Here is a 107,778-nt window from a genome sequence, read left to right on the forward strand (position 1 = left end):
AGACACAGACAGGGGGACAGGGACTTCTCAGTGTGATTACCAGTGTTAACGCATGGACTTTATGCATACACATAGGCCCGCCCGGTTCCACAGTCACGGGGAATTTACACAGGACAAACAGTCAGTCTTGGGTTTTGATGACTGAACACGTCCTTTGGCTTTGTAAGGGGTTAACTGCCTGGGGACACCCCCCCCCCCCCCAAAAAAGAAAAGTTAAGGAACTCCCCCTTTTTTGAAACGTAACCACATTGTTATATGTTAATTTTGTTATTGCCACTCTTCATTCTAACCCCAACCGGCCCGTCAGACACCGCCTACCAAGAGCCTGGGTCTGACCGAGGTTTCTGCCTAAAAGGAAGTTTTTCCTCGCCACTGTCGCACTGTTGCTTGCTCTGGAGGAGACTACTAGAACTGTTGGGTCCTTGTAAATTCTGGAGTGTGGTCTATCTGTAAAGTGTCTTGAGATAACTCTTGTTATGAATTGATACTATAAATAAAATTGAATTGAAAATTGAATTGAATTGAATTGTTATCGACAGGGGGGGAAATAGCAACAAAAGTAGTCAGGATGAATGTAATTGAAAGAACATCAAAATCATGAAGTTTTATTGTGTGTTTCTCAGACTTAGACTGCTGAGAGTATATATAAAACTACTGTATATATACAGTATAAGTTGTCCCTAACCCAATATTTAGTAGTAGTGGAGAACGTAGCAACACTGTAAAGAAATGGGTTGTTACACGTTAAGATCTTGCACAAAAATGAAGTTAGGGATGGACCAATTATGGACCTGGCTGATTATTGGGCAATTTTTTTCTGGGCTGTTTTCAGAATATCTGTATCAACGTTATATTTTCCTGATAACCGACAGTCTGACTTAATTTTCCAAAATCTTAATTTCGACTTAAAGATTTTCATTTTCACTGTAAATACATGTCACTTCCAATACCTGATATCGGTTTCATTATTAACTACTAATGATCGGTATCGGCCTTTAAAAAACCAGTATGTGTGGAAGTAGCATTTCACCTCTGATGCTGGTCAAGATGGAGCCAGTTTTAACTACAGATGTTGAATAAATGTAGTGGAGTAAAAAGAACAATATTTTCCTCTGAAATGCAGTGGGGTGGAGGTGTAAAGTAGCATGACATGGAAGTACTCAAGTACAGCACAGGTAGCATAGTTGAGTTTATTAGTTACGTTTACCATTGGTTTTAGTGACTCTCAATACACTGACAAAAGCCACAGCAAGATAGACAACTGATCAATGAAGTTTTATTTTTTTTAACTTTCCAAAAATCTGCTTTTTTGGTACATAACCTGCATTTGCTTGGGAACTAAATCTTTCCGAGATTAATCTTGAGAGCGTATAGAATCAGTTTCTTTATTGTGGGGGTCTTCTATGTTTATTTGGGCCAAGGACCCCTCAAGTGAAAGAGAGAGAGAGATCTAGGACCCCTCTACTACATAGTAAGTATTAAACTGGGCCTACGTTGACATGTAGGCTGGCCTAAAGCCTTTACACGTACCTTTTTTTGGTGGTGTGGTCTCCGTGATACACAGGTAAACTTTCCGTTATATTTCGGATACATTTTGAATTATCACCAGTGTTATTTTTCTTCACGTAGGCTAAATAAAAGGTACTTCCACCGTAAATTGGTGCATTAAAGAATATGAAGTTGCAGAAAATACAGTTGTTGACGCTCATAACTTCCCTGGGGACAGACACCCTGGACCCCCCACTAGGATTTCCACAAAGGCAGATTCTGGCCCAAATGTATAGGCCAGTGTGTGAGTGTGTATATATATATATAGAAATATATATATATATATATATATATATACATACACACACACACACAGTACAGTCACTACAATACATTATACGACACTAAAAAATAGTTCATATGCATATTCATATATTTATACATCATGTTTAATGTTAAAATGTGGCGTAGTAAATCTTTAAGCTTAACTGAATCCGTGGAAGGCTACCTTAGCTGAAGCCTATCGTTAATGCTGGGTACATTAAAAAAGATGTTCTTTATGATCTTTACTATTAATATGTTGATTCATGGTAATGTATATTTCCTTTCATATTCAATTCTTTTTATTTTAAACCATCCAACAACAAATTGTCCCTGAACTTTTTGGAGAGTTGTGCTGGGGAGAGGCGTGTATGATGGGCTTATGATGTTGTCATAAAAACAGATGTTTATTTAGTTTAGCGTCTATTTTGTTACTATATTGTTAAACGGTCTTGAATATTGCAGTTGCTGTGTCATCTTTTCATGATTTTTGACTGGGTGGGTGGTGATGGCAAAAGAGGTGTGTGGGTGGGGGGGATTTGTTCATGTTACCAGTTGTAGGTTTTGTATTTTGTAATTTTAAAAAAAAAAAAAAAAAAATAAAATAATAAAGACCATTAACTACAAAAAAAAATAAAAAAAATAATTGGGTGCTGGGCAGATATTTGTACTATTAATCACGTGGCGAGCTTTCAGATTTATAGTGCAATCCCTCGTGGAGGCACAGACCCACTCAGCTTCGGTGTGTCGTCTTTCTGGGTATTACAAGTTAGATTTAGTCAATATTCAACAGGTAATCACAGCAAAAAGAAACCGATGTACATTTGAGGGGACCTTCCTGACGGTGGTGACGGCGTCATCTCGCATGACTTCAGCGGGACTCACCATGAGTCCAAGTGATCACCTGAGTCTCTGTCCCAGTCCTGTCTCCAGTCCACATACATTAGTATTATACTGCCCTCTACTGGACTGTAAAATAACAGCGTTCATGTTGTGGTCCCATACAGCCAATTTTAGGGGTTTTACTGACTAGAGGAGTTTTTGGTGCCCCCCCAAAGAGGTTTTAGCCAGCGCCAAAACGATGAGAACAGAGCAGAAATAGCACAACTCCTCTCCGAATGGGCTCGATAGGAATTTGCCAAACAACCGTTGACCAAGCGAAACCAAAACTTAACTAGTCGGGCTGTGCCGGACTCGCCATTTTTACTAGGGGTCGACTGAGACTGGTTTTCAAGGCCGATACCAGTACCGATCATTAGTAGTTAACAAAACAGATGTCAGATATGTGCAATCAATACGCATTTAAAGTGAAAATTAAAATCTTTCAATCAAAGTTAAGATTTTGGAATGTTACAAACAGCAACACAAAACTCTGTAACCCAGTAACAGAGTCAGATAGTGTTGGGAGTCGAACCGAAGCAAAGGGACAGAGCTGTAGCTTCATCGGTTAGCAGGTAAATAAAATGCTGATACTAGCATGAATCTGCAAACCGCCAAAAAAAAACAGCCTGATAGATGCCAATGAAACCAGAATCTGTAACGTGTAAACTGAGTCTGTCTCAGGTTTTTAAATAAAAAGGTCTTTAAAAAATATTTTTTAAAGCAATTTTGTTGCTAGGGGTTTCATTTACTCAAGCATAGTAGACATGTTTATTAAATGGTCAGAAATAACAGGCAAATGCATAGATTTCTGTCAATAAGGTAACCGACTGATCGCCTTTACTGTCGGAAGTGACCATGTTGTGTGTAGCCCCCCCCAAAGGCTAAATCTAAGGCTATGAATCTTAACCCCTGTTTATAATCCAGTATCTAAATGAGGGAAGTCAACCTGCCCCATGGAGAAAACAAAAGGCAGGGAAGATGTTCTGACTTTCAGAGTTTATTTCTCTAATATTTCTTTATATCACAAAAAGTCTTCAAAATGCAGACTAGGCTCTGTATGTAAACTGTACACAAAACAAGGCACTATACACCGTAGGATTTAAAAATCAAATGCATTTTGTCCTCATTACCTTTGCCGTTTATCAAGCCTCTATCCTGTTTTTTCTACACCTGAAACAGAAATGACACTAGATGCAAAAACAAAGCTGCGTCATCGGATTCCTAAATGGCAAACTGTACAGCAAGAGACACTTCTGTAATATCCAGTATTTATCATCATACATTATAAACATTAATTATACAGTTTATTCAATCATTTTTTACTCAGTCAACATTCATGAAGCTTAAAAAAAGAACAATCCTATATGAATTTGATAAATATAAATTATTTGTAATGCATAGACCTACATACAAGGAAACAGCAGAGAGATGGTGAACAGGCTGACAGGCCTGCTCCACTCCAACACACGGCTGCAATGTAAGGGCACTGGGTCGTTCTGCATATAGTACATATAGTACATATTTACAACCAATCACATTCAGTTCAATACAGTTGATGGACCTGCACTCCCGGCCTATGGACGTCATCTGAAACTTCCAAGTTTCATATGTGCGACTTTAAAGAAGCACTATTAACACATTCCCCACAGAGACAAAAAAACAAAACAAATCACCTGCCAAAATGATAACAATTGAGAATAAAAATAGCAATTCAAATCCTCTCTAAATGTGTTTAAGAGCAATTTACCAAACAACCGTACAACATGAAGTTAGATATGAGAGCGTCCAGTGTCTTCCGGTGATCTGTACTGACAGCAGTATTTAAATATTAATACTACATTTGCAACCAGTTTTGATTATTCGGGTTTAATTTACTCAATAATTATGTACAAGTTTGTTCGTCAAATCGTCAGAAATAACAGAAAAATGCATATATTTCTGTCAAAGAAGGTAACAGACTCATTGCCTTACTTAGGTGGACCGATCACGCTTACTACCCTGCGTACCCCGGCTACATTAGTTTCCTACTCATACAACCAAAATACGACACAGTTTCTATTCTGAGCCTCTGTTGTGTCCCGACGTGAAGCAAAGAGGAGACAAAAACAACATCCGGGTGTCTTCTGGCCGGCTCTCCGTTCCAACCGTTTTTAAAAAAGCCCTTTGGCTTTCTTCAGCTTCACCTGCTTCCAGCCAGGCAAGGCCCCGTACTCCTCTCTGGTCATGTCCAGGGCTTTCTGTGGGGCACCACACACAGCACACACACACACCACACACACACACCACACACACACACACACACACCACACACACCCACACACACCACACACCACCCACACACACCCACACCCACACACACAACACACCATAGTTTAGAGATGGTCCAATAGCATTTTTATTATGTGCATGTTAACGTACTCAGTGTTGACAGTGACTCATAACTGAAAAATAAATAAAAATAAACTACTTTAAAGTAGATTTTCTTCATGGCTAAACAACGTGGTCTTCGGTGCATGAAGTCCAGTACTGGCTGATACCAAGACCAGCATTTTAGGCAGTATCAGAGGTTTATGCGTAGTTCTACTGTAGTTTACAATACAAACGGTTGAGAGTCTCACACCAACACATCGGGCAACGTGCGTGGTGAGGAACGACGAACATCTGACAACACACTCATGCGTCAGTGAGATCAAGAACGCAGCCAGCTTTTCTTTAATTGACATCTCCGGTGAAATATGGTCAAAGAGCTCAACTCTCCCGGATTCAGTACTGCGTCCACACCGGCTCGTAGACTGTGAGTGAACAGCATGCTTAACTAATAAGAGGAGTTAGACGTTTTATCAGACAGAAAATATAAAAGAGAAAGGAGGAAGGGTTTGATAAAAAAAAAAGGATTTATGGTTAAATTGAGTGAGGATGCTGTGCAACAGGAACACTTGTCTGGCTCATCCATGCTCGTGTCAGATAACTCACCTTCCCATAAGCCCCTCCACCCTGGAGGGTGGAATGAAAGAAGTAGATAGGTTCACACAAAAAAGGCAAGAAGATGGAAAAACATGATGAAAGACAAGAATGCAAAATAAAAAAAGGTAGACAATGAACATAAGGGAAATCTGAGAAAAGCTGAATGATGCATACATAACCACAGACAGGCCAGGAAAACCATATAAAAAAAACATTTTCAGAAAGTTATCTATAATATTCCTATAACCTCAAAGATTTTCTAAACAAGAATTTTTGGTCCAGTCATATTGAGTGAACAGAAAATTACCCTTTAACTTGAACTCCATACTTCAACTCCATACTTATATTCTTCTTATTGTCAGTAAATCCAATGAAAACCACAATGAATGCATCTACTCTATGGTATGGTACTAAGAAACTGTTAAAACAACATCACTTTTTTGGCCACTATGGGGCACAAAACTGAACATCACACGTGTTTGACATATTATTATGGGTTTATAAAGAAAGTTCATATGGCTAAAGCGTGAGTTCTGGTTGTGCAGAGGCTCCACGCAGAACCTCCGCCCTAGCCTACTTAAGTGGCGTTTTTCTTGTGAATTAGTGTGTGTGTTGATTTCATGTTGTTTATGGAGAAGATGAACCAGGAAATGAGTCAGCAATATAATGCTACCAAGCCACGACCATGCGACGTATGTCGTTGCGATATTTAGTTAAATTTTTTCGAGAGCTGCATGTCAGGCTACGGCGGGTTGGGTCTCCACGTACGTAGCTAACGCTGTAGATTTTAGGGGTGATCAGATACCCTCTGAGCCCGAGACACTCGCCCACGAGTAAAAAAGCACCTCGGATTCATAGTTTAATAACTTTTGAACCATACAAGCGATTGACTCACCTCCGGTTGCGTTTAAATTCTGACGTTTTCATGTTTACGCCGGTCTTTTCCCTGTCTTTCTAGCCTCTACAGGAGATTTTCTATCCAGCCTGGAACTTCAGCCTCTTTGGGCTTTAAATCCACACTGTTATATCCAAGATTGATCAACTTTATGTCCATAATTCATCGCGTTTTTGGCTCATTTCTGCCGCTGGCTCGCTCCTCCGTCTCTGCCCTGTCTCTCCCGTCTATTGTTTCAGGAAATACATGCCCATATATGGGAGATAAAGTCAACCCTCTTGTATGGAAGGCCAGAGGGGACAAAAAGGCCTTTAGACTCTATGGAAGGCCAAATGGTGCACTATTTAGACACACATTTGCTTGTATAGCATTGCTGTGGGTGTAATATCAATAAATATGACATTATTATGTTATTCTTGGCATAAGTAAATGTCATGAGGGCAAAAGCGTCTTGACTTTCTTTGAAAAAAATTATGTATTTTGTCAACTGTATAAGTTATAATGATTATTTCTTCACAGTGTGACTCCCAAGACATATGAGTAGTGTTTTAGAATGGAAAATGGATTATTCATTACTTATCTGTCTGTGATATCAATACATATCTGGAAGATTCATGTTCCGTTTTATTTATTTATTTATCTTTAAGGCCCTACAACCATCTTGACTGTAGACAACGGGGTTGATGTTTTACAAGCTTTTTATAAAATAAATCCAGACGGAAAATAAACTCGGCCTCAGGGCCCCCAGTGTTAAGATCGGATATCGGCCCAGAGACAGACAAAATAGCTGGATCAATTAGTTTTTTTACCCCCTCCGTCGCAGCACATCCTACGTCATTCGTCGGCAACACGTGTGTTGCATGCTGGAGGAGTTGAGTTAACCGTAAGGCAACATGGAGCGAGCCAAAGAGACGGCTGTGTGGAGATATTTCACGCTTGCCACGCCAGCTATTTGGTCGGCAAAGTACAATACATTCCAACTGTTATTTTTGTCTTAGGAAAGTAATGTTTAGTTAGGAAGGGGTTGCCTTTATTCTCTTCCACATGGTGGAAGGAAGGTATAAAGTGGAAGGTACACAGTTTATTATGAACTCTTCTAGTTTTTACGCAGAAGTAAAACTCACGCTTAATGTGTTCTCTGTTTAATTTGCTTAATGTGTACTCTTTCTGATCTTTTGGGTCTGCGCTAACTCTTGAGACTCTTTAGCTGCTAAATGCTCCAATGCTAACTTTTCCTTTTTGTCGTTTGGTGATGGGCAGGTGGTGTACAGTGAGTTTATCACTGCTTCTTTCTCAGCCACCTGCTATCATAAAACTAAGTTTAAACACTGCAGAGGAGGTGATAGTTCTCGGGTTGGTTTGTCACTACAAGCGACACCTTTCACAGCACATTGTAAATACAAAAAGATTGATCAGTCCAAATCAAAGTACCTCAAAGTCCTCATTAGACAGGTAGACCTCCAGGCGGAGAGGGTCAACGCCCTCAGGCAGCGGCCGGGCCAGAACATCTGCCAGTGGGTACGCCGTCTTACACAGCCTGGCCAACACGTCCTCTACCAGGATAATCTGGTTACACACCTCCGCCTCCTGAGAACACACACACTAAATATTTCAGTGAGGAACACGCTCGTCATAGATTTCACAATTTATTGCAACAAATGGAAATATAGTCATGGTTGGCGCTTATGGCTGCGCTCTTAATAGTGCTCCCTGGACCGGCCAAGCAGCATGCTAAGCTGAGATAGGGAGCACCTTCCTGAAGCCCACCTGAAAAAAGTGAGCCAAAAGAAAGACATTGAAAACCAAAAAGGAGGGAGTCACATTTAAAATAGGCTCGCTTTGCCAGACCATCCACAATCTGCGGAGCGGAGGAGGGTCTGGCTAGTCCACACAGCATTCTGGGATGGGAGAAAATCATGCTCTGGTATTTCTTTAAACCAAGGGACAGAGCTGCTGATCCAGTCAGAGATCGACAGCGTCCTCAACGACTGGTACCGGGCCTTCACAGAGACCATCAACACACACCTGAGGAGACATCTTTCATTTGCAAGATCTTGTCAGTAGTTTGACTTTGAAAAGGTAACTTTTTTCCTCAACCTGGACCCTTTTTTCCTATGTTTTATAACCAGTGAAACTGGTCTGGAATCAAGCGAGATTGCTGCCATCTACCGCAGCGAAAACCAGCTACAGTGTAACGTTGATGGCCAATTGGGCATCTTCAATTTACGTCCACAAAAAGTGCTGTTTTACCACCGACAGGCCCAGATTATTGTTCTAAATGTCCGATAACGTCCCAGCCCTACTGACCTGTATTCATGAAAAAGGAATCCATTAAGTGTACTACTGGCTGTTTATATCAGAAGAATCAGATAATAGGATGGGATCCACACACCCTCTCAGTGATCTCAGCGATGTCCTCTCGGTGCTCCCAGCTGGGGAACATGTTGGTGAAGGTGAGCGGCTCCAGACCAGCGTGGATCAGGTACGCTTTGGGAGGCTTCTTCTCATTCTTTTCTGTGGCAGCAAAGTAACAACAGAGCGGGGGTGTTAAAGAAGCACTGCTGCAGTGGTTTTGCACTGGGGTTTACATAAAGAGCGGGGCGATATGGAGAAAATTTAAATATCACGACATATTGGACCAAATACATCGATAGTAATAATGTGGTGACATTGTAAGGTTGACTATTGGTGCTTTAAATATTTACATACGTAAATATAAATAAATAATAGATACGTAATCATCAGTCATGTTGAAATAAAAAACTAAGTGGTTATAGAACAGTTAGAACAGTTCAGAAAATGACATCACTTTACTGTAATGCAGTCTTTAAAACCAGGACAAATGTCATATTGCGATATCCAAGATTGAAGACGATATCTAACCTCAAATATCGATATAATATCAATACCGTATATTGCCCATATATCGTTTTCAGTCGTACTGTTGTCTGAGGATGTTCTGAACAGTAACAGAAAGTGGTTTTGTATGTGTCTAATATTGAATGAATAGTTTTATTTTGAACTGCAAACAAAAACTAAACAAACTTCAAATACAAGACAGTATTTCAGTTTAAGAAAAAGCAAGAATAAGCAAAATAAATACTCTTGTCTGAAAAGAAGGAGTGGGTAGAAGCTTTTTGGGTCCTACCCTTTTTGAAATGTACCCTTTTTTTGAAATGTTGAAAATTGTTGCTTTCAATAAACAACTAAACAGCCCTAGAACCAAAAACATTGTCCAAATCTAATACATTTGTAGATCAATTAATCAATTAAGTTACTATTCCATAAGTTTCTTAATTAAATAATGTGTTCATGTAGCGCCCTTAATGTACTGTTCATCCACTATATTTACTACATTGTCTATTTAGAAGCACAATTAGCTTCTAAATAGACCAGAGCAAAACTGTTCAGTACCATCTGAAGACCTCGGCATAATAATAATAATAATTATGAAGAGGATTACCTCTGCAGTACTGCAGCACAGTCTCCATGGCACACTTCCTGTCCGAGTCCCAGCGGATTCGGGCTGAGCCGGTGCTTTCACTGTCCTGAGGCCACCAGCCCTGCCACAGGTACACCTCATGGTGGTTGTCCACCAGGAACAGGGCTGGAGCAGAGAATCAGAGGAGGAGGACAGGGTGAGGACAGTTTCATAGAGTGGTCGCTCAGCAGGTTACTTATTCAGGAGGCTACTTTAGTGTTAGGAATGAGTTTTTACATGTGGGATTAATCGAAAAACAGTTTTGGATGACTTGCTTGTCTTAAAGCTATAGTGCGCAGTTTTAGTCTCCCCTAAGAAGAATTCTAAGTAATGACAAGAAAACAATAGTACTTCCATGACTTCCAAATACCCGCCCACCATGATCGTGCATCCCCCCCAGAGTAAAGAAATGGCTAAAGATTTGTTGCTAGGTAAATCACCTTTGATCATCAAGCCCATGTTAAAATAAAATGTTCTACTTTTATCTTCTCATGTACAGTTAGACAAATACATGTGTGTGTGTGTGTGTGTGTGTGTGTACCTGGCTGGGAAGCTGCATAAAGGTCCTCCTGCAGGAAAGGCATAGAGTTGACTTTCCTGGGCTCTCTGGCAGGGTAAAGAAACTCCACCGCTGCAAACTCCCCCGAGCTGCTGCTCAACTGGTACAGACGTGGTGTGAAGTTAAACCTCCCCGGGTCTGAGGGTCACAGGTCAACACACCAGGGTTAACATGATAAACTCCAACGAACAGAAAGCGGTGAGAAGTACTTTCAGCAAAACTAAAAATAAAAAATAAAAAAAAAACTCAAACTATATTGCCTGGTTAAACCAAAGAAAGGAAAATAAGAAATGAAAGTAAATTTATTGCAGTTTGTGTTTTTCAGCTTTAATATTTCACGCCTGAAAAAAGTAGACGACATGAGTCACTAGTCAGTCAACTACAGATTATTTTTTTGTATACAGCTCTCTATGTAAGATTCTTCCTTAAATATTTGTTTTACTGTTATCAACTTCATAAATATGCCACTTGCAATAATTACAAACTCAGGCCTCCTATCGGTCAACTATCTCAACTTCAGTTTGGTTTGAATGTTTTTGGTTTTTAATGTATGGAACCCTAACACTTGTACAATTTAAGAAAGCGATTACAAGTTGTTTTTTGTCTGTGCAATGTTATCCTTATAGGATGTCTTATAACCAACCCATGGAACTCCTGATATTATTTTACCTTTTATATTTATTTTCTTGATTTGATAGTGTGTAATTTTTTTTGTTCCTCTTTTCTTATCAATACTTTAGTTTAACTTTCTATTTGAATTGGAGTAGAAGGTCCCCGGATTAAGCCCCACTGAGGTTTATTTTCATCTCGCTACCACATCTTTTATTGATTATGTATATATTAATCTGTAGAATTTGTATATGTGTAAATTAATAACTGTACTGAACTTATGGACTTGACATCCTGGGAGATGCAGCAGACACTAGCAGTAGCACAAAGATGAACCATTATGGCCATTCCTATACAGTTCTCCTACCAGGTATTTTGTATGTACATGTAGCTTTTAAACTTTTATTTATTAACCTTTATTTGTACAGGTAATGTCATTGAGACACAGGGTGTCAGTCTAAAGAGAGACATGTTTGGGATAATACACAACATCCGTTGGAGACAGACAAGCAGATTACAATAGGATACACAGGATTTACTATATAGAATATTTAAAGTAGTTGCCAAGTAGTTTTAAAACACTAAAACTAATAAAAACAAGAACAAAGATTCCAAAGAGGTTTTTGTCGCTCCGTATTTGTGAGACACAATACCTGGAGCCAACTAAACTAAAACTAATGCAAAACTACAGTAAATATATAAATATATAAACCTTTTTGAAAAACTAAAACTAGCAAAGACTGAAAACTGAAATGAAAACTGGAAATACAAAACTAGTTTTTAGATTCTCAGTCAATATTTTGAGATGTGAGTCAATACTTCAAAGTTGCTCATTACTTTGAGATGCTAAGTCAATATTTTGAGGGACTGTCTCGTTGTTCTGAGATATTAAGTCAACTTTTTGAGATTCTAAGTCAATATTTTGAGATAGTAAGTCAATATTCAAAGTCGCTCATTTCTCGAAACACACAAACATAACCAGTTCATAACACTATCCACAGCTGTGTCCAGCTGTGTCCCGTTTCTGTGGGTTTGATGAACTTTGGTGCCCCCCCACCTTGCAGCATGCAGTCGTACGCTTTCCGGTCCCTCCTCCCGAGGGGTTCCCAGAATCCTGTGGGCTCTGATCCCTCGTCACATTCCCGGACGGTCACCTTGCTGCTGCTGTGGAGGCCGGTTTCCAGGGGGCAACTGTACAAAGACAAACGTGTCATACTGAATGATGGTGGTACTATAAAAAAAAAAAAAGAAAGAATCAGAAATGGATTTTTTTCTCAATACACTTGCAAGATGACTAATAAAGGTTTCAGGAATTGTTTCAAATCAAACTTGTTTGAATTTTACTTCTAGTCTCACTGTCGACGGGACTCCTTAAGAGGACTGGGGCTGGATATTTTTCAAGGATTTCCAACGCTGGTAACAGTACCGTGACTTTCATAAAGGTTCCTAAACAATTTTTTTTTTCCAATACCAATTTTATAAAACAAAAAGAAATTACAACATTACACATTAAGGCACAAATCTTTGTATGTATTTCAGAACTCTTACTCAAGAGTCCTGTCTCAGAGTAACGTAGAGTTCTCCCTGTATGTAACGTTAGACAGCCAATCAAACACTGGGCCTCATTCACCAATCGTTCTTATGAACTAATTTGTTCTTAAACCCCACTTCCGCAGTTTTCACAAAAGATTCTGGCTTTCACCAATAAGAAAGAACAGAATCTACGCACACTCAAGAGCACGCTTACGCACAATTGACAGCTGACATGTTATTGCAAAATGACTAGTAGTACTGTTTTCGTTTTTCGTTCGTCAATTTCAAATGTAATATTTCTCTCCATTATAACTTTAACTAATTATTTTCATTATTTTACACGTAATTATATTTTTAATAGATTTAATAAACACACACTACACTTACACTTCTGCTGATTTGTAAAGCACTTTGAATTGCCATTGTGTATGAAAAGTGCTATAAAAGGTATATGTATATCAACTTGCCTTGCTTTCAATTCATATAAATTACGTTTGCCATCCAATGATAACTGATGAACACGCTATTTATAGCCCACTGGTCTGTATCTAAATCCTCTCACGATGGCACACACCAGAGAGCTGTCTGTCCAATTAAGGCCCCGATATGCTGGTCCAGCTCAGATAGCCCCTCCCCCCTCCAGTGGCCTGCATCAGTCTTCTATGATTTGGAAAAAACTAAATTGCCTCAGAATTCCGATCAAACCATTTCTTTTGTACTTCTTCAGTTCGGAGCCCTTCTCCAGACACAGCGTTCACTGCATGAGTAATTCCATTCCATGCAGTTGTTTTATTTGCTGCTTTATATCCACCGCTGACACTACTAAATATGATGTCATGTCTTTTTCTAACTTCTTGCAGCAGAAGCTGCACTTCAGAATTACTAATGAATGCCGTCTCATGCCCTTTTATGGTTATTAATGGGGCGTTCGCCTATGTTAAATAGGAGCAATAGCCACAAGCTTTTAATTTATGAAGCCATTGGGATTCATGATTCTAAGAACACACCTGAGAAAAATATTGCCGTTTGAGAACACGTCATGAACTGGCTAGGGACGGTCTTAAGAACAAATTTAAGAAAAAACTTATTGGTGAATGAGGCCCACAATATTATTATTAATATTATTCTTATATCTTGGTAGGAGCATGCTGCGTTCTTATTGGCTCACTGACGCTGATGAGATTTACTCCTTAGGTATTAAAATTGCGTGTTGAATGACGAGGCATTTTGTAATACTCGACACATTTGAGGTAATTAGGTGCTTAAAAATGATTGAATTGGGTCCCAGCCCTAAAGGACAGGCAATCAAGTTTCCACTCACTGTTCTTTGATGTGGTTGGCGGCGGTGCGTGCCACATCCCGCGTGTGTGCCTGAGCCTTGCAGCCATGCCACAGGTAGATGAGGGACTGGCTAGCGCTCAGCAGCACCATGGAGACCCGGGAGCGCAGGCTGCTGCAGTGACAGGCCACCTCCAGCAGGTGGCCCTCCACCTCCACCTCCCCCCGCACACAGTACAGACGCCAGTCACCTGGGGGAGGGGGACACGGGCACAGAGATGGATTTAGGGGAAAAAATAATTATATATTTCTTCGCTGTAGTGGAACCTGTAGCTGGGCATAGACTAGATAGATAGATAGATAGATAGATAGATAGATAGATAGATAGATAGATTGTTTTTTTGGCAGTTTGCAGATTATCTGTGTCAGCGTTTTATTTGCCTGGAACCAATAAAGTTAATTGTCCCTCTGTTCCGGTTTGACTCACCACTGAATCTGACATAATGTCCCGTTTTGTGTTGGAGTTTGTAACATTCCAAAATCTAAATTTTAATTTACAGATTTTAATTTCACAGTAAATGCGTATTGGTTCCAAATATCAGTCATTGTTTTCACTAACTACTAACAATCAGTATTGGCCTACTTACTATCTACTTGTAACCCTAAAGAACAAAAAAGCTCAGTTATTTGAGGTGTGGGAAAATACGGAGCTCCTGAACGTTTCAGTGGGAGTGTTTATCCCTCCGGATGGTTTCTATTCCTGAAATCCAATTATTCTCTGAGCCACAACAAAAGTTCTCATCTACTTGAGTCGCTCATTATGAGCAGATGATGAATTTATTTATCACTGTTACAGAAGCAGAAAGGACTGTAAATTCCGGTCTAAGAAGTTATTGTGAGTCTAAATCATTTAAAACTGTCTGAGTTCAAGTGTAATTCAGAAAAAAGGACCACTAAACCCACTTTGTTTTTGCGTATTAAGCCTATGCAGAAAATAATGGAATAGCAGCAGAGACCAAACTGTGTGTTCGTCTTGATGATTCCTGCTTTGAAGCAGTAATGTGGGCTTACCCTGGGAGTGTTCCTCCTCCTCTTCTCTCTTCCCTGAGTGGACGACCATCCCTCCTTTGAAGCACTGCAGGAAACATGGAGGCTCCTTACCCTGCTGGACCTGAACCTGGAGGGGGATTCAACGATACCGAAGAGGAGTAAAACTCACAAAAGGAATGACAATTAACAATTAACCTACAGTAAATAGACTGACAGAAAACAGACTTGCTAACACCAGTAGTAGAATGTAACCAAGTAGGTTTACCCAAGTACTGCATTTAAGTCCAAATGTTGAGGTACTTGTACTTTACTTGAGTCTTTTTTCTTCATGCCACATTTTTACTTCTACTCCACTACATCTCAGAGAGAAATATTTTACTTTTTACTCCACCATTCATCTGACAGCTTAAGTTACTAATCATGTAGTACGTGTCTTTCTTTTATGCCCTAAGATGATTCATAGATGTTTTATGTCAATTTTGAAATGTTTTTTGTTTGTGTTGTGGAGCAACAGATTAAAGCAATATGCCTAAGACAAATTTACCCTTGGACACAATAAAGTGTTAATTGTATTCTATTTACAAATTAAGATTTTGGCACAAACATACATGTAGTTGTGTATAAAATCTGATGTTTTATGATAAATGCAACTTGCCAATAATATACAGGCGTGCAAGTCCATTTTTCTGCATCAAGTCATTTTAGTTTTAAATACATTTTCCTAATTTTACTTTCACTTAAGTAACTTTTTAAATGCAGGACTTTTACTTGTAACAGAGTATTTTACAGTGTGGTATCAGTGCGTTTATTTAAGTAAAGTGAACACACACACACACACACACACACACACCACACACACACACACACACACACACACACACACACACACACACACACACACACACACACAACACACCACACACACACACACACACACACCACACACACACACACACACACACACACACTAAATGATTTATGATATAATTGGTCACTAACGGACACTATCTACTATTGTTCCTTGTCTTCACGACAAACAAAGATTCCTTTCATTTTTAAATCATAAGTGGCACTAAAACATTTCTAAAGTTATGTGAAAGTACCCTGTGTCCCATAATCGGCTTGCTTTGAATGTCAGCCAGGGCATTAATATGCTTCCTGTGTATGAATCAGCCCTGTTTGGTGTTCCTCCTACTTTGTCTGTCTGTGGAATTACCTGATCTTAAACAGAAAATTCCACATTTAAACACTTGTCACAAACAGCAAAGTAAGATGGTTCCACACCCCCCCACACCCACCTGTGGTCCGCGCTCCTCGTCCAGCTCCACCGTCATCAGTGCTGATGTTCCCTTCTCACTGATGGTGGAGTGGTGGCCCTGCCAGAAGAAGTAGCAGCACTTCTCTTTCCCGGCCCCTGTCATCTTCTGCTGCTCCGGGTTCTGTCTCTTCCCAACTGATGGCCAACATTTATATATTTGGAATCAAGTTCAGACACATTTTAAGCATAGACAGTATAAAGATAAATATATATTTTTTTGGAACTAATGACGGAACCTTATCTGAGGAAGTGATGGATAATCTAATTTAAATTGGACAATCTGATATCTTGACAGACTTTTTTTATGCGATTATTTATATAGTAGGGATGGAATAACAGAGCCAATTCAATCACATCTTACAATGGCTGTGATTAGAGAACACTGGTGTACAAATCAAAGATGGATGTTTTCAGAGTGAATCAGAGGCATTTTACAGAAGGATATGATGTATGAACAGTTGAGTGGCCTGGATCTACCGCAAGCCGCATAGACACCAGGATCATGTAGTGTCATGAAGGCTTTTTTCACTGCCTACTTTCATTTTAGTTTTAGTACACTACAAAACCCTGCAGAACATTGAATAATGAAGTTATCAATAAAGATTTAAAACTACTGACTATTTGACAAAATATCCTTAAGTGTGTGAATAAGTGATGGTGCGTATGTGACAATATGTTAACACTAACCTGCAGTGCTGACCATATACTTCCACTTCATCACGTATGTGTCGCCCTCGTGAAACTGGCCGATGCTCTGCAGCGGCAGACGGCTGTAGTCAAACTCCAGGATGTGCCACAGCTCCACAGCCAGCGTGCTGACCTCGTAGCTCCGCCAGTCCTCTGCCTCCACCAGGCCGTAACCCCGGCCCACATTGAACCCGTCCAGTTTGGTGCAGACGGGCGCCTGATGGAGGGGCAGCATAAGGGCGGCGGCGTACGCGTGGGGCTGATCAGACATGGGCTGCTCCTGGGGTGAAGATTTAGGTGAGGGACTGAGATGAAGGACAGGAATTGCACTGGGGTCTTTTTTTAAAGATAATTTTTGGGGGCATTTTGACCTTTAATTGACAGGACAATTGTAGACAGGCATCAGGGAGGAAGAGGGGGGAAGACATGCAGCAAAGGGACACATGTCACAATTGAACCCAGGGCTGCTGCGGTAAGGAGCACGGGGCGCACACTCTACTAGGTGAGCTACCCGGGAGCCCCTCTGAAGTTCCCAGGGGAAAGGTTAGACAACAGCCGGTCATTCATAGGTCACAGGTCAGGGGACGAAGATATTCGGCCAGTCTCTGATAATCAAACCTGTTCAAGTATAATTATGTATATCTCTCTACAAATTCATGGAGTCTAGACAGTTGTATGTTACGTAAATGGATTTTTCAGGACTGTCTCTTTTTGGAGGTCGGTGGCCCAGCCACACTTTAGCATACTTCCGAGAGGAGAGAGAGAGAGAGAGAGGAGAGAGAGAGAGAGAGAGAAGGGGAGAGAGGGAGAGAGAGAGAGAGAGAGAGAGAGAGAGAGAGGAGAGAGAGAGGAGAGAGAGAGAGAGAGAGAGAGAGAGGCTGAACTAGGCCTTAGCATCGGTGTTTAGGCACCTGTAACATCTTTGTTTACCTTAAAGCTTCAACTAAACTTAAGACCTCCTCTAAACACCTCCACCTTCAGGAAGACAGGGACTACAGAGAGTTGGGACAGGACTGCACAATGATACACCCTGGTTATAGTGTACTGACAGCTTTATTGTCTCCTCATTTGAACGTTCATTAAATGGTCCTGTTCTGCTCCTGGGTTTTTCCGTAACACCCTTAGCTGTTTCTTGTGTACAATTAAGTTGCATATTAAACTGTGCCTACAATGTTGTATAGGGTGGCTTAGAGCATTTACACATACCTTTGTAGTGCATAGAATACACTATTACAATAATAATTGTTGGCATGATTTTATTAGTAATCTTCTAATGTTAAACATACTTGTGGCCCAGTTTACCCTCAGAAGTAACTGTGTCTGTGGATAGCAACCTTAGTGACTGCCTTACCTATAGGACAGTTAGACTATCATTCATGTTTTTTCATGGACATTATAATTTTTTTGGGGAAAAAAACAAGCACACAAAATAATTAACAATAAATAACAGACCCCCTGTTAAAGATGTCTGCTGTACATTATTCTCTGTGCCACATTGATTAAAGCAATAACACTTTTATGATACTGAAGTTAGGGCTGGGAAAAATATTGATAGAAATAATAATATGAGGCTAGATATCGCCTTAATATTACGATATCCAAAATCTAAGAGTTGTCTTTTCCTGGTTTTAAAGGCTGCATTACAGTAAAAGTAAAGTGATGTCATTTTCTGAACTTACCAGACTGTTCCATCTGTTCTGTTGTTTGCCTTTACCCAGCTAGTCATTACTGAATATTTATCAAAAATCTCAATGTGTAAATATTTTGTGAAAAGCACAAGCTTGAGGTTTTTGGTCCAAAATATTTGTGATATATTTGATCTTCTCCATATCACCCAGCTCTAACGGAAGTAATGTTTGATACCTTTTGATCAGCGGTGTGGTCGTCCTTTTTTGTGGGACTTGGTGTTTTCCTGGAGTCGCTCCAGTCCAGGAACTTCTCTTTGAAGAGGGTGGTTTCATTGTGTTGTGTCAGTCTGCCGAACACGGCCCAGTCCGGGCGGCCCTGGCCTTTCCTGCAGGCAAAGAGGAAATAGTCAGTCAGTGACACAAAACCAGTATTTCAAATCAATGTTCCTAATGCACGTTAGTAGTTAGAGCTGTACCAATTCCAAATGTTACTGTACAATTAATTGTCTCCGAAAAAAGTGTGATCAATAATATACAGTTATTTTCTCTTTCACTCACTCATGTGACCCAGATAATGTAATAACACAGGTTTGTATGGCTTTCGAAGTTTGATGTACCGATGTCTTCCTTTGTATTCTTATGCCTTTTGTTGTCATGGTGTTATTTCAGCTTAATAGCTGGTTTGATTTGCATTGAGAGATGATTTTATGGAAAGTACCCCATGCCTATCTCTATGTATGGTGAAGGCTATGTGATGATGTTATTTATGATGCAATATTAATTCACAAAAAAATTGGTGTCCGTAAAGGTTGGATATTTCCAAATTCTTTAAATTACGGCATTAAGATCAATTTCCAAAAGAATATTTTTTGTTATCCTCTTTTTAGTCAATTTCAGCATGGGTGTGCAAACTTACGAGCACCACTGTATTAAGAACATTAGGATCATCAAGTAAGCCTGACACTCTACATTCATACAAATAACATTGTTTTGGGTGGTTTAGAAGATTCTTTAACAGCTAATTTAAAACTATGTCACATACAGCATAACTACCATTAAAATAAAACCCATAAATAATGTAAATATAAGGTTTGACAGACTGTATCGAGTTGTGATTACTGATAAATTCTCCATCATGACAGCAGTAGAGAAGCCCTTTGTCGTTATCTGATATTTTAAAATCGGATACAAATTTAGGGTTTTCCCCAGAAAAGTTGTCAGGCCCTGGCAAGTGTCTTTTTATCGACAAGGGCCCAGCTGGGGCCAGTCCCAGACTGATGGCACCATTAATGTAGAGCCCAATAGTCTCAGTTATACCAAATAATGGCTGGATACGCAAAATTTATAATTTAAAAAAGCTATAAGACAGACCGCATAGGGCCCTACATTAAGTCTATTAAGTTTTCCAACCAAGTAACTGTAGTTCAAAAACCTCCTCTACATTTTTCCAAAACCTTTTTTCACAAATCCCCACCCCCCACCCTCATTTCTTTAGCCATTTGAAAAACCTTAAAATCGTAATAGACCACAGGGAACATTGTACACACACACACACACGGTTAAATAATGATGCAGTATATGTTAATATGTTTCCATACTTTGGTATGAGTGGGTTGCACTCTCCCGGGTCCAGCGGGTTGATGTCGCAGTTTGTGTAGTCAAAGGTGCCGTTCCACAGGTGCTTGGCCAGCTGGAAGGCCACTTTCCTCTGGGTCAGCGTTACTTCCTTACCATGCCATATGTACATCTCGCTGCCAAAGTCAAACACCAAAACCTGCACCGGAACACAAACAGTTTTTTAATTTCACCAATCAGACCCCGTCAGCAGGCTTTACTGTCTCATGTAGTGCAGATTTTATATTACCACTGGGTGGCGCCAAAGTACAACCCATTTAGATCCTACACATGGTGGTATTAAATCTCTGGCAGATTTACAGCAAAACTTATTTAAGATATGTTAGACTTATGAACATAATATAAATATATCATCCATACATATTTTATTCAATTTCTTAAAAAAGAAAAAAAAGAAAAAAAGATTTCAGTCAGGTTTTCTGACCTCCTTGGGGTTGAGCAGGGAACACCGGGGCACCTTGGCCCAAAAATCATCATCTGGGACCAGTTTGTCATCCATCAGGCGGTAAATACAGTTTGTCTCCACAATGGCACCCTCGTACAGCTCGTCTTCATCTGGGGTTCCTGCAGCTGCAGGGAGAAACACAAGGCCTTCACCTTACATTGCATTGCTTCAGGGACTGTTTCACGTGGTTGGGTTTATGCCAGATCCTTACACTGATAGCTCGACTGCCCTCCCAGGATTTTCCAAAAATCTTTGGCAGCGTGGCTATTTGTGCCGACGGCCTCCTCGATGACCTGGACATAGTTAGCTCGGCAACCTAAATCTCTCTTCCTCTGGATGAAATTGGCCAACTCTGAAGCCTGGAACAAATGACAGATACAAAATGTTTTTATTACAATATACTGATGAGTTCTGTAAATCCAAAAACACAGGGGGTACATACTGTTCATATTTTTGCAAAAAAAAAAGAGGAATGCAAATTTTTGAGTGAAGAAAGTTCAAGTTCATTATTCAGGAAAAAGATTGTGTAGACTCTGTTGACATGAACTCAAACAACCCCTCACAAATAATGAGGGCCATGGCTCAGGGTTTCCCTTTTTTATTGCCAATTGAGGTCAGCGCTCTGTTCAACCAATCACAGGTCATCTTACAGTCCAGGCTTTGAACAATAGCCTTGTTTTGTGTCTGTTTCCTGCAACCGACAGCCAGGACACAAACAGACAGACAGGAGATGCACACAGATAGGAGACGCACACAGACACAGACACACAAACACACACACCTCTTCCTGTGCCACCGTTGCTTCCTCCCGGAGCTGTGTTTACATCCTGCACGTGTAGACTGCCCCACACAACATCACCCATCACACATTGCAACCCATAGTGACTGGTCCCTTTTAAGCATTTATTTTATTGGGTTATTTATAGTACTCAAAAGCCAGACTCACCTTGTTCTTCTCAATGACGTTGGCAAACTCTCCATTCCAGACGAAGCAGTTGTGTGGCGTGATGAGCAGGAAACAATCGCCGCTGTTCAGGGAGGACGCTCGGGGCTCCACCAGCCTGGTCTGCACGTGCCGTCGGCCTGGTGTTACACAGGCAGGAAAAAAAACCACAACACACAAGATAGGTGGCTTATCAGTGACAGCTCTAATTGTCACTGTCAGCATGCTTAGATTACTATATTGGGGGTGTTGAGGCAAGCCAGTGTGCTAATCATCACCATTTGATCCTGGTCATGTATCTGCCTTGTTCCTATACTGAATGTGGATACTGTTGATGTGTAAGTGCACTAATGTCTTGTTGCTTCCTGTCGCTCTGCGTGGCTTCTTCAAGAAGGTTAAATCGTTGCTCTAGCTGTCTTTATGGTGTCTTATTGACTTTTGTCTGTGAAGTTTAACCTGTACCGTAGTACTGTTTGCAATCTACATTCAATCATAAATGTGTCCAACTCTAGGGTTCTAGGGGCCTCAGTGAATCACTTCAGGTAATCCGTGCAGAAGCTATTCTAACGCACCACTCAACACTGTCAGGCTGGGACAGCTAACCTCCTAACAAAGCGGTAACCCTGGAGAGGTGGATTTGCCATGGATTACAGACAGTGGGGTTTTGAGGAGAGGATCAGTCCAGGATAGTGTGAGGTGACCTGGGGAGAATGATTTAGAGCCACAGCTGTCACCAACAGACACGTGGAGGAGGTGCAAAGACACCGAAATAGACCAACTCTCATATCCCAGGTTAGATATCCTCTGGAAAGAACGCTCCAAAGCTTTTGTGTAAGACTATTTGTGTTTTCATACACTCAAACAACTAAACAGTAACTGTAACTGGTGCTAAAAATACAGCCTCACTGGCTCTATATTTCACAGATATGTCTTCACAAAACAATCCTTTGATTTCTGAGGACTACGATTAACTGGTCCTCAGAAGATCTGGCAATGCCAGACTAGATGCATTTTGCTGAGCAACAAAAAAACAAAACAAATAAAAGTTAACTTAAAGTGATCGTTTGGAGTAATTTCACCCTAGGGTCCTTTACATCATGACCTCAAGCCAAACTAACCCCCCAGAAGCTTTTTTCACCTGGGTCAAACATTGGGCGATTTAGCATTATCAGCTGGTTAGCTTAGCACAGGCGCTAAGGGAACCAACTGTGTATCTCGTAAATTACCCCACTAATAATGCCCAAAATAATACCGAACTTCTACAATAGTACAAATAGGTTCTGTACTCATAAAACGATGGATTGGAAAGTTTGTAAGTACATCAGGAGTTTATTTAAATAACACTTGCCTGCTGGCTTCTGCTCTCTGCTGCTACTGCTACCGGCAGTAAGACGAGGGCTAAGGGACGACTACAAATTACAACACGAAGAGAGATACAACAAACATATTCATTAATTTAACTTATGTTTTAAAAGTAAGTGCTGTAGTACAACTAGCAGGAGACAAGTTATAATTGAGGTAAGTTTGGAGAAAATAATCCTATTTAATCCTTAAATTAATAAGTATAATTGTTTTTATCTCTTTTCAGTGTTGTAATTTGTAGATGTAGACGTCTGGGGGAGTTGTTTGGCTCGGGTTTGTTCAGCGCCATCATCAGGTAAAATTTGTAATTTTTACACTACTTTGGTATTCACCAAAATATCTTCAAAAGTCATGAAACAACACAATTACCTAAGATAGTGAAGATGGTAAAAATTATACTTGCTTAACGTCAGCATGGTAGCATTTAGCTCAAAGCCCTGCTGTGCCTAACTACAGCCTCACAGAGCTGCTAACACGGCTGCAGACTCTTACCCAACACCCATAATACCATCCTGTTTAGTATGCCAGAAAAAGATTAAGGATGTCCCGATAAAGAGTATGTCAAATGCAGTATGCCAAACATACCAGGATGTCCCACAGTCTCACATTTTTGCAGTATGCAAGTCAGCATGCTTTTCTGGATATTCTGACCCACAATTCTTTGCGCAGCATATATAAGCAAAAGGGTCGGCCTTTAAGGTGCAATGTGAGGAACTGTATGCATACGGAATGCAACAGAATGTACATTGTAAGGGAAGCTGCAGTATGTACTAAAAGTAAAAAGAAATAATGTGATTTGGAACTCAGCATTAATAACCGTTTCCTTTGACAGAGAGAGCAGCCGAAGCTAACTGAACCTACTACAAGGCCAGACTTAGTATGACACGTTCATTTTTGTGAATCATGGTCCCATTGATTTTAAAACAGCTGATAACGCAGAACATGAAACCATTCCCGGCACTGTCTTTGCCGCGTCACCCTCCCCAGCTATGAACTTTTGTCCAAATATGGCCATTTCTGGCTCCAAAATACCAAGATGGCGAAGTCCAAAATACAAGCGGCAGTCTGCAGACCAATGGGTGACATCACTGATGCTACGTTCGTTATTGTTTTACTGTCTATGGCGCAGCCAAAGCGGTCTGTTCACTCAACTGACCTTTGACCTGTAAGAGCATGAGCTTCTTGTAAGGCACGGCGCTGTTGTTGGACATCTGCTCCGAGATGTTGACGCTGCGCAGGTTGACGTTGCTGAAGTTCTCCTTGCTGGCCAGACCAGCCAGAGCCACATCCGAGAAACCAGAGTTCTTATTCACTGCAGTGAACACAACAGAAGAAACAGACACAACATTTAATCGGTATTTAATCATTTCGCTCCTTAACGCAAACAGACAACAGTTACAGTGTAAATGACCTTTCAAGCCCGACGAGCATCGTCTCTACATGAGTGCAACAAATACAGAACACTCCAAAGACAGTTTAAGTGTTTTTATCATGGTCAGAGGAGGTGAAGGAGGGAGCTATGGGAGTAGCATGACATTGACTTTATGGCACTGCTCTGCACAATGAGAGGAAACTGACTGCAACCCCAAGCGTAGGTCAGCACAAGTCAGCACAACAATTTATAGACTGCCTAATATCAGTGAGGGTACTTTTTTTTTTTTAACAGTGGATAGTTTCAAACAATGGGTGTCCACAGATGGACACATCTTTTTGCTAATATTTTAAAGAAGAGAAAAAAACGACATTTATTGCACTTGGGGATACAACTCAGGTGGTTTCATAAAGAAATTAGAGATGTTTGTCATTGCACTGCTGGAGGGGCACATCTATAAAGCCCATGCTTTTCTCACATGTCTAACAACTTTTTACAACACTACACTGTCTGACATAAAAGGTCATTGCATCTGGTTTTGCCTTGCTTAATACTGGACTGAATCAATTTAAAACAAAATTGTTTCCATCAGTCACTTAGACACAAAACATATATTAAGACTTTTTGACAAAGAAACCTGTCATGTTGTATGATGTATAGTGTTTTGATCTCATGCTTTTTCTAGCTCATCATACTCACTCTTCTCAGCCTTCATCCTCTTGCTCTCCAGCAGGCCGATGTTGAGCCTCTGCTCTGTGTACTCGTGTCTGATGTCCTCCCTGGCAGCCAGCATCTTCAGAGGGTTCCGAGATGATTGGACGTTGCGCGTCGGGCGCACCGCCCGCCTGTGTTGCACCATATCCGAGGTCAGCCTGAGGAGAGATCAGAGGTGGAGGGACATAGTTAACCAGTATAAATGTATAAATGCCAACACCACATCGCTCTTCAGCACAAAGCGTCTAAGGAGCCCTCCAGGAAGTTCAGGTAGTACTACAAAAAGGGCGAACACACTATATAGTGCAATATTTACGTGACAGGGAACGGTTTAAAACACAGCTAAAATACTAAGATGGCGACGGAAAAAGATGCAAACTCCTGGCTTCTAAGCGGCAGTCCAAAAGGCAATGGGTGACGTCGCTGATGCCCATTATTGTTTTAGGGTCTATTGTGCAGGTGCACCTGTCTGTGTACGGTTGGAGCGGCCTGTTCACTCAACTGACCTTTGACCTGTAAGAGCAAGGAGCTTCTTGTAAGGCACGGCTTTCCCCACAATTTTCCTATTTTCTAGTATAGACATCCAATCTGGAAAACCGTTTAACATTTTTTTTTCAAACATCGCCACCCTAGCCATCTTATTAAGCTAGTCTGGACCCAGCATCTTAAGTGCTTATCCATTCCATTTAGGATTGACCCATCTCCCAAAACTGAATGAAACCTGGGTCCCTGCAATTAGACATAGGTTATCATGTATCCCAGTCCAAAATTCCTGGACCATATCACAGGACAATAAGTAATGGGCCATCCTCTGTCTGTCAGGGTTCCTGTTGAAAACGTGACCTGTGGCACTGAGAGTTTACCTTGGCACCTGGGGATCGAAGATGGCGTCAAAGTCGTCGTCTATCTCCACCTTGTTGGTGGTGGAGGGGAGCTCCTCCACGTGGCGGTAGAATTTGGAAAAAGTTTCATCTTCGAGGCTCATCACTTCCTTTACCTTCTTCTGTGTAACGGTGATGGTTGCTTCTGGCAGTCCAGACACTGAGGAGGTACAGGATCACACAATATCCACAAGTCATTGAAGTTACTACAACACACTGCCAAAGCCTGCGCAAGCATCACTGCACTTGTGTTTTTCCAAATGAACATGTGCTTGTTTATTGCTTATTTATTTATTGAGAAATGCCAAATTAAGATTATAAAAATTTAAATAATGGCATTTTACTTCTATTCATGCAACCTCCGGATTTGTATTTATCAAACCCCATTTTTTAAAACTATTTATGATATGATTGTATCCTCCAGACTAGCGAAAAAAATACTTGGTATAAATCCTGGTAAAATTAGAATAATAATAGTAAAATTATCATTCCCTCCAATATTGTCAATTATATCACAATATCAGTCAAAATAAACAAGAGTTTTTCTCATATCTGCAGCCCGAATATCTTTTTATTTAGATATACATTTATAATATGTTTCTACTTCTTTAAGTATATTTAGACAGTAGAGATGCAACAGGAAGCTAGAGGGGGAATAATGTGCTACAAAAGTCCTCAGCAAGAACTGAACCAGAGCTGATGTGATCATACTGTAGTGTATGCTAAGCATTAGGACTGGGACGACCTATGCTTTTGTCCTGATTTGATTCTTTCACGATACATGGCGATTCACTATGTATGCCGAATTTCATTTATTACGATTCGATGGTATTGAGTATTGGAATTTTCTTTTTCCTTCTTCAACAACAGCCAACTGTTGAATAATACTGTGATTAGGACATGTTTGATATGTTGGTATTATTCAGGTTTTAGAGGCAGTCTTTAGACATGTATACAGCACATTTGGAATATGCAACTCAATTGGTTTTTATTACCGCAGTTAACGACCAGCTTTTGGCCTCTTGCATGACTCCAGCTTACGGTCAGCTCTGTGCATTGCTATGGTTTCTGTACACAAACCAACCAGCCAACAATTTGCAAGGCTGCAGACCCGATGAGGAAAAACAGAGCTACTTTTACACATTATTACAGATTTGGATATCAACTGATTTTGAACGATGACTGAGCATGAACAGTTGCATACAGTCAGTGAATCTTTCGTCAGTCACAAGCATTTTAACAGAAAACAGCCACTAAATATGAATCCGATTGCACTTCACACTCATGCATATAGATGGGAACATTATCATGCATATAGATGGTTTATATTATATTAGGCTTTGATGAATAATAGAAGTCACACGGCAACATCAGCCACATTAGTTTTGAAGATATTTGTGGTTTTTGGGTGATGATGATGATGATGAACATTGCATTCGGTGCAACACCAAACAACAAAAGGGAATCCACCTTCGATATCAGACATCTCCTCCAGGTCTTTTGAAATAGAAGCAAAGGCAATCAATTACAACTAGCTGTGACCCAGAATCTACTTATGTAAAAGTATCATCGGGAAAATGAACTTAAAGTAAAACTACTCAAGCCAGAAAAATCCTCACATTTTAAAAAGTGGAAAGGATACAAACAGATCTGTCAATCAACTAAGTGTTTAATCGGCAAATTATTTCAGCTTTGACTTGTAGGCCGTTATATTGTTCAGTAGTTTAAAATAAACTGCATGTTTTGCAAAGTAACAAGTAACTAAAGCTGTCAGATGAATGTAGTGAAGAAAAGCACAAGTACCCTACAGTACGTATATAAATGTACTTAAGTTATAATACCACCATTGCACACCGTTTTAAGGTTTATTAAGCTGATTTATTGTATTTGTGCATAAAAGATAAGATAATTACAATCATTTTAATAAAGTGCATTGAATCTCCCTTTGTGCATTTACAGTATAATGTAGTGCTGCTGCAGCATTTACGGTGTTGCATCTGCATTTAATTCAGATTTATTGGAAGTGACACAGAAACCAAAGGTGTGAGCTAGCAGGACTGCTGTCTGAGTTCTACGTAAAAGGACTTATTCTAACACAAGGCCAACATGTTAATCTGCCATTACATTTATGTAACAAGGTGCATGTGTAAAAAGGGGCTCTACTAAATCACACTAGCTGTTACCACTTGTGACTACAAGTGTCACCAAATCAACCATAGTCATGCACTGCCACCCCTTCCTCCACAGCGCTGCAAAGGAGGGTCTGGTTGGTCCCCACAGCATTCCGGGTCAGGAAAAAAAACACGCTCCGTCTTTATTGGCAATACTTTAAACCAATCACAACTGTCTTGGGCAGTGCTAAGCGCCAGGCGGAGCAAAGGTATAAGACAATTTGATTGGCGGTTCCAGCTCGGAGGGTGTTTCCCAAATCGACCAGAGTTTAAAATGCCAACGCAAAGAAAGTGGAAAGTGGACATCCAGCCAAAAATGAGAGACTTCCGTTGGAACCTCTGGCGGCACCGGAACAATCCCGCAAATGAAACGTCGTCATTATAGACTAAATCAGCTACAACCCAACTGTTACAAACCATGACTTAAAGTAGCAAATAATAAATTCATGCATTATCTGTCTGAGAAATTGCAACAATGATTGATTTTCTCATCTCAAATGAATGAATGAATGAATGAATTATAGTGAACTAGGCAGAGATACTGCATTTAATTCATTACGTTTTGTCTCCATTATACATCTGATCGATTGTATGGTAGGGCACTGTTCAAAAATTGTCGATACCAGTACCAAGACCGTCACTTCAATACCGTTCTTAAACAATACTTTTTTCGATACCAATTTTATTAAATAAAGAAGTGACTATGTGAGCCTGTCTTTTGTAACTTGTAAAGAGTTCTTCCTGCCTGCCTCTACGATGTGTGACATACCACAGCCAATCACAGACATTATTAGATCTTGGTAGAAAAATGCTGCGTGCTTATTGGCTCGCTGCTTAAAGAGATTTACTCCTTAGGCATTGAAATAAGGTATTCAATGACGAGGCATTTTTCGATACTCAATACTTTAGAGGCAATTTGGTATGCAAGTATTGAATTTAGTACCAAGCCCTATTGTATGGTTATAATGTGAGAACAGTATTTTCATGGGAAAATGTGAAAGGCCTGATTTGGAACTCAGTGACGGAGTAAGGAGCCAAGCAGAGGCCTGATGAACTTGTAGACAGCATGCCGAACAAGACTGACCTTTATTGTTGATCTTGCCGAGGAAGGACTCCAGTTTGTCCAGCTTCATGTCTGACTCCAGGGTCAGGTCTGGTATGGCCTTGATCTCTGTGCACACACGCACACACAGCTGTTAGAGCCATACATTTACTGTAAAATAATAGCGGAGATACCATCTCTGTACAGGCAGGATGTCGGAGGTTCTGTTGTTGAGAGTCACACTTGACCATTGACCACCATGACCATTGACCACCATTGATGCTGATTTTGAACGATGACTGAGCATGAACAGGTGCATACAGTGACAGTGAAGTTATCTGAACACCTCTATTGTCAGTCACAAGCATTCTAACAGAGAACAGCCACTAAATATGAATCCCATTGCACTTCAAATTCATGCATATAGATGGTAACATTATCCCATGGTTTTATATTCTATTAGGCTTTGATGACCTAATAGAAGTCCCACAGCAACATCAGCCACATTAGTTTTGATGATATTTGTGGTTTTTGGGTGATGATGATGAACATTGCATTCGGTGCAACACCAAAAAACAAAGGGGAAAACACCTTCGATATCAGACATCTCCTCCAGGTCTTTTGAAAGAGAAGCAAAGACAATAAATTACAACGAGCTGTGTCCCAGAATCATTTTAAACAACGGTACATTAACTGTAAGCTAAGAATCTGGAATCATCCAAGTTCAACGCAACAAGTAAATTAACTGTATCCAGAATTTGTTCTGGCGACTGTGTGCCTGGTGACAGGTAAAGATGTAACAAAGTCATGTCGTTAATCTTTCCTTTGTCTTCTGGTCAAATTTGACCCATTTTCAAAGATTTTATTTCAGAAATATGGGTTTCTTTCAACATAACACTCCAAAAATAACCCGGATGGTTCCATTCAACATTCTTCACAAGTAAAAGTAATGATCAGTTCACAATTTACGTTGAATTTTGGTTGTTTTATTCAACCAATGTTTTTTTTTTTTAAATTATTTCAAAAAAGTATCCTGACTGAACTTTGACATTTGTAATTATCCATCAACACCCTGAGCTTAACTATTAGTCAAATGAATTATTATTACTGCTTCTTTAACTTATAATTTCATGTAAATGAGGTCTGCAATTAACCATGAAATCCAAGAATAAGTGTAAAACTCTGTGTTAGTAGTGTATATACTGGTAGTTTGGGGAAAAAAGCATTAAAAAAAATTAGGAGTGGACGGATTATGGGCCCTGGTCAATTATCGGCCAGTTTTTTGGCAGTTTGCAGATTATCTGTATCTGCGTTTTATTAGCCTGATAACCAATAAAGTGAATGAATTAAAAAGTATTCTACTTTGGCTCGGCTACAGCTCTGTGTCTGTCCCTCTGTTACGCCCTCCCACAACACCATCTGACTCTCTTTTACTGGGTATTATGTTGAAAGTTTCTCATTATTCTCATTATTAAATAATTGCTTAAAGCAACAAAGTTTTGTGTTGGCGTTTGTAACATTCCAAAGACTTCATTTTGAATTAAAGATTTTCATTTTCACTGTAAATAAAAAATAGTATTGTCGATCCCTTGACAAAAAGCAACAAGAACGATAGGAACAGGAACAGGTAACCAATGGATACAAGAGTGTAGTGAAAAGCAAGCATGGAGGAACAACAACAACAATTTGACTGACCTTCCTGTGGTTTGGAGATTGCAAGGCTGCTGTTCTTGGGTTTGGAGGACACTGTAGACTGGAGGGCGGAGGCGGAGGCCAACCCTGTTGTATGAACACAAAAGTATGGCAGGTATGAACATCCAACATCCCAAAACGCATGGCATGGTTACTGTGATGTACGTCCGCTATGGAATTTATGGAAAAACCAAACTTTATACCATACATGGGTCAATGATGTATAAGGACTTTCAACAGGCCTTAAAAAAAAGTAATGTGGTGCGGCTGTGAATAATCCTAAAATAAAGTCATTTCTTAACAATGCTTAACTATTTGTAAGTTCTCAGTAATTCAATGTGTTAAGAAAAGTACTTGCATTTCTTTTGTTTTTCACATTTTCAACCACTCCGGCGGAAAATGTAGGCGTTGCGTCACTGACCCACATACCATCATTTCCCACTTTAATTTAGCTGAGTCTTTAAGTTGGTTTGTGGGCTTACGTAGAAATTGACAGGTGTGGGTGACATCTGCTTTATAAAAGAGGAATAATAGGCAGCAATAGTTTAGGGGATCTTTATGTTGCAATCACTGGAACTAATGCTAACAACACTGATCTAAAAAGGCAGCCAAAGATACAGAGGCACTGTCAAAAGTTTTGTGTTTCAACCCAAGGCTCTGGGGTCCCTTAAAGGTCCAATGTGTGGGAATTTCTCCCATCTAGTGTTGAGATCTATATCGTAATCAACTCTCTCGCACCACGCAGTTCAAAGTACGTATTACAGCTACGGTGGCCTTCTCTTGCTCTTTTCCATATCCCTTTTCTTTTTCTTGGCCAAGTAGAAGACTCCTGTTCCCTAAAGTTTGGATTTTGAAACGTGTGGTCCTCCATGTTTCCTTCTTTAAACTAGCCGGGCCGGGAAGCTACGATACCCATTACCAGCACCTGTGAGTTTATCATGTGACAGCGAAAACTCAAAAAACAGAAAGGCTGACGTATAGCACATGCATGAATATGGAGCGTCTACCCCAGTTCATGCAAATGGTAATGTAAAATTTCAAGCCATTAGGAATAGATGGTGGTGGTAAATATTCATGAAAAAGATGTTTGTGAACGGGCAACACTGATTTTGGGTGGCTGTGGCTCAGTGGTAGGGCGGTTGCCTGCTAGTCGGAAGGTTGGTGGTTCAATCCCTGGCCCTGCAGTCCCATGTTCGAAGTGTCCTTGGGCAAGACACTGAACCCTGCTGCGCCATCGAAGTGTGAATGTGTGTGAGTGTTTATCTGATGAGCAGGTGGCACCTTGTATGGCAGCCTCGGCCACAGTGTATGAATGTGTGTGAATGGTGAATGTATCCTGTAGATGTAAAAGCGCTTTGAGCAGTTGTTTAGACTAGAAAAGCGCTATACAAATACAGGACCTTGTACACTGAGCCTTTAAGTTTTTTTTTTTTTTTAAATGAACTTAAAATTCCTCCAGCCTATTATTGTCTGAGTTTCCAACTATGTCTAAATAACCGTGAAGATTAGGCAAATCCGTCTGCTGACGTATTAAAAAGCGACATGACGAGACAGGGGCTGCTGGTGGTTGCAGGGGTGAACACACTTAGCAGCCGGCAGTTCAGTATGCCGCCTTGTGGTTCTGCGTTTTAGAAACAATCAGAAATATTGTTTTATTTCTCTTACAACAGCTCCGCCACCTCTTTTTCTCTCGCTTGCTTGCCCGAGACACACGTTGGCAGCAAATGCAGTTCAGTGTGGTTGCAGGCTCTCACAAATCTCTCTCTTTTTTTGTCTGTCTTTTACAAAAAATGAGTCTGGTAGCCAGAAGCAAATCCTTTGAAAAATAAAACTTTACTTGTAATGCTATCAAACAAACAGAAAAATTCTCCCATTGCCCTAAAATGTTCATTAATCAATATGAAAGTGCTTCCATGTTTTATGAATGAAGCGGTAGGCGGGTAGCAGCAGCCACACTGTGTGTTTGACCAATCAGCAACGTTCATCCCCGCAAACCCCACCCTGATGGTTCCTGTGCTTTCACAAAGTATTACCCTCCGATCCGAGACTTATTACTTGGGGGTAAATAGGGCCTGGAAACTGTCCCCAGAACTTTATTTAGACGCCGGTCCCTGTGGCCGAAATGCAATGAGTTCCTCAGAAGGTCACCTGATTCCAGTGGGATGTTCCTGAGGTCGAAATGCGGCTTAAGATGCATGTGAGGCTGACTGAGGCAAGCATTTCTGATGCTTTTCCTTGCTATGCTGTACACACATCAGCTATAATCTGGCCAAACCTACCAAACCCCCCTCCCTCCTCTGGCTGAGCCTGAAGCTAACAGGGAACAATTCCAACCAGAAAATCATTTTGTGCCTGAGCAGAGTTCTCTGAGCAGCCACTCTGGCCTGGTGTGTCTGGGCCTAAATGGAGAGGCATTTCCCCATAGCTGCTTATCGCTAAGGGGGCTATATAGGATTTAGGGCCGAGCCCTGAAACTGAACTGCGGACTTAACTCTCTGTGGTGAACAGACTTGAGTGTAGTACAGCATGTGAGCATATGCTTCTGAGAGATGGAGAAGGACTGCAGAGAAAATGTGTGTGTTCACTTTCCCTCTGACCTTTCTTCACCATGCGGGCAGCCACAGTGAACTGGGTGGAGTCATTGGCGGCTCCGTGGCCTTTCATCTTCCAGGCCTCCTCTTGGGCTACTATCAGCTCTTTCCTCTCCTGGATGGACATGTGAGCCTCCATCCCCTGGCAATCCATCTCAGCCTCAGCTATTCTCTAGGAAAAGAGAGACAGGAGGAGAGAGAAGTTACTCCTGATGGACAGAAAGCCACCTCAGGGTACAACACTGTAATATATCATCAGTTTGTGATGTTTGATGCAGTCCAGCTGCCATTGTCTGACTATAACTGTATCCAAAACAGTACTTTTTGTTAGGCTTTTTCTAGAAAGACTGTGGAACTTGAACAGTAGTACAAAAAAGAAATGAAACTATCTTACATTGCAATTTGCTGTTTGTGACAAATGTTTAAATGTGGTATTTTCCTTTAAGAGCAGGCCAAAGTCACAAACAGACAAAGTAGGAGGGACACCAAACAGGACTGATTCATACACAGGAAGCATATTAATGGCCTGCATCACATTAAAAGCAAGCTGTTTAACAACATCCACAGGGAAAGGATTGATTTTCTTTACTTTGAACATTACTTAGAAATGTTTTAGTGCCACCATAATGTAAACATGAAAGAAATCATTGTTAAAGTGAAGACAAAGAACAATAGCAGAAAGTGTCCTTTAGTGACCAATGATAACATAACTCATTTGGTGCCAATTTTGATTTGAGTGTGTGTGTGTGTGAGTGTCTGTCTCTGCTACTAGCCACCAGGGAGGGCGGAGCTGGGGGATTTGCCAGAGCACTGTATATATAGCACTGTATTGGGTCACCTTCCGTCTCCAGGGGTGTTTCTCATCCACTTGCATGGGTCTGGGAGATCTTGTGGTCTTCAAAACCAGAGCGATGGATGAAGAAGGTAAGAAAGGATGAGGATTTAGAGATAAGGATAAAAAAATAAAAAGGTTGTCCAAGCTCTGCACAAGTGTGAGACGCTACCGGACGTGCCATGCTGACTTTATAGTCAAAGAGACAAAGCTTTGGGACGTGGATATCTAGTGTCATAAAAGAAGAGCAGGTTGGCTGTAAACAACTGAACCTAATGTGCACATGCCCCAACTGTTCTGCCAGCATGGTTGAGGCTGAGTGAGGGGACTTGACAGATTGGGGGTCAGAGCATGTGAGCGGAGTGGGGCAGTGAGAATTTCTGCAGTTTGCTCAAGGAGCTGATCATTCCCTTCATTCTCCCGCTTAAAGTCACTCCCGGTCACTACAGGTCAACGCAGATTTCCCCCTCGCTCCACTCAAAAAAAGAAAAAAAAAAAAGCTGTGTGGTATTTATCAGATGAACTGCGTCAAACGCTTAATGCCCGTAGCTCCGCCAGCAAAAAGTCAGCTGGATGGTGTTGGCATGGAAAGGAGAAGCAGCGGCGATCGTCTGCATGTACTGTGCTGCAGTAACACACAGAGTCTGAGACAGGCTCGGAAATGCCACGAATTCATGAAGTGAGTGGCACCGGAGATAAATGTAGAGGGGGAGATAAGGCAACGCTCCAACATTTAAAAAATCCGCTCTGAGCTCCATCCAAAATCCCCCCCGCTCGCTCCACTCACATGCTCTGTTTGGGGGGTGAAAGGGTTTGCAAAGAGCAAGCTATGCACATGACAAGAGCAAAATTTCCTACCTGGTTGGCGGACTCGTCAGAGGATGGAGTACGGATCGCAGGCTCAGGAGGAGGAGAAAAAGTAGAGGGAAAGACCGGTTCCTATACAGACAGTCATGGGAAGAAGAAATAGTACATAAAAAGGGGCACATCTGAAGATTTTACACATGAGGATCAATTTACTAGCCTTGGTCAATGCTGGGCAGCCCATAAAACATCATCATGACCCATAATGAGGGTTGTCAGACATTAGACAGGGTTATCTTGAATTGAGCTTGAAGATAATTCATAACAGAAAGCCTATGGAATGAACAAGGTGTTAAGACAGAGGTGGGCAATGCATTTTGGGACTTAAAACTAATATCAAGAACAGCTCCCCCCCCCCCCCCCCCCCCCCCCCCCCCCCCATAACATTGCCAAAATCAGGCACATCCCATTTCAAAATGATGCAGAAAATCTAGTCCATGCATTGATTACTTCAGGGCTGGACTACTGTAATTCCTTACTATCTGATGCTCAATAAGTCCCTTAAGACTCCACAGCTAATCCAGAACGCTGCAGCGCGTGTTCTGACAAGAACTACAAAAAGAGAACATATTTCTCCTGTATTAGCTTCTCTGCTTTGGCTTCCTGTAAAATCCAGGATTGAATTTAAAATCCTTCTCATGACCTACAAAGCTCTTTAAAGGTCAGGCATCATCATATCTTAACTCACTTCATTTTTATTCATAGTATCAATTCATAACAAGAGTTATTGCAAGACACTTAACAGACCTCTCCGGGGAACCATCACCTTATCGTGGTGGAGAGGTTTGTGTGTCCCTATGAACCCGAGGGCTGTGTTGTCTGGAGCTTTGTGCTCCTGGTAGGGTCTCCCATGGCAAAGTGGTCTCAGGTGAGGGGCCAGACGAAGAATGGTTCAAAAACCCTATGAGCCTCTCCGGGGAACCATCACCTTATCGTGGTGGAGAGGTTTGTGTGTCCCTATGAACCTGAGGGCTGTGTTGTCTGGAGCTTTGTGCTCCTGGTAGGGTCTCCCATGGCAAAGTGGTCTCAGGTGAGGGGCCAGACGAAGAATGGTTCAAAAACCCTATGAGAGACCGAGGAAGAGAGGGAGTGACCCTGCCCGGAGGAGGCCCGGGGCCCCCGTCTGGAGCCAGGCCCAGACGGCGGGCTCGTCAGCGAGCGCCTGGTGGCCGGGTTTGCCACGGAGCCCGGTCGGGCACAGCCCGAAGAGCTACGTGGCACCCTCATCTCCATCCCATGGGCTCACCACCTGTGGGAGGAACCGCTGGGGTCGTTGCGCTGCCACATGGGTGGCGGCGAAGGTCAGGGGCCTCGACGGACCAGACCCGGCGGCAGAGGCTGGCTCTGGGGACGTGAACGTCCCCTCTCTGTGGGGGAAGGAGCCGGAACTTGTGCGGGAGTGGGAGCGTTACCAGTTAGATCTGGTGGGGCTTACCTCTACGCACAGTCCTCGGTTCTGGAACCGTTCTCCTGGATAGGGGTTGGACTCTGTCCTACTCCGGAGTTGCCCAGGGTGTGAGGCGCCGGGCGGGTGTGGGGATACTCACAAGCCCCCGGCTGAGCGCCGCTGCGTTGGAGTTTACCCCGGTGGACGAAGGGTCGCCTCCCTACGCCTGTGGGTGATGGGGGGAAAACTATGACTGTTGTTTGTGCATATGCCCAAACAGGAGTTCAGAGTATCGGCGCCTTCTTGGAGACCTTGAATGGAGTCCTGTATGGGGCTCCAGTAGGGACTCCATAGTTCTGCTGGGGACTTCAACGCACACTTGGGCAATGATGGAGATACTTGGAAGGCGTGATTGGGAGGAACGGCCTCCCTGATCTGAATCAGATGGTTGTCTGTTGTTGGACTTCTGTGCTAGTCATGAATTGTCCATAACAAACACCATGTTCGACATAGGGATGCTCATAAGTGTACGTGGTACCAGAGCACCCTAGCCAAAGGTCATGATCGATTTTATAATCGTTCATCTGATCTGAGCCGTATGTTTTTGGACACTCGGGTGAAGAGAGGGGCAGAGCTGTCAACTGATCACCATCTGGTGGTGAGTTGGGTCAGGGGGTGGGGAGGACTCTGGACAGACCTGTAAGCCCAAACGCGTAGTGCGGGTAAATTGGGAACGTCTGGAGGAGGCCCCTGTCCGACGGACTTTCAACTCACACCGTCCGGCGGACTTTTTCGTGCATCCCTGTGAGGCTGGGGGCATTGAACCTGAGTGGACATGTTCAAGTTTCCATTGCTGAAGCTGCGGCGGGGAGCTGTGGTCTTAGGGTCTGTAGGTGCTTCAAGGGGCGTAAGTAACCCACGAACACCCTGGTGGACACCGGTGTCAGGGAGCCGTCCGACTGAAGAAGGAGTCCTTCCGGATATGTTATCCCAGAGACTCCGGACTCAGTTGCAAGGTACCGACGGGCCCGAAGGCTGCAGCCTCTGCCGTGGCAGAGGCAAGCAGCGGGTGTGGGAGAAGTTCGGAGAAGACATGGAGAAGACTTTCGGTCGCACCAAGGTGCTTCTGGAAAACCTTCGCCACCTCAGAGGGGGAAGCGGGGACTCATCCAAGCTGTATACAGTAAAGGGTGGGGCGTTGTTGACCCAACTGGGGGGTAAAAGACGGTGGAAAGGGGGCACTTTGAGGAAAATCCTAAACCCCGCTGACCGTCCTCTGTGGGGGAGGCAGATCTGGAGGATGAAAGGGGGGTTAAACGTCAATTTCCCCCGGTGGAGGGCGCTGAAAGGGGTCAAACAAATCCACGCGGCAAAACCCCAGGGGTTTATGGAAACCTTTCCCGAAATGCTGAAGGGTCTTTGGGGTGGAGGGGGGGTTTTGGTTGACACGCCCTTCAAAAATTGCGTGGAATTTTGGGGGCAGTGCCGAAGGGGTTTGGGAGCCCGGGGTGGTTTCCCCCCTTCAAAAAAAAAAGGGGGGCCAGAGGGGGTGTTCCAATTACAGGGGGATCACACTTCTCCGCCTCCCTTGGGAAAGTCTACTCCAAGTGCTTTGGGAAAAGGGGGTTCGGCCCCTAGGCCCCCCGGATTGAAGAGGGAAAAATGGGGGATTTTTGTCTTTTTAAAAACGGACCTATCTTTCTTTTCGCAAGGGTCCTGGGGGATTAAAGCCCAACCTTTTACAGTGTTTTTTTTGGGTCTTGGAAGGCTTTGACCGGGTCCCCCCGGGAAAACTGTTGGGGGTGCTGCGGGAGTTTTGGATTTAGGGGGCCCCCTTTTCAGGGCCATCCAATCTCTGATTAAACCCAAAACGAGAGCTGTGTCCCCGGGGTTTTCGGGGGTAAATCGACTCGTTCCCCGGTAAAGGGGTTTGGGGGTCCGCCAGGGCTGCGTTTGTCCCCATCCGTTTTTTAATATTTATTTACAGGGTATCCCAGGCCCGTGGGGCGGGGGGGGGTTCAGTTCGTTTGGCTTAGGATCCATCGCTGCTTTTTTTCAGATGAGTGGTTTCCCGATGGCATCATGGTCGTTACCTTCAGGGCCCCCTTGGGTCGGTTTCCCCAAGCCAGTGTGAACGGGGGGAGAAAAGGTCAGCAAACCCCTAAATCTTGGGCCCCTGGGTTTTCACAGGAAACCCATGGAGTACTTTTTTTCGGGTAGGGAGTGGAGTCCTACCCCAATGAAGGGGGTTTAAGCCCCGGGGGGCTTGTTTTGCGAGTGGGGGGGCATGGAGCGTGAGATTGGTCGGAAAAATTTTGAAAACTGGTGCGGGTTTTTTCATTTTGTTTATTCCGCACCGTTGTTACCAAAAAGGCTTTAGCCAAGGGAAAAACTTTTCGATCTACCGGGGGAATTTTTTCTTTTCCCACCCTCACCTTTGGGCCTGAAGGCTGGGTCCTGCCGAAAAAACGGGTCCGGGGGACAAAAACGGCCCCAAAAGGGTTTTCCTTAGGAGGGTGGCTGGCGTTTTTCCCTTAGAAGGGTAGAACTCAGTCCTCCGAGGGAGCTCGGGTAGAGCCGCTGCTCCTTTTGTGTTGAAAAAAGCCGTTTAGGTTTTCGGGGGGATTGGTAAGATGCCCCCTGGCCCTCCCTAGGGGGGTGTTTTTAGGGACGTCCGCTGGGGGGAGGGCCCCGGGAAACCTGACGGGGGGAGAATTTTTAAACTCCAACCGGGCCCGGGAAGCCTCGGGTCCCCCATCGACTGGTTTATTTGGCCGAGAAAAGGGAAATTTGGGCCCCCTACTGGGTTCTGCCCCCCGCCCCCCACCGGATAACGGTCAAGATGGTGGTGGATGGACTTACAGATGGTAGGGTTACCCATTCCCAATTTACAAAACCCCCAACGTTCTAGTAATTCCCCCCAAGAAAAGCTTTATGTACGGGGGAAAAATCCCTTTTTGGAGAAACCCGGGCAGATCCCGGTCTTGGGGAGGGGGTGTCTGACAGGCCGTTGGGGGGGAATAATAGTGCATACAGTCCAAAAGAAAGGGAAAAGGGGACTAAAAAGATTGAGCATTCATTGGCTACGGGCGTTACGGGCTTTGCGGGCCCCGAGACGAGCCCCATGTAATGGCATTTCGGACTGAGGGAACCATGGGAACCGCAACCATTACTTTTGGGGCCCCCAATCTAAAGGAAAAATGCGAAAAACAAAACTAATAACTCCCCCGAGGGGGTTGTAACAAGCTTTTGGGACAGGATCCAAAATTTAAAGAGAGGGGAAGAGAAGCTCGTGTGTCAAAGGATAAGCTCCTTTCCCCTTTTTGTCCCCAGAGCCTGTGCTTTCCGAATGCGTTTGCTTCGTTTCCCAGAGTCTCTAAAATAAATGGGGGCCAACCTTCGGGTTCAGCTCCCCCTCCTGTGAAACCACTCCCGTGTGGTTTAAAAGGCAACACCGCCCACATTTTAAAATAAAGTTAAAATCTCCCTTTGTTAAAACTTTTTCGTTAGGGAGTGAGGAGTCGTACGTTTGCCCCAGACCGCCCGGGGGGGGGTTTACTGCGACATGCACCCCTTCTCTTCTCTCTTCTCTTTAATCGTCAATTAATCTACCAACCCCTTTTGAGCTGGCTCGGTTTTCCTTGGGCACCTTGGTTTCTATTTTTTTAAAGCTGGGGCTTTCCTTTTACACATGACAGCTCCTCTCTCCCCTCCCTTTCCATCTGTGTGCACTCATGTCCCAGAAATGCTTGAAACTACCTCAGCTCTGGGAGCTTATTCCTCAGAGTCCTCTTGATTATAATCAGCATTAAAAAAAAAAACATGGTTTTTTTGTCAAAAGCATGCAAACTCCTCTTCACGTCACTAAACCAGAAATTATTAGATGATTATAGTTAGAGACAATTGCAATTTAAACCTTAACCATACAGACACAGAGAAAACACAACCACAGAGTGTAAGACTGTAGGATCCTTGACACAGGCATCATTCTGAAACCCAACGAGCAGTGGTGGAATCCCCTTCACCCTGACACACAGATAGAGAAAGAGAGAGAGCGAGAGACAGTCGTGCAAAGTCACCGCGTTTGGCACGTGAGTGGGGGTCGTAGAAGGACAACACGACAACACACACACACACACACACACACACACACACACACCACACACACACACACACACACACACACACACACACACACACACACACACACACACCACACAACACACACACACACACAACACACACACACACACACACACACACACACCAAACCACAACACACACATTTATCAAGCCTGTGTCTTAGCAATGCTAAATGCAGTTAAGAGTCTAAAATTGAAATCACTAATCCAATTGAAACACATTTGATAAATCCCACCGCTGTGTGTGATTCCGGCCTTACCCATAGCAGGTCGGACACAGCAAACTCATCGATCAGCATCTGTGCTTCATCGTCCTACAGACAAGCAGCCGCGGGAGAGAAGGGACATGTTTGCTGAAGGCTCTGTTGTCCCAAAAATAACATCATGGCATGAAACACCATTTGCACTTTCTGAACTGTTCAGTTTCATTGTAGGACCCTTTAAGCAGCTACAATCTTACTGTGGTGGAAAATACCAAGACTACAGTATGTTTGGTGTAACAACATCAGTATCCATCAAAGAACATGCCCTTGGTTAGAACAATGGAAGTCTTTATTTGCTCTGTTGTTGGCGTTTGCTTGACTCTGCAGAGGTATGTATCTGCCTGATCTTTAGTGTTGCTCGCCTTTGATTTAAAATACGGAATAGTGTCCTGATAAATGAGTGGATGAAAACAAAATGAACACCATCAACTGTCCTTCCCCTTGACTTCTACTTCTAAGCCAGCACTAAAACCGGATTTAAAAAATATCTTTTATCTGTATTTGATTAAAAACATCATGCTTGGCATCAGAACATTAAAAGCAAAACTCTTCCTGACCCTAAAACTAAGATCAAAATGTTTTATATACTGTAACGGCAGAGCTGTTGACCCGAGCTGAACAAACCCTGATAAGCAGCTGGAAACAAAAACAGACGCTGCTGTGGATGGTAGCGGTTTGAATATGTCTAAACAGAGAGGAACGTGTACCATCCCACCCTCCCCCTCCTTTTAAAAACAAACAAGAGAACGCCAATACAGAAACGCACTCAACATGCAGAGGAGGAAATGAGGTTTATTTTTGTTTGAAAGGTAAAGGACATGCAAACAAAAGGCAAACAGAAGAATGAAAAGTTACATGTAACATGCAGTTCAGTGGAAAGAAAGGATGAAGCCAGAAAGGTGAAATACAGATGCTACATTACACTGGACAGTTAGTCAGGTTTTCTTATACTGCGCACAAAGTAATTCACTTAATAGACGTTGCATCTCAATGTATGTGTTATTTAGACAAAATTAGGCTTTTTTAATCCTTCTTAATGTACTCTAACGTTCTTTTGTACTCTAATCATCTTTAATAACAACAGTAGCAAACATATGGAAATTCTAGAGACATAGTAAACTATTTGTATGGAAGTGTTCGGCTGCAAATATTTAAAGTGAAATTCCATTTTTCATTTTTTGCACAAATAATGTAGGATCAAAGTCACATTTTATAATCCAGTTCTGATTTTAATTATCATGGTTTAAATACCAATTGAAAATAATTTTTAGTCTGCTCGTTAGCATAACATTGACGTACGTATTAAAATTAAATTAATTCCGCTAAATTAAATGAGAAATTCAAGCTGACAGACAAGCTAACCTTGAAAATGAAATTGCAAACTGGACTTTTGCATTGGAATTATGTCCTCAGGGTGCACATTTCCATTATCATCGCAGTGCTATGCTACAGAATCGAAACATATTTACAATTGAATTTTAGGCCATACTTATGTATTTTCAAGGTAATTGATTTTACAAGTATAATTATAATATATTTTGTTTCGTCATGCATCTTGCACGCACCATGAAAAAATACCTTGCAATTTGATTAAATTATTACTTTTTGTAATAATATTGGCAGCCATACACTTCCATACCCATGGAATGAAAAAGCATGCTCTATGAAATAATGTTTGACTGATCTGAAGATGAATGCAGATTAACTGCAAGCACAAAAACATGCAACAGCTGTGTATGAGACAGAACAGAGGAAAGAGACAAAGACACCAAAAGACACAGACTTGGACAATACACAACCTCTCTGTTTAGAGACATCCCAAAATAAATGTTACAATTGCAGGTTTCTACTGCAAAACTGTTCAATGGCTGTCTGACTTCTGACATTGCTATGACTCTAGAGCATGTGTCTAAATCAATTCCAGCCCCTTGCAGATTTTGATCCGTCCTGCATAGCAATTTAGGTCCATAATAAATTTTGAACCACCTAGTTTTTGTCGCTTTTCCAACCAGCCATTAGCCATTTTTTATGACGTTTGTTGACACGTTTTCCGAGGTTTTATCCCCCCATGTTTTTATTTTCCACTGTGGCCCGTAGTGAAATTGAGTTTGACACGTGCTCTAGAGTTACACGTCAGCAGAAGAAGAGCATCTCCTAAACTCTGTTTATTAAACCGCCCGACTTCAGCGGCTTGCCGTCATACTGCGAAACTGCAGAGCAAATCAAATTACTGAAGCCTGCCACTGTATTAGTGCTGCATTCAAGTCCCATGGGCTGAAGTTCTCATGTGTTCTTACTAGGGCTGCACGATTTGGAGAAAAAGTCATATTGTAATGATTTAAAACACTGTGATTACAATTGCAATATAATGTATTAGGAGTTTACTTGATTATCAAGGACAATGCACAAAATAGGCTACTGAAATTTTACTTGAACATACAAGTTAAACGATCATAAGAAGAAATGCGTAGACAAAAATGTGCAATACTTAATATTTTACAAATTGAGTAACAAAATATACAAATTCCAATTAAATGAATCCATTTTGTATGGCCTTGTTAATGATGATATTCAAGATGCGGGTAATATAATGACTGTTATTAAGTCAAAGTGTATTTAAACTTCTTCTTAAAGTCTTCATGTTCTGAACTTTAGAGGGCAGATTCAATGTTGATTCAACACAGCAGTATAAATCAGACATTAGCGAGAGCCAGATTGATGGGTGTTGAGTGACATCATTGCCTGAGCGGTGTCGCAGTGAGCATAAAGGCAAAAGAGACCGCAAAGATGGTATAAAGTGATTAACAGTAAACACCATGCGTCTTCTTAAAGGCAACTTCATCTGTTGTTAAAGGTCCCATGGCATGAAAATTTCACTTTATGAGGTTTTTTTAAAGTTAATATGCGTTTTCCCAGCCTGCCTATGGTCCCCCAGTGGCTAGAAATGGTGATAGGTGTAAACCGAGCCCTGGGTATCCTGCTCTGCCTTAGAGAAAAATGAAAGCTTAGATGGGCCGATCTGGAATCTTCCCCTTATGATGTCATAAGGGGCAAGGTTACCTCTCCTTTCTCTGCTTTGCCCGCCCAGAGAATTTGCCCCACCCATGAGAGTGAGACAATATGGCTTTCAAACGAGCAAAGTGGCAGTTGGTCAAGGCCACACCCCCAGTCTCCACCTCAAAAGCTACAGACTCTGAAATGGCACATACTAAGGAAAGCTCATTGTGGGACTGGCTCTAGTGGCTGGAATTCTGCTCCAAGGCTGAATTTCGGAGAAGATACTTCAGATACAGTATTAGGGGACCACTAAGGTCTATGTAAAAGAGACTTCAGATACAGTATTAGAGGACCACTAAGGTCTATGTAAAAGAGACTTCAGATACAGTATTAGAGGACCAATAAGGTCTATATAAAAGAGACTTCAGATACAGTATTAGTGGACCACTAAGGTCTATATAAAAGAGACTTCAGATACAGTATTAGGGGACCACTAAGGTCTATATAAAGAGACTTCAGATACAGTATTAGGGGACCACTAAGGTCTATATAAAAGAGACTTCAGACACAGTATTAGTGGACCACTAAGGTCTATATAAAAGAGACTTCAGATACAGTATTAGTGGACCACTAAGGTCTATATAAAACAGACTTCAGATACAGTATTAGTGGACCACTAAGGTCTATATAAAAGAGACTTCAGATACAGTATTAGTGGACCACTAAGGTCTATATAAAGAGACTTCAGATACAGTATTAGTGGACCACTAAGGTCTATATAAAAGCATCCAAAGAGCACCATGCCATGGGACCTTTAATACTGTCGGTCAAGTGAAGGCTGATACAAACAGGTGAATGAAGCGGAGTGTCTGTTTAAAGTGACAGGCTGCAAAAATGATCCGGCAGGTAATTTGGGCTGTTTTGGTTTGTGTTTGGCTTGGAAATTAACGGGACTGTGCGAAACACACCAGAGGAGCTGAAATCTAGTAAAGTTAGGAAATAAAACATGGAGATATTTGTCAAGAGTCAAGTTATTGTTTTAATGTATAGTATACCTTCCTGCCATCAACCTAAACAAATATATTTAAAAGAAAACATGGATGCTCAAATGTCATTCAGCGGCACTCATCGGTTTTATATTTCGTGGGAAACAAATTGGCTAGTGAAATATCTGAAAGGCTGGTTACTTTAAAAATCTACTAGCCATGTTGAATGGTGAACAGAAAAGTTAATTTGAAGCCTGGTTACAACGTTGAGGCTGCAATGCACACAGTGGCACGCACACAGCACACATTTTTGTTTACTTAAATCGCACAATGTTTGAGGTTACGTAATCACGAGTGACATTGCCATTAGACTAATCGTGCAGCCCAAGTCTGAACTTTTTTTGAAGGTGCCATGATTGGAATTTTAACCATACTATAATCTTCAGATGAGTAGGTACTAGTAGTAGTTCAAACAGGACACTGTACCATCTTTAAACATGACATGGTTGGAGCATACAGTCATAAGTGCATGAAAAACACGATGTAAGAGACAACAGACGACCGGCCGTCTCAGGCTCGTCTGTGGATGTGTTCAGTCAGCAGTGAGTGTGCAGGTCAGTGGGTTACCTTCTTCTTGAAGCTCTGCTCCAGTTCCCAGTGCTGAGCGTGCTGGTCGCCCACGGCAACCTTCGCCACATCCTGCTTCTTATTGATCCTGTTCCTCCAGTCGGCCTCGCCGCTCTTCTTCAACAAGGCCACTCTGGGGAGTCAGAAAGCAGAGGGAGAGTTACATACTTTAGAGGGGAGAAAATAAAGTCCACGTATAAAATATGCTTAAACGGTGCCCCCGCCACACAAAAACATTTTTACTTGCATTTTTTGAAACATGTTAGGTCCATATGTGTTTGCGTTATGTAGTGAAGGTGGAAATGAAATGCTACCTCCTCTGTCAGCTCTAGCCACTGAAAAGAAATCAAGTGGGTGCAGTGTTGTTGACAGTCTTGTTATTACTTGGAATTCCTCATGGGAGGGCGACAGAAACTACACACTATAGCTTTAGGTCTGCAAGAGGAGCTAAAACTTGTGTGGACGGAGAACGTTTTTGTCTCTAAACAGGAAAACAGAGTAGCTGTGGACTGAGCAAATAGCAGGAGCATGTATCTCAAAATGTCAAACAACTGTATTCCTGTGAGATCACCAGATTGTATTAAATATAACTTTTACAAATATTTAGCCAATGCCAAATAAAAAAAGAAATGCACAGAGTGCATACCATCAGCACACTGATACTAGATGTGTAGAGCAGGGGTCTTCAACGTTTTCCAGGCCAAGGACCCCCAAACTGATGGCGAGATGGAGCGGGGACCCCCTAATTATATATATTGTATAACATTGTGTTATATCAAACTGGTCCTATAGTGCCATGTGTGCATTGATGACTGAAAGACATCTTCTGCCTCCATTTATCTGTTTACTACAGTGTGTTGAATTCATGTTAATGTGTATTTAAAGACATTTCAATTAGTGGAAAAAATTGCAGGGGGGGGGGGAATATTAAAAAAAAAGTCTAATCAACCAAAACTTTCGCGACCCCCATGCAGTACCTGCGCGGACCCCCTAGGGGTCGCGGACCCCCTGTTGAAGACCCCTGGTGTAGAGTCAATAGAACAGTGCATGGCATGAAAACAGACAGCCCTTTGCACAAGGTTAATGCAACGTTAGTCTATCTCCACGATATGGAAATTCCGTCAGATTTCATTTTTTTTTTTTCATACGTCAGTTACCTTCTGCTTTCTTTGTACTGTAATTCTGAACTCCGGTGGATTTCTGAGGACTATGGTTAACTGCTCCTCAGATCTCTGTAGGGTAAATCCAGACAGCTAGCTAGACTCTCTGTCCAATCGGAGTTTTCTCTCGCACGACTAAAACAACCTTTCAATGTACACATGTTAAAACAAGACAAGTTCCTTCCCAAGGCTGTTTTGCTGAGGCACCGCGGCTCTGCCCGGGGCTTAGTGCTGCTTATGACAATTGTGATTGGTTTAAAGAAATGCCGATAAACCAGAGCATGTTTTTCTCCTATCCTGGAATGCTAGACTATTTCAACGTTGGCACGTTGCAAAAAAAAAACTTTGCTTCTTCAAGGCTTTTAACTCAACCCATCACAACTAAAAACAGGGACACTGTCACGCATCCTTTTAGTCTCATCTACAGGACTGTTTGTAATGAAGACAGCAAACACTGAGCAGAGGCAGACAGCATGCCACTTAGCTGCCAGTTAGAAATGCTGATAAACAGACTGCCAACAGTTTAAATACAAGTAGACATTAAGATCACTTAGAGATGTCGGTGTCACTGGAGCGGTTTAAACAAAAGAGGTAAAGCGCTGGGATTTATTTGAGATAAAGTAAATGTAGGCCAAACAGCGTGGGAAGTGGGCTCTATGAAAAAGACCAACATAAATCTTAAAATTAAGACATGTACAACAGTTAGACCTGTAACAATTATACCATAATTGTCTAATTGACAATGTTTTGACACAATGGAAGCTTCTTTGTTGAACTGCATTTCATTTCCAACATAAGCTTAGGTCTTAAGGCGTATGAATGGTAATTGTTGATATTATTGGTCAGACTATATATTTTTATTATTGTTTCAATTGTTAGAATTTGACCCTATACACGTTCCTAGCAACAAAAACAAAAGGGGGATATAGTCAGAAAAATGTTTTATGATAAGAGGAGTTGTTAAAGCGCCCATATTTTGCTCATTTTTTGAAGTTGGACCAGAATGGGTTTACATGGTTTCATTTATTTAAAAAAAACACCATATTTTTGTTGTAATGCGCATTGCTGCAGATCCTGTTTTCACCCGGTGTGTTTAGGTCTCTGTTTTAGCTCCAGAGTGAGACATCTCACTTCTATACTATCTTTGATCATAATATGGGCACTTTTACTTTATAGGCTGTTTACCTGTGTTATCACATAGCGGGGATATACCCAAAAGATTTTTCCTGGAATTCATTCAAAACTTTAATTACTTTAAAAAAAAGTGACAAATAAATTAATATTTTGTGAATGAAAGAAGCAATTATATTGTTAATCGCAATTTCAGAGACAATAAATTGTACAGCAACATTTGGAATTGTTACAGCTCTATAGTCTATTAACTGACTTCTGGAAAACACATGGAAGATTCCAAGATCACATACTGAAGCATAGTGTGAACAGATGTTCAGTTATTGAGCTCTTATTTCTGGGTAGGGAGCAGACAGGACCCATAATGGAGGGGTCAGTGTGTTGGCAGTGCCCTCTGACCCTCTAACAACCCCCCCTCTGTGACCCAGTGAGGGAACGTCCTGTTTTCTCCCGGGGGCAGTGCAACACCGCCCAAAAAACAGGATGAAAGTTCCAGTGAATAGAAGTTGCCAGCTGGGTCTGGAACACTGATCCTGCCTCCAGGAAAACCCTCTGAAAATGGGAGAGCGTCAAAGCTGTCGTGACTAGTGTTGGGCATCTTTTTAATTTTACCAACTCTGATTCTTTCTTTTCAATTCCGGTTCTATACATTATATATTTCCAAATGATTCCAATTAAAAAAAACAATTCCATCCGTGGGTTCTCAATGCCCAAACCTAGTCGTGACATGGTGAAAGATTGTGCGAGATGTGGAAAACTTGAGCACACACTGGAGGCCACACAACACACACACACACACACACACACAAACACACAACCACACACACAACACACACAAACACACACACACACACACACACACAACACCACAAACACACAAAGTTTACATGTACTCGCATTATGTCATCAATCAATTCAGAGTGACCCCTGCCTGCTGTGTTTACCAGTGAAGCCAGCAGACAAAGCTCATTAAAAACAATGTGACGTAACGAGACTTATGTAATCACTTCATTTGTCAGGGAATCCAATACTGAGCTTCAGTTAAAAGTCAAAGTTGAAATGTACACCATGAACAACCAAATACATTTAAAATGCACAGCACTGATTTTATGATGGAAAACAAGAACGTAGGTTGTGTGTTTAAGTAACAATATGCCAAAAAAAGAAACTTTAGAAAACTGAGTCAGTTTTTCTTTCTATTCAGTATTGTATTGTGTGTGTGTGTAGCAAAGCCTGTTCTTCCTCTGTGACATAGAGCTCCATCACTGTCCAAAAATGGAAAAACACATCAGAAAGCCACACTGTGGCACTGGGGGACATGATGCTTCATTACCATGAACACACACGGTTTTGACGGTTCAATCCCACATACAGAAAATGTGCGTGAATTTACCAGCTAAAATGGTAAAATGCACTTTTTCCGCCAGTTTGAGTAATGTGGTTAACAGTCTGCCATCTGTTTTGGTATATGTTCATGACCTGAGTCTTACATCTTCAGAATGAAAATGAGAGCCACAGGCAGGCAGGTCTAGACGGACAAACAAATCGTTGATTTTGGTCTTCCATGTGATTTGTGGAGAATAATAAAAACATAGAATATCATCATCTTTATCATTTAACGAGTTGTTGTAATATATAGGAATAACCAGTAACACGACTCCCTCCTGTGTAAGAAATGAGGTCAGAAACACAAAATTTGAAAATATAGATCTGGCTTTCACTGATCTGTCGACCTGATGAAACAAATTCAGATGCTTAAAAAATGCTATATCATTATGGAATGACCAGCTTCTGCCCCTGCAAAATTCTTAATGTAATGATATCCATTTATTTCATTTAATTAGATTCATGCATTACATTTAGAAGCATTGAAGAGCTTCAGTTTGAATGTAGTCCATTCTATCCTTTCCAAACCAGCCCACTGTTATATGGAGGGGATATTCCACTCTTTGTCCTGGGGTGCATAGCAGCAGTGGCTGGAAATGAAAAAACTCTAACAACCCACTAACTCGCTCGGTCTCGTCCTCACAATCTCATTTTCTGTCTCCATTTAACCCACATTAGGGAATCTTCCCTTCCCTTCAGCCTTAGCTTGGGTGGCTATTTACAGACTAACTAGTCTCACATTGCCAGACCTTCCTCTGGCTAGGTCTACATAGCATTCTGGGATAGGAGAAAAACGTGCTCTGGTTAGTTGCATTTCTTTAAATCAATCACAATTGTCATGGGCTAAGAGCCGGACGGAGCAACGATGCCTCTGAAAAATAGCCTCAAGAAGGAACTTGTTTTGGTGGAACACGTGTACGTTCAAAAATTGTTTTAGTTGTGCAAGAGCAAACTCTGATTGGACAGATAGTCTAGCTAGCGGTCTGGATTCACCCTGCAGAGATCTGAGGAGCAGTTAACCATGGAATACCAACACAAAGAAAGAGGAAGGTAACAAACATCCAGCCTAAAAATGAGGGACATCAGGTGGATCTTCCAGGCGGTACAGAAGCAAACCCCTTAATGAATAGTTGTTGTTATAGACTACTGACCAACTGATCCAAAAGGAGTATATTTTAGGCCATGATGATTGTAATGGCATTCAGATTAGATGGAGTCTTTACCAGTACATGCACATGGCAATACGTAGAGAATAGCAACATTCAGAATGCACAAAAAAGAAGAAAACAGCAGCTGGCCACAGCACCAGGCCCACCTCTCTTTGATGGACATGTGTCTGGCCATCATCATGTTGCACAGCTCGTCTTCCTCCACCGGCTGAACCAGGCCGTCTGTGTGTGTGTCTACGCAGGAGGCCGACACACGCTGCTGGGCGAACCAGATGACGTCACCGCAGTGGACTCCGGAGGCTCTGGGAGCACACACACATACAGTGGAGTGAATCAATTCAATAACTTGACAGCAGCACATACATGTTAACAGTTTCCACTGGGGCTGGGTATCATTTAAAAGATTACGATACCAGTACCCTTAGAGAGATACCAATATTTGATCATTTTATTTTCTACTTCATTTGTTTCCCATCATGTGAAAAAAAACATTTATCTGCAAAAATTAACACCACAAGGATTTTAACGCAAATTCATTTGGAAGGTGTTCAAATATTGTATAAAACTGTACAAGTCTGTCAAATACAACGCACTCGACTTCACCAGACTGCAGACCGTATGTGTTGTAGCCGCTGCGGTAGTGGGCCAATCACAAGTCGCATCAAATCAAAGAACGCTTGCGGTGATTGGCTGCAAGCAAAACCATTCAAATAGGGATTTTTTTCTACATCTGGGTACAAAACGGATCGAATGTAGGCATTGTTTGACTGTAGTAGTTGCAATACTACTTGGTGGTGGGTTATTTTATGATGGACTAGATTTAAAATGGCATTTTTTTTTTTTTAGGAAGGACATGGAAAAAAAAGAAAAGATGTTAAACGTGATTCAAAATACATTCTGCAGATGGATCCATGTATCAAACTCCTGATATTTACCGTCTAGTATACATCTCTCTAAATAATGCAATATCCCAAAAGTTTCATGACTACAGGATTTTGCATTAAAGTACAGTCACGGCTCTGACAGTGCAAACTAAGCAGCACAAAACAGCGTGGGAGCCAACGTCTTTCATGCTTACCAAGAGGCTCTCGTCTGCCTGTGAGAAGCAGCGCAGACACTTTTTCACGGCTTCAAACCTCCGTGCCACAGCTGTAATCAAATAATCCACGCTGTTTTGTAGAAACACTGAAGCTCGCTTGTCGAGGCACTACTGCCTGGTTTTTGGTCTCCGCATCCACACTGCTCTATCACGCCACAAAAACAACAACAACCATCTGATCTGACTGATTTCTCTGCTCTCTGACAGGTTGTACACTTAGTAGAGAGACAGTCAAAGTGTTTGGAGTTACTGCCACTCAGACATAAAGGAAGCTGAAAACCAAAACCTGAATGCAACATTGTCAGAGTCGCAGGAAATGTGGTTGAATGAGAAATGGTTGTTGACTGTGGACTGAAAGTGACTCCAGTGTTTATTTAGTCTCACAATTTGCTTTTTAAATATTTAAAAGGCCATTTTCACTCTCCTATCATGCCTCACCATGACAATATTTTGACAACAGTAACATGGTGAGGTTGGGCGCCCAGATAGCTCAGTTGGTATAGCGAGCGCCCACATGTAGAGGTTTACTCTTCGACGCAGCGGCCGCGGGTTCAATTCTGACCTGCGGCTCTTTGCTGCATGTCAATCCCCCCTCTCTCTCCCCTTTCATGTCTTCATCTATGCTGTCAAAAATAAAGGCTGAAATTGCCCCTCCCCCCAAAAAAAAAAAAACATTCTGAGTTTTAGCAAGTATAATGTTCACCATGGTCACCATCTTAGTTTTGTGTGTTAGCACACGGTCTGAAATTGGCAGTGGTATTATTTTTATTCTTACAGATGGCTCATTAGATATAGCCATCCAGCATCACTTTCTTGTTTTCCGGTAAACACTGATACACTGATATCCAACATACACTCACTCTGCACAAGTTTAATTGCAGAAAGTAAAAAGATCCCCCATGGACAATCAGATCCAGAACCATTAGACTGAAAAACTTTTACCCTTAGGCCGTCAAGAGCAAAAACCCTCCTTTCCATCTCCTTTCTCTATAAAGACTTGTGTGCAATAAACCCCAAACAACTGGACATGCAATAACCTCATGTACTGTATGTAGTGCCACCTCATCATGCTTATTTATTTTTTTATTTATCTTTCCATTTTACTATTTCCATTTTCTATTTCTGTCTGTAATTTAAAGCTGCTTAACTGTGTTCCATTGGTGAAAAACAATGACAATAAAAGATCTATTCTATTTTTTTTCGGTTCCCTCTCTACGGTTCTTACCTCCACTGATGGCCCTGCTCTTCTGGCCGTCTGGGTAGTGTGCTTCCTCCCTTAGATACGCCTCCAGCCTCTCCTGGCGCATGTGGCTCTCTGAGCTCTGCACAGCTCTGTCTCCCCACCCTCTGGTTAGCCACTCCTCCTCCTCTTCCTCCCTCCTCTCTCTTCCAGTCAGGGGCTGGGGCAGAGCGACCTGCCTGACCGCTCCCTCTGGAGAGGGAAGCTTCCTCTTCCCTGGCCACTGATCAGCTCCGTCTTCTCCCTGAGGAAGGATTTGGTATCTCTGATGGTCCGCGGAGTTCAGGGACCTCCAGGGGGGGGCGTCTGGGTGGTGAGCGGGCAGAGAGCTGTCAGCGCTGGGGGTCAGGGGTTGGACCCTGGGCTGCCGCTCTGGTTATGTGGATGTCTCCGGCATGGTCAGTGGAGACAGTGTCTTCTCTCAGAGCAGAAGAGGAGGATGACGAAGTAGGGAGGGGTCCCAACCGAGAGCCTGTACCGTTGTGAAGCTGTGTAACGGAGAGGTAGAAAGAGTCACAGGCAACGAAAAAAGTCGGTTTGCCACAGAAGCTGAGAAACAGGTCAGGCAAACTGCACACACACACCAATTTGAGACAATCATGCTGACTAATCACCGCCTGCCTGACTCACTGTGCTTCCTGAGCATCAAAGGGCAGCCTCACTCACCAGTCATTTGCAGCCCACATCACAAAGCCATGCCAACAGCCCCCCCCCACATCCCACACAAAGCATCCTGCTTTAGCCAAAAGACTTGACCTGAACTTAAGTTTGTGAACTAACCTGCCATTTTTGCAGAGTAATAAATGACAAGCAGCATTTAACATCCATAGAAAGCACAGCACAATCTTGTACAAATATTCCATTAACTTCTTAATCTTTGGCTTTAATTTCCTATCCCATGCATCCCCTCCATGAAACCGTTTCAAAACGAGTGGATGGAAATAAGCCGCTTTCAGTCCATATGGCGGTGAACAAGAGCTATGGTGCTTTTGTTCTCCTATCCTCCACCACAGAGGCATCTTTCAAGCCCTCAGCATCATCCATCCACACATCACAGCCTCCTCAATGACACAGCCGGATGACGACATCTGAGTCGGAACTTACTCAGAAGCCGGGAAATTGCACTGTACATCCACAATTAAATCACACAACATGGATACGGGATGCCATACAGCACGTGTTTTACAGAAACACATGGTCACTTCTGAGAGGAGTGCCCCAGCTGTGTCTCAGGCAAATGCATGGTGATTGTTCGGAGGAGCCTTACTTGTAGGTGCTCTACCGGGCTGTCACCCAGCTCCTGTTCATCCCTGACGTCTACGTCTGAAGGCTCCTGGAGCAGAAACATGCACAGGCTACAATGCTTGGTTCATGTTTTCTCTTATGTATTCTCTCTCTCACTCTCTTGTTTAAAGCAGGAATGGGTTACACTGCACCATTTCTTATTATATCTTATGCCTTTTTTATTTTACTTAGTATTGTAATTTTACAATGGCTAGTTCTGTTGCTCTTTCTGAGGTGTGTCACCCTCTTCTCCCATTAAAAGTTTGTTTGTGGAGTTTTTCCGGATCTAAATTATTGATTTGTTTAACAGATTGTAAAGCCCTGCTAAATGAGAACATTTTTGTATCAGCTTTTCCGTTAAATGCATTATGAGTTAGAGGAGTAGATTAATACCCCTCTCTGAGGCTCACACATTGATTAATCCCTACACACACTGAAATGTAAAAAAACAACAGTTTGTAGTTTTCCAGGGTTAGGTGCAAAGTACTCTGGATGGATTCATTTCCAGGATAGTTCCGGCGTCAACGGAAGTTCCGCCAGATGTCCCATCCGTGTTTTTTGTGTTTACGACCAAACTACGGTCGCATTGATGAACAGCAACCGGAACCTCTGACCAGCATTACACGCTGAAAATGTCTGAATATTTGGATGGTGAAATAAGGCAGGCCTGCTTGGTTCTTCTGAGCAATTATTGTAAAGATTTACAAAGAATATGTTTACTCAATGGCATTTACTCTCTAACTGGGACGTTTTGGGATTTGTTATGGACAAAATACACACGGTGATAAACTGGTAAGAGCAATTGAGGTTTCACCATGTATCAGCTAATTTAAATAGCTCATGTTTATGTATTGTGTGAACAGTTAACATTTAAAGGTCCTACAACATACTGCTTTCTGGATGCTTTTATATAGACCTCAGTGATCCCCTAATACTGTTTCTAAAGTCTTTTATATAGATCTTACTGTTCCCCCAATACTGTATCTGAAGTCTCTTTTATTTAGACCTTAGTGGTCCCCTAATACTGTTTCTGAAGTCTTTTATATAGATCTTACTGTTCCCCCAATACTGTATCTGAAGTCTCTTTTATTTAGACCTCAGTGGTCCCCTAATACTGTATCTGAAGTCTCTTTTATTTAGACCTCAGTGGTCCCCTAATACTGTATCTGAAGTCTCTTTTATATAGACCTCAGTGGTCCCCTAATACTGTATCTGAAGTCTCTTTTATTTAGACCTCAGTGGTCCCCTAATACTGTATCTGAAGTCTCTTTTATTTAGACCTTAGTGGTCTCCTAATACTGTATCTGAAGTCTCTTTTATATAGACCTTAGTGGTCCCCTAATACTGTATCTGAAGTCTCTTTTATGTAGACCTTAGTGGTCCCCTAATACTGTATCTGAAGTCTCTTTTATTTAGACCTTAATGGTCCCCTAATACTGTATCTGAAGTCTTATTTATATAGACCTTAGTGGTCCCCTAATATCATATCTGGAGGGTGGGGGTGTGGCCTTGACCAACTGCCATGCTTTGCTTGCAAGCTATGATGTCTCTCTCTTTCTCATGGGTGGGCCAAATCGCCATTGTTAGCCACTGGGGGACCATGATCAGGCTGGGGGAACGCATATTAATGTTTAACAAAACTGATATTTTAATGCCATGGGACCTTTAATATTGTATGTAGCGTTTTCTTATGCAGGGTGCAAATGTTACACCACAACTAGTTCCTTCCCGAGACTATTTTGCAGAGCTACATTCGGTGCATCTGGAGCTTAACGCCGCCAAAGATAGTGATTGGTTTAAAGAAATTTAAACAACTTCTATTGAGGAGTTTATGCTGCTGTTGCCAGACCTTCCTCCACAGCGCTGTGTTGATAGGTCTGCCAATGCGAGACTAGCTGCAATTAAATGATTCTTTATTGGCTGCAGTTACCTCCTGAAGTCTCTGCTGGCTGCCTGACAGTCTCAACGACACAGTTGTTGGTACTAGGCCAAGATATACAGCTCCAGCACCTCACTTCCGTGAAACCTCAAAACCTCATTTTTACATTCCAGGTTGTTGTCAAGCAGCTCCAGGGCCCTGAGACGAGCAGGAAAGATCGTCCCCTCCCACCTCGGATACAAACTGACAGGGTACCCTGATCCACTCCTGACGTTATGCGTTACAGAACACAAATCCTTACAGTCTCTCCCCCCACCACCCCCCCCCCCCCCCCTGCACATACTTTTTACTTCTACTGTAAACTTCTATACCCCTGGACAATAATTTGCACATTGCAGCAATATGTACAATGGAAACAAATACTTCAATAACAGATTAGACTGTATTATGCATTTACACTTTGGCCTTATGTTTACTATTATGGACCAAATCATCACTATGTCAAATTCCTTGTATTTGCAAACATTTCACAATTAACCACTTCTGATTCTGAAAAAGCTATTCCTCTAAAACAATATAAAATAATGTAACACAAAAATTACACTACAAAAACTAAGGTTTTGAATTTTAAAAAAAAAGGCCCAGTTTTCTTTAAACTTACAATCTTAAGAAACATAATTGTGTAGTAATTACAATAAAAATAGAACAAGAATAAGTTAACTTTAAATGCAGTTTCTACAGGATAAACAGCAAATGATCCGGCTGCTCGCCTACCTGCTCCATGTCTCCCAGTGTGATGGGTTGTGTCTGGTAGCGAGTGTTGGTCCTGCGCTGGCGTGTGTCCCCCCTGGTACGGGTAACCCTGATGGGAGGCTGAGCCAGTCTGTTGAACAGCGCCATCTTTTCTGCCAGGCTGAGAGTGCAGAGATCAGGCTCATCTTGACCCTGACCTTTTCCCTCCACCGTGGACGCGGGCTTCGAGCGCTGGACCTCCTGGGTTTCCTGCATCTGCCGGTTCTCCCGCGCCTGCTCCCGGGCGGCGGCACTCTGCTGCAAGGACGCCTGCAGGCTGAGGGCAAGACGACACCCGAGAGACAAAGAGGTAGGAGAAAGGGAGACTTCTGGTAAGCATGGAATGAGCTCATGCAAGCTAGCGGCATGCCATACATGGCAGACAGCATTGTGGAACACGCACACAAGCATGCACGCATGCATGCTACAGTGAGTCATGCCCACCACAAACTTTAAATAAAATCCTTCAAGTCTTTTTAGTCCTATAATAATTGAAACATGTAGTTTCCTCCAATCACACAGGAGGGCACCAAAACTCAAACAAAAAAATAAACATTGTGCATTAGGACTTTCCACAAAGATCCAGCCATTCATATCCTTTGGGGTAAAACCCCGCTGTGAGAATACCACTCTGAGAAGAACACTATGCCGTGGTGTAAGAGCAGCATTTAGTAAAGATCGACCATGTTAGTCACACACCGTTGGTTGGCGTGAGCAGTCATTTGCGAGCCATGTACCTGTATGGCTGGACAGTGCTGGTAACTAGGGTGGGGCTAGGGACGCGTGCCAGCAGTGAGCAGTGCTGACACAGTTGGAGGAGGGCACACCCCAGCGCGTTGTACACAGTGCAGTGAACGGGAGTCTTACAGTTATGAAGTGCAGGATTACAAATTGGCGGAACCAACACTACAAAAAAACACAAAACCAAAGCACACCCACAACCCAAACATAAAAGAAACACAACTAAGGAATGATTTACCTAGTATTGGAGCTACACATACTGTCCGGCAAAAAGGTATTGTTTAAGGTACCGGGAAGGATCTTAAACAATGTGGATGTTTGTTCAGACAGATGGCTTGAGGATTAAAACACAATTTTGTTTCAAGGGTGGGTGGGTGTCCACAGTGTAATGTTTCAATATGCACTCATTAAAGTTAATTTGACTTAATTTGACAAACCAGTTAAAATCCTTCTTACATTACAAAATACTAAAAGTCATCATTTTTAAGAAGCAAAACGTTTTGGGTACAATTTTACTTCTTCCCACCTTATATTAAATTAAGAGTCGGTGTAGATTTTCATATTGCAAAAAGTCCTACATAATCCTACATTGAATCACTGTGAAAACAAAACTCTAGATGTTGTGTTGTTACTTTGGCCAGGTCAGCATCATAAAAGTGAATTAGTACATTCATGATTGACATGTTGATATTAGCTGCTTCATGTACATTTATTAAAAACTATTTTTTGCTTAGCTTTCATATAGCCAGACGTCTAAACTTGGGACAAGGTCGTTTTGTTTAAATAACGGCCATGCTGATTCCAGACAGCTTTGTCAAGGCAGTTTGGGCTTTAGATACATTTTACACAGTGGCCATCGTTAATAAAAAATTGTGTTCCGCTATGAACGTGCACACACGTATTGTTTTTAATCACAAACACGGTCGGTCAGCAAAAGCGCAGTCGCAGCAGTAGCCATGGATGCCGGTAACATACGAGTCGACAGAGTGCACGGAACAAAGCTTTGTGACTTACTGCTAGCATCTGATGACTAGCTAGCACTTTCATACCGCTGCTGCCATACAGTATCTATCTTGAGCTGCAGCTGGGTGCTCAATTTGAGGCACCAAGTGCTAAAAGGTTTCCCGTCTCCACCCTTTTCCTCTTGTTCTCTATTCATGCCCAGCGCCATTCGTTTTTAAATCCTTTCTCAACTAAAGCTGTAGCCGTTTCTCAAAGTCTACATTTTTTGTTAGCCGTGTTACCACAGAGACCACACACACACACACCGCACTCTCGCTTTACTGCAACGACCCGCCCTAATTTGCATCTGATTGGCTAGAACTCATTTCATTGGTAGGTGGAAGTTTGTTGATTGGTTAAACCTAGCACATCAAAAACAAATCCCATGTGGACTTTTTATTTGATTTATTTTTCTAAAAGAGTCATAGCCCAGAAATCTGGCACCAGGCCCGAGTACTTTAAGCTCTACGTTCGATAGAGTTGCGCTCCTCTCATATGACTGGTAGCTGAATCAATTGACTCAAAAATATTAATTTGCATGCATCTTCCCAAATGTATTTATTTTTTCTTGCAGCCGCATGCCGGAGATCCGGCATGGGGCTGGAAAACTTTAAGTCCTGCGTTACAAAAAAACATATCTTTCCGGAATAAAGCCCTCGGGGAGGGGGGTAATCCCGCAAGGGACAGTTTCCCTAAAAGATGTACTTTTTGTACATTTCATTTTTCATGTATGGCAGAAAGTGTTTTTCCCCTCTTTTGTTTTGGGGGGTGGAGGCGAAACTTAGGTCTCTGAAATGTTCCAGATCCCATTGGGGTGAAAAATAAAAAGGATTTTCTCCTGGAGGCCCCCTCCCTGTTTTAGTGTCTAAAGGAGTGGGAACAACACTTTTTTAAAACCCGGCCATTTTACTTTTTTTTAAATATTTATTGGCATTTTGGCTTTATTATATAGGGGAAAAAAATTTAAAGGGTAGGGGAAAGGGAACGACATTAAAAAAGGGAACCCCAACCCCCGCGACAAAGTGAGATTTGCACAGGGGACAGGCTTTTTCCCGGGGTTAAGGCGCCCGAAAGTGGTCCTATTCATTAACTCAAAAAAGCAAATTTTCCCAGCGTAACTATTCCAAAGTTTTGTTAAGACTTATGCGGGGATTATATTTTCGGGTGAGGTGAGTTTTTGGATCGGCTTGTGTCCGTCTTAGTCTCCTGTCCACCCCCGCTTTTGGATGTGGCTTTGGAGCTCCGCCCCCCAATGTCTTTTCCAGCCCGGAAGATTTTCCTCATTTTTTAAACAAAAAGTATTTTTTCTCACTTTTACTTGGTTGGGTTTCGGAGGAGTTCACTTGGTTGTGTGAGGTTAAAACGAAGACCAAAAAAAAACGGGCTTCACACACTTTACAAGGGAATATTTTTTGAAATTGGGTATTTGAATTTGGTTTTGAAGTTATTAAAGACAGATTTAGTACATTAAACACACACACACACAGAGAGAGAGAGAGAGAGAGAGGAGAGAGAGAGAGGAGAGAGGAGGGAGAGAGAGAGGAGAGAGATGAGAGAGAGAGAGCGAGAGAGGAGAGAGAGAGAGAGGGGAGGAGAGAGTGAGAGGAGGAGGAGAGAGAGAGAGGAGAGAGAGAGAGAGAGGAGAGAGGAGAGGAGAGAGAGAGAGGTGAGAGAGAGAGAGGAGAGGAGCAAAGAGAGAAGAGAGAGGAGAGAAGAAAAGAGGAGAGAGAGAGAGAGAGAGAGAGAGGAGAGAGAGATGAGGAGAGAGAGAGAGGAGGTCCGTAAATCCTTTTGGCTCTATACACCACCACAATGGATTTGAAATGAAAAGAACAAAATGTGCTTTAACTGCAGACTTTCAAGGTATTTACATTCAAATCAGGTGAACGGTGTAGGAATTACAACAGTTTGTATATGTGCCTCCCACATTTTAAGGGACCAAAAGTAATGGGACAGATTAACAATCATAAATCAAACTTTCACTTTCTAATACTTGGCTGCAGTCAATTACAGCCCTAAGTCTGGAACGCATAGGACAATTTATTGGACAATAAACTGGACCGGGCCAAGAACACTCAAGCCCTCTACAGGAAGGGCCAAAGCCGAGTCTGTGGTGGCCAGTGCTATCCTCTTTGCATGCTGGGACAGCAGGCTGAGTGTAGCGGACGCCAGTGATGTTGTGGGGTTGGATCTGGATTCTCTGTCGGTGGTGTCAGAGAGGAGGACTCTGTCCAAACTACACGCCATCTTGGACAATGTCTCGCACCCACTCCATGACTCAATCACAGGAGCACTTTCAGTGAAAGACTCATTCTCCCAAAATGCACCACAGAGCGCAACAGGAAGTCATTCAAGTGTCTGACAAACAGACAGTGAGGTTGAAACTGGACAATAATATCTGTTTTGTGCCATAACACTGGCTTGAAATGTGTGCAACACTCTACTACCATTATTATAATTATTATTATCATTACAACTAATGTAATGATGATAAGCATTACATAAGTTACAATTGTGTAAATACCGTATCATAACATTCCTTTAACTATGAAAATACCGTACATATCCACACTCCTTATATTTCTTAATTTATATTTCTACTTGTTATTTATACAGTTTGTGCAACTGCAACACAAAATTTCCCTTCGGGGATAAATAAAGTATTTCTGATTCTGATAGATATCAGACGCTGGGTTTCCTCCCTGATGCTCTGCCAGGCCTCTACTGCAACGGTCTTCAGTTCCTGCTTGTTCTTGGGGCATTTTCCCTTCAGTTTTGTTTCAGCAAGTGAAATGCATGCTCAGTCGGATTCAGGTCAGGTGATTGACTTGGCCATTGCATAACATTCCGCTTCTTTCCCTTAAAAAACGCTTTGGTTGCTTTCACAGTATGCTTCGAGTGTTTTCTTCACCAGGGAAAGAGTTCTTCGGTCATCCACCACAGTTGTTTTCTGTGGTCTTCCATGTCTTTTGGTGTTGCTGAGCTCACCGATGCGTTCCGTCTTTTTAAGAATGTTCCAAACAGTTGATTTGGCCACAACTAATGTTCTTGCTATCTCTCTGATAGGGTTTGTTTAGATTTTTCAGCCTAATGATGGCTTGCTTCACTGATAGTGACAGCTCTTTGGATCTCATTTTGAGAGTTGACAGCAACAGATTCCAATAGCAAATAGCACACTTGAAATGAACTCTAGACCTTTTATCTGCTCATTGTAAATGGGATAATGATGAGGGAATAACACACCTGGCCATGGAACAGTTGAGCAGCCAATTGTCCCATTACTTTTGGTCCCTTAAAAAGTGGAGGAACATATACAAACTGTTGTAATTCCTACACCGTTCACCTGATTTGGATGTAAATATCCTCAAATTAAAGCTGAAAGTTGGCTGTTAAAGCATATCTTGTTTGTTTCATTTCAAATCCATTGTGGTGGTGTATAGAGCCAAAAAGATTAGAATTGTGTCGATGTCCCAATATTTATGAACCCGACTGTATATATTCAGAGCTGTTTGGAAATGTTGATGTGGAGTGAAACTTGCTCTAATACAAAGTTTTTTCCAAGTTTTCATCTCTAATTCCTCCAGTAATGGGAGGACAGAAAAGAAAAACGTGTCAAAGTTTGTGTCGATGATTGGAAGCACATTTCTCCGTGCTGGAACCAGCGTGTAATCAGTAGAAATGAGAGGATAAACAGGGAATAGTTGAAGCTCACCCTGAAGAGAGAACGCTTGGCTGCTACACTCAGCTTGGCCCGTTCATCTAGAGTCTCTTCATCAGCTAAAGAGAGAGAGGCAGAGAACATTATGACATTTCAAACATTGGATGTATTATGCATGTAGTCACCAAGAGCACACTGAAGTACTAGAGCCAGTCCAATTTGCAGGGCCAGAGTCGCCTCCATCTGCTGAGGAGACTCAGGTTCTTTGGCGTGTGCAGGACTCTCCTCAGGGCTTTTTATGACTCTATGGTGGCCTCTGCCATCCGTTATGCTGTGGTCTGCAGGAGGGGGGGCAGTTCGGACAGGGACCGGAGGAGACTAAATAGACTGATCAGGAGAGCGAGCTCTGTCCTGGACTGTCCTCTGGACCCCATAGAGAAAGTAGGGGAGAGGAGGATGTTAGCTAAGATGACATCCATCATGGACAACACCTCTCACCCCCTACATGACACCGTGGGGTCCCTGAGGTGCTCCTTCAGCAGCAGACTGATACCCCCCCGGTGTGAGAAGGAGAGGTACCGCAGGTTGTTCATCCCGGCCGCGGTCAGACTCTACAACACCTGCACTACATGATAATGTTGGAGTTTTTGTTACGGTTTTTCATTTACTCCACACACTCTCTGTATATCTTTATAATCTATGTTTATATTTTTCCATTACAAGTGCTTACTTTTTCAATATTATTTATGGTCACAGGTCAATATCATTTTTATTATGGTTACTTACTTTTGCTATATTATTTAATTACATATTCAATTTAATTTTAACATCACTTACCTACTTACACTGCAATATTGTTTTTGTACCATGGCAACTGCACTTTACAATACCTTTTATATGACGCCACTTTATATATATATATATATATATATATATATAAGTCTGTTGTTTGCCTGTTTGTGTAATTACTGCTGCTGCTGTAACAAGGAAATTTCCCCACTGTAGGATGAATAAAGTATTATCTAATCTAATCTATATCAGTAAGCCACTGAGCATTTTCCATTTATCGGTATCCGGCATTTATAATAGACGATAAATGAATATTTAAAAAATAAAATAAAAACAGACAAAACACCCTTTACCACCCAACACCACGGTATGAGGGTGGTGTTGCATAGTTTGTACAACGTCCCTGATGGCAAAACTCTTAGATTTTGTTTTTGTTCCAAAAGGACATTAAGTTTTATCTTAAGTTTGTATTTTTATATATATTATTTATCAGAACTTTAATATATTTTGATGTTTCTCTGTTCTGTGAAACAAACAACTTTGTTTTTTAAAACAGCATTATCATATTATTTTAGAGAGGACTCAAATAACCACAGTTAATGTTAGGGGAATCTGTTTTGTTACGCATTTCTGGATATATTTTTTTAAATATATATCGGCCGATATATCGGAATATCGGATTTGAATATTTGTATCAATATCGCCCTTGAAAAAAATGTATTGGTCAGACTCTATAAAGAACCTCTGCAAGTGTAGTCATTTTAAAACGAGTCAGGTGGAGCCTTTTCAACCAATTCATGGAGCTACATTAGCAGCTTGATTAGCTAGCTAGCTACAGCTAAAAATATCTTCTAGTGGCAGTTGTCATTTCAGTTGACAAAATCAGCAGTCACCAGCTTTTACTCCAAAAACCTCAGAAAACAAGGCCCATTGTATTAAAAAGAATTTGAGTGGTACATCTACCACGATGTACTGTGTATGCTGTGTAAGAATGAAAAAGCCTGACAGACATAGCAACAGTAACTAAAGGGTCAGGCGTAGCAATCAGTCAATTATTTGTCCTCGCACAAGAAATAACGTTTTATAGGAAAACCAGATTTTAAAGAAACTCAAAATGATGGAAAATCAATAGCATCGCATGAACAGTGAAGAAGATACAACTGTTTTACACTTCTGAGTTTTCCCAGCAGAATGCTCTTTTTTTAAGTGTAATGTACTTCAAGTCATAATGTTTGCCTTCATCGCTTCACAGCAACAGCACAATCTGGCTTTATAGCTGGGAGCAAAGACGAACTACAAAAAACCTGGGGCTGGTGACATTGAGGAGACTATGCAGAGCTGAACAGGTGTAAGAAGCATGGCCACACCCACCCGCCCACCCACCCACACTGCAAGACATATGACATGACATCACCATACAACTATTACCTGACTGACGCCGCTGTGCTGAGCTCTGCTCTCTCTAATTCTCCTTGGAATAAAAAGCGTCCCAGCTGAGTGTGTGCTTATAAAAAGCAGATGAGCTAGTTCTGCCCTCAGTACAGCTGCTGTGCTGTTATGCTACTGTGAGCACCAGTAACGACTCTATAAACTTTACTTCAAAATGTTGTGCTTTCCTGTTAAAAAAAAGGAGATTTGAGTCCTTTGCACCTTCAGTCTATTCCTGAAGCTTTGACATTAAGCTACTAAAAAAGCTACAAATAATTATGTTGTTTTCATTGGCAACTGTATATGTGGACTAGATCCTGTGTTATTTCTTCCTTACTGACCGCCAAAGGGCAGTGCTTAACAATGATTATCTTCCATTTCGTGCATGCGCAGGTCTAGTCATTATTTTAACAAAGTCCTGTGTGACTTCAGGATGACACAGGTATAACTTCTGGCATCATAAGATCATTCCTTCTCATCTTCTCCTACTATTACACTTCTAATAAATCATTGATCTTTGATTGTAGCCTCAATCCCATCAATCGGAGTTACAGATCACTCGCCCGTTCTCGCTCCCATCTCAAAGTACAATAGGCATTGTTTCCTACTGTTTCACGCTAGCAGAGTGCTTTCACTGGAGCTACTAACATTATGCTAACAAGAGCGTATCCACCTCAGTGTTGGCTAATAACGACAAAGTAACATTGCATTACTCCAAGCCTTTAGCTGGGTCAAAATGAACATTATCAGCGACCCGACAAAAACCCTAGCCATGGACTAGGAATTATCCGCCCTCTTGACCAAGGGTGCACTCTAACCAGTGAACCCATTGTCAACGCCGGGGGGGGTTCTAGTTGATTTACTTTCTGGTCCAGAAGAAATGAGGCAGACTTTGCCCAGTCCTGGATCTAAGGGGATTAGGGGCAGCAGATGTTCTTCGTTCTGCCAGGAAAGAATGGTAAACACCCATGAGGTTGGGATCCAAGCTGGTGGTAATGTCTCCATGCTTCTATCGAAGCCTCCTCCGATGCAGAGGTAGACGCAGAGATGGTCTTGCTTTTGTATGTAATGGGGATTGTAGCTGAGGTTCATCTTTTTAGTTCACATTTGTGAATCTCATGGTGAATTTTAAGAAGAGCTCTCTGAACCCCTAGAGCATAACCTCCATTCATGTGGCTCTGAACGCAGTCTCTGAGGGCCGGTCCCTAACTTTAGCGAATGGACGACATCCTCCACCTTCTTCCCTTCTTCTGGAGGGGCAATTTGTTATCCTAGGCTTTTTTAGCAAACTCAAAGCAGCCTCAGCTGTTGCTCCATTGCGCTTTCTGTTGCCATGCTCCCTGCAGAAATAGCTGAATAGTTTCCATCTGGAACAGCAGGTGGCACAGGAAGCTTACGTTGTCACAGCAGTGCCTTCTCGCTCTGTTCCCATTGAGGGAAAGGTCATATCTGTCAAGAGGTTACTCACAGGCTCTGTTAAATTTAGTTGAGAGACCCAGTGTCTCACAGAGGCCTTCCTCTTGGAACAGGGTGCAGTATGGCAGAACAGGACCAATCAGAGCCAGCGGTCTGCTCAGGACTGCACAGGGCTCATCAAGGTGCTAGAGTTACAGGCGGTTCGGCTAGCGTTCAAGCATTTCCTGCATTACCTCAAAGGGAAGCTTGTGCATATAAGGTCGGAGAGCACCTTGACCATATATATATATAAAACCACAGGGGTGTTACCAAATCCGCAGTTACTGTGGGTGTCCCAGGCTCTTCTGACATGGGCCGCCCCCACATGACCAGAGTACGGGCGATATATCTACCGGATGAATAGAACCAGGTTGCTGACTGTTTCTCCCATCCGTGGAGTGTGGGATCTCGTCGGCATGACAGAGATGGATCTCTTGGTCTTAAAGATGTCAACCCTCTGCATACTTGTTGGAGAGGACCAGCCCTCTGGATCAGGATGGTCTAACTGATGCATGGCCAGAGGGTCTTTTCTATGCCTTTCCACCGTTTCCTCTGATTTTAACAATGCTTCTTAAGAATGCTTCATCAGTGCAACAGGCTTATACCAGTGGCCCCCTACGTCCCCGGAAGTAAGGACCTTTTGTCTCGGCTAGAGGCATCGCTACCCCTCTGCAGTATGGAAACAGATGTAAGCTTTTATTTCTCAGTGGTGTAAAGTTAAGAAAGAATCAGGACCTGGACCTCAGATGGTTCAGGTGTCACTCTGTGGCCAATTACTGCGTTTCTCCTTCCCCATGCTCACATCTTAATCAGCCTATCCAGCTGGCACAGTTTGACCCCCTATGAGGAAAGGGGGAGGCAAAGTCGAGACTGTTATACCCTGTGCAGGCCCCTTAGAGCCTATGTGGAAACAACAGGTTACTGTGGACTGGGTTCTGCCAAAGCAGTGCCTGTCCCAATGCATTTTGGGTAGGGCCGTTGGCCACGTCTTGGTCGACCTTGAGAAAGGTGCCCTTGGAGGTCATATGTGCCTCATGGGCGATGCAGAGTACATTCTCAAGATATAACATAGTGAATGTTGCCACCCCTCCATCTGTTGAGCGTGGTTCTTCGGCCGAGGTCCTCTGCCACATCCTTATGGGGTGAGTGCGCAGAATTCTTTGTGACTGTTATAAGTCAACAAGTGTAAAGCACTGTCTGTGGCGGGCAGTAAGGATGAAACAGAACGCAAGTTACAAATACAACTATGGTTCTGTGAATCCTGGATGACCGCCAGAGTTCTCAGTCACTCAGAATCTTGTGAACCTGCGAGAAGTTTATGTAGAAATGATCTTGTGGATGTCACCCTGGAAGTTTTACCTGAGCCACGGTCATCCCAATGTCAAATGGGACTTTGTTAATATAAATACTAATACTAAAGTAAATTAATTTTACACCACTGAATGACAGATAACAGTACCTGTCCCACATTAAAACTCAGCAAATATGTTTTTTGAGCCGAGCTAACTGAAGTGGAAAGCAACTCAACTGAATACATGTACAGTAGATTTTTACATCTACATGATCTCATCAGCTTAGCCCATCCAAAGGCTGATGAAACTGATGAATTTACTTAAGAGGTTCTGGTAGAAAACCACTGTAAAGTTTTGATGTCATTCTAAACCTTAAACATCACCTCATAAAAAGTAAAAATCATACCATGAAAATAAAAACGTTATCCCCATTTAATATATAAGCTATGAACAAAACTGCATCACTTCCACTGCTGTTAATGTGCCAATGGACATTAAGCAACTGGATGTCCCAGATAAGTAATCTCATTGGTCAAACACATACCACAGCCATACTGATAATTCCGCTAAAGCTAGCCAAGCTTGATCAATTATCTCACGTTTGTACCTTTGCTACAGTACTTCATTAAATATGTTGCGCAATGAATCCCGAATTCTAGAATTATGTTTATCAACAAACACACATGCATTCTAACCATTTATGACAAAATTTATGCATTATGTCCCCCACTGTTAGATATATTCTAAAAGTTAAGTTTAAAAGAAAAAACGACTTACCTTCAGTGGAAGCAAGATCTGAACTCACGCAGGACCTTCAAAAGTGCACAAAGAAAAAGACAATCAGCAAAGCTAGTAGTCTCCATGCAGCAATGTACAACTCAGTAATATTAAAAGTGTGTTGGAGACAGGAGAGAGAAAGCTGGTCATTGAGGATATGCAGTGAAAAGCAGCAGTTTCTAGTATGCTGGAAATGTGACGAGTGTTAGAAGAAATGAAAAGGAAACGGTCATGTAGTAAAGCCGACTAAACTGGAGAATTAGACGGAATTACGGAAGTTTGTTTGGTTCCATGGTTGCAGCGAGTGATTACCAACAAAGGCCGATTCATGCTTTCTTGATATGGTCACACGTGATGACCACTGCCAAGTTCCAATTAGAGAGAACATTGACCTTTAAGATTCCATGTTTGCTAATATTGTTAAAGGAGTTAAGTCAAGGAGAAAGTACATGTGAACACTTGTAATCCAGCTCATGGTATTAATCTGATTATTTACTTACAAACTAAGGAATAATTTATTGTAAACTTTTTTCTAAAGCAATACGTAATCAGAAGAGTGCACCAAAACCTGATTGGAATAAACATAAAATGTGCGCATCAAACACTATAAAATATACTATGCATCAATTATCATAAAATCAACATTATGTATTGTATGATATTGTTCTGACATGCATGATCATATGGATATTTTTCAGCATTCTTCACTCTCAGCCATGCATTCTTGAGTCCAGAGCAGTACCTATCAGTCTTCTGGCGCTCAGCAGAAGTGATGGGCTGCGTCCTAAACCTCTCTGAGGTCTTTCTACCCTCCCCGGGATAGATATACTGTCGGGGCCTGCGCCCCCTGTCCCTCTCCCCTCTCCATAGGGCACCGTGGCCTGTGAGTGCCCTGTCCCCTTCAACCTCACTGGAAGGGCCACCCAAGGAGAGGGACCAAAAGATAGAGTACCAAAAGGAAAGAAAATACAGCATAGTGAGGGAGAGATAGAGAGGGACTGGTAGCAAAAATGATATATATATATTTTTTTAGAAGCAGAGTTGTGAATTTTCAGTCACACCCCTGGTTTTAAATCAATTATGTGAGCAAGACCATGAAGATTTATTAGCGTTTAAAGCATGCACACATTTATTGGCCCCAGGTAGTAACCAAACAAGTCACAGAGCCAATAACATACATCATAGGAAGCTTAGTGTTAGGCGATTAATGCATGATTGCTCTCTCTACAGATTAGAAACTCTACGCTTTCAAGATGACTTCACACCAGCCTTAGTTTCTTGTTAGTCATTCAGTCGTCAGCCGATGCTCTAGAGTTCTAGAAAAGCCAGCCAGTGAGTAGCAGCAGCACAGTTGAATTTTGCCACCTACAGCTCAGTCCTGCGGCTGGTTGGAGGGGTGGTGGTGCTCTCCATGTAGGAATGTCGGAGCTGGGCCACAGACACCCGGCTGTCCTGGTGACTTTCTCGGTTACTCCGTCCATCACCCTCCCTGACCTCTCGGAGGTCATGGGCCTGGTGCTGCAGGTTCTTCTGACTGAGCCCTCGTGGATCCCCAGCCTCCCACACCAAGCGACTCGGAGCTAGGCTGGAGGTGGAGCTTCCTGGGCCTGCATGTGCCTCTCTGGGCTGGATGTGGGTGGCAGCAACCCCCCCTTTCTGGATATAAGTGGCATTTTCCCGTTCTCTGGGCCTGCTCTCTGATGCTTGCGGATAAGAGGTGTGCTCAGTGTCGTCCCACCTGGGACTGCTTCTATGTCCTCCTCTTGTAGGCTCCTCTACCTCGGCCTCCCTTGCAAGACTCAGTGCCCTTGACATCTCTAGCTCCTCTTCCCCTCCTCCTCTCCGTGGGTCCTCAGTGCTCCTCTCCCTGCGGCGGATTTCAGAGGGCAGCACTGCCTTCCTGCTCTTTAGAAGGCCCTCTGTCTTCACATCCTCTGACTCCCCAGTCTCTTCCCCCTGGGGCTGTTGCTGCTGCGGCCCGGCTCTGGATGTGGGACCAGAGGCCATGGACAGATAACTGGGGTAACCGCCAACTTCTTGTCCTCCCGGTGGCCCAGGTCGGGTGATCTGAGCCTGGGCATTTTGGTGGGGATGGGAGTAAGCCTGCTGGAGGCCTGGTGGGTCGGCGTGATATCGTTTAGAGTTCTGGTCCTTAGATTGTCTGCGGGACACCGGAGCTTCGGTAACATTTCCTAGCTCTGGGCCTCTCTGGTGGCCCTCCTCTCTGGCAAGCCTCTCCCTAACTCTGATTCTTCAGGAAAACAAAAGGTTGGTTAACATTTGTATTACATGAATAGACGCAGCATGTCTCTTCAGCTTATAAAGATGACTGTAGTTAGTCCTACTCTAATCGAGATGATGCTTTGTGTGTAGGACTGTCAGCATGAAAAGGAGGAGCAGATTCTTTCTCTTTTTTAACATTAAGGGAACCAAAGCGTGGTCTGTGTGTCCTTAGAGTCAAGTACCAAAAATAACCAAATATTTAAAGTTCACATTTACTGCCTGGTAAGATTTTGGTTTGTTTGATCAAGTAAATTCAAGCAAATCAAAAAAGTTTCTAAATCGTAACTTTGCAAAGTTTGACCTATTTGGGGTTATTTATTTAGGGTAATTTTCCAGTTTTAGTTTAGTTAATAATTGTACATGCAAGTTGTACTATACTACTATATATGTTCTAGGACACTTTTTTTGCCTGAATGTCAACAGGTTCTCAACACAGTACAAAATATCTGCATATGAACTCTTATTTTTTATTTTCACTTACTTAATTTGAGATAATCTGCAGCTGAGAATTTGCACCATGAAAAGTCATGCCAAAATAGCTATTAGCAGTTTTTTGTGCGGAGGTCTAAGACCTACGCCCCCAAACCTGTAGTCACTGATGTAAGGTCAGTATTACTGTAACATCACTACTCAATGTTTTACTCAATGGGGATTAAACTGAACACAGCATGGCAGATGAAGTTACGGTCCAAAGCAAAGAAAACAGGAGCTTGTGACAATGAGGATGGTCATGATGTCAGCTGACTCTCAGCTCAAAGCAGAGGTTCTTAAACATCTGTGTCTTCTAATCAGCCCAGGACCCACACTGAGTAAATGAGGTTGACCCCTATAGGATGAGAAAAGACAGGGTCTAGTCTTGTAGGGAACAGTCCTGGGTTCTGCTCTGACTTACAGTTTAAGAAGCACTGCGTTTAAGGGTTGATGGGTTTTGGTAAGTCCAGCTGAATGACAACATGGTAGGTAAAATTGGGGTGAGACACAACCAGCCTGGGTGTACCTCGAGGGCCAGTTGATGAGGGAATGGGTGTCGCCCTCAGCATCAGTCTGGAGGAACCAATCAGTGCTCAGTTTCGCCCTTGCACTGTTCCAATGGAAACCCGGTGGGAGACAAGTGAATGAGTGGGTGGGTAAAAGTCTAGATTCAGTACTCAGCCTTTTTTCTTTCTTTTTTACTCTGCACAAACAACATACAACTACAGCACACACACCATTGACTTTACATTGAGCTTGGCCAGAGTGAGACACCAACAGGATCTTGCTAAAAATACAAGTTCAACTCCCCGGTGAGACATTTCATTGTTATTGTGGTTTTGAGGGAGGAATCACATGCAATAAAATATCAACAATAAATCTCTTATTTAATGTTTAATAAAAGGAAGAGCAATCGCCAAGATCAGATTTGGCCACAGACTACATCTATGTTACGGAAAATCCATGTTCTGAATGACATCACTTTACCAAGGGAGAAGACCTGTCTAACTGAGGTCTCATCTACTGAAGCATAAATTTAGAGTTAAGCCATCTCACCGCACTACAGCCAAAAGGCAGAAGAGTTATTCTGGCTCTCTGACTCTGCATTAGGACAAATAGCATAATCATTTTTTTTTATGCTCAGGCCTAAACTCAATCTATGAGAATGTCCGTCATGAATGTCAGTCATGACTACAGACTACGGACATAAAAGGGGAACATTCAGGTCACAGTTCTGACCTTGGAGTCACACTTAGAGTCCAGTAACACAACACCCCTCCCTGCACTGCAGACACACAAACATACGCTGGCCAAGTTTTGAAAGCTGAGAGAGGGATTTAGGAGCAGCGAGAGGACAGCGAAGATGTAGACAGGGACACGGAGAAGAAAATGACAGCGTAGTTGGGTGTAGAATCATCTTCATGTGTTTGTTAGCGACACGGACTACGGGGTTGGGCCAGATGGTTGTTACATCACAAATGAGGAAGGGCGGTACTATTTGTACTATCAGCAGAGAAGCCAAAACATGCGTTGGCACTTACCTCTGCAGCAGCAACGATTCAGTTGCATGCAGGCTGAGGGCAGGTAACGTAATGTACGGGACATGAATCCACGTGGCCATGCAGATGTGGAACGTATCGTGTTGGCTTAATCTCTCATTGCACAGGAAACTGGGTGTGTTTCAGAGCTGGATTATCCCTCAACGGTGCCCCCCCCCCCCAAACATGTTACCCCAATCTATATTGCCCAGAACCTCTAATTACCTCCGTCACAGAGGTTATGTTTTGGGTTTGTTTATCAGCAGGATTACGGAAAGGAATACTGGCTCAACTCTCATAAAACTTGCTGGAAGGGTGTGGCATAGGCCAAGGAAGAACCCATTACATTTTGGATCGGAGCCAAATCACAGGGCAGATACACAAAATTGTATTTTCACTTTGAATAACATAGCAAGATGAGTGCCCTTCTAGTTTATTGTGTTTTACTGGTGTATATTACCAAACAAGTAATCAAATTACCATGTTGCCCACTTCGTCTCCAAGTTGAACACGAGTTAAACACAAAGTCGGCCTGAAAACTGTGATTCGTGTTAACAGAGCGATAGAAACCATCAGTTCAATCAAGTTGCAATAAACTGGAATTAACCTTGAAGGAAGCACCTGGTGCTCTGATCAGCATTGGCAATTCTCTTTAAGAATGTGGGATCAGCTACAGTTCCAGAGGTTTATTTCATTTTAAACAGCCTTGGAAATAGCTCTTCCTAACAAAATAGCAACAGCTTGGCCAGTAAGAGTTCCTTTGGGAATTTAAAAAGTACAGCAATTTGCTTTTCCGATCCACCTGAAATATCTGGGACAGAAACACAACACACATTTTGTCCTAAGCTGCCCTGTATTTTGCAAGCCCAGTTGTGTGTCTCAGTGGGACTCAAAGATTGTTTAAGAGCAAGCTCAGGTTGCCTAACCTAGTATGAAACCACAGTCCTGCCTACAGGACGACCTTGGACATGTGTGGATACAAGATGAAGACTGACGGAGGGAGAGGTAGTCTGATGGATCACTAAGTGTCAAAGTGAGTCCATCTATTAAAGCAAATGATACTGGTCTACTGTAGATGAAAACGAGGCTGGAACCCTGAGTATGTAGATATAAAAGGTGAAGCTGGGTTCTGGACCCTAGAAGGGATATTTTCTACTAATGTGATATCAAACACAGAGCAGGGGAACCATTTTACAGAAGGCCTTATACTGTTCATTTTGAAACAGAAATAAATATAAATAGGGATAAAAAGATGAGGGCAAAAGGGAACAGTGATCAGGCCACTCACCCCTGTCTGCTGAGGATGTGGTGGGCCTGCTGCTCGATGAACAGGTCCCCAGGAGACACCCCATGTTTAGGTGAGGAGAGCGAAAGGTGCCTGCTCAGCTTGGGTGAACTCGCTGGCTTCCCTGTGACTGAAGAGTCCTTGGTGGGCACCCTGACAGATGAGGACAATGGTGTCACATCCATGTATGAGGAGGAGGAAGGAGGCTCAGGAGGCGCAGCCCTACGTTGATTCTCCAGGTTCATCAGCCTCTCCCTCTCTGAGAACGAGTCCACCCTGGGTCGACCCAGCTCGTAACCATGGTCGGGGTGGCCGTGCTGTGGTGACGTGCGTCCCGCCCTTGGGCTAGTGGCAGAAGTGTTGGTGTAAGAACTCTGGGTGATATCCCGCCCTTCCTCCCCACTGCCTCCCTCGGATCCGCTTCTCGGAGCCTTCCGGCTCCTTCTGGGTGCGAGTGTAGCGGGGGGGTTGGTCAGAGTCCGGCTCCTGATCTAAAGAGATGCCGTAGCGCTCTGCCAGCTGCCGGCGCCGCTCCGCCTTGTAGCGGGCGATGCGCTCGGCCTTGGACTCCAGCTCGAGGGCACTGGTGGTGGGGCCCGAGGTGTACACAGGCTGTGTGTGAATGGAGGACGGAGGCTCATTTCTGCATCGAGCTCTGGACTGTCGCTCTGGAGCCGTCAGCTGCATTTCTGGGCTTTCAAATCCCTCCGTGCCAAACCGCTGGACTGTAACTAGGGGACACAGAGAAAACACAAGACAGTTTTCCCCACAGAAGCACAAATTAAAGCAATAGTGCGCGACTATTTTACATTGATGAACATCCGTTCCATTCAAGCCATTGCCAAATGAGATACAAAGCTAATTAAGCCCATCAGCTCCACACATCGCTCTCTGTATTTCTCAGTAAGGCTATGTTTACAAAATGGTGTAGTCCGAGGACTTGATTTAACGGGTTAAGCTACTAGCGAGGTGGGGTGGGGGTGGTGCGAGATCCCCGAAGGCTTGAGTGTGTATGCACCGACAGTGTTGTTGTCGTTCCTCGTGGGGGCGACAGAAGCTACGCACTGTAGCTTAAACCTTTGTGTTGTACTCAGGTCAAATTTGACAATTTTTAAAAGTTTAAGTTAAATTTAAAATCATAAACATGGTCTTCTAATAACAAAATTGCCCAAAATAAAATGGACGTAGGGATGTACATTCTTTGCAGGTAAAATTAATGATAACTTTAATTGAATTTTGGGTGTTATATTCAACTTCATGGCATGTGAAAAAAAGTGTTTAAAAGGGTTGCAAAACACTAAACCAGTCTGTGATCCACTTAACATCCTCTTGTCTAAACTATTAGTCAAATTAATTCATATTTTCTGCATTTTTTAAATTTAAAAAATCAACGTATAATATAAAAATTTGGTTTATTGACCATGAAATTAAAAAAAAAAAAACATTGATAAAAGTTCCAAAAAAAGAAATGTCAGAAAAAGCACCAAAATAAGTTATTTCAAATTTCAATGGACAACAACAGGTTCATGGTCGACGGGAAGACAACAAAAGGGTTACGAGTACAAGAAGGGTCAAGGTGTTGTACTTGTCTCACCCCCAAAGGGCTCACAGGGATCGGAGGCCCTGGTGTATCGTGGCGTGTCCTCCTCCAGAAGCCGGTTGGCCACCAAGCTAGGCAGCAGGGACGGATGTGCCTCGGCCTCTATGCCCTCCAACCGCCGAGCAATTCGCTCCTTTCTACACACAGACACACACACACACACACACAGGAAGGAAGAAGTAGTCAACCACAGACATGTTATTATCCTCCACAGCCTTGGCATTATCAGAAATGCCCGGAGCCTTCTTATATCATCACCTTCTCACCTGTTCATTTCCCAGTCACTTGCGCTTGTGGTAATGCCTTCAAATCGTTTCCTCAATTCAGAGACTGAAAAAAAGAAGAAGAAAAAAACACGCTGAAAAACCATTCTATTTGCTGATGACATTTATTTACTCTGTTCTGGGGAATCTCTGGAGCAACTCTTGGATACAGTGGGGAAATAATTAAAAAAAGGATTCAATTAAACGAAATATATACTAACACTGAACTTAAGTAACACAAAATGCATCATTTTTGGGAATTGTGCAATGAATTAGTTTGAATAACTGTTGAAATGTACTTAGTTCTTTTGATTTTGCATTATTTATCTTCTACTGGGATAGCAGTTAAAGTACAATTTTGAGTAGTAGCTCAATTAATGCTCACAAATCTGAAAATGGTATAAGCAGCAGAAAATATGGAAAGTTGCATTATGTGCATTAAGCTACAGCTAATCCAGGGATGTTTCTCATTTCAGTGAAAGCATAACCCAGCATCGGCTAAAAATGAGAAGCCTGCTGACGTTACCTGAATGTGTTGTACATTTGTCTTTGATAGTTAAAAAAAAGTGAGGAGGTGAGAAGCGATAAAAGAGAGTTGTTAATGTCTGAGCTTACTGAATGCTGGCATTATGCCAAAAATGGAACCAGCTATTGGAACCCAACCCATTATTATCTGAAGTCTTCCTCTCAAAGTTAAAACACAACAAGTTTCAGAACCAACTGCTGTGCCTAAGGGACATTAGCTCTAGGTATTATAACAGTTGTTATATTAATGCAAGTGCAGTGCAAAGCCTGACGCAAGTGTCTTTGCTAGTTTAAGACCGACGCAGTTGTTAATTTCCCGTCCGGCGCCCGCGTTGTTTAAAAAGCGAATGCACCTGCGCCCATCTGTGTGGCCATGGGCGTGCTGGTCTTCCAGGGAGGTGTGTTCAGGTGAATTCTTGGCCTATGGTTATGCTTGCGTGTTTTCATCGCGCAGGAGCAGATAAGTTCCTTCTCCTGAAAATCTCTCCTTCCTGCGCAGCAAATCTGCCATCATGCACCAAGGTACAAACGGGCCTGGCTTTTAAAGGGAATGGGAGATGACACTGATTGGTTGATTGCACGTAACTTCCAAAACACACCTATGATTAATTAAGACACTAAGTACAACCCTTTTGAAGCATGCGCCCAGCGCACCCTTGTTAAACTAGCAAGAGTGGATTTGCACACGCCCTAAACACGATAAGATTGTTAAAATAGGGCACTCAGTCTTTTTCCTACTGCCCAAATCGCAACTTTCAAAAAGCTAATCGAAGGAGGCCTTGAAGCTCATCAAACTATAATATCCACTATATAGTGGAGCTTAACAAACCCACAGACCTCTATAGGACCACATGTCTTTATTGGAGTAAATGGAGCTAGTCAAGAACATAGAGAGAGTGCAGTGTTTCATATCGTAAAAGTGAGGGCTGTTTGTGTAGAAAAACTGGTTTTAGACTAATCTTGACATGAATCCAAATGGCAACGAGGCTGCAGTTGCACAACAGTGACTTTGGAAAACCCTGGGAAAGTTGACATTGCGAGGGGCCATATGCAAGCAGGAAATGTAAATGAAAAGTAAAAACCCTTACTCACCTTTAGGGAGATTGGCCAAGAGACTAACATCTATATCCTTGGTGTTTTTGGCTGGGTCGTCTTTTTCGTCGAAGGAGAATTCTTTCGGGAAGCTGAGGGGTGCAGAAAAATAACATTATTAAAACAGGACTGTGGGAAAGTGTGGGATGTGTTTACAGGCTGACAGTGTAAGCACTTGTAAGGGGCTCAACTGAACGAATCTGAATTAAATCAAACAGTTGTCCACGTCATTAGAAATGTGGCTGGAAGCAGGACTGGTTTGAATGATGTTCACGGATCGAGTCAATCTGCCAATGAGATTATGGAACAAGAAATGAATCATCTAAACAAAACTTTTGGATTTCAACCTGTGCATCTCATCACGTCTTGAATACCCAAATATTTATCTAGAAATGAGAAGGTTTTACCCCAGTCACACCCTCACACAGCTACGCAGCGCCTTTCTCTCTCAGAAACATTCTGAAATCATTTATGCATTTGAGTCAAGACCACAAAGTTACAACACAGCCATAAAGGAACTGGCAGCAGATTACTGATGTGAGGAAAAAAAAATCAGGAATTGAGAAAACATGACTGTGCGGCTTCGTCCATTCCAGTGACCACAGAGTTGTGAACAGATATGCATGGACATTATATTCCATCATAACAGCATCTGTTTTCGTTAGTGAAATCTCCCAACATCTTATTCCGACATGCACAATGTTTTTCAAAGTCACAGCCACACACAGGGTTTGCACCAACTTGCTGTCACAGTGCCCAAGGTCCTCGCTGCTGTAAAGAAAAAAATAGAAGCTAAATAGAAGCTAAATTGAAGCTAAATAGAAGCTAACGAGTAGACCTGGTAGTTTGTTCGACACCCGGCCAACAACATGATGCTGAGCAATCCTACTAATGCAGCAGCAGGGAGGTTTTCCACTGCCACGCAGAAAAGGGAGCTGATCTTTAACATGGACACTGGCCCTGTCTGAAGTACCCAGGTTTTATAGGATACCCTGCAATCCTTTTGGTTCCACAGTCAGGTTGTGGTTGAGGGACATAATAAAAAGCAATTATATTATTTCTCTAACAAATGTAATGTTCCTTTCATAAGCAATAAAACGCACACTTGTTCAGTTTGAAAGAGGCCAACCTGTTGTTATGATGATCTGATTTGTTAATGGTACTTACATTAAAATTGCAAAATTATAGCCCCATGTGTAGATCAGTTATCAACAGTTATAAAATCCTTCTGATGGTCTAACATTTTGTTTGTACAATAACAAATTAGTGCAGACAATGTTTTGGTTTTCATTTTAAGATCATTTTTTTGTTGCCATTTTAGGCTTTTATTGGACTGGACAGCTTAGATATAAAAAAAGGGGGGGGGGGGGGGGGGGGGGGGGGGGGGGGGGGGGGGGGGGGGGGGGGGGGGGGGGGGGGGGAATATGTGCGCACGCTCTACCAGGTGAGCTACCCAGGCGCCATACGTATCAGTTTATCACTACGCCACTAGTCTCGCATTGCCGGCTCTATCTCCTAAGCGTTGTGGGGGGAGGTTTGGCTTCACCACAGGTGCATTCTGGGATAGGAGGGGAAACAAAAAATGCTCTGGTTCTTTAAACCAATCACAATCCTGTATCCTGTACTATGTAAAAGCGCTTTGAGTAGTTGTTAAGACTAGAAAAGCGCTATATAAATACAGCACATTTACAATCGTCTTGGGCGGCGCTAATCGCCGGACACAGCGGCGGTGGCTCTGCTAAATCGTCTCAGGAAGGAACTCGTTTTGGGGGAAAATTTGCACCCTGCATAAGAAAACGCCTCATACAATATTAAATTAAGTTAACTGTTCCCACCATATAGTAACATCTGTAGCTGGATACATGGGTTAGGGCAATCCCCACCCAGTGGTCCTCAACATCCCAGTGAGGCAGTAAATGCCGTAAACATATTAATTATAAATCTTTAAAATCATTCCCCAAAAGAAGCAATTGTGCCTGCCTTGTTGCACAATCCAAATTTTTTTTAAAAACGTGCTATTTTTAGCAGGGAGCTTGCTACATCGAAGGTTGTTGTTTCCTGTAGCGAAGGGATTTTAAGATTTTAAGAGAGAGTGAAGCGAGGACCAATGCCTGACATGATGTCGAGCTTTATCCTGAAAATGTACTCCCTGTGATCCAGATTACTGTGCTACAATCTCTTCTTTAGTATGACCATCACTACAACATTTTCAAATGCTACACATTAATGTGATGATAATTTATCAACGTCCTATCACGTATGCAGACCCGTTTTGTTTTTCACCTGGCCTTTATCAAAGTGATCGCACAGCAGAAACGATAAAACACCACGTCATTTTAGCAGATCTTACCTCAAAGCTCTCTTCTGTAGCAATCTGGGGTTGTTTAGTTTAATGGGGGTCTCGCTCCCAAGTCCTGTAGACAGGAGAAAAGAGTGCAACACTTAGTCATGTCACAACATTCATCAATTTAAATGTTGAACAGCAGAACCTGCCCTTTTAGCTTTTAATGAACAGACACAGTGCAAGGTGAACCATGTGGTCCGTCTGCGGTCCTTGGCACAGAACCACATTCATTAAGTGGACTTCCCGAGAGAAAACAAATGATGTGAAAAACAAGACTCTGCCTGCCTGACTGAATCACATCAAATAACAGTTGATCGTTGTAGTTTAAAAAGCTTGCGCCCCTCTAAACCCCCAGCCCCCACCCACCCCCGCAAACAGCAAAAAATCATCACTGCAGATACAGCGCATCCGGAGAAGGTGAGTATCAGTCTATATGCTGTGCATGAGATCACAGCATAAAGGCTTTGATAGGAATGACTGTGTGTGTGTGTGTGTAATGTAAATGTGCTGTATTAATAAAGCGCTTTTCTAGTCTTAAAGACTACTCAAAGCGCTTTTACATCATACAGGAAACATTCACCATTCACACACATTCATACACTGTGGCCGAAGCTGCCGTACAAGGTGCCACCTGCTCATCAGATAAACACTCACACACATTCACACTCCGATGCGCAGCACCGGGGGCGACGCAGGGTTCAGTGTATTGCCCAAGGACACTTCGACATGGGACTGCAGGGCCAGGGATTGAACCACCAACCTACCTCTACCGCTGAGCCACAGCCGACGTGTGTGTGTGTGTGTGTGTGTGTGTGTGTGTGTGTGTGTGTGTGTGTGGAGACGGACACAATGTAAAGTCTGATCGCAATCCAAGGTTGCAGTGTAACCGGGACGATGGCAGTAAGATCAGAGCTCATCATGTAACTGGGCAGCACGTTGTTACGAGACATGAACACAGATGGGGGCCAGCATGGAGAGACTAGGGATAGACCGATTATCGGCCCTGGACGATTATTGGCCCACCGCGTTTTACCACTGTGTTTTATTTGCCTGATAACCAATAAAGTGAATGAGTTAAAAAGTGTTCTATTTTGGCTCGGCTCGCTCTGTGTCTGTCCCTCTGCTTCGGATTCACTCACCATCCCCCCCCCCCCCGCAACACTATCTGACTCTCTGTTACTGGTTAACTTGGTGAAGGTTTGTAATTCATTCAATAATTGCTTAAAGCATTAAAACCAAGTTTTCTTCTTGTTTGTAACATTCTAAAATCCTCATTTTCATTGGAAGATATAAATGCATATCAGTTCCAAATATCAGTTATTGGTTTCATTAACCACTAAACATCTGTATCAGCCTTGAAAAAACAGTATCAGTCGATCCCTAGAAGAGACAGAGAAACCACACACACACACACACACACACACACCACACACACACACACACACACACACACACACACACACCACACACACACACACACACACACACACACACACACACACACACACACACACACACACACACACACACACACCCACACACACACACCACACACACACACACACACCCACACACACACACACACACACACACAACACACACACACCACACACACACACCAATCTGACCTGATGAAGTCTGGTGTCCATTAGGAAATGGCCAAAAGTCAATAAACAAGGGGTGAAATGTGACAAACACCTGCCTACAGAGAAATACAGCCTCATTACCATAAAGAAAGGCCATTAGTAGGTATTAAGCATCATAAACTGTCTTGTGAGGAATGTGAGTCCTGTGGAACACCCCTTTAAAAGGGAATGTCTACTTCAGTTATTGACTCCAAGACTCAAAAAGTGTGGTTTTGGCTGCCCCGGGACGTCAGAGTGGCCAGAGATGTGCAATTTCGGGACAAACATGTGGTCCCACTTTCATCCCACCAGAGTTCAACCCAGGGCCTTGTGATGCCCCACCCCCCGCCACTGCTCCACCCAAACCCCTAACCTCTCCCCCGAGGCCCCCCACCCTGCCCAATTCCAGATCTGTTAGTCCTTATTAAGGATGTTTGGGTTGATGCTTTAAATCCCTCCTGCTTAAGCAAAACATCATTTGAGAAGTAGGAAGAAGGTTTATTTGGAGAGGCCGATGTGCCTGGATGTGTTTGGGGATAGTCGTGTATTGTTTCAGCTGGGGGGGGGAATGCGGCTGGTAAAACACAACTCATTCCTTGCGAGCCTTGAATGATAATACTGGTTATCTGAGCCGATTGGGTTTTCTTTTGACAATGATCCTTAGCACACTCATGTGGATTTTATTTAGTATTTTTTTTTTATTATTCATATTATTTAGGAAAGAAAAAAAAAAGTTCTTATACATTTGTTTTCATCCTGTTATTGATTATGTGTGTGTTGTGTGCGATGTCTGTAAGCTACTGGGATCTTGAATTTCCCTTTGGGGATCAATAATCTATCCATCTATCCATCTATCCATCCATCCATCTATGATTAAGTTGACAACATTCTACATATTTTAAAGTACAAAAACAATGCTTAGTTTGAAAAAAATGTAATCAATTTTCCCACTTAGCCTATACCTGCAACTACTCCTGAAAACAGTAGTGGGGGCGTCATAAGCTCTGGGCTAATCAGACTTATTCAACACATTAAGTACCAGGTTAATTTCACGAGAACTTTTATGCCCAGTTTTACGCTTTCATATACAGGCTTTCACTATAGTCACTACAATTACACTACATATGATTACGAAGCAAGATCTGAAGGATTTGATTCATGGATCCATCCTATTGTGACATCGTAGATAATATCACAGGAAAGAAGTAAGTCGTGCTGATTCCGGCAGTGTGGTGCAAAATTTTGCGTCAATCTGATTTTAGGGCAAAAATGATGTTGGACTACTATGACCATTAACCATGATATCAATTTACGCACCCTATCCATTGCAGAGATTTTGGACTGACAGGTACAACGACCCCATAGCTACTGGAGCTAAGTGCTCTGGGTATTCTGGTCTGACTCAAAGACAAGTGATGACCAGGATTGGGCCTGGAGAACCGATTGCTTGGAATCAATTCTAAAAATTATGATGCCAGTACAATTGTTTCTTTATTGGAATGGGTTTCAAATCTGATCACTTCCCACTTTAATATGTGCAACTTTTAGTTTCTGAAGCAGCCAGTTGCTTGTGTTGTGATGTGTTGCAGCCTTGGAGCGCAGTGGGCAGCTCTCTAGTGTGGCTTTATTTTACACTGAAAAGGCCCTGTAAAACTGCAAACCACCATTGAGTCAATCTATCCTCTTGTTTGTAAAAATAGTCATATAAACCATTTCAACTACACCCCTCAAAGAATCAAAATCAAAATTGGAATCAGAATTGTTCAAATCCAAAGGATGCCCAACCCTAGTGGGGACGTCATTTCTGATGAATTGAGAATCTTTAGAAACCTGTAGGTAGATCTGGACGATATGGAGAAAATCAAATCAATTGATATTACAATGATATTGGAGGGATATTTTACAAAATATTTACACAATGACATCTGTGTTAAATCATCAGTAATGTGGATATAATGACTAAGTGGGTAAAGGCAAACAATAGAACAGCTAGAACCGTCTGGTAAGTTCAGAAAATGACATCACTTTAATGTTATGTGGCCTATAACATCAGGACAAGACGAGACGAGACGACATGGGTCATACAACATAACCCAAAATTGATGCGCATGTCTAGCCTCTTATATAAATATTGATATTATGTGGATGTATTGCCCAGCCCCACCTTTAGGAGCCCCACAGTCTTAGTCCCAATCAGAATGTTTTTGACAGAGCCCCCGGTTCTCCACAGTGCAGGTGGCGAGCAAAATGTTATGACCAAAAGTCATAAAGGTCAAAACATATAAGAATGACACCTAAATTGACAAATACCAGAATTTCCCTTTAAGTAACAGTGTGAAACAAAACCAGATGCCACTGTAAAGGTTAATGAGCTGCTAGTGTGAAAGTAACAAAAGCATTTGTCCCTCTGGGGCAGCTGTCTGAGACTATTGTCACGTCCAACGTATATAGTTCTCCATAACCCAGACCTGTATTCCTTTTACACCTCATACGGCCTATATGTAGTTACATGGGGGCAATCAGAGTCAACCCCCTCGGAAAGCCTCAGTACATTCGTCTTCCCGGACACAGGCATTAAAAAAAAAAAAAGGATCACAGATGTGGCAGAGCCTTTGATGCTGGCTGTAATGTACAGAAACGCCATGGCTGCCATAGCCGGGAGGTAATGCGCCAGGAATTCTTCAGCTTGTGTTGATGAGGCTTTAAAAACGGCTTGACACTGATAAAACATGAGGATAAAATGATTTCATGATTCAGTCGAGTGTCACTCAGGCTCTGAAGTGAGGAAAGCTTTTTATGTGAAGGTGTTAAAGCATGAGGACTGTATAAGGCCGCGGTTTAAGGCTGGTTTGTTATTCTGGCTAGGCAACCATTGCATCACCTGTCTCAGCCAACTCAACGTTACTTTTCTGTTTTGTGATATTCAGCAATGCAAAAGCTGCGAGCGAAATGCTTCACTCATTGAAAACAACAACAAAAAGCCGCCCCAGGCCGCTAAATCCCGCTCTGATCGGGGCATAACGCTGTCTGTACAAAAAAGAAACCTAGTTGTCTCTGGCAATGCAATTCTGACGCTCAGGTCAAACCTCACACTTAGAACACATCAATATATAAAATGAGGGACCATTCCCAAGAAAACTGGAGTGGATGTCAATCAAAAATCATTGAATGTAATTAACACACAAATAAAAACAGCCAGTGTGAGTGTGGTAACCAAAGAGGCATCAGGGGCGGAGCACATGTCCAATTTAAGATACAAGATTAACTCGGATTCCTGGGATTACAGCGTGCCCAAGGAACGTGTCACTCTTTAACCGTTTGCATTACATCACACAATGTAATGCAACAACAACATCACTCACACACACACACACACACGCACACGCACACGCCACGACACGCCCCACGCCCACGCCCGTGTATCAGTGTTTTAAGTGCCCAATATCTCTAGGATTAGGCAATGGTTATGGTTAGGTGCCTTAAAGTTAACGGTCGCAGCGCTGCCTGGAAGGAAAAGTTGGGATCTTAAACACCATTGAGCGTGCATGTTTTAAATTCACCCCCCCCCCCCCCCCCCCCCCCCATCCCCCAACTGTTGCCCACCTATTCTGCCTTCACCATGCCTGCTGGGAGACTCGCGTTGTAACTAAAGCCTCACAGAGGGAGGCTTAAGAAAAAGCATTAACCAAACCAGATGGAGAATCAGAAATTAGGTGAGGCCACAGAAGGTTTCGCAAAAGGTTGTGACAATAAGCCGATTATGCCTTTAACGCTAATAACAATAAGTATACAAACAGCTCAGTCTCCATCCAATGTTGGGGAGGAAACAGAGCAAAGGACACTGACACATCTAAACCCTCAAACTTCAACACACGCCCTCCTTCCCCCAAAACCGGGCTCTCAGCTGGTGGAAAAGGCTCAAACTGTGAGCCACCTGTTGTGGATTCCCATACACTTTAGTGTGGAAAGGCCAGATCTCACAACTCAGTTCTCACTTAGAAAATATGACAGGACACGGTGGGAATGAGTAGCAGGGGCGGGGCTAGGAGGGGGCACTGGCCACCCCCTGAAATATGATCTCCCCCCCCCCCCAAGTGAAGTGAAGTGCTGTCACTTGGCTGCCTGTTCTGCCAATCTCCCCAGCCACTGTCACATGACCAATTTTTTTCTTTAAGTGGCAGAATGAGCTTATGAAAATGTGTATTTTATTCAGATAAACAATTAGTTTGAGATGACAAGTCTAACTAATAATGAGTGTATGAATGTTTTATTACATTATTTTGTTCTATCCTATATTTCTAAGCATATTTCCTATGCTGTATTCTGATAAAATTTATTTGAAATTTGGGTTTGGATTGTACATAATTTCTATCAATACAGCTTTACTGATAAGGGGTGGGCTGGGGGGGGGGATCTCTGCCAACTAGCAACTAGCAACTAGCATATTCTTTTGTTGGCCAGAACGTTGGCTAACAGAAGAATATGTTTACATAGAGTCCATTTGTACCATGATTTCTTCTCTCATTCCTTGTGCAGCAGTTTATACTCCATCAGAGGAGGTTAAATAAAAGTGGAGGACGAAAACACTACAATAACTTTCTGTTCCTTCAAAGGTCAGCACTGTCAAGATGGCTTGCTATTGGTCAACAGTGCAATTTTGAATTAAAGTTCAAAAACAGAGCAGATTAATTCGAACTCACACATTTAAACGATTTTGTCAACTAATTTAATGTAATCAACAGATCTGTAATACTTGTGTTCATAGGTTTCTTGGAAATAGGTCATTCAGCATGAATAGAGCATCAAGAATTACTTATCGACTAAAGAAAATGAGGAACAATTAGTCGACTAATCAAGCCTAACAACTAGCCTAAGAATACTACATAAATGCAAGTTCACTACACTATCTGAGTTACAGAGTCTAGAAATAGCTTCTTCCCAAGAACAGCCCCCTGCACTGTTAGAGTCCCTTATCTCTGCTACGTAGTGTCCTTGGAGGCTGCAGCTGCAGTGCGCAGACAGCTGGCTACAACGCAGGACAGTGAGCAGAGGGGAAGGGAGTCTGCAGCCTGTAACCTGCCAACTTCAAAAGGCTCAGACTCCCAGCACCACAACCAGAGAAACCTGTCCCCGAGTCAGCCTGAGCTGCAGAGCCCTGCAGAGTCGCTGCTCTTACCTTGGCTGCAAAACTTGACATGAGTCAGGTAATTCGAGATCCACGGGTTCCGATACATTTTGGCAACAAAAGTCCGGGGACAGGGTAAGACAGAAAAGGAGTGAAAGAGATGGAAAGACAGAAAGGTAGACAGAGGGGCAGCTGCCTAAGAAGTGATGTAGCTACAAAAGCAGTTTGTCAGTGCTCCGGGACGGATAGAGAGGGAGACAGAGGGGGGTCAGGTAGCATTAGAGAGAGAGGCAGAGCAGGGAGGGAGTGAAGAGTGTAGAGAGAGAGAGAGACGTCCCATCTGCAGTGCCGGTAGTAGAGGTGGTCCTGGAGTGGTGAAGCTGTGGCTGCAGCTCTGCCCCTTCTAAGATCCACTCCTCTGCTCTGGTTCCTCTAACTCAACGCTTAGCAGGGCCCACTACGACCACATGCAGGCTTAACGGCTCCTCAGCACGGGCTAAGCTCATTAGCTAAGACAAGCAAATTAGGCCCCATCACTAACAAAGATGAACGACAGTGTCCTGCATGCTTCAGAAAGAGCCTCGCAGAGAGAGGAAAAGAGAGTGTGTGTGTGAGAGAGAGAGAGCAGAGAGCGAGAGTTAGGATTGTCCCAGGAGAGTGCTGCCTTCCCTTGGCTCAGACACGCAAGCGCGAAAGATGCCAAAGAAACCGGTGCATAGCGTCAGAAAAGGAGGGGAGAGTCGAGAGCGCACAGCCAGGACGGATGGGAGTGGAAATAAAAGAGAGCAAAAGGAAAGAGGAGAAAGTTGAAACGACCCTCTCAGCCAGATGAGAAATTCCAGTCATCCCTCAGCAGGGACAAAATAAAAAGAAACAACATGCAGAGCGTAAAAGAGAGAGACAGAGAGAGAATGTGGGAGGGACAAAGCAAGGGTAAGAAAGAGAGCAATAGTGAAACAAAGTCAGGAAGAGAAAGACAGAGCATGTCAACAGTAATGAAAGAAAGACAGAGTTGTGTCCAATTGGGAGTAATGCTTTCATTACACTTAACACTGTGGTTCTTCATAGAACAGCTGAAAAGAGGCACAAGGGGACGACAAACAGGCAGATTTATCCACATCCACAACTGTTTGTGTCTCAATACACGCATAAACGGATATTGCCTGAGTCATGGTATGTATAAACCCATTTCCTAGTGTGATTATACTGCAAGTGAATGCCAAGAACAAGACAAAAGCACTTGCACCGATACATGCACCTCACCTATCTATCAGTGTGACGATGACGTGCTTATCATTGCACTGAGAGGGCATTGCAGGGAGGCTGGCGCAGAGCCCAACGCTGCTTTTTCAGACGTTGTTGGAAAAACAGCGAGCTGTATCTTATCTTTCTGCAGCATACAGAGCAAAAGCTGTCACCGCCAAACCCGCGGGCATCAACATAAAGCAGGTCTAGGGGATTGAAGCGGCCACAAAACGTCCGGTTCTCAATCCAGTGGCTGCAGGATGGCAAGAACAGCGATCGGAGAAAGCCAAAGACTGATATATCCCATGCTGTGATGTTAAGAATGCGAAGATCTCAGTGGATTTCTTGTAAATGCAAGCTAGGTTGTTGGACCATTTGAACAACACCATCACAGACACATTTGTCAAATCACATAAACCTGTCCAGCCTCACCATCAAGGGCTACACAGCTGGGACTGACCGAGGTGTGTTAACGTTAGAGGTGGGATGTTTGGATTCTTCTCCGGGATGAGATCATCTGGCTCAGCATGACACACACACACACACACCACACACACACACACACACACACCACACACACACACAACACACACACACACACACACACACACACACACACACACACCACACACACACACACACACACACACACACACACACACACACACACCAACACACACACACACACACACACACACACAAAAAAATGGGGAAAGCGTTACTTGCATGCTACATTTAAACTGTGGATCAGGCTGACTATTTGTCAAACTTACTGCCAGACAGCAGAGGTTCATGAAGTACTGTATTAATAAAAGAGTTTACTAAAAAGCAGAGATTGCGGCGAGCGTAAAAACCATCAGCTACATTGAGTTGGTAAATGCTTTCTTTTTAGTAAACTGTGTACACAAACAATTCTAATTTCCCCATTGGGGATCAATAAACAGATTACAAATTAAAATTAAATGTGCTCAATGCTGAGTTTGTGTGTAGAACCCCTGGTGATACTTTGAGAGAAGTCTCATGTTGTGTCGAGCCTTCTTACTGTTTTAAAAATAGTGATTTTGATGCGATCATAGTAGCTCCCCTAGCGCTCCCATTCAAAAGGCCATTTGACCGAAAATACGGTCCATCTTAAAAGTGGCGCTTCCATCCTAATTATGCTTTCAAAATGAAAGTTTGACTCGGGTACATTCACAAAAAGACCCTAGGTTGCATTCTGGCGAGAGTTGCGCTTTAAATTCAAAAACTGATTTCAGCATTAACACTCTTTTCAAAGCCAAGTACGCTCCGTCAGTGGTGCTTGTGCGATGTAAACACTTCAAGGAACTCTCATCCTAAATACTTTTGTATTTAGGATGTATTTAGGTTGTATTTAGGTTTGTCTAAGTACATTAACTCCTGTACCATCACACACACATCCCCCACTGCCCCCACACACACTCAACATGAACTGTGATTATACAGTCCCCCACTACCTCCCCACATGAACATGTGATCTCATTATTATTCTGGGACTGCAAACGTGACAATCATAAATATTACATGTTTGACTTGGTGTGCGTGTGTCTGTGATTGTGTGTGTGTCAGATGGTTTTTGTGGTTTTTTAACGCTGATTGTCGGAGCAGACGATGCAAGAACATTCCCTGTGTGAACAGACAAGCTTTTATCTTATCTTAACTGGGTTTCTTACTTGCCACATTATGTAAACCAATAAGCTTTTTTAATGTTCTGCCTTGAAGAAGCTACCATTTGGGGTTTTCTTCAAAAGAAAGCAGAGACTCTGAACATTGGACATCCATTCTGACTACACAAGCTAGTGTGAAGCACCTTTAAACATACAACCACCGAGGATGTTAATTCAATCTACCAAAACAGGTCTCACTAGCTAAGCTGTCATCATCCCCTCTACACCTACCACCACCTGGCTGTCTGACTGATAGGTAATGTCTGTTTCTTTGACTCTTCTGCTACACGGATGAGATCAGACCTACAAACCCACCCGGCGGTTTCTACCCTGTTATTAGCAATGACGACAAGTCTTTACTGCCAAGGATGGGCAAGCTCTTACAGGTCGCTGCAATGATGCAACACTGCTCTTGTTTTCTAATCTTTGTGGTGGGTTGTAGGATTAATTCAGACAGCAATAAAAAGTAAGTAAGAAGAAGCATGCATATAAACAAAGAAGCTTTTACAAAAGGAAAGAAATGCACAAATAGAAATGGTACTTGACGTTAAGCCCTATGAGGAAAATCTCAGTTTGTGTCTCGGTGTTGACTTTAAAACTTAGATCTGAAAACTGAAGGTTCACATCCAATTTGGTAGAATGTGGCTGTAAAGAAGATATTAATGTAAAATTATTTTTTTCATTTGTATCTTTTAATCCAGTCAATCTCATTGAAGCAAAGACAAACCTACGACGATGGCCAATCAACTTTGTGTAACTCAGTGGGAACTTCTCTAAGTTGCTTCTGGGAATGCTTACACACTAGTCTCGCTTTGCCAGACCATCTGGCTAGTCCACACAGCATTTCAGGACGGGAGGAAAACGTGCTCCATTTTATTGTAATTTCTTTAAACCAATCACAATAGTCGCTAAGCTCCACACAGAGCCGCTGCAAAATATCCTCGGGAAGGAACTTGTTTTGGTGGAACACGTTTAAGTTCGAAAGTTGTTTTAGTCGTGCAACAGAAAACTCAGATGTGACAGATAGTCTAGCTAGCTGTCTGGATTTACCCTGCAGAGATCTGAGGAGCAGAAACTCCTCAGAAATCCACCGGAGGTTAGAACGCCAACAAAAAGAAAGCGAAAAAGGTAACTCCCCCCATTTCCACGGGTTGCAGAACGGCTGCGGATCGGCTCCGCCGTCCGACAACACCCACCAGGCCCGGATTTGTTGCAGAACGGTTCCGGCAATGATTGACAGCTGAAGTCACAAAGACCCCATGACATCTTGCAAATTCACGTAGAATAAAACCACAAAATCAACAGTTTGTTTCCATCCAGAGGAATAGAGCGGAAACAACTCTGCTGTGCTTTAAAGGTGTAGTGCAGGGAGATATGATCCGTCGTGAGCACGGTCTATTTTATTTTGAAAATTGACCAGATGTTTTCTTTTGTTTCTGTGCTTGACTTACGGTCCAGCACTATCTGCCGTGTGCTGCAGAGCTCTCTGGCATCCGGCAAATATAGAAGCTGTGCGTATCTACTCCGGAGGGCTGGGGATCGCCGGAGCTGGGACAAAGTCGGAACGCAGCCGCATCGACTTTAATGGAAACCGATGACCCCACCGCCGTTCTGGAGCGGAGCCGCAGCCGTTCCGCAACTAGTGGAAATTAGGAGTAGCTGACATCTTGCGGCACCAAAGCAATCCCGGAAGTGGAATGTCGAGGATATAGACTACTTACACACAGACTATAACCAGCTTAAAATGGTTAAATGGAATTGGAGACCAAAAAGGTCAATCAAAATGAAAATTAAAGCCATCTCTGCTGCCAAGCCGCAAAACCTGACAAAGTGGTGAAACAGATCTGTCCCAGGGAACCCAATGCCATTTAAGGAGAGCATTCCAGTGCACCAATATTTTTGTATTAAAGCTGACAACTGACAATAATTTGTGTGGATGCTTAAAGGCTTTAGTGGTGACATGTTCATGCCAAAACATGCAAGCATTCAGTGTTAGCCCCAAGCTTTTTTTTCTGCCTGTTTCTTTTTTCTGTCTGAAATACTATTTAGACTATGTTACACTAAACCTCAACACACAAACCAAAGACAGCAGCAACAAATGGTGGATTCAACTGAATTGATAGTTTACAAACCCCTCCGGTTTAGGACTTCCCAGAAAAGACAGACACACAACTAGGAAAGGTTACATTTTCTGTAGAATAGCGCATGCTTACGCATAAAATTGCAGGTGCAAACAAACTGTAAAAAAGTAATGACTAAAATGTTACTTGTTCACCTTTTAAATATTAAGGATTTGCAAGTTAAGTTGAATAGGATAATAGGATTTGAAGTTTGGAGTGGAAATAAGTTCAAATCTGTTGTAGTGTAATTGCTGAAAGCATGTGAAATTCAGTTCAGTTGTCGCTTTGTATTTAGGTGCTAAAAGTCAACAGTTGGGGGAGTAAGAACTGAAGGCAGCTGAACTAGCCGATGCCTAAGCAGCAGTTGAATTGGCAATATGTATGTTAGCAGTGGAAGTAGTCGAGCTAACATTTAAAGACTAAGAGATGAAAGCAGCTAAACAATGTCAATGTCTCAGCCATGGAAGCAGTTGAACGGTCAGTTGACACGAGCACTGAAAGCAGCCATTGACCACGACTGTCAGCTCCAAGTGTAAGAGATGCAAACGGTTTAACTGTCATTTAAAGATTAAGAGATGAAAGCAGTCAGTTGAACTGTAAATTATATGTATAAGCAATTGAAATTTCAGTAAAGCACCGGAGAGCTTGTTCCCTGCAAATTGTGTCAAGTGTCAGTTTGCATTTAATGTCTGTAAGCAGTAACGGCAGCTGAAATGTTAATACAATGTCAATTATGATAACAATGTCGATATCAAGCTAATATATTATAAACACAGGAACACACAGGAAAGGCACTTCACGGTCTTGAGATTAAACAGCAACAGGAGCAAGAACAGGTTATGCTTAATGTCATAACAGAGCCACACCTCTCCACTGATCAACACCCAGATGTGCAGTCAGCTACAGATTCAGAGTGGAGGCTATTTCAGCCTGGACAAGCTCCCATGTGCAGGCGGCCTGTAGCTCATTATTAGATAAATACTTCCAGACAGTCCATGTTTGCACTTAAAATGACCTCCAGCGGGCAGAAGCATCCCGACAGGTCTGCTCCGAGGAAAGTGCTTAATGGCTGTGTCACCTTCGCAGTCGGAAAAATGTTTTTGATAGCAGTGAGGAAAAAGGGAGAGAATTAAGCATTAGCAGGGCCCGTCTCCGGCTCTGGGCTCTTTCACAGCCTTCTTAGAAATAAAGTGCAGATTTATGGCGTCCCCGAGGAAAGATATCAGTCTAGTCTGGCGAGAGTGGCGGAGGGATCCCGTGCGCGCGGCCATGCCGTCTCTGAAGACACATAACAGAGCTTGAGCCTCAGCACCATGGCCATAAATTCAGATAGGGGAGGGTTGAGAATGAAAGGTAAAGATATTCACATGCACACATAAAAGGGAGTTAGAGGGAGGAAAACTACGGCAAAATCTTGCCTCAATTGTACTCAATTTGCCATGTTGTTTGAGGTCTTTTACTAGGCATGATGGGTTTTCAGTATGAAGAAAACTGATTTTTCTATGTGCCCTTGGACATTTGAAGAATAAAATTGGGCGGGCCCCTGAACGTCGATGACTTGGATCATCATTGGGTTACCCAGTTGGGCCTTTGTGTTTTTGTTTAAATTTTTTGTCTGTCAGTGTGTATGTTTTTCACATTCTAGCAACGCCGAACAGCGTTTTCTACAGGTGGTTCATAGATACGAATGGTGAGGCCAATGGCAAAGAAGTCACACCCACAAAAAAGCATGGTAAAAGAGACGGGGTCCGTGTTTCAAGACATGTCAGGTGGGTTGCCACAATGCCGCAGACCCCTGATGTAGAGCTGGGCAATATGGAGAAAATCAAATATCACAATATTTTCCACCAAGTACATCGATATTGAAACGATACTGTAGGGTCACTTGGTGTTTGCACAAAACATTTATACAATGAGATTTGGGATAAATAGTCATCAGTAGTGTGGATAGAATTACTATGTGGGTAAAGGCTAATAAAAGAACAGCTAGTAAGTCTGGAAAGTTCAGAAAATGACATCACTTTACTGTAATGCAGCCTTTAAAACCAGGAAAAGACAACAATTGTGTCATATTACAATATTAGGATATCCAAAATTTAAGACAATATCTAGCCTCACATTTAAGATACTACTTGCTATGTAGACAGCCGCCATCCCTGCAGGCCAATATTGGGCCTCATTCACCGATATGTTCCAAGTTTTTGTTTAAATTTGTTCTTTAGAAAGTTGCTAAGAAAAGTCTACTGATCCATGACGTGTTCTCAAACAGCAGAATTGTTCTCAGGTGTGTTCTTAGAATCATGAATCCCGATGTCTTCCTAAATTGAAAGCTTGTGGCCATTGCTCCTATTTACCATAGGCAAACGCCCCGTTAATAAGCATAAAAGGGCGTGAGACGGCAGGGTCGTGTGTACACTTAGAGAAATGTCCAAGTGACATGGTAAAGGCGGTGCACGCCTCAACTCCAAAAGAAAGAAAAACTAAATTCTGAGGTGGAGCTACTACTGCAAGAAGTTAGTGAAAAACAAGACATATTTTGTAGCGTCAGCGGTGGATACAAAGCAGCAAATAAAACCACTGCATGAAATGGAATGACCCTAGACCATTAACAGTCTATGGCATTTAATCATGCAGTGAACGCTGTGTCTGGAGAAGGGCGCAGAACTGATGAAGTAAAGAATACAGTGGGGCTCGAAAGTTTAGGCACCCCAAGTTAAAATGTGTTTTAATGTGCATAAAGAAGCCAAGAACAGATGGAAAAATCTCCAAAAGGCATGCCCAAACTTTTGCAGACGCCATTTTTTTTGTTTTCTGTTATTTTGAAAGTGTAAATGATGGAAATAAAATCTAACTTTTTGTAACATATTATACAAATGTCTAATCTGTCATTTGATGCCTTTTGGAGATTTTTCCATCTTTTCTTGGCTTCTTTATGCACATTAATACACATTTTACCAGGGGTACCCAAACTTTCGAGCCGCACTGCATACGGTTGGATTTGAAATCTGAGGCAAAGAATGTGTGGTGTAGTCCTAGTCTGCAGAAATATGCATAGTTTGAGTGTCTAAATAGCGTGATCAATCACTCAATATTGGACTGCAAGGATCAATGTTAACATTATAGATGTGAATTGAAGGCAAAACAAGGCACATTTATTTACATAGGCCTAGCAATTTTCATAAACAGTGGCAATTCAAAGTGCTTTACAAATGAGACGAAGTGTAAGTGAAATGTATGTTTAATAAAACTAAAAAAAAACATAATTCAGTGTTTTCTTCTGTAGACTGATGTTTGAGAACATTTAATAAATAAAAAAAGAAAATGAATATAAGAATACTAGAGAGGCACAGTAAAGTGCTGTAGGCTCTGTCAAACTCAAGAATCGGATCTCCCACACACGGGTCCATGTAGGATTGATGATGTAGGAAGACATCCCAGTGAGTGAGCTACCTGTCAGTCTATACACCTCCACGTACTCCCCTAACACATCTGTAAGGATTCCTGTTGAGGTAGGGTCTCTCACCATTAGCCTATGTAAATAACCCATAAACCACGCCCTCTTTGTCCCTCCCCTCAGGCCCCTCCTCCCTAAGCCAAAACAGTGACAGAATGTTGAAACAAAAAAAAACAGTGACATTGTAAAAATCATGACAGCGTTAAAAAAAAAAAAAGAAAGAAAAAATAGTGACTTTCACTGAAAAGACAGACATCAAGACAAAATGGAGATTGACATTGAAAAAACTATCATAATGCAAACTAATTGAAATAAAGTGAAATAATATAAGATTGTGAGATTATTACTTCTGGATGTTTGTTTTATATATAAATTCAACATTTTTCAGCACCAATATTTGTTGTTTCAATGCCAAATTTTATTTTCAATACCACAGGTTACTGTTCTGGCTCCATAGATTTGATGTATGAAATTTTACATTTACGTTTTCATGTTATGTAAAAAAATCTCAATAAGTGTAATAATTTGAAACATCAAATATAATACAACAAATCCAGAGCAATCCGCCGCCCAATCTGTCCTGCTTTGAATGTAAAGTGGTATGTACATATGTACACGGCCTCTTGGGTCTGATATGACAGACCTTAAACTCCAAGAGAAAGTGCTGCACCACAGCCTCAAACCTCGTTATCAGCTTACTTTCACAACGGACTTAAGTCTTTGAAACTTTACAGTCGCACTACAAATAGACACCAAGACAACCGCTGACCTTCTCTGGCAATTGTACAGTGTATTCACACCCACACACCACACACACACACACACACACACACACACACACACACACACACACCACACACACACACACACACACACACACACACAACACACACACACACACACACACACACCACACACACACACACACACACACACACACACACACACACACACACACACACACACACACACACACACACACACACACACACACACACACACACACACACACACACACACACACACACACACACACACCACACACACACAGTGGCATTCCCAAAATAAAACAGACAGGAGTTCTCTCCACATGGAGTGCTCCAGGAGGTCCAGGGATTTGGGCTTTGAGGCCAACCACAAAGCTTAAATTTGGCCCTGGGCATCAGCTAAACCTCTGTTAGACAAACAGAAGGATAAAAGCTTTAGTGCGTAACTTGTTGATATTAATGAACGCCTGTTTCATTCCATCCATTGCTAAATGAGTTGCTCCAAAGTTAATTAAGACTATCAGCTCCACACAACTCTCTGTATTCCTCAGTACGACTATGATCAGAAGATTGCGGTGTCCGGCGACTTTAACAGGCAAAAAAGAAAAAAGCGAGCAAAGATAATGACCTCTTATGAAGAATCCATCATGTTTTGTAAATCCTCCGTGTCTCCATGGCTACGTAGAAACTGTGTGGAGGGGGGGTGGGGGCGTGGCACGAAGGCTTGGATCATGCGGCCCCGCCGACCGTTTTGTCGTCATTACTTAGAATTCCTCATGGGGGAGACAGAAACTACGTACTATAGCTTTAAGTGGTTCCCTTAGCCCAAAAAACGAATGGAATTTTTGGTTAAAGACATTGGGTTTTTGCCTTATGTCTTCAGCGGTTCTGTGCTAATATTAATTATCTACAATGCCTTTCAAACTCAAGGGAGCCTTGCTTTGTGATTCCAGTGCTGACACCAAAACCAATTTTCTTTCTGCTATTAGATTTCAGGTAACTGTGGTAATCACATTTTGAAGTAATTTTGCCAAAATCATTTTTTCACAATGTTTTTTTTTTTTTTTTTTTTTTTTTAACCTTTTCCTGCACCTGAATAAGTAAGAAACCTAATACTATCGGTGTATCAGCTCCACACTTCCTATACCCATTATTAAATCACGATTCATTTCCATTAATTGTAATTAATCAAATCAATATAGCACCATTGGTTCCTCAATGATGAGGAGACCCTTGAGGCGTGTGATGCAGCTAAAATCTAAAAAAAAAAAAAAGTCTACACTATCTGACTCAAACAGAGCCATGGGGAAAGATACACACAAGTCTGTGTACTCACAGAGTATTAAGCTGTTAAATAGACGCACATGTGCATGCTTCGGTGTGCTTCAGCACATCTGGTCAGGAGAGCGAGCCACAGCACCAGAAATCTTGCCAGGGAAATTTTTTCTCATCCCTGGGCGCTGCAGACACCCTCCCAAGAACTGTCAGACAGGAGGAAGGGGAAAAATAAGGGAATGGAGGAGACAGTGGTGGAAAGCTTGCATCTCTCTTTTCCCTCCAGAGCCGACAGTATGAGGTGAGCCAGCGGAGCGGAGGCTGCTATTGGTGAGGGCGAACCAAATGGAGCTGCAGTGATCGGTGCCTGGCAGGATACACTATTTCCAGAGAAATTGTGAGGAACTCCGTTAACTATGAGCTTTGCAGTGCAGGCCTGCTATGTTTAAATACACATTTTATCGGGGCACCCTGGTAGCTCACCTGGTTGAGCGTGTACCCCATGTACAAAGGCTCAGTCCTTAACACAGTGGCACAGGGTTTGATTCCAACCTGTGGCACAGCTACATGTCTGAACTTGAACTTATTCCCTTAGTCACTATTTCTACTGTGCTTGGATATTCTGGATGTTTAAAATGCTATTTCTGTTATTTATAACTGTTACTATTCTTGGTGCTGAGAGAGTGCAAACGGCATATTGTATTTCATTGCTGTGGTACTCTGTACTAAGGTGCATATGACAAACTTGAACTTATGGCCCCTATTTCTCCTCAAATTTCAGAGTCTTTTCTGGATCTCTTTCACACCCAACAGTCCAAACCATGTTGATTCCTCCTTTCCACAGTCACTTCCTTTCCAAGGTTGTGTGAATTGCTCATGAGTCTATCCACTTGTTGATAGATAGTCAACACACAGCGTCACCTGTTCTCTCTCGCTTCCTGTCCTATTCCTCCAGCTAATTTCCATCTACTCAAACCAATCCAGCAGTCGAACCAGACTCCATGCAAAACAGACAATTCTAAGGGAAGGTCCAAAAAACAAAACATGTTACCACTGTAACCATGTTCAATGCTACAGCTTGGGATAGAAAAAGGCTTATTAAGGATTTTAATATTTGTATAAAGTAGGGCTGTCAATGTAAATGAATGAGATTAATCTAAAAAAATAAACAGGTTTTGTAACACAAAGTACGGTCAGCTACAGGGTAAACAAGCAGTGCTCTTCAAATGACGCTGCAGTGCAGCGGGGGCAAGTTTCTTAACAAAATGACACCAGCAAAGCTAACTAGTGCCATCGCTAAATGGGTCGCTACAGACTGCAGGCCCATCAACAAGCTAGCCCCGACGGGAACTATTGTTACGAGAACTGTACGATGCTGAAAAAGCTACGAGAGTGAGACAGTTAGCAGAAGGTACTTCATTACACTTCCTAGAGATCACTGGACATGGTCGTCACAAGCAGGGGCATTTAGTAACTGGCAACATATTACAAAAAGGTACATGGGTAGGGGTGAAAAAATAAAATAAAAAAAACAAAAAACTCGATACAGCATAGTATCGTGATATTTTCAGTGGCAATACTGTATTGATACACAGGTGCTCAACCTTTTATTATGTATGCGTTGGTTGGTCAGTTTGTCTGCAAGACAATCTCATTTTGCAGCAATACAATTGAAGTCATACAAACAAACAGACATTTATGTTTTTAGAAAAAACATGTTGACAAAGTTTCCTTTTGGGGACATCATTTCAAATTGGGAAAAATTTGAAGTTGGAAAAAAGGTTATAAATTGCATATATATATATATATATATATATATATATATATATATATATATATATATATAAAATATATATATATATATATCTATATATCTATATCAGAATATTGTAATATATGTTTAAAATCGCAATAGTATCGTATCATGTCATAACATGGTGATGATATTGTATCAGGAGGCGTCTGGTGATTCCTTAGTTTATATCCTTGACGTTCCACTTCCGGGATTGTTCAGTTAACCAAGAGGATTGGGATTGGTTCAAAGAAATGCCAATAAACCAGAGCAGGTTTTTCTCCCATCCCAGACTGCTGTGTGGACTCTGCTACAACTGCCTCAGCAGTAGCATGTGAGAGACCGTTCTCCTTGGCAGGTAACATTCTGCAGAAGGAGAGGTCAGCTCTATCACCTGAAATCTCAACGAGCTGGTCTGCCTGAGCAACTGGTTGAAAGAAGAGTAGACTGTATGACTGGTTGACAGGGGGCATGTTGCACAGATGCACACTGAGGTAATTATCTTTAACCAACAATGTAGAGACTGTTCCCTCTGTCTCTTCACATACACTACCATCATGGCATTCTATTTCTAAAATAGGCCTAGTTACTGTTGCATTCATTTTAAGTTGATGTAAACATGCAAAAACAAAATCACAGGTAAGCCATTTGTGACTTTGTTTTACAATTGATGGTTACTGCTAAATATGTCTGCAGTTCATGCGGATGTCTCAAATCAAGATGGTAATTGAACACTTGTTTACTAAATGTTAATGGTTGAGATAATAAAACTGATGAATCTGTTTCTTTAAACCAGTTTGTTATGCATTTGTTTATTTCAAACCCTGCATGTTCACGGGTAAATAAAAGTATTTTAAATTTGCGATTAATCATGGTTATAATATAGTCCATAGCTGTGATTAACTTGATTACATGTTTTAATCGATTGACAGTATAAAAGACAATATGACCAATGCCAAGGGATTCTGGGTAGAAAAACACTAATCAAAGTGCATAAGCAGTCTGTAATGAGATAAGTGAGAAATGCTTGCAAAATAGTCTGTATGCATTTGCTTCACTTTTGTCTCCCTATCCTAGCTATATTTAGGTGTTTAGCTGGAAGAAAATCCTGAATGCCTGCAGTCTGTATAGCATCTCAGCCACAGAAGCTTGTGCCAGAGGTCAAAGCCAAGGGCAGAGACCCCAGCTCAAAGTAATGCCTGCTGGCGTTCATATATCACCACTAATATGATTTTAAACTGGGGCTGGTGGGTTTCAATTAAAGGAAATTCTGTCATGGAGATGTAAATATGCACGTGGGCAGCTGCGGCTCAGTAGTAGAGCGGTCGCCAGTTCGATCCCTTGCCCTGCAGTCCCATGTCAAAGTGTCCTTGAGGAACTAAACCCCGCCATCGGAGTGTAAATGTGTGTGAGTGTTCATCTGATGAGCAGGTGGCACCTTGTACGGCAGCCTTGGCCACAGTGTATGAACGTGTGTGAATGGTTCCTGTATATGTAACAGCGCTTTGTGTAGTCGTTAAGACTAGAAAAGTGCTATATAATAAATACAGCCCACCACCAGGACTAAGCCTCCCGCAAGACGTAAAGTGCTACATAAAACCTCGAGAGGGTCCATGGACAAAAATCCAGTTAGAGTAGCCACAGTAGCAACTGAAATAAAATGCCTCAAAAAGGTATCCAGGAGCCACCTTAAAGCCCTGCATGGATTTAGAATTATCAATCAATCAAGTCAATACAATTTGGGCTTTTAGGACACAGCTGGTAATCCAGCAATGTTGTGTATTTTCTGTTATCACATCACATTCACGTCTTGAACTATGCTGACAGGTGATACAGGCAAAGATCTGATAAATGGATTAAATTAACAGGATGTGAAGTCCACTACAGAGCAAACTGAGCGGAAACACGCTGTGCTAACCCTAAGTCCTATTGTACTTGTCTACCCTGTGTTTGATCATTCCTGGCTGTTAACAAGGGGACGTCCAGGCTAAAATAAAGCTTGAACAGCAGTTTGAGACATGTTCACTCATAGTGCTTCTGTCAGTGAGACATTAATCCACATAAAGGCTCAACGGTTTGTCTCCGTTGTCTACACAGGCTGCTGTAGTCCTTTTTTGTAGTAATGTGTCATTTGGTAGGGCAGCTCCTGAAAAACTGACAGGGACAAACTCTCCGTCCTGACAGGTGAATAAGCCATCAGAAGGCCTTGAGCTCAACTCCCCGAAAAGGAAAATGAAACACTCCGACTGCGGCTCTCCAAATGATTACCTGGACCCAGACACGACACAGATACATCACTGCTCAGACACATGAACACATTGCACTTCCTCTCAACCCCACTAAGAGATCAGTTGCTCTGGATCGGAGCCAGTCGAATCACAGCGGTTCCCCCCCCACAACAGTCTGACACCACGACCAACAGCTGAGAAAAGTGACAGTGACACAGCCAGACTGATTCCCTCCCTCCCCTCCCATGTATTGCAAGCCCAGTGGCCCACCAGATCTAAATTGCCCCCACCTGGCCTAAGCCATTGGGAATTAGAAGAAGTTTTTTAAACTAGTTACAGAGGGGTAACTCGGTAGTTTCAAATCTCTAGTTAGCTCTTAGCATTGACTTTATGTAGAGCCATATGAAACCTGTCTTATAGTTTTTTGAAATTCTCAATTTTGTGGTTCTGTCCATGATTCGGTTATCACACACTATTGGGCTCTACATTAGTGCTGCCATCAGGCTGTCACTGGTCCCAGCCAGGCCCTCATCAAAAGAGACACTTGCCACCGGGCTTAACAACCTTTCTGGGGGAAGCCCTGCAACAGTCACAAAGTTATTACTCTGCCTCTACGCCTCCATGCCGGGAATCAGATCAGACCTCAGCCAATTAAGTAACTGAACTAGGGCTCACGTATATTTGGAGCAGATGGTAAAAATAAACCTAAAATCGCTCAGGGATCATGATTAAATTAAAGCATTACAGAGAATATGCATCAATCTTATGAGTATCTCTTGAGTTATTAAAAAAACCACTAACAGAATTTTACAGTGTTTCAGTTTCCTGACAATAAGTCACCAGTTTTAAAAATAATAATAAAAGCTTTCACACATTATGTGGAGGCGGTAGAAAAGATTACAACATGGATTTTGATTGTTGAGAATCGTACTAGAATGTGGTAATGATAAGAGACAGGGCTGGTTTCAATGGAAAACTTGTGTAAAATGTTTGGTGTGTGTGTTGTCCCATTAGGCAGCGCTCTATTTTTGTCTGTGTGTCCTGACAGAGTAAGAGCAGGTGCAGCACAATGAGCAACTGTAGTCTCCCTAGCCCGTCACTCACCACTGAATGAATCACACACAGAGGAGCTCAGTAACCCCGAAAACCAAATCTCACTTAGACCATTAATTTCCTCAACTCACATAAAGACAGATAAATACAGGTATGGAGGTACGGAGTACCAGTGAATTACTTCTTGTCGAGAGATTGGAAAAAGCTCCACATTTTGAGTTAAGTATCTGAACACGTAATGAATTACTGACACATAGGGAGAGTTTGCTGGAATTTGCAAATGAGCTGCTTCTAGGTCAAAATGCTGAATCCAGCATGGAACCAAAAATATCTTCGGAACTGGTTAAATGTCCCAGACTGTAATTCAAGCATTACCACCACCCAGAATGGATTTACCTGCAAACACAGATTTTTAAAAGTGAAACCATTTCTCCTGAATATTAGGAATTTACCTGTATTGGCATCAATACTAAAAACACCAATATCATTTAATCTAATTTATATGACAATGAAAAAGTCATTCAACAACCACGACGAACAGCCAATCCGGCAGTCAGTCATCCCATGAAAGCCACATACCTTCTTAATGTAGGGTCTCTTCTTAGAGAGCCCCTGAGTCTTCGAGCTGTCGTGTTTCAGGTGGTTACAGTTAGAAGGGAGCTAAAAGTCTTTCCTGTTTTGTTCAGAGTCGACTGGTTACACAGTCCCCGAGAAGGTCAGAGCTCTGGAGGGTTGTGGGAGAGGACTACTGGGACATAAAGATAGACTGGATCCACAGGCCCTGCCAGCAGACACCCACCACCCCCCACCCACTTGCTATCTACAACCCACCTTTAGGGGCGCATGTGTTGAGGCTAGATCCACAGCAGGCTTGAACCCGAGGGGGGGGGGGGGTGTTCAAGCATAAATTTAGAACGGTGCTTTCCCACTCCCATCACCGCCAGGCCAGGTCAATCAAATGACAAGTGGTGTCATGAGGGCAGTCAGACTGGGGGGCGGTGGAAAGCCAAGATGAAGGAAGATGGCCATTAAGGGTAACTACTGTTATTTTCAACCTGGATCCTGTTGTCCTATGTTTTGTGTCTAAGTGACTGATGGGAACAACAATCTTTGACACTGGTCCAGTATTAAACAAGATCGCTGCAGTCGGCAGCAGCAAAACAAGCTACAATATAAAAAAGGTAATAGGACAATTGTCCGGCTTGTATTTACCTTCACTAAAGTGCTTGTTTTGCCACTAACAGACTCCGGTTGATATTCTAAGTGTCTGACAACATTATGGAAAGGATCCATACAGAGATAGACCTTACAAACCTCTTTGAGACCTTTCTGTTTAACCAGAAACAGCTCTGAGGTTGCTAGAGCTAAAACCCACCAGACTCCATTTAAAAAAGCTATACTTTTAGCGTCTATAGAGGCAACATATTTTCACATGTAAAATCGGTAAACTGTGTTTATTTAAACCAAAACTAGAGTTGTGATGGTTGGAAAAGTGGAAAGGTGACCCAAAACACCTTTTCAGAGTTGTATTTTGTTTCTGTCGACTTTGAATGAAGTGTATTTTACGATGAAATTATTAAAATTATTGTTTATTTACATGGAGTCTGGTGGGTTTAGCAACCGCAATTTCACCGATGTTTTTAAGGTTTAAAAAAAAAAAAAAAGTTACGTTATAAATATTCTGGGGTAATGTCCAGAGAACCATGGCTATATTATTTTAATTTTTTATATAATCATTATAATTTTAGTGCCAAAATGATTAGTCTATCATCAAAAAGAAATTAATTAAAATGTGATAATTGTGTCCTATAATGATAGTTCTCATTACACCTTCAAATATGCCTTAATAAACTTGTTTATCTGTATTTCCTAATATAAGTATGCAATGTAAATTTATCCAAAACATAAAAGGGGTACTACAGCGGTGTAAAGAAGAATTGCGCTACTACAGATTAAAAGGCTGACCCATCCTCTGCCTGGTCAATGCCCAGGATTTTCAAACTCCACACACCCAGTTTGTAATGCAGGCTACATGTTTCTGTTACATTTATGTTATTTATAGTCTCCAAGCTCTTACTGGAATAACCCTGATGATCACCTGGGGTTTTAGTCTAGTAGCCAACTAGGTGAACCCGGAAATGTTGAGTACACCAAAGTTTTATTGCAGAAATGTGAAGTATGGGTCCCCAGTATACAGAACTGCTGGATGCTAATTGCATATGTTGAGCAATTTGCATAATTAGCATAATTAGCATATTAGCTTAATCGTCCATTTGACCACATATTTTAACTCTATGGACAATTTCTACAATATGTGAGTGGTTTTAGAGGTTTTAGAGGATGCTGATCTCATTTCTGGCATTGTCAGATTTCAAAGAGCTAATCTTAGTATATATTGTGACTCATTTAGGCAAATTCTGATTACTTTCAGGCATAGTTATAGGTTATTTTTATGGTAAACACACTCTTACATTTCAGAATCATGAGTGCGCTTGTAAATGTTGATGCATGGTTTTTAGGGTGTAGTGAAGCTGAATCTCCTCCTGACACTTTTGAATATCCATTGCTTTTTGGATAAATGATGAATCTTTGGCTGAATGTTATGCATTTCTGGAGGAAAAAGCAATGCAGGTATTTGACATAACTTGGATCCTGCAACTGTACGATACATATGATTGGGGTAACTCTTTAAGACACCCAATCAGATGACATCACCTAAGCCCATCACCATGTGTGATCAACGAACTATGAACAAATATACACTTTATACATTCCACACAAGACAGGCCCCGCAAGTCGCTAGGGCACCGTCCAAATGGCTGCCCATGTTGGTCCGCAAGACGCAAGATCCAACAAGGACCCAGTTAAAACTTTGCCAAATGCAAGAATTACAACTGAGTCTGGGCCACCCAAGTCAGCCCGCCAGACGCAAGGCTAATCAAGAGGGCCTCACCTCCGCACTACACAAAGCACACACTGGCTACCACCTTCAGGCAAGCTGCTATGCCTCACAATTAATTAACAAAAGGCAGCCTCATCATCTTCACTATCCTCTTCTGTTCTGTCATCATCTTCTCCAGACCCTTCATCCCTGTCTTTGTGTTCTTGGTGTTGTGTAAGTATGTTGCAGCATATACCCTCATTGCCTTTGCATAAACAATAACTGGTACAGGACAGACCTCCAGCTGTACAGCTGCACTTTGCTGATGTGCAAGGTTTCAACCCGGCTTTGCAACCACAGCTGACAACATCTAACAAAGCAGGAGGAGCAACTGGACTTGAATCTTGGGTGGGCATAATAAGTTCCTCTCCTTCCTTTAGGCCCATCTTCTTGTCCCATCCAAACAAGGTGATATCCACAGCCGGTGGATCAGGCTGGTCTGCTGCTTTCCATAGCAGTACCTGTAGGTGGGCACGTCTTCCATGAAGGCACATATTGCGCTCTGTAGGAGGTAGTGTCTTCAGTGCTGGGGGCCTTTTGCGCTTTCGGTAAATTTCATACCGGGCTGCATCCAAGGTTACAGAGTTCCTCTGATTGTACAGAGCCAGAAAGAAAGCCCTCGTTGCTTTTGTGATTTGTAAATTTGTGGCTTCCGCCTCTCCAATACAGTGGAGAAGCTTACCAGGTACGACTCTCATGGCCTTGATTGCAGACACCTTCCCCTTCCCAACAGGATATGAGGTGGTATCACATCCCGAAAGAGCATGCATGGCCAGAATGGAACCACATTGGTCACCCAGATTCTCTGCAGTTGCATTTATGCTGAGAACTGTGCCATTCCACTTTTCCATCTGTAGGTTAGTTGTGATACCAGCCTTCCAACACCAATAAACCATAAGCACAAAGACATCTGTGTCATCGCTGAGAATGTGAACAGTTGAAGCCCCATGTCTGACAGCATCTAACATGTAAGTTATAAGTGATATATCTGCCTCATCATGTGTGTCAATGCTGTCAGCTTTACTGACCATCATGATATTACTTCCTACATTGAAAGTACACAGGAGTTCGCTCAGCCTTTGTTTGTTGTGCTTGTTTTTCAAGACTTTGTCTCGACTAGGTAGAGGTGTAGTCAATGAGAGCTTGTACTCTGTGGAGCTCTCTCCTGCTCTTCTATGTCTCTCATGGTCCTTGGCAGACACCTGCAAATATCTGTCAAAGATGACAAATGTTTGGGTGTTGTAACAATTAAGCCGACGTCCCATGCTGGCTGCAAGATCTGCCACTGTCCCAGACGATGGCCAAACCACGTGATAAATGAGCTGGGACGCATCCACAATGACAACATCTGGTGGCTGGGGATTGCAAACTGGAATTCCGAGCTGCTGAACAAGCACTGACTTATTGCCCTTTCGGAGGCATCCACTGTCATCAAAGATAGACAAGGGGACTGGGCTAAGCTCATATTTAAAGAGAGAAGAGAGCTCCATTTTTCTCTGGCCTCCCACCACCAACAGTCGAGCAAATAATGACTCAAGGTCACATACAACTTTCCCACTGACCTTCATTCCCTTTTTCTGGAACTTCATAGTCACTACCTTGTTAGAGATGGGTGCATGAAATGCCTCCGGAAGTGATAAAGAAAACTTTTCAAACATAGCTTGGCCAATCTTCAGCGCATCTTGCACATTCACTTTTTCATCAGCCACCTGTCCATTTATGATGTGATAGAGCAAAGTGCTCTCTGTCGTGAGTGGATTTGTGTTTTCCCACAGCATCCTCACAATTTTAGAGCGGTCCTCAGCATCCAACTCCCGTCGTGCTTCACCCTCTTCTTTATGTCTGTTGGACACAGTCTTCTCTGATGCTACTGTATCACTGTACATGTCATCCAATGACTGAGAAAGATGTGAACATATGCCAAACGATTGGATCCAAACTGCCACTTGCTCAGGGTTGGTTGAAATACCCTTCATGCCCCCTGCTCCCTTCCCTTGCCTGATGTATGTCTGCTCCCCAAACATATCGGCACTCACTGCAGGTGCACCATCTGAATGGCGGCACACATGACTTCCAGCAAGAAGGTCATCTTTTGCAATGGAAGGAAGGTGCTGCATTTCACGTAAATGCCAAGTGATCCATCTAGCATAGTGGTGATGACCAGCAGCAAAAAAATACGGTAGCATCTCTTCAAGGCAGTGTTGTTGCAGCAGCCAGTCACCCTCCCTCTCTGCTCTCCAGAATCTATGTGCTATTAAGGTTGGAGTGATAAAGCAATCCACCCATAATCGGCCTGTTGGGTGCTGTCTTGCCTTTTCCAGGAATTCTATTATCTGCTGATGACTCTTTTCTCCCTCCTGTAAGAATTCATGATGAAGAGCATACATAACCATACGGAAGGCTCGCATGGCTTTGGGCCAGGCCTTTCCATTGAAGATAGATGCCAGTCCGCCAAATGATGCTCTTACCAGATCCTCAAGGCCTGTTGAATTCATCAACTCCCCAATTGAGCCAATGAATGACATCAGGGTGTGCATCATTCCAGGTCTGAGGACCACTGATGTCCATTGCTGTGGGTCACCCCATTTTATCTGACAAGCAATCTTGTACAGCTGCATGTCAAATGTTATATGACTGTAGCTCATGCCAAGCTGCTTGAGTGATGTGTCCAGGTATGTAATGGTACGGAGCACTGTATCATGATGAGCAGGAGGTGAGTCAAGCAATGGTCCAAAGACACTTATAGTCTTAATTTTAGACACAGCTTCATCACTGAGACGATCTTGCACAACATTGTAGGCCGACCAGTCCAGGGGAAGAGGAGTAGAATGGAGCTGACAGAGCCAAGCAGCATCCCTCCTCTGTGCTCTAGAAACCTTCTCCTGGATACTCTCTTGGACAGTAGCTGTTCTGGGCACTTCTTTCAAAGCGGGTGGAGTCAACTTCTTAGGGCCTGTATAATGTTCAATGGTAAGACTGCTGTTAGCTACCGGACAAAATTTCTCAGCTTGGAGCTTAGTCAGACGGGGTACTTTTAGCGATGTAAGCCGACCGTCTGGAGTTGCGACTCCAGGGAAAAGGATCCCCGCAGGATTTTGTACAAACTGAGTGGCCATGGCATGTGTTGTGCGACAACCATTGGGTGT

General features: G+C 42.4%; 1 protein-coding gene across 1 annotated transcript; it reads right to left on the reverse strand.

The window, feature by feature from the left end:
- Positions 1-3,409: 3,409 nt before the first annotated feature.
- On the reverse strand, positions 3,410-86,664 carry svila (supervillin a). The gene is given in 48 exon segments (XM_032504387.1): positions 3,410-3,457; positions 4,738-4,928; positions 5,665-5,685; positions 7,982-8,137; positions 8,943-9,064; positions 10,014-10,157; positions 10,573-10,728; positions 12,257-12,390; positions 14,054-14,261; positions 15,082-15,187; positions 16,359-16,513; positions 17,066-17,345; positions 18,929-19,079; positions 20,292-20,467; positions 20,753-20,898; positions 20,985-21,132; positions 21,720-21,856; positions 24,235-24,390; positions 25,150-25,322; positions 26,028-26,205; positions 29,301-29,387; positions 29,850-29,876; positions 30,954-31,037; positions 33,548-33,713; positions 34,380-34,436; positions 35,232-35,312; positions 41,027-41,080; positions 45,640-45,772; positions 50,632-50,720; positions 50,723-50,787; positions 52,810-53,188; positions 53,190-53,312; positions 54,092-54,157; positions 56,762-57,056; positions 57,517-57,685; positions 59,664-59,787; positions 62,232-62,299; positions 67,922-67,956; positions 68,664-68,831; positions 69,291-70,172; positions 71,202-71,285; positions 73,502-73,900; positions 73,902-74,229; positions 75,093-75,235; positions 75,365-75,428; positions 76,979-77,070; positions 79,329-79,392; positions 86,124-86,664. Coding segments are annotated over 47 exon segments (7,218 nt in total). The 5' UTR covers positions 86,182-86,664; the 3' UTR covers positions 3,410-3,457; positions 4,738-4,841.
- Positions 86,665-107,778: the final 21,114 nt, after the last annotated feature.

The sequence above is a fragment of the Etheostoma spectabile genome, chromosome 22 (assembly GCF_008692095.1).
Source record: "Etheostoma spectabile isolate EspeVRDwgs_2016 chromosome 22, UIUC_Espe_1.0, whole genome shotgun sequence".
Lineage (NCBI taxonomy): Eukaryota > Metazoa > Chordata > Actinopteri > Perciformes > Percidae > Etheostoma > Etheostoma spectabile.